This window comes from Porites lutea, chromosome 9 (assembly GCF_958299795.1).
Source record: "Porites lutea chromosome 9, jaPorLute2.1, whole genome shotgun sequence".
NCBI classification, from domain to species: domain Eukaryota; kingdom Metazoa; phylum Cnidaria; class Anthozoa; order Scleractinia; family Poritidae; genus Porites; species Porites lutea.
The window spans coordinates 17,570,846-17,698,367 of record NC_133209.1 but is presented as its reverse complement, the minus strand read 5'-3'; the positions used below and the strand labels follow the sequence as shown (position 1 = coordinate 17,698,367).

Sequence of the window (127,522 nt, the reverse complement as noted above, 5' to 3'; positions counted from 1 at the left end):
TTTAAACATTTGTGCTCCTTCTTCTTCAAATCGGTGAAATAGCTAGCCGGTATCAGTTACACACGTTCGCTTCCTAGTCGAAGTGCATTGCACATTCGCCAGAAGTTTCAATGAACATCCAAACAGCTTAAGTCTGCGTACCTTGATTTGCAATACTTTCATAGAAGGTCATCCAAATTTCCTGCAGAACATCTTTCTTTGTTGTTGGAATGACTTACTCCCTTTTTTATCGCCTTAATTCCTGTACAGTATTTTGGGTCAGCAGCTTTCATTTAAGTGTAAACATCGTGGTATTGTACCAGTTCAAACTTCGCATCAAAAGTTGAAGCGTGAAGTCTCTCGGATGGAAAAAAGGTTCAAGATTGCGATTATGTTTTCGGGTCGTCGACGACGTTCCAGAGAAGAAAGGAATGGATTTGTGAAAGCAGATGTCATCAAGTAAGTGTTCGTTTACATGTATTTGCGGGATTTTTTTGCCCTTAAACCCTCCCACGACTACAGTTTATGCTCGGTCTGCATTTTACCCCAGGCTGCGTTTTACTCTTAGTCTGCAGTCTGCATTTTACACTCAGTCTGCATTTTACCCCTGGTGCGCAGTCTGCAGTCTACAGTCCGCAGTCTGCGTTTTACACTGACCGAATAATTAAGTTCCACTTAGAAAATTAGCTTAGAGTAACGAGTTAATTGTGTGCCTCGATTTCATAGATTAGCAGTCGCCTTGAGGGCCGGCATTAAAGTACCAATTTTGAAAATGCGAAGTTTCACTTTTTTCTTGTATCACTGTAAAGAAAAGCCTGATTTAGGCTCTCTCCTCCGCAGAGGATCCCGCTGGGTATTCCAATAAAAATAGCAATAATTAAGCGCGACGGGGTGGGGGGGGGGGACTCTTCCCATCTTCCCCCGCGCGCTTTCTTTTTTTTTTTTGTTCTCCCCAGGCTCCCTACGACAAAAAGAGGCCTCTGCGAAGGAGAGAGTGATTTAGTGAAAAAAAAACTAGCCTGAGTATCAGGCCTTCCTAAGGGGCTAGGGGAGAGGGGGAAAAGAAAGGAAGGCGTTTCTCTCCTTCAGCTCTCTCCCATTTTCACTTCCATCTTTCCCCTTTTCTCCCAGAAACGTCAGATACTCAGGCTGCAAAAAAAACTACGATCTGTATCCTGTACTTGAAGCCTGTACCCAGGCGCCCTCCCTTTTTGCACGTCATGCAGAGATCCTCCTTCAAGTACCACGGACACGTTCGAGGAAATGGACACCGCAGGGCTATCCCTAATACTGCAATGCGGTTTTCTTCATGGCCATCATTTTTTCGTTTATTAGTTGGATTGTTATTTTTCTGTTGCAGTTTAATTGAAGACCGCAAAACCTGTAAACGGCCGCTTCCAAGGGACATTCCCAAAAGCGGTCAGTTCCAGTCTCCCGAGTGTCCGTTTACGGCACTGTTTCTACCCCACCACTGCGGTGCTCTACTTTAAAACAATCGTCACGGGCAAATGTTTTATTAATAAAAGGACTAATTAGGCTTCTTTTGCACGACGCCGGACGAATTTACGACCAGATGAAAATTCGTGCCTTAAGTTGTACCGTTCACACGCAACCACGTTAACCATATGAAAATTAAGACGCCTTGCCGTTCAAAAGTTTAAACGCCATATCGAGGTCAAATTTTTAGCCGCGCAATTGTTGAAAATTTGACCGGCGTGGCTGCCTCGTTCCTAGGCGTCTGAAGTGCGGAAAACCGAAAACGCGACTGCACGAGCCATCAAGGAGTATAGCGCAATGGACCATGGGAACGTTTAGCGTGAACGCAAAGGACGCCGGGAAAGGTAAACGAGAAAAATGAGAGGCGCGTTTTTCTCCTCGCCTTTTCCGTGATACCTAGAGCGGAACCAAAATCCCAGTCGCTCTCGAATTCGCTAGAACGCGCCTGGGTACGAGGCGGCCGGCATGATGGAAACTCCACAACCGTCTAAACCTTTATACGGCAAATTTGATCGGCGCGGTGTGAAAACTATAACCGGCTAATTTTTATGTAGGGCGAAGGAGGGAGACGCTTTTTTGAATTTGCTAAAGTAAAGCTGTGCGCATGGGCAGATGGTTAACCTCCGACAAAAGTTAAGAGCCATTTTCTGAGAAAATCGAGAATCGCAAGACACTCGTCAAAAAATCGACTTTTTTATTATTTTGCCAAAACATCCCTTTTAGTGACCTAATTTAAGGAAAAATAGTTTTGGGTTCAAACGATTCATTTTAAAAGAGAAATAAAAAAGGTTTGAAAAATCGATTTTATTCCTGTTTTTCGAACAAAACACGGCAGGATGCAATGGCAACTTCGAGAGAAGGGTGAACGCGTAAGAACCATTCCCTGACACTAAAACTTCACCGAATTATTATTTTGTTCTTACTCTTGAAAACCTTAAAAGAAAATTTGAAAAACAATGTCTTATATTTTTATAATCGACAAGTCTAAAGAGGTCATATTTGTGACGTTAGACGTCCTAGAAAACGAAGGCCAACTTTGACTATTAAAAAAGGCCCCTGGTATATGCCGCTTGATCATAAAATCAATATAAAATGGAACCTTGGCTTTTGTACTAACTTACTGGAAAGTTTTAGCTCTGGAAATCAAATACCATCCTGACACCAAAGCAAGCGGTGAGAGCAATTGAATTAGGAAATTTATGCAAATTAGACCGCTTGCGGACGGTTGTCAACCTAAAAGAAAGGTTTTACATGAAAGGATTACTCACCATTGCTTGTAACACGTTTTTACGGCAAGAAAAGTTATTTCCAACTTCTGTTGCGTCGGTTTGAGTCACAAAATCCATAATTTTAAGCCAAAAGGTCCAAAAGACAAACGTACGTTTGCTCGGCGACTGCGCCAGAATCCGGCCGTAAATCGAAATAAAGTCACAACACGTCACTGCGGTCCTTTAGAAGCAAGAGTTGCAAGAGTTTTTACTTCAGTCAGGAGGCCAAAAGATTGAAAATTCATCGCAAACTAATGACTTCGATTTTGAAGACCTTTCATCACTTCAATCGTTCGTCGGCTGATAATAAACATCGCACAAGATCGTATGACCTTTGGCGCGTGACCGGAAATTGGTCACACGCTTAAGTCACGTTAGCATACTGTCACGAATTTTAATACGATTTTTCACGTTTGCTTTCGACAAAAAATAGACTCATCGAAATAAAATCAGGCCTGCTTGATTTTTTTTTTTTTTTAATTTCTTTTATAGCCTGCAGAACTTGTTCCCCATGCATCGCGCGTCTCGCGCCCCCAGACCGCTTCGCAGTGCTAGCGTGAAAAGCGCAAAAAACTGAAATTGACTCCTGTTCTGCAGTTGATTTCTTTTATAGACACCTTCTACGCATTGACAGGCTGTGAAAAAAGTGTATTTTTTTATTATTATTTTTTGAAGTGCTACATCATTTTCCTATAAATTTCAAACGTGACTGCTAAAAGGCTGTTTGCAACCCATGGATGGAGAAAAGCTGTGCCGGAGAGAAGGTCAACCTCCTAGCCGAGCCAACTTTTGCGAGCGTTTATATGAGGAAAAAAATGACCACTTTGTCGCATGCTGTCTTTGTCTAGCCTTGACCGTGTTGTCCCAGCTAGCTGGGCGAGAAAAAGTGGAGAAATATTAGCCGGGCTAGAATGGTGAGGCCACCACTACCGGCTCAGTGGAGGGCTGACTTCCGGAAGCCCTCAACCCCGCCCACTACTGGTAGTAAGGCGTCTATCCGAACCAACCTTTTGTTTCTCATGTAAATGGTTTACCAAGTTTTGTAAGGAAATGGAGGAAAAGCTGGCTCGCCCAGGGTAGCTTGGGAGGTGAGTCAACACCAGATAACCCCAATAATAAGCACAAACTTTGATTGTCAGTTAGATGTCCACTATTTTAAGTAAGCGACCTGGCATGTGATTGTCGCATCCATGCCCCCGTCCAGATCCCCTTTATTATCGGTAAGACTCTGATAGGTCAAAGTAATACAGTCGTACCTCCAGTAAGCGACCACCAAAAATGCAAAGACTTAGTGGTCCCTAATGGGAGGTGGCCGTTTAGAAGAATCGGACCACATGGGGTCTATTCCGAGAAGAGGTCCAGGTACATTCTATTAAATGGCGGTCTGAATGGCGGTGTAACAAATTCCTGGCAAAATATTATCTTTTACCTCTTTTGAAAAGTACAGCTTTTAAATCATGCTAAATTTAAAGAGGGATTCAGGTGAGTGAGATATAGAATAGTCTAGAATCACAACAGAATCTTCACTTTGTTGGCTACATCTACTAAGTTAGGATATGTGTAGTTCCACGATGTCACTAAAGGTCTTCATATTTTCTAAGGAACATAGTGCACACAGCAAAAATAGAGAGCAGAGAATACGTCAACTGGTCGCTTATGGAAAATAATTAACCGTGACGCCCAAAAAGTGGTCGCAGTCACTTACAGAAGGGGGTGTTTTACTGGAGGTTCCAACTGTAAGGCTTTGACTGCGAAAATTTGGTCTTTTGGATTGGCGGTCGCACATGGAGGTTCGACTGTGTTAGGTCTATTAGAGTATAAGCCTCCATCACCTCACTGTGAGTGACGAGAGCCAGGAAAGTATAGTATACACTCCCTTAGGATACACAGAATCGTTGTTTTGAGGTCCCGTTTAGCGAAATGGATCATTCAAGGGAGGTGCTGAAGGTTTATGGGTTTTAAGTGCAAGGCGAAACACAATACTTACGGCCCTGTTGTTCAAACGTTGAACAACAGGAAATCACTATCAAGCGAAAAAGAAGAAGCAATTGCGTTGCTTATTGGATATAGTTTATCCAGGGGAAAGCGTTAGTCAACTTTTCGAACATACAGCCTCTCAGTTACTCTCCTCCGCAGACTTACCCTGGGCGACCAGGATAGGGGAATATAATACTCGACCTTCCTTGCATCATCGCGAGAGCTTATAGCCTTCACTTTCTTTTGGCTCGTCCTACAATCCTACCCAACGTTCGTGGGACAGGAAAGTCTGCGTGCGAGGCTTGGGAATCTAGGGAGACTGTGGTAGCATGGTGCAAATAGCCGGGACGAGCTACTTTGTCCACACGAACCAAGAGGATTGGGTCTGCTAGAAGAAATCAGGTGTAGCTTTCTGTGATAAGTAATATTCCAACAGTATAGGATCATAGTTTGAAGCCATTTCACAATCACTAGTTTCCGCGCACCTCTACCGGCGAGTTGTGGACAAAAGCAGCTGATAGCTGTATGCGAACCTTTTTTCCACAAAATGGTTTCTGGGTTTTCGTATTCGACAGTGTGATTTATTGATTTTTTTAATCTTAATCGAGGTCTTTTTTATTATGTACTGTCTATCTGACTGACTGTTTCTTTGTGTTTTTTTTTTTTTCTGGTAATAACAGGTTTCACAGATTTGGTCGTGGTTGGGGTTATAGGCTCCTGATCGTGAGCAAATAGCGAAAAAATCAACAAGCAAAACCAAAGTAAACTATAGCGTTGAATCCGTTGGCCACGGAGAATTGGTATTATTCTGCAAGTTCTTTACTACAGCAAGAGAGTCTACTCCCTTGACTATGGGACATTGGGCCGGGGGAACTTAGTATTTTGACCCGGCATAGGGGAGGAGGGGAGGGGGAGGGAGTACTCTGGCCAGATTCCAAGTCACGGGGATGATCGAAGTATGTTTTTTTCTTGGTTTGAAAATATTTTGAACAATTTTTTTTTTAGCTGTGGCTTTACTTAAGTATTCAAAATATTCGTTCTTTTTTGGTCTTAATTTTCGCTTCCACGGATCACTCACGACACTTGGAATCCGAGGTACCCCTCCTGTTTAGTGCTTCGAAGGCAAAAAAGCTGTTTCAAAGCCTATTAGGTAAATAAAAGAAAAATAAATATGCATGGCTGTTTCTACTGCGATGAGAGGATTTCTTGTCAAAAAATGTGAAAACTGTATTAAAATTGCTGACAACAGCTACGAAAATTTCGTGACAGAATGCTGACGTGACTAAAGCGTGTGACCAATTTCCGGTCACACGCCAAAGGTCACACGATCTTGTGCGATGTTTATTATCAGCCGACGAACGATTGAAGTGATGAAAGGTTTTCAAAATCGAAGTCATTAGTTTGCGATGATTTTTTATTCCTTTTGCCTCCTGACTGAAGTAAAAACTCTTGTAACTCTTGCTTCGACGTGTTGTGACTTTATTTCGATTCACGGCCGGATTCGGACGCAGTTGCTGAGCAAACGTACGTTTGTCTTTTGGCTAAAAATTATATATTCTTTTTACTCAAAACGACACAAAAGAAGTTGGAAATAACTTTCCTTGCCGTAAAAACGTGCTACAAGCAATGGTGAGTAATCCTTTGAAGTAAAACCTTTCTTTTAGTTTGACAACCGTCCGCAAGCGGTCTAATTTGCATAAATTTCCCAATTCAATTGCTCTCACCGTTTGCTTTGGTGTCAGGATGGTATTTGATTTCCAGAGCTAAAACTTTCCAGTAAGTTAGTACAAAAGCCAAGGTTCCATTTTATATTGATTTTATGATCAAGCGGCATATACCAGAGGCCTTTTTTAATAGTCAAAGTTGGCCTTCGTTTTCTAGCACGTCTAACGTCACAAATATGACCTCTTTACACTTGACGATTAAAAAAATGTAAAGCATTGTTTATCAAATTTTCTTTTAGGATTTTCAAGAGTAAGAACAAAATAATAATTTCGGTGAAGTTTCAATGTCAGGGAATGTTTCTTACGCGTTCACCCTTCTCTCGAAGTTGCCATTGCATCCTGCCGTGTTTTGTGCGAAAAACGAGCATAAAATCGATTTTTCAAACTTTTCCTAATTTCTCCTTTAAAATGAATCGTTTGAACCCAAAACTATTTTTCCTTAAATAGGGTCACTAAAAGGGATGTTTTGGCAAAATAATAAAAAATTCGATTTTTTGACGAGTGTCGTGCGATTCTCGATTTTCTCAGATAATGGCTCTTAAAATTCAACCTGGTTCATCAGTTACGTGTCAAGAGCAAAAATATTGAACGGTTCCGTGTGAACGAAGTGTCCAGTCAAATTTTTCAGCCGGTCTCAGCTGAACAGTGCTAGATCAAGAATTCGAAAATAACGACCTCGTTTGACGGCACATACCACGGTTGACTCCAGGGAGGAGGCTGCTGTGCTAGCAGTTTACGCGTGCTCTATTTTAAGCAAAGCAAATATTGAACAAGAATTGCCTGCGATTTCCGGCGGAAGTTGGAAATTTGTCAAGTAGGTCATTGCCTAACTCCTGGGGGGCACGTTTTGCTCCACATTTTTAGAGTGCTTCAACTCGACGCTGATCATGAAGAGCTAATTTTAGGCAAATCATACTTTAAGCGTGTAAGCAACGTTTAAGAAAGAAATCCTGCAGCAAGAAATATAACATTGTGACGGAACCGACATTCTTGAGGCAGTTTACGGATGATAGACAACCAAATCCAGTCTGATTTTCACACAACCGCCTTTCTGTAATTGACGATGAGATCTAGACGTTTCTAACATAGACACGGCACATGAGGTACGTCAATTTCTCGAATTTTACCAGACTGGAATTTTACAATACATTTTACGAACAAGAGAACCTAATCACGGAAAAAAAGTGATTTCAGAAACGCCTCGAAACACCAACTTGAGGTTATTATGAATCTAGATCAACTTGAAAGCTGCATAATTAACGACTACGTCCATTGTCTAAAATTGTAGATATTGGCGGGGAGATTTTGAAACACGATTTACCAGATTTCATACAGTTACAGGACAAGAGAGTGCAGTTTTCTTTTTAATTCAATGCAAGTCAATGCATCCAGAACTCAAGATTATAGACCATTATAGTTCCTTCAAGTTTTACTTACCATGAGTGTATCTACCACATGGTTTAGTGTATGTGCTTTTTTCAAATACTTCTTTGATTTAGAAGGCTTTCGATATGATATTATCATAACAGTAAACAAGTGATAAAAGAGTAAGCGATTAAGCCTTTCTTACACGAGATCGGCCTACTCGTGTATCGGTGTATCGGTCGCCGATAGTACGTAATTTGACCGTCTGAAAAATCAGACTCTCTCGTCTGTCGAGCGTGAACGTAAAAACAAAGCAAAAAAAGTGCCTTGGGGAAAAATGTCCACATGAAATCTGGTGGCTTGATTTTGAATGTTTCTCCGGTGGAAAAAGATAACGTTATGCTTCTATATAAATTTGCTGAGGCCATTCGGTTATGTAGGCATTTTGCTTCATTTTGCAAATACAATGTAAAAAGAACATCGTGCTAAATGAAAATTCAGGGGCACCCAACGTAAATTTTCGGAAAATATCTGTTCGGAAGACGACATGAGATCTAGAATTTTCGGAACATTTGTTGCCAAATTTCTTGCTTGCCTGCCTCTCCTAGGATTTTCGAACATCTAAAAAAATGGTATGATTGCCTATTTTTAACGGATTTTTACCATAAAAGGGTCACCTAGAATTTTAGGAAGCCTTTTTTCTGGCTGAAATTTTCGAAGAGATAAGTTTTGATCCCTATAATTTTCGGATCACTAGACTTTCAGCAAGGAAATCCGAACAGATGAAGAATTTTTAGGGGATAAAAATATGCCTATATCTGCCGTTTAAATACTAAAATACGTTAAACAATGCTATGTTTAAGTGGTTTTGAACTACATTCTCGTTGGGTGCCCCTGAAAATTGGGTTTAAATAAAAATAGACATGAGTCAAGAAACTGAAAGAGCTGTTTAAACTCTGTCACGTCCACGCAATTTTCAGCTCTTTGCGCTTGTTTTAGAGGTAAATCGTTAACAGAAAATTCAAAATTTCAGAGTGGCAAAATAGAATATCTGGTATATCGCCGGTAATGAAATTTCCAGGGGAAGGTGATTGTTCGATCTATATCCTTGACGTATAGAGAGGCAATATTTGTAGAGAAAGAGAAGCATGTAATAATGGGAAAATGATTCCTATATCATCCTGATCATCGCCTGTGATAGTGTAGCCTTTCGCGTTCTTCGTACCGCTCCCGACTATCCTAACCATCTTAACCCCTGGAACAGGCTTGCCTAGTGATTAAGTGCATCAGGTCTCTTGTCGGTCGACTGTAAGTCGTGTGTCGATCTTGAGTTCCCGGCTCTTGAGTTCGTAGTACTGATCACTTAGCTTGAAAGAATTCTAATTAGACCCTATTTTAAATACCTAGTTTTGTTTAACAAGGAAAACCCAGTGCTCGTGTTGAAGGGGGAAAGTTGGCAATTAACTCGTGAGTTAACCTGTTCCAGGCTTACTGGTAGCGGCGCGAAGTAAAAATGGAGCGGCATAAAATCGAAAAGGAGAGAGGGGAAAAAAGTCCCTCCTCTTGACTTTTGATCGCTTTCTCTACTTCGCTCTGCTCCCCAATATATGAACGCCTGGAACAGGCTTATTAGTCGTCATGGTCTCCAGATTGGGGGTAGTTTTTCTTCTTATTTTTTTCCTAGTTCAGGAAAATGCGTCAACATCAACTAGGGTTACTATGATAAAATAGAATCACCGACACCTAGCATGGCGGTTTTGTCGGGAGCACGACAATCTCCTCGCGGTTTCTCTGCCCTCGCCCCCCTTTATTACTTTGCGCTCCCAACCAAACCGCCATGCTACGCAGACTACCGACACCTAGATATGCTTCATTATCACCTCTAGTATTTTTATTTTTAGTCATCTATTTTTGATCGTATTCAATTCAAAAAAGAATAAATTTTGCTTTGCATTCGCCAAGTTGAATTCCAATCCCCCTCCCCCTCCTCCAATGTCCGCGACCGAAACAGAGGGGAAGTCTCGGTGGATTTTGATTTTTATCTGCTGAGTATGTGCGAACAGACACCTTTTTCACAATATCCCCCGTATATATATCTTTGATCGTTCAAAATTCATAGATACACAGAAGCTTTTAAAAACATGGTTCTTTCAAGAGTGATCATAGGAATTAAGACCGGAATTTTTATTTTAGTTTTCACCGTAATTTCTGGTAGCCTGCGAGAGCATCCGGACTCAAGTTTCTAGTTTCTAAACTTGAGCCGAAAAAACCGGATGCTCTCGAAGGCTAAATTCCTGGTAGTCTGCCAAAAATATTGGCCTGTTGTCTTAAGCTGCTTATCTAATCTTTGATGAGTGGCTCCTCATGTTACAAAGAAGTCACACTGTATGATGACCTTTCCAGCTGAATGTTTGGTTGCCTATTGTTTTTAAGGAATAGCTCAAAACGGGAATAACTGAAGGACGGTCGCGTCACAGGAGCAGCGGATGTGACAGCGGCGTTTCTGAAACCACAGCCCTCGCACACATTTACTGAAAAGCATTTCCTGGTTAACTAGAAAGCAGCGAAGTGGAATAGGAGCGGATTTCATCATGAACGTGCGCCGCAAAAATTTCATGGCTATGCGTTTGACCTTTCTTCTTCTCGCTTCGATATATGTTGTTGGTGGAACAAGCTCGGCTTCTGACAGTAAGTGAGGTTTTGTTAGTTTTAAAATTGTAAAGCAGTAAGCTGTCTTGTTCCGTGTTAGCTGCTACGTTGGGTGGAGGGGGGGGGGGGGGGGTCTGCTCAACAAAGTTTAATACGGGAAATCTGTCTCCAGGTCCGAAACCTTACCCTTTTGGCCTTTTATCTAGCTTTCCATTTTATGTACAGAAAAGGCAACCGTTTTATGTTTCTCCTATTTAATGGTAACCCTTCAATATACCTTCTTAATAAGAATAAATCACGAAAACAGGAAGTCGTCTTGTTCTTGTAATTTTCGTCTGACGTTTATTAATAGATTCAAAAGATATAGCCATGAGGCGAGTCTTCAAAGCATTTTAATTAAAGGACCTTTTAAATACTTCAATGTTTGATTTTACAACCCTTTTAATTACGTCTGAAAAAGGTAACCCTTTGATCGGGCGAGGCCTTTCCCTATAGGGTATTATTAAAGGAAGTGCTCCCCTCCCCCTCCCCCCCCACCCCAACACACACACACCCCGTGGTTGTGTGCTTTCTTTTTCTGTGACCTCATTTAATCGATTATTATTTTTCTCTCACGTCCTGACCTTTTCAAGTCCATTGCTATTACAAGCAATGCATTCCAAAGGGAAATGAATACGGAGTACTTTCACAACAACCGAGTTAGCCTGCGTAGCAAGCGTTTCCAATCCACTCATTGCGCGGAAACGTTTGCTACGCAGGCTACAACCGAGTGGGAAGTGCAAGATACATTTTATTTTTTCCTGTTTGAGTATTAAATCATTGTCCGGAATACTGGTTGTTTTAAATAAAAATACGAAATACTGGTTGTTTAAACCTATCTGGATCTGGATAAGGCAACCCAGAAAGAGGAAATCTTTAGACGACTAAATATTTGTGACAGGGTGCTCAACGTCTTACTAAATTTAAGGGTAGAAAGTGCAAATTTTGGTGGTCCCTTTGAAAAGATTTACCCATAAAAGTATCGCAAAGGGTAATGCGTGAACTAAACATCTATCGGTATTTATTTGCCGTGTTTTGTTTTAAACACAACTCAATCAGTCTACGTTCACTCGACCGGTTGAAAATTCGTTTGTTTCCATGGGTGTTCTGTTCACACTGGAACACCTTACCCGTACTAAAATTTAGACGCGTAGCCGTCCCGTGTGAACTATGTGTCCCGTCCAATTTTACAGTCGGTCAAAAACTCGTTCGGTGCCGTCTGAGAGTTAAAACTTATCATCTTGCACTCCGGTCAGGTTTTCTTTATTTCTTTTTTCTTTTCCTTTCTTTTCTTTCTTTCTTTCCTTCTTTTTTTTTTTGTGTTTTTTTTTTTTTGTTTTTGCTTGATAAACGGTTTATAAAAGACCGGCTGACATTTTGAAATCAGGTCTGGTGCGAAATCATTCACTTGACGGGAATGTGGAAATTCGGTTAACAATGCTTCTTCAAGCTTTGATGTTGTGGAGGAAAACCATCTGTTTTTTCTTAATTTTAGGCATTTTTCCAATGTTTTGAAGGGTTATGATATTCTACTCCAAACCGCCCTGTCGACCCTGTCTGTTAAATCTTAGTACAAAAGCGAATGGCGTCGTGCCAGTGTTAACAGTGATCAAAATGTCAGGGCTGGATAGAGTCGATAATTCGATAAACGGCAAGTTTTTTAAATCGGGTCTGATACAATATCATTCACCTGGCGTAAAATTCGGATAGGTGGTTTAATTATGTCTCTTCCAGCTTTGATGGTGTTGAGGAAAATTTTCTATTTATAATTTTAGCATTGTTCTAATTTTTATGGTGTAATGATATGCTACTCTAAACTCCATGATCGACCCTTTCTATTGAATACAAGCACAAAGGCGAGTGGCGTCGTGCCAGTCTTTGTAGCGATCGATCCTAATCCTTCATGTACTAAAGTTGTTTTTAACTGCGAATTGCAGGAAATTCCAGCAATTAAGTTATTTGACATTCCATGAATATAAACAAAGTGGACCGGTGAGAAAAAACGTAGCAATATCGCCTTGTTTTTCTCGTCAAGGAACTCAAAACTTGCGCGTGTATATTGGAAAATTCACAAGTTTTTCTATTAAGTTTGCCCTTGTAGTTTGTTTCTGAGCCCTCTTGTTAAGGAAAATTTTGCGTGAAGAACAAAATCTGACCGGGTAAATGAGCTGTCAAAGGCACTTGTCAAGGAACATTGGGTGATGGAGAGATGCTTTTGCCGCTTTGCCACTCGGGGCTGGGTTTTGCTCCCTTGTTTTCTATCTTCTGGAGCAGCAAACTAAGGTCGCCTAAAGTTTTTCATTATAAAACGCCACCAAATAAGCAGATGATAGATAGAAATTCTCAGAAATAATTTACAAAAATCAACAGGTATTAAGGATGTCACAACTGTCGACATAGGATAAACAGTAATGTAAACCTCATCATTCCGAACAAGAATTACTTAACCAGCTGAATATATCAGTCACTAGCAAGTAAGGTTTCTAACACTCGGCTTCTCGTAGGTTCGCTTACCTGAGAAGACTAATCCACCGTTCATCCTTGCTCGGTTGTTTTTGTGTATTAATTTTTTTTTTCAATCACTTCACCACGAAGAAAAATCACTTATCTGGGCCAGTTTTCCAAGGGTAAAATAGGTTACACGAGAAAACACCAGTCTTCGTTTGTACACTGTAAAATGAAAAGAGCTAATCATTGCCCCAAAGTGGGGCCGAAACGACTGCGTCCATGGGCCAATTCAGCCTCACTGAAATAGGGCTGTTTTGGTACCAATTTGGAGGATTATATATTTTTACAAGATTCTTTCTTTATATACAGTGTTTCAGAGTCTAGAAACCATCAAGGATAGGTTTTTTTTGTATACTATCTTTCTCTGCATTCTCATTTAGATTTGCGGTAAATGGAAAGAATTCGTATGAAATGTTAATCTCTAAAGAGATAATCCGATTTTCGTTAAGAGCCAGGTTTAGTAAGCTTAAATAAACTAACTTGCATCATCACTACGATACCCCTTAAACTTTTATGAGAACAAAAAAACATGCATCATAGGACGCGTTTTCATAGCTGTATTTGCACTTAAGGGGCCGACCATTTAACTCTTGGGGGGGGGGGGCGGGTGATTTTGAAAAAAAGTTTCTTGCAAGCGCTTGTCGGAAGAAAAAAATTGCATGCAGCACAAATGTAACAGAAAGCTTATGGGAAATCTACGCTAAAATTTTTTTCTGTCTTATCATCTGTGCCTTTATTTCTGTAAAATACTGAAGAACCTATTGAAAATTTTAGGCTTACTTATGAAAACGGGATTTAAAATAAAAATTTCACGTTCTTATACGTGGGTTTTTACTGTACTTCGTGGTCGTTTACAAGTGGATCTGACATACTTAAATCTGTCTTTCCAGTCGAGGCACTTTGAACTAGTTGAAATCTCGCGAAAGCGACGCCTTATACGAGCGACTTGTTAGATTACGTAAGGCTCGACCATGTTTTTTACAACAACTAAACGATTACTCCCACGCTGATTGGTCGATAATATGGTCAATGAGAGTACCGCATAGACCATCGATATTTTTAACAACTTACAGATAATTGATGGGAGGTCGCATTGTGGGAGACTTTGCCATTGCTTCGTGGCTATACACATATGTTATCACAAGTTGAAGACAATTTACATTTGATTGTTAAGATAATGCCAGATACTGTAATGGACTAGACCTTGAATGACCTTGCCGAGACATTGAATGTTAATTGAACCAATCAACGCAGAGGATTTACTATAAAGAAAAGAGATTCCGTCTAAATCGACAGAGTAGCTCTTTACACCGCCGATTTAGCAGTTAACAAGTTAGTCGACTGTAAGTGGTCAAACTTTACGAAAACATATCGTCGTTTTAACTTTATTTACATTTATATAAATAAATAAATAATGAATTAGAGGTAGGACATCCACATGGTGGTTCTTCGTCTACCTGATTCCTGGTCGAATTAGAGTTTGGAAATGTTGGTTTGTGAGGAGAGGGGAAAACCGGAGTACCCGGGAGAAAAACCTCTGGAACCAGGGGAGATAACGAACAACAAACTCAACCCACATATGACTTCGACGCTGAGATTTGAACCCGGGCCACATTGGTGGGAGGCGAGTGCAATCACCAATGCGCCTCCCTCGCTCCCCTACTAACAACCGTCTTTGCGTTCTTATGGTGAGCCATAACTTCAGAGAGTTCTTTTTACTTTAATTTGCAGTCCCACGGAAGCCAACAAACCTTCAAGTCACAAGTGTTCACAACCTCACCATCACACTGACATGGACAAAACCTGCGCTGACCAAAGTGGACACACCAGTCAGCACCAGTCTCCTTTACAAGGTGACCTACACGGTCATCGGAAGTGGTAATCCACAAATGGCCCAGACCGTGAAAACAGAGAGTGCTAACCTAAACTTGCAGGTTGATAAAATCTACAATATTCACGTTAAAGCAATTCGCAGCGATAATCATTTAGTACAAAGCGGTTGGTCGGATACCTTGAGAGTTGATTCTAAGAATTTGGGTGAGTTTTGATATATTATTTTTTGAAGTTGTACCACAGGCAGCCCTAACTCAGTATGAGAGTTTTTATATGGTATCATATTGCGTAATTCTCAAAATGGCAGTGATTACAAAGATTTGCATGGGAATTTAGGTAATAGATTCAAGGAGATAAATAGTCGGTGGGGTTTTCCTATTAAAAAAAACACTCTACCTTAATTACCTGTTTCGTTCTCGCTTTATGCAATTTCCTTTTTTCCCGAGTTACCTGAATTCCCATGCAAATCCTTTCTGTTCGCGGCCGTTTGAGGAGTACGCAAAACGATCCCACACGTATTTATGATTTAACTCTCATTCTGAGCTTGGGCTGCCTGTGGTCGTACCAAACATTTCTTACGAGCAGATATAGACATTGGCCTGTCCAGTGGGGATGAGGACAGACGATACCAAGATGGGTGACTAGTCCCAATACAATATACTATCCTGCCTTGACGAGACTCAGGTTGTTTATCATGCATTTACATTGGCAAACCGGTCGCTTTGCTGTTTGGGCAACTAATAACCAAAATCAGGACTAGTAAATTTCGACAGGAATCGCTTTTACCATTTGTACAAATCAGTTCCTTTCACCGAAAAACAGCCTCGAAGGCCTAAAACTGGTATCAAAGATGCGATTTTACAAATGTAATTCCGGCCGAAGCCACTACCACCTTTTCAGATGTTCCCTTGCTCCTGGAAATTTTCTGCTGGAACGACCCAAAAAGTCGTTTTAACTTCCATTTAGTTTCTAACCAGATTCCCCAGAAACTTTTTGTGAATGGTAAACAACCAAAAGTTCCATGCGAGGTGCTCCTATACTCAGTCCCATAACTTATGAATTCAAAGGTAATCTCAACCCAGGGATTTTCCCTTAAAAATGATTTCCTAAAGAAAAAACCCTGAAGACTATGTTGCATAAATGATAAATTTATTGTTATTATTATTCGAGCTAACTTTCAAAACAACTGCTCCACAGAATGTCACTGATAACACGTAACGTACAAGAGAATCGAAGTATGACTGCACAATAAATGTCACAAAATCTACCTAAGCGGTCCCTTCGGGATTTTTCTGTCTTTACGTCATCCTAACCATTTCGTACTTGCGGGCGCAAACAATAGAAACGTCATCATTACCTACCGATTCCTCGCGGCCCCTGTTCAAGCAAATCTAGATTTTTTCTGATATACTGACTGTATATTGCGTCTGTCAATACTTTCCTTAATATACGCGCGAGTTGCTCAGTAGAGTGCCTCCTCGAGGGCGAAATCCCTGCGGGGGCAATAAAATAGAACCTCTGAATGCTGAAAGAGCATAACAGTTTCAGTTATGTCTAAAAAATTTTAGTCCAATATAGAAGGAATGTTGTCGGGGAAATTACACGTTAAAAACTCGAAATTTTACAAAGAATGTATGGCCTGTCGTTAACTTTTTTGCCAATTTTCTTCACTATTGCTTGCAAAGAGCTGAAATTGCACAAATTGCTCAAGGTGATCAACTCTTTTAACTTTTGAATTTAGTTCGTATAGAAGGTCATGGCTTCTGTGAGTTAAGTAGTATGCAAATGAGTAAACATGTAAACAATGACGTCAGCAAAGATTCGCCTATATGCTTCAACCTAGATGCTCACACTACGGACTAGGGTGAGGTCTGGGCACAAGATTAATATCAATGCTGTTTTTCTATGTTATAGCTCCAGGGAAGATAGCCAATCTTCGTGTAAAACGCCGGTCAGGATTGGTAGTCCATTTGGCTTGGAATGAAACACGAACAACTATAAACGGCAAACCAGATACGTCTGACATATGTTACTTGATTCGATACAGGGAGCTTGCTAACTCAGCGACAAGGCAAATCAAGCGATACACAAATCAAGCTTCGCTGCATCTCCTTGCAAACTCAAGGTATGCCATAGATGTGCGAGCATACAAGAAATTCATCCCACTTGCGGTTGGACCTTGGTCGGACGAATTAACTCTTCAAACTAATGAATCCGGTGAGTATTGGGCTTCCCAGGGGTCCGTTTCTAGAAAGTCCAGGTCAATTTTAGGGTCCGAAATCGAATATTCAAATAAAGATCTTATACCAAGGATTTCAGTTAGTACGCAGTCCCCAAGATTTATGGAGAAACCTTTTCCTGGGTAGAAGGATCACTCGCCTACCTGGGCTACCCCAGGCGAGCCAACTTTTCCTTCATTTTCTTACAAAACTTGGCGAACCGTTGAAATGAAAAACAAACTCGGGAAGAAGGATTGCCCTCCTAGCAGGGTCTGGAAGGGGTTTCGAATGATCCGTGAATTTACCGGTTAATAGAGCGTGAATCGGGAAAACTCATGAAATACAGTCGTGATTCGGGAATCATCACGCAGAATGAGTGAACGTCATTAGCTATTCATGACCGCCAAAGCGGCAAATTCGAATGTAGGAGCGCTTTCACTAAGCTCTGAATAAGAGAAGAAAGGGCCTCTTTTGGCCCACCAGCGTCAACAAAACTCATTCGCACGACTTCGTTAGCTGCATTGAAAATGAATGATATATGAATGAGTTAAGCAAAAGAAATAAGCGTTTTACGAAGTAGAGGAACTATCCCTTTTAAAACTGCTGAAAAACGGACATTTTTTGTATGGAAGCTGACTTTGAGCGCGATTTCCGGAAACCAGCAACAAAATCTTTTAAACCACAGACGGAATGTGTTAGATTGGTCTTTCATTAAGCAGAATACGTTTAAACGTTTAAAATTTATTGGCAAGAACTACTATCCCTGTGAGTTTGAAAAAGTCTGGTAGAAACGTAGTCTACTTAAAGACCAGGAAGCTATTGTTTTAAGTCTAGTAGGAATAACAATGGCTGTCAAAACTAACAATACGCAATTGAAAACCACTCGGTTATGAAGTAAGCCATTAGCTGTTGCCGCGAACTTTAAAATATCTACAAGCCGCTCGACTAAAATTATTAACCTAATAATCCAAATAATCCAAGCATTTGGGCTTCACTTGAGAAATGAATAGAACAAGTAAAAGTTTACTCATTGACTTAGTAAATATTTAACAATTATTCCGCGAGCCTGAATGGGCTCTGAGTCAATAAACCAAGAGGCCGAAGGCCGAATGGGCTATTGACTCAGAGGCCACGAGGGCGAGAGGAATAATTGTTTTAGTAAAATCCAACTACTTGGTCAAAACTATCGAGAATGAAAAAATTTTAGCTTGTTAAAGCTAGACTTTAATCCTTTTTTGCCGCCAAAAAGCCCGCGCTTTTCGCTACTAGTGGGCTATAACATATAGCCTAGTAGTAGCTCAACCAATCAGAACGCCGCATTGATAATAGACCACTAGTTGGATTTTACTAAATAGTATAATTATATTCACTGTGACGCGTGATCCTCCAAAACATCGTAGTCCGTGAATCGAGATTTCTACCGATAAAACAGAAATAAGTGTCGTGATGACGAGGGTTCACAGTTAAACCACGTAGAAGTAAAACTTGTAGAGCTTCGATTTTATAGCAATAAAATTCATTGCCAGTAAAATTTGTAGTCGTTAAACAAAAAGTAGAGCATCGCCAGTTTCATCACCATACTTTTTGATTCAAACCGATCACAGGGTCATTTAAGAATAACTCTTGCCTGAGTAGTCCAGCAACCACTAAGAATCATTGATGGACTTGATTAGTTCGTTACCTAATCACGTGATTCGTGAAATGACTCCAAAAGGGGGAACGTGATTCGTCAATGTACGGAAATTTAACCCGTGATTCGAGATTCAGACACCCCCTTCCAGACCCTGTCCTAGCCGGGTCACTTTTTTTCGATGGTAGTGTCACCCGTCTAGCCGGGCTACCGTTTCTCCGTATAAACGCTTTGGCTCGCCCAGCCGGTTCAACTCGGTCGAGGCAAGGTAATCAGTTCATGCGCGAGCACTGTTGTCAGCTCCTAGCTCGGGCAAAGGGGTCAATGTTTTTCTCATTAGACAGCTTGAGATTCGAGGACGACATTCAATCAGAAGTTTTCTCGTCTATTCTCTAAAAATAGACACCCCGGAAAGCTTCTTTGTACTTTTTTTTTTTTCACCACAAAAGTTAGTACGCTTATTTCCGTTGAAGGAGTTCAAGCCCTCTTCAGATCGTTAAATGATGAAATTCCTACTATTTGATAACTTGTTTTCGCCACTACGATATTCTCGCTAAAACTCGTATTAGAATGACGACGGCTATCACGTTTTCCCGCAAGAATGACGTTGGTTCGCGCGCGTGCGCCACTTAGTAAATGGGAAAATCTCGTTCTATAATAATAATAATAATAACTTTATTTCTATAGCGCTCTTATCCTATGTTCAAGGCGCTTTACAGTCATGTAAACAACATTATTGAAAAATATTTACAAATTTACAACCATATCCTATTATATTTACAATGAGTAAAAAAGGAAAAACTAAAGCAACTATTAAACCATTTCATTCATAATGATAAAAAAGGGAAAAATTAAAACTAACGCAATATATACAAATCTATGAAAACAATGATCCGTTATTACTGAATTTAGTAAACAAGTACGTCTTAACTGATCTTTTGAAACTCGAGATGGTGTTGGACTTCCGAATTTCATAAGGTATTAAGTTCCATTCTCTTGGTGCATGAACAGCGAATGCTCTATCTCCGTAGGTCTTGGTATACGATCTAGGTTGCATTAAAAGTTCATTACTAACAGACCTCAATGATCTAGTATGAGAACGATAATGTAGTTTCTGAGCTAAATAGCTAGGCAATGTCCCATTCAGTGATTTATACACGAGGAGCAGGATCTTGAAAATAATACGATATTGAATCGGTAGCCAGTGAAGCTCACACAAAACAGGTGTGATATGCTGAAACTTACTCACTTGCAACACAACTCTAGCCGCCGTGTTTTGTACATACTGCAATCTTTGTAACTGATACTTAGGTAGGCCGTATAGTAATGCATTACAGTAATCTAGTTTCGATTTGACAAATGCATGAACAGCAACTTCTGCTGATTCTTTAGTGAAATACTTCCTAATTCTAGATAGGTTCCTGAGATGATAAAATGATGATCTGCAGATGCTAGACACATGTGCATGAAAAGACATGTGCTCATCAAAGATAACACCAAGACTCCTAGCCGACTGAGAGGCAGCCACGCTCTCATCACCGACACATAAGGACTGAAAGGATGGAGAGGGACGATACTTTGAGTGGATGAGCATGACCTCCGTCTTGTCATGGTTTAGCTTCAATTCGTTGAGATCCATCCAGTGACATATTGCAGAAATGCAGTTCTCGACCCTCGATTTAGCAGCGTCCACATCCACCGATTTGAATGCAAAGTATAATTGAGTATCGTCGGCGTATAGATGATAATCTAAGCCATAAGATCTTATCACTTTAGCAAGTGGCGCAGTGTACAGAAGGTAGTGTACAGGTCCCAGAACTGAACCTTGGGGAACACCCACGGGAAGATCTCGTACCGTAGAATTCGCCTCATTGATGTTTACAAACTGAGTTCTTTGAGGAAGATAAGAATCGAACCATTGCAGTACAGTTCCTCTGATGCCAAATGATTTCTGCAGTCGTGCCAGCAGCAAGGAATGGTTAACGGTATCAAATGCTGCCGACAGATCCAATAAAACAAGGAAAACATTCTCGCCCTTATCCAATGACAGCATAATGTCATTTGTAACAGTGAGAAGTGCAGTCTCGGTGCTGTGAAAAATCTTGTACGCTGATTGAAGAGGCTCGTGTAGATCATTTTCGCCAAGATAGCTATTCAATTGCACAAACACTGTTTTCTCTATCAATTTAGATAGGAACTTTAAATTTAATACAGGGCGAAAATTACTAAACTGCTCAAAGTCTGCATTTAATTTCGTAAGAATAGGTGATAGCAGCGCTACCTTAAGTTCCCTGGGCAACAATCCAGATGACAATGACAAATTTATCACGCTTCTAAAATATAGGGACAAGACTAGAAAAGCATTTCCGCATGATACTCGCTGGAAGTGGATCCAGTGCGCATGCCTTAATAGTTAAACCCCTAATCAACCCTAAGACGTCTTCATCTGTTACCATTGTGAACTCGCTAAAGCATGACGTACACTCAAAATCCTCCATGGTGCGATCCCCCCATCTGCTCTTTTCTAATCAGCAACTCATCACGAATTCGCACAATCTTGGCACTAAAGAAATCAGCAAAGGCATTTGCGTGTTCTTGGTCACTGTTCGCAGACGGATGTCTTTTGTCTATGCTCCTTTGCAACAATTTATCAACTGTGCGAAAAAGTAATTTACTATCATGGGCATTTTCCTGAATAACTGCTGAATAATGCTGTTCTTTCGCTTTGTAGAGCATATCATTCACAACATTGCACTGTTCCATATAATTTACCCTGTCAATTTCAAGACCAGTCGAACGACGCCATTTACGTTCAAGCCTTCGCCTTTTCCTCTTCTGAGTAGCGATCTCCTCATTATATACCAAGGAGCATTAGATCGAATGACAACAGTGCGAGTTCTTTTAGGTGCCAACTTGTTCAAAGCCTTGCATAACACCTCATCATACTCCTTCGCCAATGACTCAACACTTTGCGAGATACACCCGTCTGACAAACCAGACGATCCAATCATCTCATTGAAAGCATCAAAATCAAATCCCTTTAATTTACGAGAGACAACCGGCCTGCCTCCTTTCATTTAATGGTTTCCGTAAATTCAAATTAAAGCAAACAGCCTTATGATCCGAGATAAACTGTTCCATGACTGTGACATTCTTTAGGCCTAAGGCACCCTCAGTCTCATTCCTTGTAATGACCAAGTCCAATATATGACCTCGTTGTCGTAGTCGTTCTCTTCTTATAAAGTGAAAAACTGTAATGACTGGCCAATGAGGGCCCCCTTCTTTCCCGGAACAACGTTTCTCCATATAAACGCGGCCAAAGGAATAAGAGCGCGATAATAATAATAATAATAATAATAATAATAATAATAATAATAATAATAATAATAATAATAATAAAAATAATAATAATAATAATGATAATAATCTGTGAACTTATTGTGCGCAGCTTAATATGAGAATGATCAGCTGCGCATTACAACTACATTACTTTACAAGAAACAAATAAAAGATAATGCAGTTAAAAAATTTTAAAAAAAATAAATGAAAAGATAAACAATAAAAAAAAACAATAAAAAGAATATATATGCATGCAAGTAAGAACTGAATATAAAATTGTTCACCAATATAAAGTTTTAAAAAGATAAGTCTTAATATGCGCCTTAAAACTGTTCACATTAGTAATCGCACGAAGTTCTTTTGGAAGAGAGTTCCAGAGCGTTGGCGCTGCTACCATAAAAGCTCTATCACCTAACGTCTTCCATCGAACAGCTGGCACAGAAAGTAAAATACTACCTGAAGATCTAAGGTTATATAAGGACGATTGAAATGTTAGTAAATCGAATAGATATTTAGGAGCAAGGCCGTGAATTGCTTTGAACGTAATAAGCAGTATCTTAAATTGTATCCGGGCTTTAACAGGAAGCCAATGCAGACCACGAGGAAAGTCTGCATTTATCATATTATCTGCAATACTATTGAAACCTTGATCCTGGATGTAAGCAACAACAGCTTTCCGGGCCCGTCAATTATTGCGATTTTCGGGAAACGGGCCTGTCCTGGTATTTAAGAAGGAAATTCAAGGCTGCTTTGTAAAATGGGCTTGAAAATAGTAACTAAAAATACTTATCTTCTCCTAATTTTTTGTTATATTTCTTTTGCGCCCGATACCGTTTGCTTTTCAACTTATCTTAGACCGTGAAGGAGATCATTGTTTTTTATTATTATTTTCAGTCCCAAGTAGGCCACCTTCAAATGTCAAAGCTGTTTCCAATACACCCTCGTCGATAACCGTCTCTTGGGACCCAATACCCGCGAATGGACAAAATGGCATCATTCAAGGATATGTGGTATTTTACCGTGATCAAAGTTCGTCCTCATGGACCGAGAGCGATGTCAAGCTGGATTATTCCCTCGAACTGACAAATCTGGTAACTGGAAAGCCTTACAACGTTTGTGTTGCGGGGTATACGAAAGTGGGACGAGGAGTGAAGTCACCTGAGATACGAAACATTGTTGTTGGAGGTAAAATTTATTTCCTTTGCAAGAAAGGTCCTTAGTGTAAAATTGTACCAAACGCATAGTCCCCGTTTTTATGACGCAGATAAAAATGTCATTTACGACTGGATACATTATTACTCCGCCGCTAAGAGACAGAAATTTCCAAATTTGGGCTAAACAGTTTCTAACTTAATTGGTTAATTAGCGCAAACTTAGGCTTTTTAGACTCATGGTTCTTGTTTTCTGAAGAAAAAAATCCCATTCACCATTCACACATTGCCCATAACTAGGCTTCAAGAGATTGTGCTCGCAAAAGTAGCAGAACATCCTACTAGCAGTGCTCGTATATTTCAATCTAAATTATGCTTAGTGTTATTAAATTATGCTCATTTTAGTAAAAAATGCAGAAATTGGGCTTTTACTTTTACTTAATTAAATTTGGTTGAAGCACCTCAATAACTATGCAACAAACAAGTAAATGGCAAACACGCTTACCCTATTAACATCTACAAACTTTAAGAGTGCATAATTCATTGTCTGACAATTATGTAAATATAAACAAAGCGAAGAATTTTACAACCAGCACGCGGACGCCATTTTGGGAAACCGAGCTAGTTATCCGCATGCGTTGAGTCCTATGGAAAGAGTCCTAGGTCACTTCCAAAGGGACCCAGTTCCCATGAATGTGACCATAAGCAGACAAAAAACTCTGGTCAAAAAAGCAATAAACGATAAATTTATGTTGCAAAACTAATCAAAAGTGCAAATTATGCTAGCAGTGCTTTGTTCGGACAATAGATCTGTTGACTTATGCTCGTGAAGAAGAATCTATCAAAGCCTACCCATAACACACCTTGTTTTCCGCCCCCCCTCTCCACTGCCCTGCTCCTCGAAACAAAAAAGCTTTCATGACTCTTACTGCCGTAGTTGCAAATAATACTTATTATCCTTAAAACAGAAAAAAAAACCTTCGTTTGGTTCTCTATTGATTTGGACAGTCTGAAAGGTAATATTGCCGCGAAGTTCCAATATTGTGATTGGATTCATCGTGATCGCGCTCAAATAGCCTTCATAGCAAGAGTTTCTGTGCTCGTCGTCGAAAAAGGTGGGACGAGAGTAACAAATTAATTGCAGTCACCGACGGTTTACTCGAGTTATGTGGGCTTTCAACCTTTTGCCAATTTCACTGCGTAACGGGTCGCGTGCTGGTCGTGTAAGTTGCTTTTTACAGTTTTTTTTGTTTTGTTTAGGCCAACTTAAAACCACGAAAAAGACCGTCATGCCAACAACGCGTAAGTATTGTATTGTTCAAAGTTTTACTTAATTAATCATACATTCCATTCTTTGATTGTCAGGTGCTCTAACTTGCAATTTTATCGTTGTGCGACACGGCTTTGCCAGTGGATATGATGTGATCGTGAAATTACCAGTGAATAGTACGACATTCGAATAAGCAATGAGGAGAGGGGCCTCTGTACGAGTCACTGGTAAAAGTCTGGAAATCTGCACTTCTATAGTCTTAAAATTCACTATTTGGGCAACACGCAAAGCAACACGTCTGGTTTCAAACTTTGCGCAACAACTCCGACCAGCACGCAACAACGTGTAGCAGGGTGTGGACGCAACATGTAACATCCAACAATGTTGGAAGTTTTTGGGCAACAATCTTGCGTCTGTTTGCACAAGCTGAAAAGGTTCCATTCTTAAACACAGAGCCAGATACATGTAGGAGTTAAAGTAACTTTAAGTTGTCATTGGTTCCTTTCTTTTTAAGGTCTTCGCTACTGCTGCTTTCTTTATTTCCTCATGCATAGCCCTGAGCGGTAGCTCGATGGCGTAAATATTCGCGGTCCGTCTTGATGACTGTATTAAAAATTGATACCAACATTTATAATTTACAACTGACGTACCTTAATGAGACGACAAATTCTTCCGCCGTCTCAAATGGGATTCCTCCCGAGACAATCGCTCTAAGTCAATCACTACGTTAATATTTGAAGGCTTTCGAAGCTCAATGAAATTAATTTCTTTGCCTGATTTTTTTCACAGTAATATCAACAAGCACAATGAAGAAAACAACAAAGCTGAGTTCCAAGTCTTCTACATTAACTCCAAAAACAGGTAAGTGCTGCCCATGAATGCAAGTCTATATAAGGTCTAGGCCAATCGTCGAACTTCTCATGACACCGCGAACCAAACTCTGATTTAGGTGGACCTAAATTGAGACCGTCTGTTGGGTCAGACGTCGAACTTAGGACGCCTCAAAACGATCAACTGAATCAGACCAAAAAGTAATTTTAGCCGGCCAGTGATAAATTTTCTCCTGAACGAGGCTAGATATACATTTCAAATTTCAAATTTATTAGTTTTGTTCATCACATGTGAAGATGGACGTTTGTCCGGGAGATGATCTTTAGACGTTCTATCCGTCTGAAGCAGACGGATAGAACGTATTGGACGATCCAAACTCATTCAGACGAACTTAACTGGGCCGGAAGTCGAAATTCTCTTGAACTTAACTCACTAAGTTTGGTTCACGAAAAGTTCGACGTTTGGCCCTGGCCTAACAGTTCACGTGAATAGCTTTAAAGCTTCTCTCAGGTTACCAAAACAACAGTTCTGATCGAAAGATGAAAACGTTGTGTCAAACTGCGGTTAGGTGTTATGCAGCTGGTCCCTGATTCTGATTACCCCCGCCCCCATCTTCGTGACATGTTTAAACTTCTCAGTTTTCTCAATGACCTCTATTCCTTACAGTTTTATCAGACACGCCTAAGACAGATCATTGATTCTCCTCTCAGAAATAAATTGCCATGTATCACTTACATTATTTCCCTGAATGGCCATATACTGAATTAAGGGGGGAAATACCGGTATTTGAAATCCATGCTTAACTGCCAGATCCCAATGTCGGGGTTTGAAAGAAGTAAACTACTGGTTAGTGGGCTGGGGGGGGGGGGGGGGGGAGGGGACTGTTTGGTCTGCCGACCATCCCCTCCCCTTAAAGACTAGTAGTATTGGGCAGAAGAAGTTGGGGATCAATTGAGTTTTCTGGGAAACCGACCATCTACCCCTATCCTAAGTCAACATTAACACTTACTTCTCATTTAGGGCAAAATCGTGACTTAGGGGAGGGTAAGGTGGTCAGTCAACCAGTCATTGATTCCGGCATTTGGCCATGAATGAAAAACGATTGCAATGATGTGGATACATGTTGCTGCTTTGAGGTATCGAGTGAACCAAAATCTCCCGCTGGCAATAAATAAGGTCTGTTTCCGGATACTATATGTGTTTATATTGCTTACACCATGTTTGGCCACCCAAGTCTGATTTGAAGTATTCTAGCGAGGATTGTCTCTGTTACAGGTATGGTCTTTTCTCGAGTCCTTAAAACAACAAAGTCTACTGATTCCAAACCAGTTGAGGAAACAAAAACAGTAGCAGTTACGTATCAATCAACGCCTTCAGCTGCATTGGTCAGCGATCTAAAAGGTATTGTGGTCAATTTTTTTACTAGCTTTTTGTCTCACTGAAAATGTTGGGACGCTGTCATACTTCCCCAATTCGGATGTGAGAAGGATTTCGCAAATTGCTGAAAAAACGAACATAAAGCTCATCTCAATTTCACAGTTGTGAAAATAGCGACTTGTACAAAGACAGATTTTTCAATTCCAACGTCTTGTCAGAGTATTGGTGACTTCTTTCCTCTTCCCAGTTCTCCCATCAAAATGTCTAACATTGTGTACTAGGTGCTTTAGAAAATGATATATTCTTTTCCGTAGCCTGCGTTGCTAAAAGGATAAGCGGGCGAGTTCTGTAGAAGCAAGGCTAGTGCTGTAGTATTGGCGGCAGAGCAGCGAGAAGATAAGGAGGAAATCAAATTGAAATCCCCTGCGCGGACAGTGGCCTGACAAAATACCACAGTGATAACAGTGCCAGCTACGCAGGCAACATTAATTTTATCATCACTTCCTTCTTGTCACCAGTAACAGTCCTAAATAACTTTTATTTTGCTTTCTGTCGTTTATAGCTGAGAACGATTCGAAATCTGGCTTCGGTAACAAGATTCTATTGATTGGAGTATCAGCAGCTGGTGGTCTTTTATTGCTTATAATATTAATACTTGTCATCATCTTGGCAAGGCGGCGCACGCGCAAGAGGAGACAGTATGAAAATGGCGAAACTTCACTGCAGGTTAGTTACACAAGAGAAAGATCAAATGACGTAGTCACGCGGGGTATTTCTAGCATTAGATACGAGCCCCCGCTGTCGGAGCGATTACTACCAAATTCTCCCCACGATGCAGGTCAAGCTGTGGTGGCCACGTTCAAACCTAGAGGTAATTTTGCCAGAGCGAAGGCCGAAAATACCCCTCTTTTACCAACTGAAGATTATCCTGAAGAAAGCAAGTTGCGCGTTGATTTTAATAAAGGCCAAGGGAAAGTCGAAGAGGGCAACGATGGGCGATTGTATGACACTATCGGGTGTCCCCCTGGAAACAGCAAAAACGCAGTAAAAAGTGATGTCGAACAACGGTATGTCACACGTGATCAAATGGTCGCGTCGCCTGGCAAGTGTCCGCTGGCTATACCAGCCCAGGCTTCCCCTCAGGAAAACGGTCGTTTCGAACGGTGCAACGGGGTGGCAGCCAGTGCTTCTCCGCAAGGACACATTTATCAAAATGTCCAAGAGTCTGAACACTTGTACGACACCATTAACACAGTTAGGGAGCAACGGCCATATGAAAATACCAGGGTTTTGTCGAATCCTCGGGGAAATAACAGTGATAAGGACGGTGGATATGAGCCAATGTCATTAAAATAAAAATAGAACGGTTTACGTCCAGAGATCCTTGTTATTGTTGCAAATGACGTTTGCACGTGTGCTGTAGCCGTAACTCAAAGAAGAAACCACTCTCATGGTGGAAGTGAACAAATTCGTTATGCCCGGAATAAACGATATTATTATATTTTCTGTATAACAAGCTTTAATTTTTTTAGTGTGGAGCTTTATTTATTGTCATTTTCATTTAGTATTTCGATTCAACGAGGACAGACGGCAAATTGTTGCTGCTCGAAATATCTAAAAGTCGTAACTGTTCATCAGTAGGATGCCTAGAACCCCCCCCCCCGGGGGGGTGGGGCCTAAAATGTGTGCAATTTCACAATCGTTTTCGGCGCCATTAAACCCTATACCAAATGTAGCCACCCACAATGAGAGCTTTATTATCATCACATCATTAAGTATTTGTTTCACTTTAGACAAATCATTTTAGACATCATTGAGGCAAATCAGTTAGTATTTGTTTACCCGCTTCGTTTTGCCCAATGATAGAGTGGTTGTCTAAATTGGTTTGAAACTAACAGTTTCTCAATTGCCTTATTGGTTTTGTATTTCTACACCATATGAAATAACTCGTTCCACTTATCCGTCGAATCGGGGCAAACAAGGTGCATCGTGGGAAGAGCGCATATGGCGAATTAGTTCATTTAATTCTACGCCTCTGTTGTGATTGCCTCGAGTGAACAGTTTAAAAATACTCAAGTGATGCTTTTAAGTTTAGTGGGTTTGTTATGAAATTTAAACACGACTGCTTTGAAAAGAGACCAGAACGACTCTGTCAAATCGCTTTTCGAGGATGGCTTGTGTCTGCTGCTCTTCCAAAAGGTCTAAGGCTTGGTTCAAACGTCGCATTTCACCAATGATGTGCCCAATCTAATGCAATTGTGTGAAAACAGTAGATTTTACTCATAAGCAACATCAAATTCGGCACATGTGAAATGCGTCGTTTGAATCGCGTACCTTAAATAAAGCTCATTTGCAATACACCCTAATTATGACTTCAAAATAGTCAGGCTCAAACGTGCTCACAAAGGGAAGGTATACCAGTTCTTCGGCAGTTAATGCTGAAAATGTTCTCCTTTATGAGAACTTATTGAACCAGTAAAAAATATGCTGAGACAACAAGATTTAACGCATGGGAATAATTAAGTTCCCCTTACAAAATTAGCTTAGAGTAACGAGTTAATTGTGTGCCTCGATTTCATAGATTAGCATTCGCCTTGAGGGCCGGCATTAAAGTAGCAATTTTGAAAATGCGAAGTTTCACTTTTTTCTTTTATCACTGTAAAGAAAAGCCTCATTTAGGCTCTCTCCTCCGCAGAGGTTCCCGCTGGGTATTCCAATAAAAATAGCAAAAATTAAGCGCGGCAGGGGGGGGAGGGAGGGAGGGCTCTTCCCATCTTCCCCCGCGCGCTTTCTCTTTTTTCCCTCTCCCCAGGCTCCCTACGACACAAAGAGGCCTCTGCGGAAGCGAGAGTAATTTAGTAAAAAAAAATCTAGCCTGAGTATCAGGCCTTCCGGAGGGGCTAGGGGAGAGGAGATTTTAGATGAGGGAGGGGGAGGGGGAGAAAAGAAAGGAAGGAGTTTCTCTCCTTCAGCTCTCTCCCTTTTTCACTTCCATCTTTCCCCTTTTCTCCCAGAAACGCCAGATACTCAGGCTACAAAAAAACCAACGAACTGTATCTTGTACTGGAACCCTGTACCCAGGCGCCCTCCCTTTTTACACGTCATGCAGAGATATTCCCTCAAGAAGAACGTTTACTCTAAAAACTTGCGTATTCTCTCCTTCGAAGAAAATAATTTAAGACCAGGTGCTGTTTATGGACACTAATACGCGGACAACAGCTCTGATTGTGGACGCTTTGACAAAACCAACTTTGGAGTCCCACGAGCGACCACGGACACGTTCGAGGAAACGGACACCGCAGGGCTATCCCTACTACTGCAATGCGGTTTCCTGCGTGGCCATCATTTCTTCGTTTATTAGTTGTATTGTTATTTTTCGTTTGCAGTTTAAGACCTCAAAACCTGTAAATGGCCGTGCATCTCTCGTATTAAAAGTGGCCGCTTCCAAGGGACATTCCCAACAGCGGTCAATTCCAGTCTCCCGAGTGTCCGTTTACGGTACTGTTTCCACCCTACTCCCTCAGTGCTCTACCTTAAAACAGTCGTCACGGACAAATGTTTTGAAAATTCGTGCCTTTAGTTGTACCGTTCACACGCAGTCCCGTTAACCATATGAAAATTAAGACGCTTTGCCGTTCAAAAGTTTAAACGCCTTATCGAGGTCAAATTTTTAGCCGCGCACTGTTGAAAATTTGACCGGCGTGGCTGCCTTGTTCCTAGGCGTCTCAAGTGCGGAAAACCGTCGGAAAACGCGACTGCACGAGCCATCAAGGAGTATCGCGCAATGGACCATGGGAAAGTTTAGCGTGAACGCAATGGACGCTGGGAAGGGTAAACGAGAAAAATTAGAGGCGCGTTTTTCTCTTCGCCTTTCCCATAATACCTAGCGTGGAACCAAAATCGCAGACGCTCTGGAATCCGCTAGAACGCGCCTGGGTACGAGGCAGCCGGCGTGATGTAAACACCACAACCGTTTTAACCTTTGTACGGCAAATTTGGCGCGGTGTGAAAACCATAACCGGCTAATTTTTACGTAGGGCGAAGGAGGAGAAAAGTTAAAATTCAACCTGCAGGTTCACCAATTACGTGTCAAGAGCAAAAATATTGAACGGTTCCTTGTGAACGAAGTGTCCAGTCAAATTTTCAGCCAGTCGAAAATTTATTCGGTGCCATGGAAAAGGTAACCTAAAGTGTTCGATTAATTTGCAGTGCAGACCCATACATTTATTATTCATGCACCAACCTACTGTCGACGGAAAACTCGATTTGAATAGATCGAGTCGAAACATGTACGTTTATATTCGCTAAGAAGTAAAAATCCCTATGTTAAAACATCGGTAAAACAGTCCCACTTACTTTGCTTCGCGTCGTTATTTTCGTTTCCGAGGGTTTTAGTTGTCGGATCAACCATGACTGAATCTACCACATTCTAATCTCATCGAGTCCGGCTAAAGGTCTTGATTCCACACAAAGGTGAAGTATTTTCTGCTGTACATGAGCTGTTGTTTCAAAAGGCGCTAAGTGATGCATCAACAGTATTAAGCGTTTTCCTTATTACAACGCGTAAATTTAAAGATTTCTTCCACTTTGTTCCATGTAGTGATTGCTCGTGACAAACGAATTGCGCTGATTTATTCAAAGACGGCGGTAGCATAAGAATTCTTAGTCTGCAACCACGTGATAAGGTGAACATGCTTTGTGACAAAACAAAAACTTATAAATTTTTGTTGCGGAGTCTGCATGAAAAGAGATTAGTTCCCAGCGGAGGCAAGCCAGTAATACTGTGGCCTCTTTTTGTACCCTGTGAGCAGAGGTTTATTTCTGGTATGGCTTTTAGCACGTGCGGAGTCGTTAATAGCGTCGCTGTCATTCGCCTTGTTGGCTTTTTTTTTCTACAAATTACAACTCCATCCACTCTCAAGGGCCCAGTTGTACGAAGGTCCTTTATATAATGGGCCCCGTTTCTTTGGCTTTTCTTTGAAAGCATTTTATCGGTGAATTTCTCTATTTGTTTTCAAGTAGAGCACCTAATCATCAAATTGCAGGCAAAAAGAATCCAACTGAATTCACTATTTAAGCTTTTATATCTGAATTCAAATTTTGCACTAGCCGGGCTCAGTTAAATGACTTACGTGAAAACCTGCTTCTCCGCGTTCAAAATTCGCTTTTAATTTGAAAACCGCAAACGTGAAATCAAAGCCTGGTGAAGTGGTCTCCCGTCACATGCAGTTAGACGTTTTCACATAATAGCCTCAAGGTTTATCTCTGTTATGAATCAAAAGATCAAATTTCTCGGTAAAGAGTTTTATTTGGGTCTAGTAAAATTTATCGAGCTTGTTTTCATGAAGTGATACAGCGAGCGACATAAACCGGCAGGACACTTGCAATAGACCTCTTGAGTTTATAAAGAAGGTCTCATGGGAATTTGCCCGTCTTTCCTTTAGCTTTCCTTTTATAAATTAAGCGTATATATGCACGGGAATAACAAGAAATTTGAATGAAAAAGAGGCCATTTACGTGGGCAAACCGGTGGCTCTTGGTCTGGGTAAATGGTACGCAAAATTCAGGACTGGTAAATTTCGTCCCGGAATCGGGTTTACCATTTGTAACAATCAGTTCCATTTACCAAAAAACGAACGCGAAGGCCTGAACCCGGTATCAAAGATGGCTTTGAAGAAACGGAACACGAATTTCCGTTTGGAATATTCCGTCCAGAAAAACAGGACTACCTTTTCAGATTTTCCGTCGTTGCTACCGGACATTTTGCGGTGGAATGACCCAAAAAGTTGTGTGCCATCTACTTTCCAACCTGATTTTCAGGAAAATTTTGGTACATGGTAAACAACAAGTTATCTCGATTACTATCACGTGACAGAAAATAAAACATACCAAGGGGCGTAGGGTACAGCATGAAGACTTTTTCCTACTGGTAAGGGCCTCAAAAGATTTTTACTTGGTGCTCGTGCAGCGATATTTATTACATTTCAATTCCACTAGCACAAAGTAATAATAGGCTCCTGTTCAAACCTAAAATCAAATCAACAAATTAAAACAAACTTAGCGCACCTGTCAGATCAACATAACAAGTTTGAGTCCGTAGGGCGGAACTGTAGCTCCAACCTTTCAGTTTCTAAATAATTTGACAGTTTCATGTAAATATCTTTCTAATGTCTTCTGACCAGCTAATTATGGCAAAGAATGTTGTAGACAGTGGCCTTAATAGTTGTATTGTAATGGCCACCTTCGTCAGTTTATCAGAGCAGGAGCCCATCGCTCGTGATCAGAGTCATATGTCGGTATCACTAGACGTTCTTCAAGCTGATCCCCAGTGGTTTAAGGTCATATAACAGTTTTTAATACAAATATAAAGAGAATCAATGCGAAGGACTTAAATTTAGTTATGTACACTGTATATGTGTGTAACGGTCTAAATTTTTCACAAACATTTTATTTTCGACTAGATGTCATCAGGCATATTTTCCTTAAATAAAACTATCTTGCGGTAGAGTCTTTTGTTTATATCATTTTCGCAGGTTTTTATGAATAAAACATCATATTTTTAGGCCGACTGTCATCACACGCATTTTATTTTTAAAAAAAGATTCAAAAATTATCTTATTGGGTCGTGTCATTTTGATCACGTGGTTATTCAGGACTATATATCCCGTTGACGCCCTGCTCGTATCGTTATATCAAGGTGCGGCTAAGTTGGCTGAGCGAAACAGATTAAGTGAAGCAAATCAGAGAAGACATTCCTGCGGGAGAATACGGGTAGGCTAAATTAATCAACTTTAAACGACCTGATTTTGTCCATTTAGATTGTTTAGTCAGTGAATAGTTTTCTTGCCCTTAATAGAATATTGGCCAATATACACCTTCTAGCATTTTTGTCAAATTTCTGGGTGTTTCATCGACTTATTATTAAAATCCTTTTTCCATGAAAACATCAATAAGTTCACGAGGAACAAGAACAAGCCGTTTTAGTCTGATTAATTTCTTGCATGAACTGTTTCTGATAAGTTTTTAACACTTGATATTTTCTTTTTGTATTTTGCTGTCACAGGCTTCTTCGGCTAAGGTTTTTATTTTTTTTTTCAATGAAGTAAAGGCTGGTCTACTCCCAGACTTGTCCTCACACTGGTTCTTTACAGAAAGCTCACAATTTTAGAGGGGGTTGGTCTAATGAAAAATGTTTTCAAGATATCTCATGACCATTAATCGAAGCCTAATCATAACCTAGAATTCTTCACATTTCATTTAAAAAATTGTTTGTAACTGTATCACGTGACCAGACACGCACTGTTTTATCGAGAAATCCTTTGGGTCGAAATGCCTACTATATAGAGAGCAAACCCTTTTCCTTTTATAGGTCCAAACAGTCGCTACTAATAATCTTCTTGTAAAAACCGTCAGAATGAGAGCAGGTCATTTAATGTCTTTCTCCTAACAAAAATTTTATTTAGAGTAGGACTAGCACTAGTTAATGACCACCAATTGGACCTACAAATTGTAACGATTCGAACCATTCCGAGCTGATTTCGTAGACACCTTGTAGCATCAATGTACTCGTTTAGCAAGGGGTGGACATCGTTACACGGTTACAACTTTCGAATTTAAAAATTTTAAAAATTTTAGTTTTTTTCTACTTTACTTCACAATCTATTATTCCTCGTAGACGTCTTTAAAAATGGTTTTTGAAAAATTGTGCAAAAGAATCACTAATGACTTAAAACCAGGCTTTAATCTACTTGAGGCAGCAAAAATCCATGCTGATTGTCTAATCCAATATGAGGTTTACAACTGTGGGAAAGACGGGTTGAAATCTCAGAGAGAATTTTCTTCAGTCTTTTATACAAGAAAATGGTCGGATAAAATTCCAACGGGAGGACGGAGTTTAAACTCGTCCAGCTTTTAAGAAGAAATTTCGATTCCTAGGTGCACGTGAAGACGGGTTTTCCCCTCTAAAATCAGTTGAGCAAATACTTCCTTCTCTTACTCTGCCGGTGTAATACTAAAATGTTCTAGTCATTGCATTTTGTTTTTCAGGCTGGTCTTAAAAGTGATTCTGATTCTAATTTTAGTTACCCGTGCGAACGTAACAAAACTTAGAATGCAGTTTGTTCAAATAAAAATTTATTATATTTATAGCATTGCTAATGACGTATACTTGTAATTAAGCGATCGGGGCCGCAACTTACAAGAAAGAAAAAAACAACTTTGGATCTAAAAAGAACTAATTATCCTAAGCTAGAAACCGAAATGCCCTTAACTCGAAAATGAAGCAACCTGTATGCCAAAACCGAAGCACTCTCATTTCTCCGGTGAATTAACGCCTGCAATGAAATAATATTATGGGTCAGTCATTTTCAAACTTGATTCCTCCTCTCCGATCATTGGCCGGGCACATTTGCCCAGGCTGCTGCATTTTGTAATCAAACGTCTGTCGCGGGGAAAGAGATTTGTCGTTATAACCGTACGCTGGGTGGAAGTTTGTTGTATTTAGCGGTGTTGGGCAATTTTTTATGCGGTATTTAGGTAATTGCAGTATTGAATTAAGGCCGATGCACTCCTTAGTTACTATGAACAAAATTGGTTTCAATAAATAGTTCAATACTCTGAGATCACGTCCCTACCGGTTTCCATTTGCGATTGTACAAAGCTTGTCACTCAGTGTCAACATCGATATTCTCGCCATGATAACAAATTGTGAAGTGGTTTAGTGAACCCTTTCTTTCCTAGAGTCAATTTTTTGGAAGACATGTAACACCAATGAAGTAAGGTGGATCCACGGTAAGATCCTATCACTTGACCATTCAACAGTGAATAAAACCTCTTCGGCGGTACTTTCACATAGACCTATGCGTAATATAACGTTTCAGTCTGCCAAAATGTGGGTCTTTATTAAGGTGTTGTTTGAATTGTTCTAGCTTGCTTTATGGAAGAAATCCTATGGTGTTGCCATTCAAATGAAACCCCTTCAGCGGTACTTTCACATGGTACTATTTATTCAGTATGTTGTTCTAACTTTTGAGTCTGTGTGTGAAATCCTTAATGGTGCTACCATTCAAATAAAACCTCTTCAGCAGTACTTTCACATGATACCGTTTATTTAATATATAGTTCTAACTTTTGAGTTTGTGGATGAAATCCTATAGTGTTGCCATTCAAATGAAACCTCTTCAACAGTACTTTCACATGGTACTATTTATTTAGTATGAGGTTTTAACTTTTGAGTCTGTGGATGAAATCCTATAGAGTGACCACTCAAATGAACCATCTTCAGCAGTACTTTCACATGGTACTATTTATTTAGTATGTACCTCATTGGTACTCAAGGTGGCTCGACTGATTTTTTAGGGGGGATACCTCCCAAGTTTGAGCATTAACTACGTCGGCATGAGTAAAGATATGGGAAAAAGGTTACCACAGCTGTATGTTATAAAGATGAAAATTCCTTATGATCTGGGTTTTATTGCAATCGGAGACGCCATGGCAACGTAATGACGCGATTTCGTTTTTCATCAGTATCTTTTTGTTTCTCTGATCTGTACCAGGAGTTTTTTTTAAGACATCGCTTAAGGAAGTATGTACCTGCCATAGTTGCCTCAATAATGGCAAATTTTGAACAAATTCTATGACAGCGTTTTGGAAATATTTTGAAACGAAGTTTTAAAAATCACAATAAAAGTGAAATAGCATGCTATCCGCGCAATTAGGTAAAGTTTGAAGAAAATGTAAAGCATTGCATTTAATGCATTGTAAATCGCTATTATAAGTAATTAATTGATTTATTTATTCATTTATTCATTCATTTATTTATTTATTTAGTTAGTTAGTTATTAAGTTTGATAGTTAGTTAATTCAATCTAAATTGGACACACGTCAGCTGCTGAGGTTGTTGAAACGTCAGTTCGCGCTCACTGGTTTGAATAGCCACGCGAACTGGCTGCCACCTTCAAGAATGATTCTGAAAGGCAAAACATAATAACAGATTAGCTGTAAGTAATATTGCATGATAATAATAACACAACTCTGCACCTCAGGACCACTGCTTGCCAATGAAGTTGTTATGATTGATTACGCTCAAAAATTAGCATTGTACAGTGGATACCATGGCAAACTGAATAAGAATAACAGTTTAACAGTACTATACAAGTCTAAAGCCTTGTACTGATTTTTTTTCAAGATCAAAGCATTCATCATGGCGCAGAGTGGAAATGAAGCAGCAAGTAAGAGTGATGTCACATCACTTGATACGAAGCAAGATCTGGACTTTGACAATGACACCCTGAAAGGTAAATAACTATTAAAAGCATGACTAAGGGGGCATATTAAAAATATAGACTAAATCGCCGCCGTTTGAAAAAAAGTTGCGGCATTTTCAACCAACATCATTAGTTACAGCAGAATAAAAATATGTGCTGACCCTTAACCTGCAGATCTTCAAGAGGTGCTGCGACACACGCATTTCTCGTTCGATGTGCGCAAGTGGTTAAAAACGTCGATAAACAATATTGAAAGAAAAAAGTCTCTACAAGTGTGTAAGATCTGCGAATATTCAAACATCTCCTTAGGGGGTCGACCATTGGGGCGGGTTGTATGGGTGATTTGGTTTGGGTGAGAATGCTTTTCCCAAACTTTTCCTTGCAAGATTTTTTTTCCCTCGAAGTCAGCTGCAGGATATTTTTTTTCTGAAATCACCCATACCCTCCAACCCCCGCCCTACAAAAGTCAAATGGTCGGTCCGTAGTTTAAGTCCTCCCATATCCCATCATTATATTTCACTGCAAGCCTGCAAAAAAACACTCTGCAGAGGCGACGCACAACGCTTTTCCCAGAACTTGTGTAGCTTTGGTTGACTTTGCACTCATGGGAAATATTTTTTTTTAGCTTTTTGGCATTTTGAACGAGGGACATTATCATAACACTCTTGTAACGCAAAGGCCACCTTAACTTGAAACAACAGGTAGTAAACACGATACCAACCAAGAGAGAATGTGGCTCTCTTGTACCAACTAAATGCATTTTAAAGGTAAACTCAAGACGTTTCTTTCAGCTACTCAACATCCATTTAAGAGATTAAAAGTTAATTCTTATTGAGAGCAGGGATAATGATGATACCAAAGCTGGGGCTTGGTAACTAAGGCAAGCAAAATCTCGCAGCCTGCCAAATCCATTGTAAGAACTATTGTAGACGTCAGGTTTAACGACATTTTTTCTTCATCATTTTATAGCAATAGTAGAAGTTTACAAGAATGAAGGTAACGAAGCCTACTTAAAGGAAGATTACGTAAACGCTGTTTACTTTTATACTGAGGGGATTAAAGTGAACTGTAAAGACCAAGATCTCAAAGGCAAACTGTACAGCAAAAGAGCCTATGCATACCTTCGTTTAGGTAGGTCTATTTGTAAGTTCCAAAGAATGGTGAGGCAGCGTGAAATCCGGACGAGCTGGGTTTAAATCGACCGCGTCTAGCCTGCATAACATGCGTCATTTAGCCAAGCGCGAAGGAGGAGACAATCAAGCACGAAGGGGGAAAGACGATTACGGACCACCCTCGCTAATAGCAAACGGCTTTAACACTATACTAGCTGATTCATCTAAAAAAAATACACGATCAACATTTTCAGTTACAAAATAAATGATTTTTCAAGTTGCTAGAGAGAACGCGAGCTAGGGGGAGGGGGTAGAGGAAACGGAGAGCTCTCGCCCTCGCTCCCCCTCCCTAAAGCTTGCTTGTATGCTACCATCTTGCAGCTTTTAGCTATATAAATAGTGCATCAATTTGGAGGCAAATTGAAAAATGAAACATTCTGATTGATTCACCGCGTTTTTGTTGGGAACTAATGATAAAACGTTGAAAACGTCCTCCAGCGCTGGGCATCTTTTACCTTACTGAAATATTGTTTTCGATTTAAAAACTGCCTCGCTTGCTGCCTTTCTTGTTAGATGTGAGTGACTTTTTAGTTGGTTTCTTTCAACATCATAGGAAATTACATTTACTCACTGACAGATGCAAAAAATGCCATGGATAGACGACCATTGTCAATCAAACCGATAATAGCAGGTAATTTCTAACGAAGGTTTATTAGTTTTTAAGGAACAGAAAGGGATCCAGTTATAACATAGTTAATACAGTGTTAATAGAATGGACATGACAGTGCACAACGATCAATGGCATCTTCCTATCATTATGACCTTATTAACCAATAAAAACGTCGCATTAATTTATTCATTCACAATCTGTGAGAAGCCAAAAAACACAAAGGATTGTGCATCACACTGCTCCCTTCTGATGTACTGGTGCCAGTCAAAGCCTCTATTGAACACTGCTGTTGACTAAAAGGGTTGTGTCAAAATAGCCCCCTCCCTACCCCAGTAGTTTTGAACCCTAGGCCTGATCCACCCACCCACTGTTAGGGCAGTCCCTGGGATATCCAGCTGTACTGACCAAGACAGCAAGCCCCATACTTTTTTGGCCACCGCACTGGTCTGGAGCCGGGCTGTGCCCGGCTTCAGGCGAAAACCTAGTGGCCACGTTTCAACGAAATCAGACAGATATATAAAAGAGACGAAAACGCTAAGGAAAGAACACGAAAAAATATAGAGCATACAAGGGTTGATGTGGCGAGTATTAATACTGAGCAGGACAATAGTAATAACGTGCTCTTTTAAACAATTTTTTAGTTGTCTTTTCACTTATTGTTAAAGGAATATCGTTCCAATAATAACATCCTGTAACTGTTGACAGAATTTTCTTATATTTATCTAAAGATACTGGGATTTAGGTGTTGCAAGGACGCATTTCTGGTGCCATGATTAGCTAACTATATTGCTCAAACACCAAGGCCAGCCATGAAATTAGACTTTGATCAGTTGTGCCAACGGCTCTCGTAAAAATGTTTCAAAGTCTTCTTCTGGAACTTCTATGTACTGTTTCTGTTTCCCTCTCTAAGTTGAAGACATTGTTTATAAAGGATTTTGACATGAAATTTAAATGAAAGAAAAATAAGAAAAGGAGACTTAAACTTATTTTCTCTTTAACACGGAGCTTCAAATTCGCGGTCATCTCGCTCGATGACCGCTGACGCTGGATAAAGTGTAAAATTGTTTTCACCATTTTGCTTTTCAAGCCTTTGAAAACTATGGAAGAAATTGAAGCTTATAATCAGGGGCGATAGCTTAATAAGTCATCATCACATGTTTATGTCCGCGGTTTATTGAGACCTTAGAAACAGAGCGTGCTCAAAGGCAGTGGCGATGAATCTTCATTGTCATTTTGCGAGGTTGAGTGATAATAGTCACCAAGTTCTATTTGCTCGCTCGCTGCTTCGTACAAATTGAAGGATTAGGGGCGGGACACATAAGATGTGGTGCGAATTTGCCTTTTTTCCAATGTATATATTTACTGATGACAAGCTATATATTTTTATGATTTCAGGGGCAAAAGCCTCTGTGAAGCTGAGTCTGTTTGAGCTGGCGATTACATTCTGTTATAAAGGATTAGCAGTATCCTTTTGTTCTTTGCAACTTACGGCATGCATGCTCAAAAGAAGTGTAAATTAATTTACTCAGTCTTAAGGCTGGTCTTAACTAGCGATGGAGTCAGAGTCGTAATCAGAAGCGTAGAGCTTATGATGTAGTGAAAAAAACATTCCGATTCGGCTTATGACTTCGTCGCTTACGTTCCGCTTATGATCTAGTGAAAACCAGATTGTCGGAGTCGGAAGCAAAAGCAGAAGAACCAAACCGATCACAAAGCGTGGGAACGTGCATTGTGATTGGTTTATCCTTCCGCTTCTGCTTTCGACTCCGACAACCTGGTTTTCACTAGATCATAAGCGGAACGTAAGCGACGGACTCGTAAGCCGTGTCGGAAGACCGATGGAAACGTTCTGATTCTTCTGACTCCGATTCCGTCGCGCTTATGACTCCGCTTACGACTCCAATTTTTGATTTTCACTAGGTCATAAGCGCTCATACGACTCCACTTACGACTCCGAATCCGACTCCGTCGCTAGTGAAAACCATCCTTTAAGCTATACACATCACCGTTAAGACTTAGCCACAAGTAAAATTTGATTTTACAAAACAAAAAAATTAATAAAGGAATAAGTAAATGAAGAAGAAATTTATTTTCTTGTTTCACCTAGTATTATGAAAAGGTGAAAACCCACAGTGGTCTACAGTATCCCCACTTATATTCCATAACATGGGATTACTTATTACCCCTAGTTACATGCCCTTAATCCTTGGAATAGGGATCCGGAATTTTCGTAGCGAAAAACCAGCATTTATCTAACGATCTCTCCTTGTTGGACCCATTTTCTCTAACTAGCATAGAAATGGCTAAAAAAGAGATTTTCAACACTATTTTTGCAATGTTTTCTGCTAATTGGATGTAATTATGCTTCATTTTTGATTGAGCGCATGAGCATGAGCCAAAATTTGTTTTTTTTGGTGGTGGGGGGGGGGGGAGGACGAATCTATTTCGATCTTTCTTTCTTGCTCTCTTTCTCTCCTTTTTCTTTCTTTTCCGGCTATATCCAGGTTTTTTTTGGCACTTTATCGATCTACTCTCTTTCTCATGGAATTTCTGCTGCTATAACTTTTCAGAAACAGAGGAAATCTTATCTGCAAAAACGTAGTAGGTGAATAACGAAATTAGCAGTGGATTTATCCCCACAAAGTTAGTAGGTTTTTATGTGTTTAACGCGGCAGAATTGGCTATTTATTGTGCAAAGTTCTATCGTTCTTAAATTCATTAATTACAAACAAGAAGCATAAAGTGACTCAGTTTTAAGCGATTTTAAGATCACGAAAACTAGGTCGGTTCAGAAAAGCAAACTCTGTATTGTTTCATATTTGACACGATCCGTATTCAAAGGGTTTATTTATTTAACATTATTTACGCCTTAACAATCTGAACAGATTGACTTAAAAAACACCGCGATAATTGAACTCCTGGAAATGGCTTTGCCATTCGTAGATGAAGCGACGAGCATTAACAAGGTATTTGTATTATCTCCATATTAAGCCTTTTTCAGTTTAATCTAATACAAGTCAAGATTCCACGAAACAGAAACCACCATTTGCTCCAGGCGTTTCTGGCTGAGGTTTATTTTAGTAAATAATTTTTGCCTAGCCCGACTCGGACAAAAAAGACTGAGACCGAACATATGTTTCCCGCTTCCACGCTTCACGCATGCGCCATACGGTTTGAAAAGATCAGGAAGTCATGGAGGCCAATGACTTTTAATTTGTCTTCAAATTTCGTTTGTTTTAGGGTGTTTTTGATCAGTTGAACCCCTTAAAATACTGTGGTATCAAAGTAAACGGAAGTAAAGAGAAACCAAGTCGATTTTTGCAAGTACAATTGATTAGTGTATGGCTCATTCGCTACAATCACTGTAAACTTATAAAACTGACGTTCTTTGTACCCTTTACTAAGAACGGTATATTTAGACTTACAAAATGTGGACTTTCTCCTAAAAGTTTATGTATTCTACGCAGTGTAACACTGATTATGGTTAAAACGTATAATTGCAGCTGTAAAAGATTGCAGAGTTTTATTTGGAGATATTTTTATCGGCCTTTCTTAGGTTCTGCCTTGGGATTGACAGCAATGTGCAGCCTGGGGTGGGGAAATTTGGTTGCATTTGACTGGAATGATTTGCCCGTGGGCAGGGAATTTGATTGCAAATTTTTGAAAAAAGTCAAATCCCCACCCTATGCCCTGCCTCCCCCCCCGCCAGCATTATGCTTCGCCTTTGATAAAACCTCTTTTTACGCCTCCCCCCCCCCCGGGGGGAGGGGGTGGCAAGAACTAAAGTGTGTTCAGTCGGCTTGTAGTGGGTTTTGATGTCCAGGATGGATTTGCGTTGGTCGTTCTTTCCCAGGAAGATTAAATGAAATACCTGGAGGATTGAACGTGTTCTCGAATGTATTGCAGTAAATGACCATGAATGGATTGAACATGGCTTGAATAAACTTTTCAGTGATTGAATTGAATAAATATTTAAGTGATTGGATTGAATAAATACTCCGGTGACTGGACTGAATAAATCGAAGACTGGATTGAATAAATATTTAGTCATGATTATAAATAGAACTGATAAGCGAAGGATTCTATTAAATGCTTTTTTGGATTCTTTTAACATATTTGGAAGATTAAATTAAATGGAGTTATGTCTGGATTGAATAATTTTTTCGCTTGATTGAATTTTGCTACACACGGCTTGCCATAGGAAAGTTTTTTCGTGGTACTTTCTATAAACGTGCGAAGGGGGCAAGCGAAGAAATATGGTCACTTCGAGGGGTTCTTCATAGTTTCACTGTCACTGACGGATCTCCACCCCGATAAAATACTCCCCTTTGTTAGGTGTCAAGAAAATCAGAAGTGTATCAAAAATAACGGAAATAAAGGTGGCTCGGCTGGATTTTTGAGGAGGGATACCTCCCAAGTTTAAGAATTAACTACGTCGGCATGAGTAAAAATATATAGGAAAAAGGATACCACAACTGTATTATATAAAGATGAAAATGTCTTATGATCTGGGTTTTATTGCAATCGGAGTCGCCAAGGCAACGTAATGAAACCATTACGTTTTTTATTTATCTTTGTGTTTCTCTGTACCAGGAGCTTTTTTAAGACATCGCTTAAAGGAGTATGTACCTGCCATGATCGCCTCAGTTATGGCAAAGTTTAAACAAATTCTATTAGAGCGTTTTGAAAATATTTTGAAACGAAGTTTTAAGAATCATAACAAACAGTGAAATAGCATGCTATCCACACAATTAACTAATATTTTAAGAAAATGATAAGCTTTGGAAACGCTGAGGTATCCCCCCAAAAAAATCCAGTCGGGCAACCTTGAGGTCGAGAATTTACGCTCCACTTAATAAATGGCGCGGAAATTATCGTTTAATGAAATTAACGAGACTTAAGTTAACGCGAAGTTTTGAAATTGGCGTTAATTTCATAAAGCGTCACGAAGCGTTAATTTCCTATTAATAATGAGGTATGACTTCTTTCCTTACCCAGTACCTTACCTATAACCTACCCCTACAACAAAAATCGAGTTTCGTTTTACTAAATGTCCGTGTCAAGGCTTCTCGCACTTTGAGTTTAGGTTGCATTCTTTTGAAGGCTAACTACAACATAGTCACAATTATGAACTATTTCTTCACCTTTAAATATAATCTATGTTGTTGGTAACGATAACCAAATTAAAAGCGTTCATAGTCTTAACCTGAAACTGACAGATCGCAAAAAAAAAAATTCAGGGAGATGCATATGTCGAGCTTGGCGCTGCCTATGGCTCTCTCTGTGATTTCAAGAAATCAATCGAGTATTCTAAACGGGGTCTAAGTACCGCAAAACAGTCTGGAGACAGAGGGTTACAAGAAGCTGCATATATCAACCTTGGCAATGCTTATCAATCTCTCGGTGATTCCAACAAAGTAATCAAGCTTTATGAGCTGGGTCTAAGTATCGTAAAAGAGACTGGAAACAGAAAGACACAAGGAGACGCATATATCAACCTTGGCAATGCCTATGAATCTCTCGGTGATTCCAACAAAGCAATCAAGCTTTATGAGCTGGGTCTAAGTATCGCAAAAGAGACTGAAAACAAAGAGTCACAAGGAGCCGCATATATCAACCTTGGCCATGCCTATGAATCTCTCGGTGATTCCAACAAAGCAATCAAGCTTTCTGAGCTGGGTCTAAGTATCGCAAAAGAGACTGAAAACAAAGAGTCACAAGGAGCCGCATATATCAACCTTGGCAAAACCTATCAATCTCTCGGTGATTCCAGCAAAGCCATCAAGCTTTCTGAGCTGGGTCTAAGTATCGCAAAAGAGACTGGAAACAGAAAGTCACAAGGAGACGCATATATCAACCTTGGCAATGCCTATGAATCTCTCGGTGATTCCAACAAAGCAATCAAGCTTTATGAACTGGGTCTAAGTATCGCAAAAGAGACTGAAAACAAACAGTCACAAGGAGCCGCATATATAAACCTTGGCAATGCCTATGAATCTCTCGGTGATTCCAACAAAGCAATCACGCTTTATGAGCTGGGTCTAAGTATCGCAAAAGAGACTGAAAACAAACAGTCACAAGGAGCCGCATATATCAACCTTGGCAATGCCTATCAATCTCTCGGGGATTCCAACAAAGCAATCAAGCTTTATGAGCTGGGTCTAAGTATCACAAAAGAGACTGGAAACAGAAAGTCAAAAGGATACGCATATATCAACCTTGGCAATGCCTATCAATCTCTCGGTGATTCCAACAAAGCAATCAAGCTTTATGAGCTGGGTCTAAGTATCACAAAAGAGACTGGAAACAGAAAGTCAAAAGGATACGCATATATAAACCTTGGCAATGCCTATGAATCTCTCGGTGATTCCAACAAAGCAATCACGCTTTATGAGCTGTGTCTAAGTATCGCAAAAGAGACTGAAAACAAAGAGTCACAAGGAGCCGCATATATCAGCCTTGGCAATGCCTATCAATCTCTCGGTGATTCCAGCAAAGCCATCAAGCTTTATGAGCTGGGTCTAAGTATCGCAAAAGAGACTGGAAACAGAAAGTCACAAGGATACGCATATATCAACCTTGGCAATACCTATCTATTTCTCGGTGATTCCAACAAAGCAATCACGCTTTATGAGCGCGGTCTCAGTATCGCAAAAGAGACTGGAGACAGAAAGTCACAAGGAAAAGCATATAACAACCTTGGCAATGCCTATCGATCTCTCGGTGATTCCAGCAAAGCCATCAAGCTTTCTGAGCTGAGTCAAAGTATCGCAAAAGAGACTGGAAACAGAAAGTTACAAGGAGACGCATATATCAACCTTGGCATTGCCTATCAATTTCTCGGTGATTCCAACAAAGCAATCACGCTTTATGAGCGCGGTCTAAGTATCGCAAAAGAGACTGGAGACAGAAAGTCTCGAGGAAACGCATATATCAACCTTGGCAATGCCTATAAATCTCTTGGTGATTCCAAGAAAGCAATCAAGCTTTGTGAGCTGGGTCTAAGTATCGTGAAAGAAACTGGAAACATAATTCTTGAAGGAATGGGTTATAGTAACTTAGCTGTACATTGTTGTTGTGTTGGCCAGTTTTCTAAAGCCGAGGAGGTTTGTAAATGCTCTATAAAATTATTCGAGGAAAAGAGGGTTCTTCAAGGGAAAGACGAGTGGAAAATCAGCCTTCGTAATAAACTTGATTCTAGCTATACCTTGCTCTGGAATATTCAATTACAACTTGGCCACACCCTTGAAGCGCTTTTTACAGCCGAGGCAGGACGGGCACAAGCTCTTGTGGATCTCATGGAATCGCAATATGGCGTGAGGAAGTCAATTCAGTGGTCGTTAAAACAGCCAATAGAACTGACGATGTCTAGCATTTCAAACCACATTTCATCACCTACGCTGTTTCTAGCAGAAGATCTAGAATCAGATCTAAAATCTGTGGTGAATTTCTGGTTAATTCAAACGGGTCAGCAATGTCACTTTACGATAAAGGAAATCAGTGAGAACTTGACATCGTTGACTTACAAAGCATACGAAAAGATTGGTGTCAACTTAAAAGTCAGGTGCGCAAATCGCTCCCTGGATGGGCCGGAAAATGAAGAGAAAGCACTAAAATTAAAGCAAGACAAGGATGGTGCTTTAAAAACACTGTATGACGTAGTTATCGCTCCAATTTCACCCTTGATAGAAGGTGAAGAACTCGTTCTTGTCCCTGACCGTTACTCATTCTTGATTCCTTATGCTGCCCTTGTGGACCAACATTCCAGGTATTTGTCTGAAACGCTAAGAATTCGATTGGCTCCATCACTAACATGCTTGAGGCTGCTGTCAGAGTGTCCGGAGGGCTACCATAGCAAATCTGGTGCGCTGCTTGTTGGTAATCCATGTTTGGAAACCGTACGCATCAAACCATGGAGAAACCTTCCGCAACTTCCAGGTGCTGAGAAAGAAGTGAAAATGATTGGACAGATTCTTAACATCGAGCCTCTCGTTGGTAAGGACGCTTCAAAAGAGAAAGTTTTAAGCGGGCTTTCCTCAGTTTCCTTAGTACACATTGCAGCTCACGGTTGTCCAGACACCGGAGGAATTATTTTGTCTCCTAACCTTGCTAGTTCGGACATTCCCGAAGAGAAAGACTTTCTTTTGACGATGGCAGATGTTTTGGAAGCGCAACTGCACGCCAAGCTTGTTGTCTTAAGCTGTTGTTACAGTGGGCAAGGTGCCATCAAGGCCGAAGGCGTGGTTGGAATTGCACGTGCCTTTTTGGGAGCCGGTGCACGTTCGGTTATTGCGTCACTGTGGGCAATTAGCGACGATGCCACTATGGAGTTTATGGGACACTTTTATGAACATTTGGTAGCGGGGAAAAGTGCAAGTAAGTCGCTTCATCAGGCCATGAAAACGCTACGCGAGTCTGGAAAATTCGATGCTGTCAAGTACTGGGCACCATTCGTGTTGATTGGCGACGACGTTACAATGAATTTTGCTCAATGAAAGGTGAGGTCCTCACTGTAACTAGTCTGCTTTACAGCCCTTATATTTCTAGTTCCCTATTGTTAAATTGAAGAGGAGTCATTTTTGCCCAAAGTTACATTTGGAAAACAAACAAAACGACCGAAAAATGGTCATTTAATCAACCGACGCTGTGTTGCGTCGCTTTTGTTGATACAGGAAAAAGTTGATCGTGTGATCCTGTTCTACTGCAGCTACATTGGACATTTTGACTGACTTAATTGCGTTACGCGATGCACTCGACTCACGGCCGGTAATTGATAAGTGAGTTTACGCAACAGGGGAAAAAGAGGCCAAAAAAGGGCTGGTGCGTGACAAACGTGAAGGGGCTATTACATGCGTGTTTTGTCGTGATCTTCATTTAACATTCATGTTTTCTAGTTGTTTACAAGATTGTGAAGAAGATCCCTTGTTTACAGAAAGGTGAAGTTTTACGGAAAGCATTTTCAAACAAAATTATTGTCAAGCTTGTCACAAAAGGTTTGTCGTCGTCCTTCCTCTCTCGTCCTGTTGCGGAAATTCACTATTCAAAATAAGGAGAGATATACCCCCGGGGTATAGTGCGACTAGCCCCTTATTTTCGTAAGGAATGGCAGAGCGAGCAAAATACGCAAGCTCACGTGAAAATTAATACCCGCAAGGAAGGTTACTTCCCCACACGTGTCGCTTTACTCGCGGCTGGCACTTTTCACGCGTGCTCGCGTGGTTTGCCCGTTTATGTTTTACAGCATTTCTGAGAGGAATAGGTGCACTGAAAAACAGCCGCAATTTTGCGCAGGTCAACAAAACGCGAATGACCGCAAAATTAACGTTCTGAAACGATAGGAAGGAAGGAGAGAGGTTGTTAATTGAAACACGCAAGTAGAAAAGGAACATGATGGAAAACTAGCCTGCGAGCAAGCTCTCCATTTGAGTGATATCTTGAAAAGTAGACGCGCGAGAGGAGACGAAAACTCACTGTGTAAGATTTTCTGGGCGTTTACATTTGTATTTGTAAGAAGGACAAGATGAAATAAGATTCATGATATGCCCTTTTAACTAGACTACAGTTTTATTTAGGATAAAAGAAATAAAGAGAAAAATATAAGGGAAAGGAAATGAGGAAACACAAGTTAAACAGCAAATACGAGGGTCAGTATGGCAGTGATCAATACTGAGCAAGATAATACTGATACGTACTTTTAGAAAAAGTACCAAGTTTTCTTAGAAAATCCACTTTTAAGCATAAAACAACTAAATCTGGTCAAATAACATGCCAAGTTGGGTACACAAAATCAGCAATAGACTTTTGGGTTTTTGATTAAATTATTGTCTCGTTGTCCTTTCTCGTATAGATAGAGGAATATCATTCCAATAACATCCTCAGTTGAACAGAATTTTGTTATATTTATTCTTAGGTATTAGGATTTAGATGCTGTAAAGATGCACTTCTACAGTAACAGTTATTTTATACAGATACAAGGGTCACCGTGAAATTCCACGGCTTTTTTTTTTATCAATAACTAAAACTATTTTTAAGTACTGCAAGACTGCTTGAGATACTGCTCTTCAATTTTAAGAGATTAGTACAAATTACAATTGATTCTTTTGTCGCGGTTGGAAAACCAAGTATTTTGTCCCACGATCTTAAATTCAGTGTTAATCTATTTGAGCACAGCTACATGTATTTATAAATAGGTGGAAATTTTTAACTAAGTTGTCTTAGCATCTAGATTTATTACAGATTCACTCCACTACATTACAAGCAAATAATGAAATGAAATAAGCTAACACTACTATAAGAAAAAAAAAGTTGTGGAGAAGGAGACAACCAAAAGCACCAATGCGCCATACTAGGGATGCCCCTACTAATTAAAATATAAGAAAAATATATACAAATAGAAATATAAATGGTCTAGTTATCCTTAATAAAGCTTAAAACATTTCTTTTAAAAGTTGCAATACTGTTTGATGATTGGATAAACCATTCCATTCATTGTAATTTACTTTAGTTTTACAAATAGGGAAATACAACGCATTTTATCTCAGATTGGGTCTGTTCTCATTCCTCTAAGGCATTTACCTTCTCATTTAGCAGAAACTGCTTTCCAAGAAATGTAGTAGGGAAAATGGGAAACCCTGAGCACGAATAGCCAATCGAAACACCAGTTTTGGTTAATTTGGTTGAAGTTCCCAATAGAAGGCTCAAGATCAAGTTCTGAGCTGGTTAACAAAAGTTGATCAACCCAACCAATCAAAATTCTTTCTTTTCCCAATGAATCGGAACCTGAAAAATCCCAACCAACCCGAAATGGTTGATCCCAGCAGAACACGACCTCAATTTTACCATCTAAACCCCTTAGCTTTTTAGACTTTCAAATGCATGGAACGCGCTAATTGATTTTAAAACTAGGAAATAAATTACTACCGCTAATTCTCTTCCAAAAATTCCCTGCAGTGTGTCCAAAATGGATGACTTAAACAATCTACTATCTTCCTACAAACCACTTTTTTCTGGGGGTGGGGCACAAGGTAGTGCAGTTCAGTGACCCTGTTATCAGTTAGGTACTGAGACAAGTTGTTGTACCAGAAACCAACATCGCCAGTACCGTGTGCATCATCAGACAGGGTGAGTTTTGCACCAGACTCCACCAAGTACTAGGGAAAAACCAGGTACCAATTTTAGAAGCTTACATACACATGGCAAAATTTTATTTAGAGCCTGATGGTTACAGTCAAACCTACATTGCAATGCAAACTCAAAATTTTTGCGCTGTTAGCACTGCACCAATCACAACTAGGTTGCTAGGCACACCCTCAAATCTTCGGCACCATTTGAACAAATGAGCTCTAGTCCAATCAAAACTGCGTTACTGGGCAAACTTTTTCTTTTTCATGCCATCATCTTTCCGCCGAGTAGCAAGAAGACTTAAGGTGGATCTCCACATAAATTTTACGCACGTAAATGAAACCGAAGCAAATTATGACGTGTCGCAGGTAAATGTCAAAGTTGAGCGAGGTTCAACTTTTACATTTACTCGCGAACTTTCATACATTGCCTCTAATATATTTACGCCTCTAATAAATGAAATAAAAGTAATGTATAGAAGGTCAAGCGCACACGTAAAGTTGAACCTCGCTCAACCTTTACGTGTGTGCGTAGCCTTTCAAACATTGCTTCTATTTTATTTACGCAAGTAAAATTATGTGTGAGTGAAAATCAACCCTTAGACTTCAAAACAGCCCCATTCAAGTACGCGCGAAAAGTCAAACAAAAGGTCTGGAGCAAGGCTGAAACCGGAGAGCGAGACTAGGAGAGACTCTTACATGTGAGACTCTACTGACTGTTTTGCAGTCAAGTCCACTTTTAAATATTCTAAATGTTTCCAAAGCACATGCAAAGTCAGTGACGCCATTTTCAGCATTTCGCCTTTAGACAATTTTAAGTGATTTGAGAAATCTAAGTGTATTTTAGATATCGGCGGTGGTAGCTCAATTTGAGCCATTTTAGGTAACATTTAGTTCAATTTAGGTTATTCTTTCTTTTAGTAACTATGTCTCCGTAAGACACAGCACAAGGAAAACTGTTCACGTCATAGTGATGTAATGACGGCAAAGAAATGTACCAATAAGTGTGCCGTACGTGCAGAGTTCTTGTTTTGCTTATTAGGGGTCTATTAGCCAACATGGCCCACTTATAATGGGCTGGCTAGGCTTATGCCTTGTTTTGTGTTTATATGAGGAGGCGGGCTGGCCATAATGCTGAGATCTCGGCTCGAGCAACCGGGATCTCGGTAAGTCAGGATAGCCGCCTTCTCATATAAACACAACAAAAATTTAACATGAAAACAAGGCATAAGCCCAGCCAGCCTGGTAAAGCAGGCCAGGTTCACTCAACTCATATAAACAGGCTCTAAGCCTATTGCTGTCGCCTTCATCGCTGCTAAAAACTCCCTACTATCCCTCAGCGGACATAACTATATTTCACTTACCTCTAGAACTCTTTTATGTGGGTGTGGGTTTTTCAGTTTCTTTGATGGGGAAGCACCACTTGTGTTTATCTCAAACAATGCTCCATAAGATATGCCAAAGTCAACATTTCTGACAATCTTTTTCCAAATCATATCTGTAAATTCAAAATCAGGTCTGTACAACCTAATGAGGTCAAAATGGCCAATGACCTCAGGCTTAATTTCTTGCAATAGCTGATATTGTTGATCATAATATCGACACATAAGCAGCTCTGTTCCTCCAGCTAATTTTTCTGCTTTTTCATAAAGTTCTAGGCTGATGTCTGTTGGAATTCCATCAACATGATGAATGGATCCTACGATGTAATCTAGTTCCAGATCTTTTTTCAGTGTCTTTATCCTCTCAAAACAGTCTTTTCTAATAACATCAGTTTCGAAGCCAACGATGAGAGAAATTTTGTCCTTATACTTGTCCTGAAGACGCCTGGCTTCCTTGACAAAATCCTCAAAAATGCAACAGAGTTCAAAAGGTTCCATATTTTCCTAAAAAAGTAACATGAATCATAGTGTGATTTCATTTTCAGTTGTTATAGGGCACTTTTGAAAAGTCAGAACTGGCCCGCCAGACTGGTCACAAAAGAAAGACACTCACACTTCATTAATAAGGACACTAAGGGGGTCATAGAAAGTGTCCGTATTAACTGGGTGTCCATATTAAGTGGGTTGAAGATAGAAAAATTTGTAAGGGCTTTCTTTTCCCAGGGACAAAGCAAACTGTCCATAAAAAGTACATATCTGTATTAAAGCAGGGGTCCGTAAAGTGGGGTTCGACTGTACAATGATGTATTTCGGAATATTAGTCTTCTCACAAATTTTTATTAAACCCATCACTGTCTTGCACACATCATTTAGAAATAAACTGATCTGGCTGGATAGTCCTGATTAACCCTTTAAGTCCCAATATCCACATATAAATTCTCCATACTGATCTCCATACATTTCCTTAAAGAATTAGTTGAGAGAGTTTGTTAACAGATCAAGGCATTTTCTCTTTAGTGATCATTTTATTAACTCTCATAACAATTTCTCTTGGCAACATTATGGATATTGTCAGGAGAAAATCGATGTTGATCACTATTGGGACTTAAAAGGTTAATAGCGGAATTCTCCTGATGACCTAACTGGTTTTTGCCAATTCTGTTCTGACAAATGGAAAGCGCCCTTTAGGATTAAATATATTACTCCATGAATTTTACTGATTGACAGCAGTCTTGCATTGGTTGCAAATAAGATGGTACTGTGCAGTTTAAAAAATTTTGGGTGGGTCTTGATTTTTACATATTGCTGTAAGTCTTAGCCTGTTTCAGGCTCCAAGATAGTAATGTGCAGAGATCGTCAAAACTGATGCGAAAAACAGGTGGGGAATTTGGAGAGTGGAGGCCCACTTCTGCCAATCGGGTGCATCTTCTTTTCACTTGCCTTGTTTTTGTGACATCCCTAATATCATTCTGTGAGCTAGAGCCTGGTACAAGCTATATGAAACTGCAAAAACCAATTAAAACACGGCAAAATTTATTGCCCTTAGTTCAAAGAAGAATTCCTAAAATTTTTAATTGGGGTGAGATACATAGATATACAGTGTATATTGGGCATGAACAACAACTATAGAGTGACATTGATTTTTAATAGAAAGCAACAGGCCAAGTTTTTTAGATAAAATGTTTTTGTCACAAACAAAACTACACAGTACAGTAGGTCGCAGGCCATCTACCATCTAACCCCCCCCCCCTCCCACACTTCCCACCCATCTCTGATCTGTATGCCTAGAATGGTTTCAGCTTCTAACTAATTTACAGACTTCTTACTGCTTATTGCATTTAAAACTCTACATTTTTGTAACAAAATATAATACCAGACATAGCCATAGTAATAAGAATAATGTAGAGGGATAGTAATGAACAATGTATTGTTAAGCGTGTCATGATCAGGGTGGGGCATGCAGTGCTAGGATTGTTGTTTAATTTTGTTAATACTCCACATCAGTCCTTTACTGGCACAGGAATGTATTAACTTCAAAGATGCAATGAACTTTACTGAAATGTCTCAAGTACAGGGCTGACGTCATTGCTATCCCGTGTATATGTTACAGGGTGGCTTTCCGTAAGGTATGGTGGATACTATAAATAAATTATCAGTGTGATGTGTGATCGGGTTTAAATTAGCCGTGATTGGAAATAGCCGGGTGGTGCATAATTTACTATTTTTATAACCTGTGATGCATGATTTTCCTTTTGGATTTCTGTGATTGGTGAATATCATGTGAAACTAGAAGCACAGACATTAAAAACAGATAGTCATGACATCATTTTTACTGGTCCTTTTTTCTTGTTTCTAAACAATACTGGTCAATATGGTTAACATTTGAACAACACCAGATTTCAGAGAATCCTTTTGTACAATTAAGATCAATTCAATTAACTACTCAAAAATGATTAAAAAATTTTTTTATTAATCATTAGAGCTGATTTAATCAATGGGTTGAGATCGATGTTGCCATATTAACCTTCTGCAATTGCACCTCATCTACCTGTACATTAGGCTTGATGGCTAATTTTTTCCCTGTGATGAATGAACGCCTTAAAAAAGTCTGGTGATGTGTGAAGAGTATCCCTCTTAACTTGCCACCCTGATGTAAGTTTAGTAGGCAGGGAATTGAACATATAGGAACTTCTTTAGTTCTTAGTTTTGTCTTTTTTTTTCCTGTGAAAATAGTCATGCTCGTACTAGCCAGAAATTAATCCCCAGCCCCATCCATTAGTAACAGCCCTCAACCTGGTAACTATCTCCATCTTAATTTCAAGCATGGTCACAACTGACAAGTACCCCCTGTCCAGGAAATAAACTTGTGGCTCAGTCAACAACGTTATTTCAGTATTCCCACATGAGTACATGGAGTTACCTACATTATTTATGTTATAAATCTTACGGTAAATCAAAATAAAGGCTATAATAAAGAACAAGTTTTTGTCTATATTCCATACATGAATGTGTGCAAGCAGCTGTAAGTCTGTAGATATGAGGATTGACATTGTTAAACATGAAGAGGGTTTTTTCTTTGTTGTCAAAATTATGAAAATGGTGGTATCTTTTTCATGATGTTTCTGTAAAAGTTAGATCGAAGACTCTCATAAAGATTACAATTGAATGGAAAGTGTAAACCATGTTCAACTTCATTTAAGTGGCAGAAGGGGCAAATTCGAAGATTTTCCGGAGTTTTCAGTACTGTATGTCTGCCCGTTTCAATTTTTTAATTCCAAACAAGCCAATTTGCCCCCCAACCAGGCATTTGTCAGGTATTTGCCCTTTTTCCTTGGAAAGTTGGGCATAACCTAACCATGGGCAGGATTTCATGAGCTTAGTTGGACAGGCACTCGACTGCAGAGTGGGATGTTGTGGGTTTGATTTTTAGAGGCCAGACCAATACTCAGGGTATTAAACCAACTGAGTAACAAAGGTACTGCATTTGCCCTGCAAGTGGCTGGACCTTCACGTGGCTTGAATGACAAGGTAAAATGGCAGCCTCATTTCCAGTAAGAGACATTAAGATAGCATCCTTAATTACTATTTCCTTGCTTAACACACTGACATTTAAACGTACAGAATGTGTTATTCTTTTACCCCCAGCAAGAGGCTAGCAGATTCAAATAAGAACCTCATTGTAGGGTCATGGCCACGGCCCTTAAAACAAAGAAAAACTTACTTTTTCTTGAAAGAGCCTAAAGATTGCAAATTAGCATTATAATTGAGATAGTCAATTAGTGAATGCAACAGCATGCCCACAAGGCAAAATGTCAAGATAGTTTTTGATTAGTAGAACAAAACCTTCATTGGACTTTTATGGTTAACTTTAGATGCAGGGTTTTCATTTAGAATTCTAGAAGCAGGAGAAAGGTGTAACATTACAGCATAATGTTTGAAAGAGGCTCCACCTCTGAATAAAAAACAGTCATAGGTACCGAATGTTAGTCGGAGAATTCTGCATCGTAAACTGAGAACTCTCCGATGCCTAATGAACACCCTGAGATGGTTTTTCTGCATTTTCCTTTACTGCTTGTAGGGTACTATCAAGCTTTGCAAACAAGTACAATTTCACTTCAACTTCTTCTCCACAGTGGCTTGCTATTCCCTCTTAAATCTCTAGTAGTGGCCATTCTTACACTTTCTGCAGGCAAGTATTCAGGGAGGGTGAAATACAGAAATATATGTAGCTATCTAAATAGGCATATTCTAGAGGGAAATATTGAAAAAGGAGCGATGTTAACCGCTTCAAGAAGAATTGAAAAATGTAAAATCCCCGGGTAGAGGTTTTCGAACAAACCCCGCCACCCGGACTGATAAGACAACAGATGCCTGACAAATGGATGGGGACGGAGGGGGGATGGGCACACTTGGAATTGATTGAGCTATTATTTGGGTTTACCTCAGTGTATCAACCTGTGAACTTTTTCTTTGTTGTGCACCTTTTGTTTTCCTAGGTTCTCTTGTGTTGACTTCTTTCTTTCCTTTGTTTTACGTCACTCGAGAGTTTCACGGATAATACGCCGAGGATGAGCTCATTATTTTAGAGACTGGGGTATCTAAAAGATGGTAATGCTGTGGCACATTCCATTCTGTTGATACTGGCATTGGTTAGGCAGTGAGACTTACAAGAATTCGAGAGCTGGCAAAGTGTTTTAAATTTTTCTCAGACAGATATTGCATGCAAGTTGCAACATCCAGCACGTTTCCTTCAGCAAACGATGTAATAGATTTCAGCTGGATTTTATATAACAAGACACGCATCATTGCAACTTTCTTCTTTCAACAGATGACCACCGCATTTGAACTTTTTTTTATAGAATGTACCTACACTTCAGATATCTTGTTTTAGAAAAACAAAAGCTAAAATTACGTGCATCGCAGACAGACTTATTTGACAGCTAGTCATTTACAATTGCGTCATTTTTGCATAGATAATTAGTAGGCAGGATGGCGAAAACAATGGTTTCCTTGCAGGCGTTTCCTTCCCTCCCTCCTCACATGCCCCTCGTGTTTCTCTCTTGCCTTAAACTCCCTTTCCCTTCCCTTTCAAATGCCTGCCACGCAGGCTAATCCTAAAGTTAACCATCATACTCATCTGAAAGAGTCCTTTGTGTCTTAAATTTGGTAAGACCTCTAACCCTGCTGTAGAAAATTTGACACAAAGAAACTCTGAGTCTGGGCAGTGAACAATGAATGCTCTCAGCCACCAAATTTCCTCGTGTTTTTATTTGAGTTGTTCGTGACGCAATGCATTCTGGTAAAAAGTACCGCAATGCACTCTGTAGCCCACGAAAACATCTGTTTCTCCTTGCTCTTTGTAGCTGGGGACGTTTCGCGCGGAGGAATGTCTGCGACTCAGTGACAGAAATTCCATACTGATGACATAAAATCTGTCCGGAATCCGGTCAGAAGCGCTGATTGGTCGACGGGGTAGTTACATTGTTTTAGCTATTGTTTACGAATGACAGTCTTGACAGATAAAAGACAACAGGCCACAACGGTCAAATGTACATGTCACGGAATCTCTAACAAAACAGTCAATTTTTGTGGAATTTGTGAAATATATAGTCTTTTCTAGAAGAAGTATTTGAGTTTTGCTTGAGCTTGTTGGTAGATGAACACAACGGTATACCAAAATCGACCAGAAGACACATAAAATTGGACAAATTTATATTTGGAACTCATGATCTGACTACCGGCTTCATTATGTAAACATTGATTTGCGTCATCAGTATGGAATTTCTACCGCTGAGTCGCAGACGTTCCTCCGCGTGAAACGTCCCCAGCAGCGAAGAGCAAGGATGGTTAAATGCAATGCATTCTGGTAAAAAGTGATGAATTTACCAGAATTTCCCTTAAATCCCGATTATAATGCTGCTCGCTCCCTACGGTCGCTCCGCAGCAATACTCTTAACCTAAATCTTATTGTTGAAAACGATGAGGGCCGTACGCTTATCGGATGTTATAATGAATCTTCACTCAGTTAAGAAAGCGAAATAATAAATCTCACCTCCATTTCTTCTTCGTACAAATCTTCCGGCTCATACCGAGGCATGTGTTCCGAGAGTCCATAGTGGGTAAAACCAACTTCGATAGCCCTGAGAACTATTTCTTCTAGTTCACAAAAAGCATGTTTACAGAATTGTCCACTGTGACTGTGGGATGAAATAGGCATTATTTAAATGGAGACAGAAACTCATAAGGAGTTGAACAACCCCTTATAAGTTTCTGATGGAGAGCAATTAATTTAATAACGTCGTTTCCTTTCTTCGCCAGCACCGAAAAGCATTACTGAGTCTGCAAATTGTCAGCGGACTCCACCACAAACCGGAAATAAAAGTGGTATTTCACGCAATATTGTTCTTTGCGAGCTGTAAACACGGGCCGGAATGCGTCCAATAAGAATTACCGGTTGGTATAGCATCTGTCATTTTCAACCGCGACCAGCCAACAAAAGCGCTTTTTTCACGCAAGCATAAGCGCGTATCAAGTACATGTAGCGCTGAAAAATTGATCGGGGCTAAACAATAGGGTTTTGCATAATATACTTAAGCCAGCGATTCCGTGGAAACATGTGCGTTCTCCTGTACCGGGTGGGGCGTAGCGGGCTGATTCGCTCCACGTTTTTGCGTTTCTCGCCATTTTGGACATAAAAAGGACCACATTTTAGGATTTTAGGAAGGTTGAGGGAGCAGAATCAATAAATTTTAAAATTTCACTAAACAATTTTTTTCGCGTTTTTGCCGATTTTAGGCCATTTTCGGACCTCGAACGACGTTTAAGGCCCATTCTGAGGCAAAGATCGAAAATCGGAAGATTGCTCGATTTGTTTTGGATTCTGCTAAATTTCCACTAAGAGAGAAACTTCGAAGCCTTTTCGGACATAAATCTGCACTGCGACTGCGCAGTGGGTCACTGAGCATGCGCAGTTAGTCCCAGTGTTAAATTTTGGAACGGAGAAGCGGGCAAGTTTAAGATGGAAGAGGCTCCACTCCATGGCGTTTGAAGAAGGGTCCACACAGAAGGCCCTAGGTTTTGGCTTCCTCTTCATGGGAAATGGAAAAAGCTAGCCCATTTCCTTCGGAGACAGGCGACGCGTTTCGGAAAGGCTCAGAAAATGTCCCAACTTTGCGTTTTACGCTCTCACTACCTGCCAGCGACGACAAAACCTGCCCCGAGTATTCGTTTCTGGACCTCGTAAAATCCGCTACTCGCAAGGTAGGCGAATCTTTCAACCATTTTTCAGTACAGTCCTTTTCTCTAAAGCGGAGACAATTTCGTGTGCGAAGAACACCAGTGTGTATTTTTTTAACCGCTGTTAGAATGGCCGTGATTTTGATTCCCGAAGAGTGAACTCAATTTTTTCTCTCTCACTCCAGTCCGGCGAAACTCCAGAGAAAACTCTATGGGACGATGAAGATGGAGATGATGAAAAGCTCAGAGCCTTGGCAAAGAAATTTGAGCAGAAATACGTAAGTTGTACACACCGATGCAAAGTCAATACGTGTTTTTGTTCGAGGCTTAAGATTCCTTAGGAACCCTTTGCCGAGCAAAAATTTACCGAGTATGAATACTTGACATCAAAATTCGTTTTTCTCTTTCACAGGCTCCAAAACCTACATCCAAGAAGCGAAGGAGAGATCGCATGGAGGTAAACCAAAATACTACTTGCGTGAAGTTTATTCCCCGGTTTTAAATTTAGTTTGCAAACATCAATAAGCTTAAATTGGCTTCTCTGCGTCGATCAAGAACACGTTCTTACAAATACTGATCTTACGAAATTGTGTTTTGACATGGATTATAACCATACTAATTGCTTTTAGAGTAGAAGTTATTTAGCTTTTTTGAAAGAATAGCGGTGCTGTACGGGGGTGTATTGAAGCCGTGTGTGTAGAATTATGCGAGCACTTGTTTAGTGTAGTGCCTTCCTCATGTTACTAATTCATTGTCCTTTATGACATGACCCTGTTGTTAATACTCGCTGCCTTTTCAGGGATTCGTAAGTCGTTTTTGACTTTGTGCTATTGTTTTCTAAGTATTTAAAACTCCAAATCCATGGTTTTGTGTATTGTCTTTTCTAGTTTCGGTGCCACAATATTCAATGACACTTTGCTATATTTACATCTCACGAAAGTGTCGATTTCTTGCGTTATTTACAACTATAAACGTGGACCCAGGAAAAGAACAGATCTTGTTTATAACTCAAAATTACGATAAGCGTGATTCATAATTTCTTTTCTCTTCCATTCTGTAAGGTCTTGGCTCCCTCCGTTATATTTCTCTCAGTTCACCCTGATTTCTTTAATACAGGAAATACGAAGAAGAGTCCGTATTTCTAGTTTCCGGTAACACACTTAAAAACAGATTGAATAAATTGCAGTTTAAAATTGAAAAGGGCTAAATATCTACATATCTGCGTATTATTTGTCGTCTTATATGAAACTTTCAAAATTTCTTCTGCAATTCTTTTGGCATTTCGGTGGCAGAACGTTGTAAAAAAAATAAGCTAGGGTAGTTTTAACTTTCACTGAAACTGGAGAGGGGAAATAGAAATTTCGGTTTTTAAAATGAGCCCAGTTTCACAAAATAACGCATTATTGATAACACTGCAAAGTTTCAGCAATCCGTTTCCAAGATTTCCCGGTAATTTGAAAGGACAAGCTGTTGCTTGCCGTGGAAAAATTTCTTCCTGCATATAAAAAACGATTTCTTATTTTGAGGGAAAATTTCTAAACCCTTTAGTGGATCAGTCAAAGACGATAAATTTTCTAGCCCTTGCTACAAACCTATATAGGAGATCTTGAGGTACCAAACCCTGCATCAACTTGGTTTAAACTTAAGACCTTTGTAGCTGGAGTTGACTCTGCATCTTATGGTAATCAATATTTCCAACATCCAGTTTGTTCTGGTCTTTTACATTTGTAAGCTTCTTCCAATGCATTTCCTTTAAATACTTTAGGCAAAAATGTTGTTACGATATTTACGAGAGAGGTTGTCCATAATATACTCCTAATTGGTTAACTACTTCAAAAGCAAGTATAAACCCAATGGAATTCAGAGGTCACTCCGTGAGGCATATTATTAATCTTGTTAGCATTCCACTTATTGATGTATTGGTATTTTCCAGTTATTAGTAATAATTTTTATAATAATGTCTTTGGTCTTATAATTATTGTGTTTTTTTCACCTATCTAATTTAATCCACTTTTTTCTGGTATGTTTGTTTTAGTTTTATTTGCTTTTATGTCTAGATATAAGGTCTATATACTCATGACATTTTTCATCATGTAAATAGTAAATTAAACAGACATTTTACTTCTGATATCATTTTTTTCAATCTTTATTGTTGAAGTTGGTATTGAATTCTTCTTAATAACTTGATTCTCAGAGAATTATTATTGTTCTTAGAGCATGTTGGATTTTTGTAATACTTTGGTGCACAATGGATTCAGCCAATTCTGTCTTTGTCAGATTACATTTTCCCTGTTCATAAAACCCTACCCTTTGATTGTTAAGGGTGTGTTTGACTCTAGGAATCACTTATTTTGGCATTCATCGGCATTGCAATATCCAGAAATATGCTTGAAATAAAATATCCTGATGTATGTAGCTCTTAAGTGGTCCAAAAGTCACATTACAAGAGATTTGCAACAAACCTTTTGTATATTCTTATTCAAGAATATTTTATGAACAATCAAACACACCCTATGTGATAGTTATACAGCTGGAAATTTTTTCCCAACAGTGCAGGCTCTCATTGGTTACTTTAAGGTCACATGACATCTAACAATGAAAATGTTTTCCACCAGAATCTCAAATCAATCAAATCCTTGCAGGAAACCAGTAGTATCTCAAATCAATCAAATCCTTGCAATGAAACCAGTAGTTTAGCAAATTAGAAACAATGGCCAGATTTGTTGTTTTTTGTGCTTGGAATGACATCAGGTAGTTGCTCTAGTACAACTTTTTACCGTTGCCTTTCTAGGATTTGATTGATGTAACGTATGGCTATGATGAAACAGATCCATTTGTTGATGACAGTGAAGCTGTGAGTTCCTCTTTACATGTATTTTAGAGATAATATTTTTGGGCTGGTAGATTTTGGTCTTTTAAATTGATATTATTTTTATTTCAATCAATTGCATACAACCAATGAAGATGATGTTTTAGGCAGTATTGCAAGTCATACTTTTTATTCGCAATAGATATAAGATAATATTAATCCTTCTAGATTTGTCAATTGACATTCATGTACTGTAGTTTCAACTCTAAGAGTCTTTGAGCAGAGTCCTATTGCATGGCCATTCAAGTCAATGCATTTGTACATGTATTATTGTTTTTCAAAATGAAACTGAAAATTTCTGTAATAGATTTTGGCTTGTGAGGTGCTTTCGAGGAATTTAAACCCCTGGCATCAGAAATCGGCTCCAATCCTGGAATGAATGATTAAGAAACTTTTTCAATTTATTGTTCTAGTATGATGAGCTGTTACCTGCAGACTGGACTACAGAACATGGTGGATTTTACATAAACCAAGGTGCACTTAACTTTCGACCAGTATCTCCAGGTGGTGAGAGGTAAAATGTTATGCTTGCATAATAAATAGTATGTGTATTTTGATGAAGTTCTTGGGTTCAAGGGCTTCATTCTAGCAGTACATGTACCTGGTGACCCCCGGCTCCTTATGTGTTGCTGTGGGGTGACTAGGAAATGTTAAGGTTTTAAACCTATGCAGGGCACCGTGAATTTCACAGGCTCGGAGCACTGGCCTCTCTTTATTTTTGTTAGGGCACAACCTTGGGTTCTGTTTGAATTTGTTTTGGCTTGTCATTTATGTAGCTGTGGTTCTGTGTTTGTTTGCACCATATAATTAGCAATTAATGAGTGAGGCTGAGTATCATCTGAAGAATTATAGAGATTGAGGAGGGTGCTGCTTGGCGGATAACACCCTTCAAGATCTCCATAATTCTTCAGATGATACGAAAGCTGAATTCAATAATATTATTGCATATATTATTCATTCAAAATAATTTTGTAGTTTAAAAACAAGCTAAACATGCTTACCCCATCAATGTTAAATTCATCTTCAATAGTTTAGGAGATAAAGAGTTGTTCAGTTTGCAAATATTCCCCAAATAGCAGGGTTGTCTTCTTGTTGTTCTTGCTATATTTTTAGTGAATAGTTTGCCTACTTCTTCCCCATGAAACAACTGAAACGTTCCGCTATTTTGTACTCACCACCAAAAACAACTCAACCTTGTCCCAAGGCCTTCTTGGTTAACCATTCAATAATCTAATCATCCGGCAATTTTGCTGCATGACTGATGCCATCAGTTCACATATCACAAAATTCTTCTACAGTAGCTGGTTATGATGAATTGTGCGTGGGATTTTGGCCAATCAGAAACAGAGAAATATTGTAAGACCCCCCCCCCCCCCCACCCCCTTGACTTGACCTGACTTGCATTGAAATGAATTTGATTTATTAATTATACCGTTTTGATTAGCACTGTTAGCTTTTTTTGAACTTCGTTTTCTATTCTGGTTATAAGCCTTCTCAGATATATGCATGCCCGTTTAATATTCCTCCTTGTACAATGTAGTCAGCTACACAGCCGTTTTTAGTGTCGTCACGCAACGCGCCTCCCCACTAATGGCTGCTGAAAACCGAACTACATTCCTTTCCCGTGATTAGCCATTTATAATTCAGCTCCCATTTTCTGGAAAGTGTTCGCGCCACGTTTGCAGTACTGTGACTCCTCCAATCACAGCTTTGCTTTTATCGGTGCCCCATGTGTGAATGACAGAATAATCAAAACGTCGCGTGAAAACAAGCAATTTAATAACTAGAGTAGTGTTGTCGTAGTCGAGTCCTATTTAAAATTTAGGAGATAAGCACCAGCAGCAAGCAAGTCGAGCAAATTGCGATGCACAACATGGATGTGCTCATAAAGTTGCCAGGTATAGTTCGGGAAATCGCTCATCGATAATTTAAAAGGTTGCTTTTTGAATCAGTACCCTTGAGAGTTTAGTATTCACAGGAACACAATAAGCACATCCGGCACATTTAAATTCTTCATCACATATCAGTACATATGCACGTTAAATGAAGAACCAACCGATCCTGGTAAAAGTCTTCTAGGCCAATCAAACCTTTCTTTCACTTGGAACTTTCTTGACCGCTTAAAACAAACTTTTTTGCAAATTAACCTTTTCGTTGCTTGAAAACACAGAGGCCGTCTAAATTCAGCGACGATTGATTGATTTGTCGAAAACTGAGAATCGTGCTCGCTTCCTAGCGCCCCGCGGCTCACGTATTGTCAAACTTCTTGTGCATGATTGGCTTGTTCGTTAGACCACAAACACAAAGGGAAAGGAATGTAGTTCGGTTTTCAGCAGCCGTTAGTGGGGAGGAGCATTGCGTGACGACACTAAAAACGGCTGTGTAGCAGACTATGTACAATGTAGCTTATTGTCACCTTCAAATCTTTTGTATATTAGCGAAGAGGACGAGGGAGACTTTCAGAAACCAAAGAAATTGAAACTCAAGTCCCCAAAGGTACATTTAGAAAGGAAATAAGACTAGGCGTAGAGCGGTTTTCATTTGAGTGTCGAAAAGTAATTGGTTTTGCACTTTCTACACGATGCGATTGGCTTAAAAGATTCGCGCCACCTTTTCATCCAATCAGAAGTAAAACCAAAGCCAATTGTGACGCGCTCGCATGCATTTTCCCGCGCTTTGCGTCAGCCACATGTAATTACTTCGAGTTTTGATTGGTTCAATGTATTGTCTGTGTCCTATGTGATTGGCCAGAGTAATTACTTTGGTTTTGGTTTTACGACATTCAAACGAAAACCACTCTATATGGTTAATACATGTACTGTAGATGTTATAGGAAATCTTATCATTATTCATCATGCTGGAGTAAAATATTAATTACGTTTATTAAAGTTTTGGCATTTGGCTCAGCTACTGTTTGTACATGTACAATGTAGTTGCTTGTGATGCAGACTGTGACCTTTTGATAGCATACTGCTAGTCTTCATCAGGCAATAAGGTTAGTTAGTTACATGCCACTTTATAGAACACAAAATTATGTGGTGTGAATGGTTGGTCTTTTTGCAACTGGGATAGTGGAATAAAGATCCCACAGCATGGGTGCTGATAAGAGCTGAACAAGACTGGACTGCCAAGAGAACAGCTGGCTGAAGTAGCAAGGATGAAAGCATGCTAATCACAGCTGTGGAAAACCAAAAGTTCACAGCAGAAAATCATATTGTGCTTTTTAAATTGACATTTAACCCGTCAACCTCATTGCCTGATGTACATGTAGACTTTCTTAGTTTGTAGTTGAAACATCTTGATTTCTTCTAACCCCTGAAAATGTAAAAACCTACATGTACATGTATGTATGGAACTTTAATAGCCATGTGTATAAGAATTTCATGAGTTCCTTTTTGTGAACCTTAATTACAGTTCAAATTATCCAGAAACTATTATTTGGTCTGTACAGTCAGAACCTCAGAAAATCTGAGTGTTGTTTATGATTTTTTTCCACTCCAAATTCAAGACTACAGGGTATAAATTTGAGATAAAAGTAGTTCTGACTGGTAAGACATTTTTATTTCGAACTGACAAAATCATAAAGTCTATGTATTATTTCAAAGAAGAAAACTATATTGTAACTTCACACATACCTTTAAAATATGTATGTTTTAAGGCAAGTTAAAGGATGAGGAAACTTCTCTTTACCCTTAATTTTCTGCTTTAGGGCTCTTCCTCACTTGCATGTGCCTCTTCCTTCTTCTCTAAAGCAAGATAAATTTATGCTTTTCAAAACAATTCTTTTGCTTAGAAAATGCCAAAGGTGCCCAAAGTAAAGAAAGTTAAGGTACCCGGTGAAAAGAAAGAGAGAAAAAAATCAGGAGACAAGGAGAAAAAGCCAAGAAAAAGCTCCAGGTAAGTAGTTGCCGGTTTTAACAATAAGCCATCAATTTGCACATGTATAACTAATTTTCCCTTAGGAGATTTGTGGGGCATTAGAAGAATTTGAATTTCAACTTGTCCTAACAGGGCCATATAGCAAGCCTTTAGAAACTAGGGGCACAAAGCCCAGGGGGGTACTCCTAGGAATTCTTGGTGGGGTTGAGCCACCCAGTTCTCCAAATCCTGACCCTATTTCAGACCAAAAAATGTCATTTTTCACACCCATTTCAGACCTGGCCTCTAAAATCTAGACCCGTTTTCAGACCTGGCATATATGCAGAAATTATTTCATCATTACTTAGATTAGAACACCAACAAAAATATTTCTTAAAATCTATTTCGAATTTGCATAATTATTACTCATTCTTTCATATTCATTTGGAATTGAAATGACAAATATGTTCATGCACTCCTGTATACCCTCAAAAACCATACCCGAATTCAGACCAAATAGGCAAAGTCCATACCTGTTTTCAGACCAAAATGTCACAAAAACCATACCCTTTGGGGCAGCATATGCCTATAAGGGATTTTACATTTAGGTAGGTTATTGTATTTGAAAAGCAGAGGGTTTTGGATCTGAAGGACCCATTGGACAGGTCTCTGTATCTTAAAGCCAGAAAATGTTTAACCTAGCGCAGAGACATCATTGTCTCAATGCTCTGGGAGATGAATATTCATTTTCAACTTTTATGCGTGCATGTTTTGACTTTTTGGGGCAAAAAACTCAGGGAGGCACAGGGCACCCCCGTCTCCCCCACAAGCCACAGCCCTGCCTAAGTACAAGCAAGCTCAGCTGCTTCCTCAGCTGGGCTATTGTGTCATTGTCTAAGTGTACAGATGATTAAGTTCCAGAAGATGTCTTACCTGGGACTTTGTCTGTTGAGCATATGAGGAAGTTACTTTCCTCGTATGAAAAACTACTCGTCCCAGATGGCTGAACAGGTCTCTTTTTGAGCCCTGTCTTGGCATGTCCTCGGAAGTACATGTAGATTCTTAACTTAAATTCTTAAGGTTTTCACAATGGAGGTACTTCCTAATGATTCAGTTTGTTACCAAAGTAACATGAAACCACCGAAAAAGGACAGATGTGAATTACTCGCAATAACACGCAGTAAACTTTTGCTTTTACATTTTAGTGGTGAAAAGGAAAAGGAAAAGAAGGAGAAAAAGCACAAGAAGAGGCTAAGTTTAGGAAATGCAAACATCGTAAACATGCTGTCTTCACCATCTTCCTCAGCAAAAAACACTTCTACGACAGTCTCTTCAAACACAACGTTAACTACTGGAGGATCACAAGGGACGAACAATGTTACAGTGAACAGTTCTTCACCACAAAAAGTACAGAGTTCATCGCAGCAAAGTAATCAAGGCATTGTTAAAACAGAGCCTGGCATGGTAAATGGCAGTAGCAGTGCTGTTACAACTGAAGAAAATGCATCTGTGACAAAGAGTGACTCTTTGCTTACTTCAACACTTCAAAATGGAATCTCAACGGGAGAGGCAAGCTCGTCAGAGATAGCTGAACCTAGCCTTCCCCAGTGTTTACCCACTGATGTAGAAGCTTGCATCATGAGGTTGAAGCAAGCGGGTACTGATGGCATTACTGAGGGAAAGTGCAAGTTCTTTAACTCTGATGTAAATCATATGTTACTGGAGTGAGTTCCTTTTTTTAGATTAATTAATTGGTGTTTGTAATAATTAGAAGGTGTTACATGTACTCATGTGTTGTATCAGAGTTACTTTAGTTTTAGAATGGCGTACATTCCAGGATGAATTTGTACTGACATAATAATTCCGTCATCTGCACCATCTTTGTCTTCCATCTTGAAAATGTCATGCATGCGTCACTCACATTAGACCACATGGTTTTCAATGTTCAGTTTAGAAACATGACACTAGAATGACATGTCATACTAAAATGAGAATTTTGTTCAGACTGAAAACCAAAATGATGTCATTAGTGGCTTGTACCGGAACAAATTTCCATCTTGGTACATGTATCATGCAAATAGATCAGAGAGATTTATGGAGATAGAATGAACTTGTTCCTGAATGAAATTCATCTCATTATCATTTGAATAGCCCCTAATCCTCATTTTGCATTTTTTTTCCTACTGTGAAAGCAGTTATTACTACATATTAAGCAACTACAGCATTACTGACAATGAGCCATGTTTAATTATTTTTTTACTGGGTTTTGGCCATCTTTGCCTGTTCTGCTGGTGAAGCAAGGACAGCACCGCGTTATTATGCTTTCATCTTGACATTACCATTATTTTTTACTTCACCCTACACAACTGTACATGTACTGCTGAACTTTAACTGATTTAGAGGAATCCTTGAAAAAGTGTATGCTTTTAACAATCTTTTTTAATAATGTAGTTTTGGTTATCATGATCATATCCTTTATTGAAACAGGATAGGATTTAAAGCTCAATGCTTGTGGGGTTGTGTAAAAATAATCACCAGTTTTAGTTGAATAAAAATGGAGACTTGAACGTTACTTGAACTTTGACTCTCTTTTAGGCTTGAAACCAAGTCAAGAGCTCTCAGCAGCAAAGTACGATCGGTAAGTTTTATAATTATTTTTATTAATATTATAATACATTGTACTCAGTATCTGTCTTCTCATTGGCTAAGAGGCGAGCCTACAGCTAATTTGGAAATCAACAACAACCTACAGATTAGTTGGTTATCTGCTAACAGGCAACTAAATAAGCTGTTGGTTGTGAATGTAATACCTGATTTCCTATGACCATATCAATTCAGGTTCCTTGCGACGGTGTGTTTGTCATTATTTTCTTCAAAACAATGTATAATAAGACAATTATTAGATTTGGTTTTAGTGATATCATAAATAATCGAGGTCTCGGTAAGTATCATCATCCTTGGCCTTCGGCTCGGCTGATAACACTGACCTCGACCTTGATTATTCCAGATTATCACAAAAACCTCATCCAATAATAATTTTTATCATCATGTTGATTATTCCCATTTTAGTTGTAATTGTTTCATGCAATTTCCAAATTATATGTAATGTAATGTACATTTTTTATTTCCTTACTTTTTCAGGGAATCTATGAATTTTTGGCATTTTACCTGCCTTGCACAAAGGAGACTTTGTTAAAAAGAGCAAAGAATCTTCTCTTAAATGATCAAGTGAGTTGAAGAGCTGGAATTATTGCATCCGGCCTTTCTCCAATCAGCTGCTTTAGTTGAAAGTTATTTAAATTCTCTTAATTTGTAACATGCCAGTCAAGAAATCGAACCACTTGAAAATCCTGCTAGCGAGCTGGTTCTATTTACACGGTAGTATTAACTTTCTGTCATACCTAATAACAATAATGTTTTGTAGGCTGGCAGATTAAGAGAGCCAATGGCCAAACTCAAAGCAGGTAAGTCACCTCTCTATTAAAGCTGACTTTTCCAAAGCCAAGAATATTAACTAGTTTATGATTAATCTTGTCTCGTGAGAATTCCATATACTACAATCATGACATTTTAACCACATGCTGCTGATTTTCATCAGGCCTTAATGGTTTTGATTTATTGAGTACTACTAACTATTAGTAGACTGTTCACACTCCCCTATTTTTTGTTTCGTAAGATCATCAGGATCAAGCACTTACCTGTTCTTACCTGTTTAGGCAGCCATCTTGCTTTAGACTTGGAACATTGCAACCAAGATGGTCACCCGTAGAACAAAGCCCTCCATATATCTCAATAATCTTACGGAAAAACGGGACTGCAAACTGGTGCTTTACGAACTTCACTCATTGTTCAACTACTTGCAGGCTCTTTCTTAAAAAAAAGTGATGTCAGACTCAACTGGCTGGGATTCCTGTGGTATTATTTGGATGAAACTGTTGATGTTGTGAGATCTCTGCTGTATGAGGTGGCAAGGGGTTTAATAATAATGTTTTGTTCTTGTGTCATGTTTAGCTGTGGATCGAGTTATTCCTGAGCAAATTAAGAGATTTGAGGAAGAGGTCAGGCAGCATGTGGAAGAAGAAAGCAAAAAGCAAGGGTAATAAAATTTTAATCATTTATTTTTTTGTTGAAATGTTACTTCTGAGTTTAGATGCTTAACTTACTTTTTGGTGGTATGCATGTACAATGTACTATTTCCATGTGCAAGATTAAAGTAAGAAAAATAATAATGAATGTTACAAAGTACATTATGTGTGCCTTATTAGATGAAAATTTGGCAACACTTAAATTTAATAGCGATTTTGAAAATTCCTTTTTTAGCAGGACTTTAATTTAAACAAACAAAACTGCAGCTGTATTGTCATATGTCCTCACTCATCAATGCTGTCCCACAATCAATGCTTCCGTTACGAGTACCACGTCATCATCTACCGTCAAATAGCATATGTGTGTGAACTGACCAGATGGCGGAATTTCATTTTGTACTTACTTTAATTTAACAACATTTTAAATTTAGCAACACCTAATTTTGGTGCATTTTAAGAAAAAATCGCCAAATTCGCTAAATTAAAGTGTCACCAAAATTTCATGTAACAAGGTATTGTGAATGAACATTAAGAATTTTCTTATGATCGCCTTATATTTTCAGTGGCCCAAAACAAGATGGAGAAAATCCAGATGACCATAAGGTAATTGTAAAATATTAATTTAATGTCATGTATAACTAAGCAACCATCCTTTCTGAATGTAATTTTTTATACCAAGTGTGATTTGCTTGTTGTCAAGTCAGTGGTTGTTCCTTATGACAATGGAATACTTGAAAATATCTGTTATTGAAAAAAGTGGAATTTAAAGAAAAATTATGGGAGTGAGCTTGTTAAGAAATTGGGTTGTAAAATTATTACCTATATATTTTAGTGTGACAGTGGGTAAGAATTTTTTTTTTGCTTCTGAGTTCTTAAGATGCACAAGTTAGAGTTTCCTTGTGTACTCTGTAATGACTTCCTAATGGTTCATTAGATAGAGCTTCGTTAAATATACAGTAGAACCCCTGTAACTTGAACTCTGAAGGGAAGCAAAAAACAGTTCCAGTTAGCAGGTAATTTGAGTTCAGTGAAATTTTGATCAAGGGAAAGGAATTTAGTTTAAGTCAGCGGAGAATTAGAGTTATCCAAGTTTGAGTTATCGAGGTTCTACTGTATGTTGGTATATGTAATTTCTTTTAGTAAAATCCAGCTAGTGGTATATTATCAATGCTGCACTTTTTTTATTCTCGATATTTTTGACCAACTAGTTGGATTTTACTAAAACAGTTTATTATTCCTCTCGCCCTCATGGCCTCTGAGTCAATAGCCCATTCGGCCTTTGGCCTCATATTCGGGCTCGAGGAATGATTGTTAAATATTTTCCCCTTGTAGAAGGAACTGTTCAAGTCAGCCATGGAAGTAGTCGAAGACAGTGAGAAAAGCGATGAGATTACCACACCAACGGATCCTAATGTGAGCCTGTCTACCTATTTTGCTAGTTGTCTTACAAAACTTGTCTACAGCTACACTAGAGGGCTTAACCAGGTTATTTCCAATTCACTGAAGTAAACCAAAACTTTTAATTTATTGTAGATGCGTCTGTTTATCAGTATTTTCGGTGTTAAACACTAAACAGTCTTTCTTCAAACCTCTTGGTTAGTTACAGGCAGTTTAATCTGATCAATCCATTTATCAGAGGGATCATCTCTACCCACATTTTAATATTATTAAGGCTCCATATGCATGCAGCTATTACATAATACAAAAGTCATACTTTGTACAGTACGTAAGTTTAAGAAAATAATTTTTAACCAGGTAAATAAAACATAACCTGATTAACTCAGTTAGTGTGGCTGCAGCCAATCTCATTTTAAGTTGTTAATAAAATAATCTATTTTTGAAATAAATTTTATTTCAGGCCCCTTCTCACCCAGAAGATAAAGCCAAGAAAAATACTCCCAAGAGAAAATTTATTTGGACAGAGGAATTAAGGTATGTGTATTGTTAATTATTTATATCATAGGAGTGTTCTCTGCAATTAAACCTTCAGTCTGCAGCGTGCAAAGAAAGTCGTGTCCGATAGCCCGGGGCTAGTGGGTTGTGTTATCGGGCTTGTGAAATCTGTTCTTAACTTGCCGGATGGGCAAGTGCTTTTGGGGCAATTCAAATTACAGAAGGATTGTAATTAATCCTGCTAATCAAAAGGGTTTGGGGGCTAGTTGAAATGACTTCTGGGCTAGTACATGCTAGCTACAGTTTGTGTGAATGGCAGGCTGTAAAACTGACTTCCTTTGCACCCTGAGTCTGTCTAACATATCCAACACATTAGTTTCAATTGTCTACATTGACATCTGAGAAAATGTTCAAGACTTCAATGTCAGAATCATCAATGCCACATTGTAGTTCCATTTTGGTTCTGAATATTCTGATGACAATTTTGATGATAAAAAGTCGAGCAGAAAATGGTGGTCAAAGAGTCATTATTCCATTTTCCTTTTTTTCATCAAGGCTTCGATTCTGTCTAATGAGTCTACATGAATTTCTACACTTACAGTAAAAAAAAATCAGTGCTCTGCATTACTTTTGTTACACTATGCAATCATGTCTTTAAACAGGTTATTATAATATTTTCTAAGTTATTATGGTTATCAACCTAGCCTTCTTTAAAATGAATACAGTCAACTCTCTCTTAACAGGCACCTCTATAAGATGGACACCTCTGTAAAACAGACACCTAGAGTTGGCCCCTGCCTTTCTTTACTCCCTTTCTTTGACTCTCTATAAGATGGACATCTCTCTTAGACGGACACTTAGTACCTGCCTTAAAGGTGTCCGACTTAGAAAGAGTTGACTGTATGGATATGATAATGACTGCTTTCACATAACGTCATGTCTGCCATATTGGTGTCCCAAAACCCAAGTCAAATGGCGGCAATGTCGGCATGCCTATAAACGAGTCATTTGGGAGTTGAACATTTTGCTTATGTAAAATACTGTTCGAATTAATTGGCAAATGGATATTTGGTTGAATTCTTTGTAGAGGGCTGTTGTGTGATGTTGTCCAAATGAAGATGAAGATCTTTCAAATGTCTAAAACAAGAGCCCAGTCTGCTGAAGAGTACTTAAAGGTGATTGACCTGCAGCTTCAAGCTCTACACGTAGCATCTGTAATGTAGCTTTGTACGAATAATTTTTTAAAAAAAAATTGCTGATCTGCATTATTTAACAAGCATTGGTCAATGCCGTTAAATTTATATCAAGTTCTTTTGTTGTGTGTTGATGGACCAGGAAAAAGTCATTGTCCAAAAGTAAACATATGATTAAACAAATAAAATATAAACATTAAAAACTCATGAAAGACACTGCCAATATCACCAAACAAGGTATGGCAAACAACAGTAAGATAATTATAAATCAATAGCAAAATGAGGGGAAAAAAGGAAAGACAGAAAAAGTTGACAAAATGAAGTGTGAACAACAATACATGTACTTAATAGGCTTAATTTAGCTCTGCTGGCCCCAGTTCCTGAGGGGCCGATAAGGGCTAATCCATGATTAAATATCTCGAAGTAAAGACACATGTAACTGTATTTTGTAAGCTAGAGTGACATTGATAGAAGCCCTTTTGCATTTTTATAATCTTGCCCAGTAATTAACAGTATTTTCATTTTAGTTCAGGTATGCTTTCATCTGATTTCTTTAATTTTTCATTTTCTTTTTAGGCCTTCTTTGAAAATGAGGTAAGACCTTTATGGCCAAAAGGCTGGATGACAAGCAGGTGAGAATTGTTTTTCTTTTTAATCATAACCAATTTAACAATACAAACTACTTATAGGTGTACAAGGCATCTATCGTATCATCCAGGATCCAGTTGTTCGAAAGCTGATTAGTGCTAGCCTGGGTGGAAGAGTGGTGAGAACACTTGCCTCCAACCCAAGTGGCCTGAGTTCAAATCCTGGGGTTGATGCACTGAGTACGATGTTGGTTGTTGGTTTTCTTTCCTTGTACGTTTCTCTCCAGGTCTCCACTTTTCCCCTTTCCTCAAAAACCAACATTTTTAAATTCCACTTTATAGTGGATATTATACTACCTCTAAATCATCATTTTGTTTATTTATGATGATAATGATGATAAACTTTATTTCAGTGTCAGGTCTTCTAGCTGGCCATGCAAGGCCTACTAACAGGGGGCACTAAATTAAAATACTATCAGCTCTAACTAATTAATATAAATAAATATTTATAAAGAATAAAATTTTACAAAAATATACATCCTAAAAAAAAATATCGATAAAACGTATTCGGATTTTTCATATAAAATAATACTTATTGATTAAGAGGTGTCCTTTTTGTCTAGAAAATGTCATTTATGTACAACGTAGAAAGCAGTTTTTACAGCCCTCTGTGATTACTTGTTCAAAGATCTACCTTACGAATTTTCTTTTGAAAGCTGTAAATTTATTTATTTATTCCAATCCAGGTTTCTTTTCTTTTGTTCAGAAGTAAGAGCATGTAATCATCAAAATGTGATAGACCTTTGTCTTGCAGCAGGTGCATAAACAAAGTTTTTTAAATCTCCTGAGACAAAATGGCCGCCCTGTGACAAAGGTCTATTGTAGACAAAAAAATGAAACTGGATTTTCTTTTTAAGCTTTCAAATCTGAATTCAAATTTTGCACTTACCCTTGGCTTTCGTAACCCAGCTTTGAACATCCATGACCATGGAAAAAAGCCCAGCAGTTTTGATTATTAATGCCTCATGTCAGAGCGAAGGGTGAAATTTAAATTATTTTTGCTTGAATTCCTCTTTAGAATTCTTCTAAGAGAAAGTAAGACTGTCCATGGAAAGTACACAAGTGTTCCGTAAGTTGTTTGATTATATACAAGTACATTTTTTTATGTTTTAAGAAACCCGTAGTGTTTCACTGTCATTACCTGTTGGTCATGTTTTTCTGGAGATATCACTCTGAAATTTTGTATTTGTTTTTTCTCTCTCTCTCAGAGCTCGGGTTCCTAAGAAAGGTAAGTTTGCTTTTTTGGCAGGCTCAGATACACTTTGATAAACTTATAAACAATTTTAATTGCTACAGCATATTCAGCACTGTAAAAACACTTATAAACAAAACACACATGTATGCATAATGATGATGATGATGATAACAATAATAATAATAATAATAATAATAATAATTAAATAACTATGCATAATAGACCTTTTCTTACAAACACCAGTTGGAATTAATAGACCAGGTTAATCATGTTGGTTATCTTTTCTAGCCTTAATTCACTGAAAAAATAAACCCTTCTCTTCAAATTAGTGACCCTCAAATGAGTACCCTTTGCCACTAAGATTATGGAAATTTTCCAGGAATTATCTTCAAGAGGCAATTTAAGGGAGTTTTGTTGTTGTTGTTTTTGTTTTAGCTCCTGGTCCCAAGAAACAAGGTGAATCTCCTGAAAATCATGATAGTGTAAGTAAAATCTATCATTCCTTTGCATGTAAAGCTGGACAGTTCACAACATACTTAAATGAACAAAGCCATAGAACACGTAAATCTCATGCTTCTACGAAGGTCTTTTGTCTGTTAGCTTGTATGCGTGTTATAGACCATTACTGAGTTGCTCTATATTGCCTCTTTTGCGAAACAGTGGTAGAGTGTGCGTGCAAAGTCTTTGATGGGAAAATAATTTTACACCTTCATTCATGTAAAATTCAACACCTGATCCTGTATGCTGTTCTGAGAGCTTCCGGGCAACCCTAAGCAGCCTTCTAGTGCTTCCAAAGTTTCAATATGAATCACTTTGTTGCATAGAGGCTAGTTATGAGCCATTTCATTCCTAATGGCGACCAAAGTAAGAAGATCACAAAACAAACTTCAAATTTCTTTTTGTAGAATAATTTCTAAAAAAAATCTACTACCATGCAAAAGAGGGGAATTAATTTGAATCGTAACAGCATAATGATAGATAATCTTACCTTATCTTACAGTTAGTCTAGGATGGTTAATATTAGTTTACCTACTTGTAATTGACTAAGGCAGCAACCCATAACACGAAGCGAGCAACTCCCATACTAGGCCTATGTCACGGCGTTTTTACAGACCAGTTTATTTTTCGGCACATTTTAGGGCACGTTTTCCTGTGAAAATAGAATCTCCACCATATCTATGAGCGTATTTTAAATGTAAGATATCAAAAAGAAAAACTTAACGTTATTAAAAGGCAAAAAATATCATTTTTAGCTCTGTAGGTTTTGCTGACTGGTTTGTGGAATTTAAAAGATATTCAAAAATTGCACCAGAACTGTTCTAAAAATAAACTGGTTCATGAAAATGCTGTGACATGAGCGCATGGAAGTTGCTCTCACCGGGTTATGGGCTCCTGACGAAGGTTATGTCAGTTACAAACATTTGAAATAATGCATTTATATTTGTCTTTATTATGGAAAATGTAGAATGCTGGCGGCAATCCAGTGGCAAAGGTACTACCCAGTAGCAACTCACTAGTCGTTACCATTGGAAGCAGTTCTGTGACCACAGCAACACCAGCATTGTCTGCTGCCACAGCAACACCAGCAATATCAGCTCTTAAGAATCTTGTGCAGTCTGGCCAATCTGCTAATATCAAAACTGCAGCTCCTGTGATTCATTCCACGGTTGCTATGTCAGTTCCAAAACCGGTTGTTAGTACAGCCACTGCAACCAAAATGGAAAGCACTACTGTAAACAGGCCTGAACTTACACTTCAGATTGTTCCAATAATAACAGACTTAAAACTGAACAAAAAAGACACCGCATCAAAATCGTCTTCTGCAAATCGATCTCTTGGTTCTGATTGTGTTGCTAAAAAAGACAATGCATCAAAACCTCCCAATCCATCCCTGCTGTTAGAGAGTCCTAAGTCTAAGACACCAGTAACAATTCTAGATTTTGCAGACATGATATCACCGGAGGGGCAAGCAGATACATCCAAACTGCTGCATTCTCAGCAGTCTATACCTGCCAAACAGCAGCTAGCTTCATTTCTCAACAAGACACCTTCACCAACTAAGGAAAAGCCCAAGGATCAACCACTTACTCACCTTCCCAGTTCAGTTGTTACAACAGCAGTTTCACATCCTGCTCAGTCATCAACTGTTTCACCTGCACGAACTCAAACAGCCTTGACGTCCCCACCCAAGGTTGTTCGCTCATCTCCCGTCACAATCCCAAATGTGAACCAATCAGTTTTGCTGGCGGCAACTGTGGGGAACCTCACTGCAGCTGGATTGCCTAATAATTTCATTGATCTGGTATCATTGAGGCAGCAACCCAGACCGGCTGTTGATCTGGCTTCTTCTTTGATGCAACAGCAAAAAGCTGCTGCTGATTTAGCTTCATCTCTAATGCAGCAGCAGCAGCAGCAGCAACAACAACAACAACTGAAGGCTGCTGTTGATCTGGCGTCAACATTGAGGCAACAACAACAACAGCAAAAGGCTGCTGTTACTGCAGGTGGAACTCCTCCTTCTCAAACAATTTTGGAGAGCATCACTTCACCACGAAGGTAAGTTTTTCAACAGCGTGAAGTTTTGGGATTAGGTAGCATGGTCAGAAGGAACATAATGAAAGCTCCCAAATTTCTTAAACAAGTTGGTGCTTTGCAATGAAGAACAGCAGAATGTGTGTACGTGTATGTAGGTGTTATGACTGGAAACCCCTAAAGGTGATCATTGGTCAAAATCTCAAAATCTGGTGGGATGTGGGACGGGGAGCATTGTACAGCTATATAAAAAGGTGTTCAAGAAAGTGGCTGGACTTTGGTCCATCAGTGTATGGTACTAAGTGCTCCTTGCAGCAGGTTTTCATTAGCACACAATGTAAAATATTCCATCTGGATGGCTATGATTTCTAGCAATGTCTATGTTGAAGTGTAATAGTATCTCTGCGTTGTCATGTTTTTTTTAATCAGATCATCAGTGGACCTCAAGAACTGTCAAGCAGTGCTCCCGGGCTTCACTCCTCATCAAGGAATGTCTCCTCAGTCAATTGCAATGTCGTTAAACTCTTCGATGCCTTCCCAGGCAATGCATCAAGCCCAACCTCCTAATCTGACTTTGTTTGGTTCCGCTGGCAATCTACAAGCAGGCAAGGTCACCACTCCTTTAACACATCTTGGCATTGCCCCACATACTCTTCAATCTGCTATGCTACATCTGTCACGACAGACACAGGAACAATCTGGCATTGTCCTGCCTCAAAATCACTTTAATAATCAAGGTAAGAGTATTGCTGCTTTATTCTCTTTTAAAAAAGTGCTGGTAGTCGGTAATAATAAGCTTTTCCTGCCAGGCTAGTACCTTTCCATTTTTATTTGTCCAATGGGCAAGGGCAAGGAACATGTCATGAACTTATACTAGCATTTGATGACCACCTTGGGAAAGCAAAATGTTGGCATACTGGAAGTCATGGCAAGTTGTTTTCAAGCCCTTAAGAAGTGGGAAGTATCTCTTGCACACATCCCTAATCAAGTTAAGCTGTGTCTTTATCAGATGTAAAGACACTCATTAAGCATCAATTTCTTTTGCTTTTTTTTTCTTTATGGATTGTAAATGAGTTTTTGAACATAAATTACGATTTCTTAACAAGATGACGGCTATGAGTCACGGAGTCATGGTCAGCAGCGTGCATGTGTTTTTGCACCTGTGTTTTATCTGTCTTCCCTGTGCCCCTATGTGTCATTGGAGGGTGGAGGGTGGAGAAGACTATCTTCCCAAATTCAAAATATTCATGTTAGTGGCCACCTCTAGTTGCAGACACATTATTTTTCTGATTCCCGAGAGTGACTTTTGGTTCAAAGTTATTGTGTCAAGAAAATAGACCTTATTATGTCTGCTACATTGCGGTCTGCTTTAAATTTATTAAAGTGCTTGCTTATTTTCATTCTTACTTTTGTTTGTGTGTGGTGATTCCTAGTTGGTACAAACATGTAATTTCATTAAAAACTTCACGTGTTGCGCAAACAATTAACATGAATGTTGTTTCAGTTAAAATAGTTGGACAGATTGTTTGTTAATCTTACAGAATATGGTTTAGGAATATTAATTTTAGCCAAATAATGTCTACATGCAGTCAATAAAAAATAATGTTTAAAGTGATAAGTTAAAAAAACTATTACTTTTACTTCATATTAATAATGTTAATAATAAGTTAACCATAATAATGAAACTTTGCATGCCACTGAATGTTGTTGAATTTGCAGCATTAAAAGAGGTTGTACTGTAAAGAGGGAGAGCTGTTTGTTTGGAGAAATTTAAAGCTGGAATTGAGGACACCGGTATCAACAACTTGCTTGGTGTTCTTTTATTCAGTGAAATCGTCTCTTTGGTTTGCACAAAATATGTCTAGTTAATATCAAGAAGAAATATTTTCACGAATTAATGTTATAAATAAATTTTAAAATAAATTGTTATTCAAATTTCAACAGTTCTCTTGGGAATGAACCCTACTTCTACTCAAAGCTTGCCCTCCTTACAGCTTCCGCATGCTGCATTGCTCTCAAATCAGCCCGTTTATCAAGGTATTTAACCTCAAAATATTATTTCGTTGTGTATTCAAGTTAATTGACAGTCATTAAAAATTAACTTTACATTTAAAACCTCGATTACAGTGTAATTTATGGAGAAAAAGGCAATGATGGAAGTCATTTGAATGAGTGTCTCTTAATAATGATTAAACAGTTGGATTTTACGTCCAGTTTTTTGGGGTGAAAATATAAAAGCAGGTAACACCTTCACATCAATTGTGAAAAAGAGATGTTGTGAATTTACATGTAAGGCAGTGATATTTTATCTGACAAAGATTTTATTAATGATAACAATAAAATTTAAACAATAACATTTTTCTCTTGTAAGCCATTGCGGGACTGGTGTAATTTTAAGGTCTGATCTTTGGTTTATTTGAACCTTTTTTGGAGTGATGGTGAGATTGGATCCCTTGCACAGTAGATATCTTAAAGGGATTTTGTTACTAAAAAATCTGTACTTTATTTTAACAAAAGAAAGCCAAACTTTGTTTTCAGAACAATAATAATTATGCTTACAAACATTTTCTTTTAAAATTAATTGTTTTACCACACATTTCAGCTCTTAACGTTAATAGAGTTAAAAAGTGGTGAAAACTTGATGAAGAGAAACGAAAAAAATAATGTCATGTTGTACTAGCAAACCAAAAAATATTGACAAGATTCTACTACAACGTAGTAACGCAATGACCTACTTCATTGCAGTGCCCGTGCCAGCAATAAAATTATTGCATATTCGTACATGACTTGCACTGATAAATATTTGTTTGTTGTTTTCTTTTTTAGACCCCAATCAGACTTCCTCAACTGGAACACACCCACCGTTTTTACCTCGGTTTAGCTAGTTTTGGAGTTAAATAATTCAGATTCACTTACGCCTTGTACAGACTTGCAAAATTTCTACTTACATTTTATACTAAAAAATGATATTATATAGGCCTTTCCCATTTTCTACTTGCATGTTAGTGAGTTCATACCGTGAAAAACATGTAAGGTCCGGCTTGGGTGAACAATTTCATTCAACTTGTTGTTTTTCAGCAGTTTGTCATCCTAAGCCTCGAGTTAGCGTTTTTGTTCACGTTCAAGAATGAAGGAAAAGTCTATAGTTTCATCAAATAGTTAAAAAATAACTTTTCAAAACATATTATTATTATTATTATTAATATTGCTATAGTAGTAATAATAATTATTATTAATGATCACTTGAGCAGGAAAGCTTAATCATTTTCCCAATATTGTTGTGACAATAGAAAAATAATTTATTGGTAAAAGAAATTGCACATTATTTGCCAGTACTTCTCAGCATAATAGCTCTTTGGTGGCATTGTTTAGTGTTTTTTTAGCCTCAAGCCTCCAACAATCAAGATCTATTTTTCTACTGTGATGTTTTTGGAGATCAATGGTACAGGTGCTTGGGAACAATAATAATTTATTGACCTGTACTACACAGGGTTGTCATTATAATAAGCAAACAACAACAAAAATAGACTGGGGTTTCTATAAATGCGTGTAGAAGGTGGTATTTTTTATTAAGACCAACAGTGATCCTGAAGCTAACTGGATATTGGATTTATGAAACACCGTACAAGAAACTCTAAACGCTAAACTAAACACTAAGCAGATGTTTAAAAATAAGCTAGTTGGAATGCAATACTGCGGTTTTCATCTGGTATCCAGACACATCTCAGTGCGTGATATCCTGTCTTAACCATGTGAATTTGTAATGCGTTTATGAATCGCAGAGAGGATAATGACAATTCTGTGTAGAATTTCTCGCTACTGGAAATGATAATCCAATATACACAAAATTGTCATGCTTTTACATTGTTTTTAAGTCAATTGTCCTGATATCTGACATGCCTTAGGGAGGTATGTTAACTTTTCTAAGTTGAACCTGGAATATGATGTTTTTTTTTATGTATGTACTTCCTAGGCTGTGCCACAGACGAAACAAAACACTGGTTAGGTTCGCGAAACAACACCGAAATCCGTGTTCTAGGCCTCCATTTGTGTACCTGGATTTGAGTACACGCAATGATTGGCCTGTTAAAAAAGCCAATAATTTGTTGTCGATTTACCAATCAGGTTGAAAGGAAATTCAAAACGCACTTCCGGTTATTCGTTGAGTCCGTTGGGTGCCCAGAACAAGGATTACCGGGCGCTGCTTCGCAGACGTTACTAACCAAGGTTAAATTAAGGTTGTGACTAGAATCGGGTTGGACACCTTATGTTTATTACACAACGCTATACTCTACACCCCCCTACACTATAATTATTAATTAGGCGAATTTATTGGGCACGAGAACTTTTAGAAAAGTGGGGAAATCAGAGCAAGAGACAGTTGTGCAAGGAATAGTGTTGAATACAGGGTTTAGCACCGAAGTACAGTGATTAGGGTTAAGCACTGTGTCAACAACGGTTAGCTTTCAATAATGTAATGATCAACGCCATGTATTAACCAGTCTTGGCAGTTAGCCCTTGATGGTGTAGTGGATATGGATATGGATTATACCTCAAATGACGCTGGTTCAAGTCCAACATACCACCTACTGTTTTCTTCTGTTTTCTTTCTTCTCTTGTTAGACTCCTATCATATTTTGAGTGAAGATGACAATCTGACTTTGGGGTATCCATTCTAGTTACAACCGTTAAATTACGTCTACAACGCAGGCTACCACTTCCTGACAGAAAGTTCCTAATATTCTATTATTCTTGACTGTTTATATTCCACTGACAGTTTTGAACTGTGGCAACTTTGTAATACTTTGCATATAATATTATTATAAATATTAACTTATTTTTCCTCAAATCTTTGGAACAAATTGTGGTTCATATCGATATTATTGTATAGCTGGCTAGATTTATTTGCTTAGGATTTGAATGAAAACTGCCATCAGCAGGGATTTGAAACAATAAACGCAATAAAACATTTGCACCTTTAATTACTTGTCTCATGAATTTGCTGTTGACTAGCGTTACAGTGTATAAATGATCACCAAAGGGAAAAAAGGTGGATCTTATATCAAATTCTCTTAATTAATTCTTTATGGAAATTTATGGAGATCAGTTGGGAGAATTTGTATGTGGATATTGGGGCGTTAGGGTTAACCAGAAAGTTAGTTAGCCAGAAAATCCATTGTCCATAAAGTGGACAAGGATTGTTAAAGTGACATTGAGAAATATAGACGGTTATTCCTTATTTTCTTGGGTCACAGACCAGAATGGTCACAGAGGGATTTTCTAACCTGCAATGCCGATTGAGCAGCTAACTATAAGCGTCTCGAGGCTTGAAGAAATCCGTTAGTTCACAGTAGTGACCTTTAGATACACTGGGCAGTTTTAGTAACAACAACAACGGCGACGGCAACGAGAACGTCAAAACAGCAATAGGTTTATTAAGCAAAACGAGTTTGCACGTGCATCACGCTTTTTTGTACATTTCTTGGCCGTTACTGCACGACTACGACCCGAAAATGGCTAATTTCACGTTTTGTGGAGGACGTAAACAAGCGACGACGAAATTTCCTTTCTCTTTCTAGACTTGAGTGCGGTCCCGAAAAAATCAACTCCAGGGGTTGGTGCGAGATTTAAATTCAGATATGAAAGCTTAAAAATCATTTCAGTTTTAATTCTTCTTGTCTACAAGTTGATTATAATAACAGAGAAAACTATCCCAGAAAATTCTTTCAAACACAAGAAAAAGAAACCCGGGTTAAATTTAACCTCGGGTTAAGCGCTAATCGGCCTTCGAACAACTGGGCCCTGCAGGGAAATTTGCCCGTATTAGACATTTTCAGTGAATTGGAATAAACGCGATTAAGTTTGAAAACTAAGACGCTAATTCGTTTTAAAAGTGACGTTTTCGCTGCCGTCGCTGTCGTCGATGCTAAAACTCCCTCATGTTTCTACCTACGGGTATGGGTAGGCGACCATGTTTACCACGTGGTTAAATACAAGGCGACCATCATTTCCCAGATGAGATAATGGTGTTACCGTTCTACCCAGTATCCTAACCGTTTCTCCGGGGTAAGAGGCAGTCTACCTGTACTTATGGCTATACCGCCTACACGTAATTTACCCGTACCCGAACACAAAAAAACAGTGTATCTTGAAGTCTCTAGTCAGGGGCACCCAACGAAAATATAGTTCAAAACCACTTAAACATATATATAGCATTGTTAAACGTATTTTAGTATTTAAACGGTGGATATGGGCATATTTTTATCCCCTATAAATTTTTCATCTGTTCGGATTTCCTAGCTGAAAGTCTAGTGATCCGAAAATTATAGGGATCAAAACTTACCTGTTCGAAAATTTCAGCCAGAAAAAAGGCTCCCGAAAATTCTAGGTGACCTTTTTGGGGTAAAAATCCGTTGAAAATGGCAATTTTACCATTTCTTAGATGTTCGAAAATCATAGAAGCAGGCAAGCAAGAAATTTTAAAAGAAATGTTCCGAAAATTCTAGATCTCAAATCGTCTTCCGAACAGATATTTTTCCGAAAATTGTCGTTGGGTGCCCCTGTCTAGTATCTTAACATTAAGTTTTCCTTTCTTCATTTTCACTGTTTGAGGATTCTTTTAGAACTGTCCCTCCAACAATTCCAGCAAAAAGAAGCAGCCCTAGCCATTTGCTGGACTTGAATTTTGAGAGGCAGTCAGCTGAATTAGACAGGTCCACAGTTTTAATCTGCAAAATGAAAATGACTGTTGTGACAGATGACAAACATCAACATAGGCACGTTAAACGTGCATGAGCTATTTTGATTGCTTCGTTGTAACTATAATACTTCGGTGTAAACTTACCAAGAGTGATGAATCTACCTTTTTCATCCTAAATGTAGATTTGGTTTTTGTGCGAAATTGGGTATTGCGCTACATAAATGAAAATGCGAAACGCTCAGCTGAGTCGATCCTCAACCTATATATTCACTTTCCTCTGTCTTTCCCTGTTACATCTGGTGCAAGTTAAACAAATTGCTAAAGTAAAATAAATTTCTACTCACCAAACGTTGATTAGAAGGAAAACTCTAAGGTTTCCTCGGAGTGTCTTAAGCCAAAATGTGACTCATCGAATACTGAATAATTACGGAATACCAGGATTTTTATCATTGTGGTAGATGGTTGCATCATCATAATTCACGAGGTTTTCACGTGCGATTCTACTCAGTGAAACAGTCTTTCACTCCGACAACTTATTTCTTCATGTTTTAAAAGCTATTGCTTCTTAAAAGACAAGAGCCTTTTTTAAGGCATTGATTACAAAACGAAACAGGTCTTCATACGTCCAAGTTACTATTTATCATTGTGAAAAGCCAATCTGCATGAGATGTACAGTCACACAGCTGCCACGTGAATGTGTTGGACTTTGCCCCCTTTCGGGGTTCGTACGTGAGGGAATTCGAGTTATCACACAATAAACTAGTAAACAGAATTATAAAATAACTCTTGCACACAATTTGCACGTGAAGATGTTGGTATTTGGCCCTTTTACAATTCGTACAAAAAAAAAGGCAAATTGTTTACAATAAAATTTTCTCAAACGATTTTAAGAAATCACCTCGGCTTCATTACACCATCTGCAATTAAATTGTTTCATGCAACGTCAAGGTTGATTACCTAACATTTATTAATTGTGACACAGTCTTTAACTCCGACAACTTATTTCTTCATGTTTTAAAAGCTATTGCTTCTTAAAAGACAAGAGCCTTTTTTAGGGCATTGGTTACTAAACGAAGCAGGTCTTCATACGTCCAAGTTACTATTATTATTGTGAAAGCCAATCTGCATAAGATGTACAGTCACACAGCTGGCACGTGAAAGTGTTGGACTTTGCCCCCTTTCGTGGTTCGTACGTGAGGGAATTCGAGTTATCACTCAGTATTAAACAGAATTATAAAAATAACTCATGCACACAATTTGCATGTGAAGATGTTGGTCTTTGGCACCTTTTACAATTCGTACGTAAAAAAACGGCAAATTGTTTTACTACAAAATTTTCTCAAGCGATTTTAAGAAATCACCTCGGCTTTATTACAACATCTGCAATTATGTTATGTTTCATGCAATATCAAGGTTGATAGCCTAACATTTATTAACTTTCATGAAAATTATCAAACTGCCGAAATATATTTCTGCTTGTATCATGTTACTCCACTCAATACAACAGTATCTAATTATTGTGTCAACTAGCTTCTTTCAATTTTATTCCCTAACGCTACTGTTTCTACTTAAGTTACACATCTTTACTAAATAAAATACGTTTCAGAAACTATAATACTTAGTATGCAGGAAGGATGTATCATGTTGTTCACTTATTATTCTTTTTTTTGTTTTGTTTTGCCAGAACGGAAAAGGTCTGTTGAACTTTGTAAGCGAGAGAATAATATTTTTAAAGCTTGTTTACAGGGTTAACAATACTCGGTACAGCTTTCACAAAAATAAGCTGCCTTTTTAAACTTCTAAAACCACATTTTATAGGGCGCATACTTTCGAATTAAAGTCTATATCTAAATATCAATTATTGCTTCATTGGAAGAGCTTTGAAAATATATGATCTTTTATACTCTACCCAGTTGTAGCGGGTGAAACAGAACTCATACTGACGTGCGTTGTACCGATAGCCGAATTAGGTCAGAAATGCCTTAACGCAGCATCCAGCTGCATCCATACTAAAATATGAACCCTTAAACAGCTGCATCACTGTACACAGCGTTTGAATAATGAAGATATTTAATATAATGTTTACAAACACCTGTAGCCGTAATAAAAGACGAAAAAATTGTGAAACATCAAGATGGCGGTCTCAAAGTGCCCTTGTTCGACCTTTACCAATATCATGTTTAAGTAGATGCTAAGATCTCATTGGTTCCTAAGCATCAACTAATAGTACCTTCAACCTTATTGGCTCTTGCAACAAAGATCCAAACATACAAAGTTACAAAGCCACAAAGATACATACGCTCACATCACTGACATATGAGCTATTTTTTCAAAATAGCTCAAAAATGGTTTGTACATGTACCTTTGGGTTCTCTCTGATAGAATAACATGGCAGGTTTCAGAACTCGTAGCCTGAGAAAACAGCCGACATTTCGCGACGCCACCACTGTTTTTCCGCGAAATGACGTCTGACAAACGAGAGCAAAATTCCATACTGATGACGCGACACTACCCGAATCTGGGTAGTGCTTCTGATTGGTTGAAGCAAATTTTTCACGTGGCGTGACCAATCAGTGCTAGCCTGCGTAGCAAGCGTTTCCGTTTGGTTTCGGAGCAAAGAAAGACCGAGAAACGGGATTCTCGGTTTTGGCCGCACGAGAAATGATACAAGAGCCAAAAAATGAAAGTGGGGGGAGGGGGAGGGGAAGGAAGGAAACGCTTGCAGACAAACCCCTCGATTTTGAAAACCTGCGTTTGCCAGCGAACGCAGCGACTGATTGGCTCGGTTAGTCGAACAATGTTGACATGTGTCGATCAAAGGTTTGCTTCATACTGAGAAGACGGTATGGTACGTGACACATATATTAATATTCAGTGGTTGTTGTTTATTCTGGTCGGCAAGATTTGCCCTCCAATGCAAGGACATTTCCCTTGACCTCTTTTGAAACGTAAGGCTCTTCTTGCGGCTAAATAAGGGTTTCAGGTCGCTTAATTCAATTTAATCTGAGTAACTAAAAAAGATTTTCTTTTGTTCTCGAATGCAATGGTTTCCTGCAATGTGTCATGCTGGGCCCAGTTCGTTAGTTTTTTTTTTTTAGGGATGTTGAATTCTCTCAGATGGTGATTTACAGACTGTTCTGTTAGGCGGATTAAAAAGACAAATGTCGTTCCGATTCATTGATATTTCAACATAAACGCCGTCCACGTGTTATTGGGTTCACATACGCGTCCTCTAGCCTCCCTATCCCCTACCCCCTACCCCTTTCGACGCCTGCTATGCAGGCTACGCGTCCTCTGAATTTCGTTTCCGCTCCACTGATAGCCTCCCCGCAGACTACTCCACTGAAAGCCAAACATTTTATCGGTCAATTATGACAGCTGATGACACCATCAAATGTCGGTGCGCGAACTTAGGCATGACAGGCCAACTGCAGACGTCGTCTGGGCCAAGTGGGTGGTTTTCAAAATCCCGGGGTTTGTTACCCTGGGTACCAGAGGTTTTTCTCGCGTGCAGCGGGAATCGCGCTAGTAAAGTCTCTGGCACCCAGGGTAGGGGTTTGTCTGCAAGCGGTTCCTTCCTTTCTTTCCCACCCCCTCCCCGCTCTTTTACTTGCGCCATTTTTCGCGCGGCCTTTGACTCTCGTTCCTCGTTCTTTGCTCCTAAACCGCACGGAAACGCTTGCTACGCAGGCTAAATCAGTGCAGGCCAGAGCTATGCGAACAATGGAGACGCAAAACTAACGCGATGGACGCGTCGGCGCTGGTGAGCGTCTGCGTCAGCTCGGACGCGTCAGGAAGGAAAATATTTTTCTTTTGTTATTCACTGTGACAGCTTTCTCTGATCTTTTCATTATTACATAAATACAATGTGCTTTATAATACTATTATTCACTTGTTTCACCAAGTTTGTGTAACAAAGGTTACAACATTCCAGAAGAAAAAGAACTTGCACTTGTAAGGTCCTGGAACGCTCAAGTCTAATGCAATAGCCATGGACTATTCGCTTCAGCCCCAAGCTTAAACAAAGGCAATTGATTCCATGAATGTTCATTCTTTACCTTGGCAATGTACTAGATTTTTTACTTCTTGCGTTTCACGGCAAAGTTCTCGCGGGTAAACCGCAAAAATACGGCACGTGGCTTGCGTGTTCTTGCAGCGTATCAACTTCTTGCGCTACTTCTTGCACGTGCATATCACGTGCATTATTTTTGGCTGTACTGTAGTCACGTGACAAAAAATGATTAAAAATCGCGGGAAGTTTATAACCATCATCTCTGTTTAGGGTTGAACGCTGGCGTCTAACATGGATGCCATCTTTGATTTTTCTTTTAACGTCCACCGTCTCCTGGTCAAGATAGCGTCCAGCCCTAAACGGAGATGGGGGTTATGAACTTCCCGCGATTTTTAATCAAAAAATGCCAGATCAAAGCTCAATAATGACATAAGGTCAATTCCTCAAATGCACCCTGGAAATAGAGCAAAACAATGGCTCTGTGTACAGGAAATTGTAAAAACGTTGAGGATCTGAATATGAGTTTGTTTTTTTTATCTGTTGTCCCGTAGCCTGTAAACACAGACCTGTTTCCAGTAATAGCGGCTTCACTCCTCCTCAAAAATAACTTTTTGGGAGGAGAGAAGCCATAACTGGAAATTATGTCTGCATTTGTAGGCTAAATGGCCCAATGAGGTTATTTATAGTGAAAAATAAGTCAAACTTGAATGCAGGTTTAAGCATCCTGCATTCAACTAATAATATATAACAAATAATTTAAAATTAAAAAGTATTTTACCTGCCAAGAAAGATGAGCTGCAACACAGCCTAACCCAACATAATACGGCCATGTTTGCCCACTGTTAATTCCAACCACAGCAAGATTGCTTAACATCAGTGCACTAAATCCTGTCAGCCAAGGTTTTGTTTGATCTCCAAATAACAGTGCTGTTGACTTGACACCAATAAACACATCATCTGTCTTGTCCTTTAACAGGCATAAAATAATAGTTTTTAAGGTTGACTTAAGAATGACTGGCTAAATAACACACATAATATATTGTGTCAAGTTACTGGATTCACTCATTCGGAAAAGTTATCTTTACTCACAAAAATAACAAATAACCAAACAATAAAAAAACATAAAACATGGAGAACAGGTGGGTGAAGAGTTAGTACACTACAACTATAAAGCCTGGTTTTTAGATCACCTGAAAAGCTGAAGCTGTATTAAGTCAAAGCAGAAACTCATAAGCGGTTGAAACATGTAACTCGCATTCAATGCTCGTGAATATTCACTTTTACCATATTTGGAAACCTTCGTGACAGACACCATTTTCAACATCGCTTTTTGAAGTGACAACTTCAAGAAGTTGCGAGGCCGTCAGTGGGTTTCATAATGTTACGTTTGGCCCAGGTGGTAAAGCAATAATATCCCGCTCAGTATTTCAGTAAGATTCCTGGTTTCAACCTTTGAAAACTTTCTCGGCTTTCGAGAGTTTTTCCCCCGTTTGTTGGCCATTTTTTTTAACCAGGCATGGGAACCTGAAGTAAAATTACGTCACGTGGTTTACGAAGTTTGATTGGTCAGTTATCTCTTCTTCTCATTCCAAATATGGTACTTTTGAAAATGAATAATCTCAAGCATCGGACAAAGCAAACAAATGAGAGTTACACATTTCACGGACCCATTATGAGTTTCTGGTCAAAGTCATATCCCATAGCAAAACACTCTGGATGTCAGCACTATCAAGATGCCTACTCTGATGACCAAAACTAAATGAGGAAGATCACAAAGATCACTCTCTACTTCTGTGAAAGATACACTAACAGTGGACTGTTCTTGCATGAAGCGCAGTCAATCAATGTGCTTTTCCATTTAAATAGTTAATTTATCAAAATGCAAAACAAAGCTATGGCAAGATTACTTCCATGCCTACATTAGGGGTGAGTATTGGGGAAATTTTAACTACTGCAACTGTATTGCAATAGGCCACAGGGATATTGCGATAGTATTGCGATGGTGGAGGTACTATTGCAATAGTATTGCGATAGCTTTCAGGAATATCTGTTTTTAATTAATGCCTTATACTTTAAGAAATAACTAAGAAGTGGTGGTCATACAATACAGTTACTATGCGGTTCAAGAATCAAGACGCTTAAACATTCTAGGTGCAGTAGGATGGGAGATTGTTTGCAGTTTCTTTTTTACCATTATTGTGACCTTAAGAATCGAAGATGGGTAAAACAGGTGCCTTCATTTTCCAAAGAGGTCAAAATGTTAGAAGTATAGAAACTATCAAAACTATCAATAGTTTGCTACACTATCGCGATTGTTATCGATGTTTCATTTTTGCTATTGATTCATTGCTATTGCAGTGTTAATATTGCGATTAATCAATACTTTGATGTATTGTAACAGCCTTAGCCCAAATGTAAAGACAATATTTATTCCCAATTATAGCAACCAACAGGTCCAAGATTAAAATGCAAAAACTGGTGTAAAGAGAATCTTTCTGCAACCAACCTGATGAGCATAGATAGTATCATAAATAAGCGTCCAGTTGATTCCTGCTAAATACAGTGGCAAGCAAACTGACCAATCACAGCTTCCTTGGACAGCAGAATAGCCAAGAAGGGCGCCCCAGTTAAATGTCAGGCCTATTACAAGAAAAATAATGCACTTGTTGGGTGTGGTTGAAAAAAAAAGTCATGGCAAAAATTAAAGGGGCAAGTAATTCAATAAGCCCATTCAAGTACATGGGCAGCTGTAATTATATAAACTGCAGATGTAGAAAACAGAGGGGACAGCTACATTGTAGCTAAGAAAAAAGTGCAAAGAATGGAACTCGTTTAATTAAACAGCTGTCACTGCGGAAGTGGAAAACTTACGGAATGGCTAAAAACTAAGTAGGTAAGAAAAAAACACAAAGAGTGGCTATTAGTATAAGCAGATATATATAATAAATGGCATTCTTGTGATTGGTGTAAGTTCAAAGTTCTGTTAATACAGCCGAACCTCCAGTAACAGCCATCTCTCTACAACATCCAGTTTTTTTGGCAGACAGTTCATACATTGACTCTTGTTTACACCTCTCTACAATGGCCACTTTCTTCTGCCCCAAGATGGCTGTTGTGGAGAGGTTCAACTATGATATTAATTATTATTGGCTGCAAGGATGTGACCTGGTTGCTTACCAAGGAAGGCTTGAGGCCAGTAAGTGATCCGTTTCATATATGGATAAGTTATGACAAGACCAAGTGATGATGCACCAAGCACAATACTGTTTGAGGAAACACACAAAAACATAAAACCAAGTTAAATTTTTTGCCCAAGAAATTCTCAAGCTTAAACTAGGTAAAGAAAAGCAGAAACAAAGATGGGAATGGTCAGCTTGATCAAAAATGATCATCATTAAGTTCCTAAACAGAGTAAATTAGGGGCATTCATTCCTTTTTAATAATAAATAGATTTAATAATAATTTCATTTACCCTCAGCAGTATTTATAGCACTAATGCTAGCAGGGCTGAGCAAATGCCTGTAACAGATAATTCAAATTGAACTTAACCAGGTTAAGAATCCCAACTGACCAGTGGCAAACCAGTTGGCTATTTAGTTGATAAGGTAGATTGGCCACAATAGGGGGGATTGAGAAGCTGGCATTAAATTCAAGCCCTAGCCTTTTTCTAAAGTGACTCTGTTCATTCTGAAGGTCATTAATGATTAGCTCTGATAAACAAATAGTGCTCAAATTATCAGCTTCTCAATCAGCCCCTACAGTGCCCAATCTACCTTATCAAATCAAATTTGTTAATAATACCAGAGTGGTTGTCATGGTTTGATTGATGAAAGTCATAATATATTCAGATACCTGTAAGTGTTAAGAGAGAGTAATATTCCTAACCCAATTGACAACTGCGCTCCAAGGAATACCAAAGATTGGAAAAAAGTCATAGAGCCGGCTGCTAAGGGTCTAGAAATGGTACGAGTAACCTGGGAAAAAAGAAACAAACATACAAATAGTAAAAAGGCAAATTAACCATCTTTAGCCATATACCAGCTTCTGTTAGGTTTACAATGAAGCTGTTCAAAGCTTAGCCTGAGAAAACAGCCAACATTCTGCGACGCCACCAATAATTCCCCCACCCCCCCCCCCCCCCCCCCCAAAATGACATCTAAGAAACGAGTGCAGAAATTCTTTACTGATGACACATTACTCCAGATCACATATCAACAGTACGGAATTTCTGCACTCGTTTCTCAAACATCATTTTCTGGGGGAAACCAGTGGTGGCATCACGAAATGTCAGCTGTTTTCTCATGCTATCAAAAGCCCTCAATTACTCTGCAGCTGTGTTAATGCATACTGCCCAAGGAGGATTAGGAACAGCTGAAATCAACAGATGTCTCAGTAGTTCTCCAAGTAGAATCCCTCTCCTAGTCACGTCACTATCCCCATACAGTAATGGTATTTACCTTCTTGTCAAAGTCCACATCCCACATGTCATTAATAGTGCACCCCGCCCCTCTCATCACCAGGGCCCCTAGTCCAAACAGAGCTAACAACTGGAGATCTGGTAAGGAGCCTGGAGAAGCCGCAAGTCCTATGCTCCATGTGCATGGTAAATACAACAACCATGTTCCTATCGGTTTATCAAAACGAATCAAGCGCAAATATGGCTGCACCGCCGGAGGGCAAGCTTCCACCATTGATGCCGTGTTAAAATGCCGTCGAGAATAGAGATATTCCCGTTTTGGTTTGTTGACATCTCCCCGGTGAAATCCAGAATACAGTCTTAAACTCGTTGAGTTATTATCTTTTCTCCTGATGCCTGTATTTGCAGGAAATGTACATCGCGATCTTCGAAAATTTGAGAAAGAGTTGAGCGCATAATGCTTGTCATTTGCTTGTTTTCGTTCGAACAGAGAAGTATCATTTACAATCGCTGATTGACAGACATGACGAAGAAGTAACACTGTACGTGTCGAAGTCCACTTTTTGCAGCCAAAGGTAGCTAAAAGATTACCACTCAGAAATGGAATGCCACGAGAAAAGGGGACATAAACATGACTCGCCGCAAGTTCTGCCATAACTTCTACAAATAGTACCAAACCTACCCCTTCAGGAGTAAAAACAGCCTGGCTACTCATGGGATTTTGATTGGTGAAAGCCCATATAAACAAGCCAATCAGATCGGCACATTGAGTAGCCTCGCCTTTCTGGCTCGTTCAGCGCGGAAATTTGGTTCGTTGTTTGATCGATTTCATTTTGTTCGAATGTAGCAAAGTTGTTTTCTTGAAATAATGGATTCTTTTGACGGCGATCCGGTCAGGGAAAAGTTTCTCATGATGGGAAGAAAGTTTGGCTGGTTTGATGTGTCTCTGGAAAAGAAAATTGAGGCGGTATGTAACAAACGTCAACGCTAAAATATAAAGCTTCTTGAAAATTTGAAATTTGGGAAATTCTTGCTTGTGGCAAAGCCTGCATTATTTTAATATCATTGTTTTGTCTTTTCTTAGCTTCGTAGGGAAATCAAACAGATTAAAGGATTTCCTTATAAAAATATTGAAACAGAAATGGACTTAGCTGACCACAAAGAAGAAAAAGACGTCGATGAAGAAAGCAGGCACTCTTCTAGCAGTGATGTTGTGGTTATTCCTGATGACGATGATGGCACTGATGTTGATGACAGTAATGAAGGTAGTCAACTTAATATTGATGCCAGCAGTGATAGTGTTGATAGCCGTAGCAGTGGTGGTAGTGGTAGTTTTGCCAATAATGGAGGCAATGATGTTGTTAACATCGATGAAGTCACTGACAATGTCAACAATACTGATGAAAGTGGTGATACTGAAAATGATGGTGATGATAATGATGACGATGATTGTGTCAATACTGATAACAGTGCTGGAAGTGGTAGTGATGATGGTGGATTTATCGTTGGCAGCAATGAAAGTGGAGATAATTTTGCCAATGATGATGTTGATGAGTCTGACTCTATGGCAAAGTCATGTGAATTAAATCAAGGATACCTTTCTTTTGGTGAGTGTGGCATCCAACATGTTGCTGATAACATAGGAGAAACAGATGATTGTAATCCAACAGTGGAGTTTGAGGCAGTGCACAATACAGATGGACGTAGCTTCACGGTGCACTATTATGAAGCAGGCAATGCAGAACATCTTAATAAAGAAACCACAAATGAAACAGTTTTCCATAATGAATCCCCATTTAAAGAACTGGCAGTCCACAATTACAGTGAAGATCACAGTAGTGATAATACAGCTTGTGATTATGGAGGTGATAATAACAGTAACTATGAAGGAATACAGGTAGGTATTAAGCAAAGGGATGAGAAAGATGAAAAAGACATTGAGACCTCCTCATTGGTCAAGTCCATTAACATAGATGATTGCAGTGACTCATCAACAGCAGAACTATTTTCAAGGCCAGTATCTAGGTAAGAGAATAAAATTCTTTTAGCAATATCATTCTTTCCAGCAACTATAGTTAGGGTGGTCTTATAAAAATGCCATTATTTTAACATTTAGTCTGATTCAGCAACCTGAGTTATTTTAAGCTCCTGTTGTTCTTCCTTTTTTTAAAAAAAAAAATAATAATAATAATTCAGGGCACAAAAAATTGTTTTGAATCTTATTTTGTCAATTTTTTCAACACATTTTTTCCACAGCATGACTGATGGCAGCAATAATGATGATAACAGTGTTTCTGATAGCCCTAATTTACCACTCAGGTTAGTAATAATGAAACCTTCAACCAGGTTAAACAAAAACTCTCCTCTACCATTTCCTTTATCCTGTAAATTGATAAAAACTGAGAACCCATAACTGTCAAATTACTGGAAATTGTAGCCTGTATAGGCATTTTCTATTTTGAAGATATGTGCATGGAGGCTAAGGCTTTGTTGCTTAGCCTTGTATTTTTTATTTATTATTATTATTATTTTTTGTGATTCTATACAAAAATGTGTGTCAGGGCTGCAGATAACAGTCGGTCATCAGTCATTATCGTAAATCATTTTACAGTAAGGAGAAATAAAATCTACCTCGAGTATATCTTACTTCGTGTTAAGGCGATCTCAAAGTAATGAAACAACATTGACTTTGATAATGAAGTTTTCTTTTGCCTTCGCATAGTATCTCCTCTGTTCTACCCGATATAAAGTTCAACCGTTTTTTTTTTTTTTTTTGGTGATCTCCGTCCAAAATTTGGTTTTGTCTGACCAAGATGGTATCTTAGTAGGACATCAAGTGTCAAATGAATTTAGTTAACACAAAAGTACTAATAGAGGATACTACAGTGTAGTTTACATCACCCACTAGAAACAGGACCATCATTTTAAGGCAATGCCTTTATTTCTCAGTTATTTTTTAAGACCCTGAGTATTGAGTATTGTACTGCAAGCCCCCACTCTGCAGTCGAGCACTCTGCCAACTGAGCTAATCCTGCTGCAGTCAAATAATATAATCAAAGCTACAACTACACTTTAAGATAAATTATTTTAATAGCAAGTACCTGTATTGTATCTATGAGAGTACTTAATAATTTATTATTATTTATTCCTTCTCTTTTTGAAAATTCTTATTTGTAGTTTAAGTGAAAGACTGTTCAAGAAGTACAACCCAGAGAAAAGTGAAAGTGATGATTTTGAGATGTGTAAGTGAATTTCACTTGTGTAATTTTTTTCCAACTGCATATAGTCAGTTCCCGGTTTCACCCCTCGCCCTCAGGTTTAATGTGGCTCTCATGGTACACCTTTGTTGCTGGGTATGTATGTCTTGACTTAGGGTAGTAAAAACCCGTAACTAAGAACCTGTTTTTGAGGCTAAACTTTGCCAGTTAGACCCCACTTAGACAAGACCCTAGCGGCTCGTGAAATTACGTATAACAATTTCGAAATATCGCTCGTGGTATTCATGCCAAATATCACTACAAATCATGCTATTACCTATACAAATTTGAAACAAGTTCTTATTTTCTGTTTCTAAAAAAACGCTGACTGTACAATATTGGCAAGTAAGATACGTCAACATTCAGGATCCTTTTGGACTTTAGAGACATCTCTCCAACTGCATTGTTATGGTATGCAGTTTTTACATAAGAAATGAGCTAAAAACCACTAAATATTTTTAGCTACAATTTATTAATTGTTTTCTTCAGAAAAAAAGATCCTATTTAATAACCTAAATAAAGCCTAAATTTGTGCTAATTCCCATTTGTGTAAGAACCTGATTGTTTAGGCTAACTTGGGAAAATGGAGGTTCTTTTTAATAGTCACAGGTTTTTACAGCACTGAGTCAGAAATCAATTTGTCAACAGTAACTCTTTCAAATCTAGCCTCAAAGTCTTTATGATTTCTCCATAAAGGGAACCTTAAGATAAAGAGTTCTTCCTCAAAATTTCTAATCACTTGTATTTAGTTTTGCAGAAAATGAAAACACCTAAAAGACCCAGTTTTTCTGAAGAGGAGAAAAGAGCAGATTCAAAAAGGTATTTTTTACCTTTAATTTACAAAAAAAAGGGCTAAAGGGGTGATTGATGGACAAGATAGCTGATCTTCTTAAACAAGACAAAAGATGACACAAATTCCAGTTCAGCTGATTTATCTTAATCAGAAAAGTCTTTATTTTTCTTAGACTGTTTTTTCCAATCATTGATTCCTTTCCTAGTACCATTACCACAGCTGAAATCTAAAAAATATATATAATTAATTATATTGTACTTTTTTCTGAAAGCAATTTTTATCATAAACTCGGAATGACTGATAAATTTTTCGCATGATATTCGTGTCTTTGTGAAGGGTAGACGTCTCGCCCTTTGCTTGTAACCTCCTCAACAACGTCTCTGTTTTACCCTCTTTTCCGTAAAAACTGTACTTTACCGATAACATTTTTTATTTACTGAAAATGTCCTACGGAAAACTCAGGAAATGGCTCTTCTGATACCCTAAATTTTAAAATTTTCTGGGGAAGAATGTCTCCAGAACCCCCCTAGTTTGGAGTACCTTCGGAGCTCTAACTTTTCTTTCCATGCGTACACCTTCAAAATCTCACGCCACGCCCTTGATTACCTCAATTGGCACCCAACACTTATTTCAAAACACAATTCTCCCCTTCTTACTTCTCCTGAATTTCCATCTTTTTTCCTCTCTTTCCCTCTGCCTAGGAAAAACTTGATGGGGGATACTCCCTTATATAAAACCAGAAACCAGGTCGGAATTGGCGATTTTTGTCTTTTGCAAGAACTAATTTTTGCGATTAGGCCACATTGGTTTTTCTTGCTGGGAAATAATTTTTGCGATTTTCAGAAAGTACTCAGCACCCAACATTCATAAAATTGTCGTTTTTATTGAGTACGTGCAATCAGGGTCCGAAATTGCGCCTTCCTGATCGCCAATGCGACCAAAAATTCAGTCCTGGCGACCAGAATTTCATAGCTGGTCGCCAGCTGGCGACTTGTAAAGCTGGTTGTTATTGTAGACTTTCATGTTCGGAGAAAATGATTAAGAATTGAAACCTCGAAGCTATTTGCCAACAGGTGTCTTACTTTTTGTCCTGCTGATATTTTTTTAATTTAAAAGGGAAACGAATCTTCCTGTAAATATACCTCCACAACAGCTACGATCAATACGAGTTGAACGTTTCCAAGCCGCCAAGAGGAATTTTTGAAGAAAAAAATTTGCCCTCTGGCGACCAAAAATTTATACTTGCTCACCAGTTGGCGCCCATATTAAAAAGTTAATTTCGGACCCTGGCAATAGAAATACATATTTTCAAACAATAAACCAGTATTTCGTTGTATACCGTTTTGTTTCTGAATGAAAGAGACAAGTTGTGATTGAACAGACACGTTTTCTTAGGCTGTATTTTTGTGTAGCGAATTTTAGTTAGAGAATATTTACTGTGGAGTAAATTTTTGCCGGAAAAATGTTTGCGGTAATTTTTATTTGCGGGAACGTATTTTTGCGGATCGCTGGAAAAATCGCAAAAATTAGAACCCGCAAAAATTTCGTGCCACATGGTAGGGTCAGGATTTGGAGAACCGGGGACCGACGGCACGCCCCCACCAAGGGTTCCCAGGAGTACCCCGGGGGTGGGGACTAGCTAACCTTGATTGTGATCTTTTTTTATTACACTTTTCTCGTGTAGTTTAGAGGAATTCATCGTCGATGACGATGATGAAGATCTAGAGGAAGAGGTCTTTGAGGATCCCGGTTACCAAGAGGAATTTGATTTCGGTTCAGATAAAGAAAATGATGATTGCATCGAAATTGCAACGCCAGGTAGGCTACCCTTCTTGAAAAGAATAAAACCACTAGGAACGAAAGCGAATTTAGTTCTTGACTTGTTAACAAAGTTCCTGTATAGTTCTACTTTTTGTGGTTAAATGGTGAACATGAAAAAAAAAAAAGGTCTAACTACTAGTTTTAAAGGTTATTTTTTTATGGGGATAACACTCCAACAAGCAAGTTCAGTCTTTCATCTTAGCGAATTTCAGGAGAGTCTCTATAGATTTAAATTTCTAGATTTGCGAAAGTTATTTTTCACTAAAATTTTGCGGTTTTTTTTACTTGCAACTTTCACTAAAATTTCAAGTTGTAAATTTCTAGAGCCATAGTGTCGGCCTAGCTTCTTAATAGGAAATTCTTGATTATAGAGCTTTTTTTGTAGGTTAAGTTATTCGATCTTTATCAGCATGTGAGGCAAACTGTGTTTTTGGTGTTCTTGTTTTGCAGTCACAAGTTACACTCCGTTCAAGACACCCTCCACTAATTTCTCTTGGAAAACGCCAAAATCCACTAAACCCAAAAAGGCCAATAATGGTAGAAACAGCTCACTTTTTTTGTTGTCGTTTGCTTCAAATTCTGTTCTTTAGTTTGATTTCTTGTCTTTAATACTTTTGTAAATCACAGGATTTTCGTCAAGCAGTTGTTCTCGTCCTAAAAGCGTTTTGGAAGATCTACTGACACCCTACTCCGGCGAGAAGAATTTTAAGACGAACAGAGAGCGACTTGCTAAAGATCTGTTTGAGCTGTACAACACGACGGTGTTTGAAAATCAGGTATTATTTACTAATTTAACTACGGACGGGAAGCAATGTAATCAAGGATATAACCAACTGTACATGTAGACATTTACTTTCCCTCCCTAGCTCATTGCTTGTTATTGGAAACTGGTTACTTTATTTCAAGTTTTGCACAAGAATCACGTTTCCGACAAAAAAAGCTTTGGCGATTTCTCGAATGGAATCTATTAAAGGTAGTTTTAAGTGCAAGATCTTTGAAAGTTGCTATCCGTGACGATAGAGATGTTTTTTCGTATAATCTCTGAAAATTAGTACCAATTCCCCCCCTCCCTCACCCCCACTCCCAATTCAGATGATGTTCCCTTTGGCTAAATACTCCCCGTCCGAGCACAAACACTTAAAATACTTTTGAACAGTACGCCGGGGGTGGTGGAGGGGGCAAGGAAAAGGAGGGAAAAAAGGGGTAAAAAGAAGTAGCCTTTCCAACATTTTTGACGATTGTTGTCAAAGTTCTTTTTTTCACTTTTCTACAGCTGCCATCAGATTTTCAGATCACTTGGAATAAGAAAATGCGTAGCACTGCTGGGTTCTGCTACTACAGCAGGTAAAGTTTTAGGTCCTATAGAGCGTTTTCACATGACGTCACAGCGGCCATACTGGTGTTCCACCAAGACAATCCTCTGGGAGTTGAACTCTTTTCTCATGTAAATGCTTTCTTCTGTTCCAATAAATTAGCATAGATACTGGTCACGTGAGTGAAAACGCTCAATATGAACCATTCTTAACAACGCTACGGAACGCTAAGAGCTGTTGTTTTCTTAGTTAAACGGCAAGTGCAAACCATGGTTTTTGTTTAAGCCATCCGCAGGATTTTTAACTAGTGGGTTTTTTTATAAATTTAAGAACGTGACCGTGAACTCCTAAAAACAATACTATTTTGAGTACTAAATTATCAACGTGCAAGAAAAAGAGTTTCCAGTTCTTATTTTCTCGAAGCGTACCGTGCCGACGTATCAGACAGACACCACTTTTCTATTCTATCTATTGTGTCCCTTTTTTTTGTTTATTTAGAGCTTCTGGTCAGCCACAAATGTCCAAATATTTTCTTACGTCTGTTTTATTTCTTCAGGAAGAATGGTCTTCGTATGTCCAGGATTGAGTTGGCAGACAAAGTTATTGACTCCGCAGGTACGTTGGTTTCAGCCATCTACGGTACATTATTAACCCCTAATAGAAATGCCATTACCGTGCCCTGTCCATTCAACATTTCAGTCTTGTAAGAAACTAACACCTGAAGCATTTGTATTTTCAGGTCTTAATCAGTATTAAGATATTGTTTAGGGGGGAGGGTGGGTGGTTGTGTTACGATTCAAGATGAAAGGAATTGTTAGTCGTTAATCCCGAGGGACCCAACGAAACTACAACGGCGGCGGTAACCGGAACGTCTAAAACGCTATTGGTTTTATGAGCAAAACAACAACTCTGCAAGTGCATCACGCCTCTTTGTACATTTCTTTGCAGTCCCTGCACAACTAATAATAATAATAACGTCTTTATTAAAAAGCATCCGATAAAATTACATATCTGATGTTACAGTAAAAATATATATTGATAGAAAAAAAAAAAATTACAATGATTAAGACGAATAAAAAAGATTAAATTGATTAAAAATACATATGGGGTATTTACACAGCTAGATTATATTTAAAAATTAATCTATTAAAAAAGCTATCTTTGAAACGTTCAGTGTTAATGCTGGGCCTGACAATGGATTTCCTTCGAAGGTTTGCAATACAGTCTTTGTACCTTGGGAGCAAGCTTTTTAATGGATGGTCATCGCGTTTGAGGTTATAAAAAAGGCGTATGTCGCTTTTCTCCAAAAGTTCATATATGTTGTAATTGACCGACGTATAACGCCTCTTATAGCATCTTTTTAAAAACCTTTGTATAACAGTAAGTTCGGAAACACTTGCAGCATAAACTGAAAGACCGTATAATAACTTAGGGATCAAAATGACCAAAAATTTTGAGTCAGACTGTTCACAGTCCCCATTTTTTCGTGAGATCGTTTAGATTTACCGCGTCTTACCGTCACGGCTATCTTGATTTTCAAATGTAACGTTTGGGCGGGCGTCGGGGATTATAGCTCGTGGGGGGGGGGGGGGGGAAATAGAGGGTCCCTCTATTTTTCTAGCTTCCGCCCAAACCGCCCCCGCCCCCTATGTAGTTTTGACACTCATGCAAGATGGCAGCCCGTAACGCAAAGCTCTCGATCTCGATGATCTTACGGAAAAATAGAGGACTGTGAACAGTCTAATTTTGAGTTGACGTAAAAACTGGAACGGCAAGGCGATAAATTTTACCATCTCCCCCTGAACTCGGACAAAGTCCCCTCTCTCCAGTTGCAACCACACTTCCCTACTTTCAAGTAATTGGGTGACTTGGTATAAGAGCAAAAACGTTTCAAAGGACGCGCAGTCTATTTTTCAGCGACGTTTCATTGTGCGTCGCCGTTGTCTGGTCGTAAGGTCTTTAATATCCAGGTAAATATTTAAAGGAGCTGTGTAACGAAATTCAACCAAATTAGGACATTACAAAATGCCCGTGAAATTAAGAGAAACATAAAAATAACCGCTTAAAACTTTAATGGAAGGTTAAAATGACATAACAGAAACAACAGATGCCACGGATGGGCAAATCTGAAGAAGAGTGAAACGGATTGAAATAAGGGTTTTTGAAAACTGTTCAGCCTAACAGTTTTTCAAAGTTGATCCCTGCTGCTTGCGACTTTAAAGATAATGCTCAGGAGACATATTTGTTTTTCTCGGATCTCTGATTTTGTCATTTACATGTAATTTCTTTGCTTACTTTAAGTTCCATAACGATTGAGGGCGAGTAATTGGCAAAATTAAACAAAATGAACTGGACTGCCATGACACAGCCCCTTTAACCGATGGTTTCTCATTTTCTGTTGGACAAAGCGATGTGACAATGTTCAAAGGCCGCGAATGAAATTATTTGTGCCCTCCGCCCCCTTGCCTACTTTCCAAGCCCACTGTAATAATTTTTTTTAACCGTGTTACTCTATAGCCTCCCCCGCAGACCTTTTTAGGGGAGATCGTATTTCTTCTTTGGGGAGGGAAGAAATACGATCTCCCCTAAAAACGCCTGCGGGGGAAGGCTAGTCACTCTACCGCAGCCCATAAAAATCGACAAATGTCCGGGGAGTGGGAGATGATCAGGCTTGGAATTGATTGATCTATGAGACTTCTTTTTTTGTTTTCATTTCTTTCAGATCGTTTGCGTGACACGCTGATACATGAGATGTGTCACGCTGCTTCTTGGATTATCAGTGGCGTGAAAGCTGGTCACGGTCCTGTCTGGAAAAAATGGTGAGTTTCTAATGTCGGTTTATTAACTTTTTGTGTAAGTGTGTGTGAAAAAGCACTGTTGACCGGCTAAAGGAAGTTTTGCTCTGTCAAGGTCTCCTTTTCTGACTGGACGAAAAATTGGAAAAAGTCCTCAATTAATCCTTGCGTAACTTTCTATTAGTGAACGTGGTTGTACTTTTACAAAGAGAGAAAATCTAAGATTAACAGGTGAGGACCTGGCTGTTTGTTCAAGAATAAGAGTCTGCGTGACAGGTCAACGTGACCGGCAAGTGGAGCCTTTGGCCATTCAAGACGCCATTCTGGTCCGGACATAATCCGTTGACCCGCTGGATACAGACGGATGACCTTTGACCTCAGCTCTCCCTCTCCTTTATCTTAGATGTAATTAATAATGCCTTAAATAAAGCCTTGCAATTTCCTTTCGTTACATTTGTAGGACAGCAAGAGCTAATTTTGTTCATCAAGACCTGCCGCCTATATCTCGTTGTCATAGTTACACAATTAATACCAAGTACACTTATAGATGTACCAAATGCTCAAATACGTAAGTATTCAACTCTACTACCGGCCGGCTTGTCCAATTCTTCCCATAATTGGTCATTTGAAGGTTAAATCCCTGAAAGAGGTCTCCTCTTTAGAGCGTTGGCGTTATGTAAAAGGTTTTCAAGGTTTCACGCCAGTGAAGATGTGTAGCCTGTCACTCCTTGCAGTTCCCTTTTCCCAGCAGGCGGGGACAAGCGAAGAGATTAGCACGGAAATATTGCCCCGGGGGCAGGAGCATTCACTCACTTTCTCTAGCCTATTTGTTAAAGTCCCCGCCTTTGCCTGGGTTGGGGATGAGGGGGGGGGGGGTTACACTGACTGGTGCATTACGTGTGGGACTGTGTGTGTCCAGGACGCTGTGATTGCTTATTTTATTGCCCATTAGTAGGTTGTGCTGGGGACTGGATCAAAATTCGTCCCCTCACAACAGTTTCATAATGCAGTTCGGTGCAACGCCGACCCAATCTCGTAGGAACCATGAAAAAGGGTCGATACTGCCCTTGTAACAGCACTTACAGAGAAGATTGTCTTGCGAATTAGTTCCCTGTTAACAGTTTTATGTTGCATTGTTAAGCTCATTTATTTTGTTTTGCGTTGTTTTCTTGGTCATGTCCTGTCAATAACTGCTCACATTGTGGGTAACTATTGAGGAATTGCCTGCAGTTTAGGCGTTCATGGACAGTTACTGCGTTTAGATATTTGCAGGGTCAAACAATTGATCATTTGTGTCATGGTGTATTAATAAACCTGCTCGTTTTAGACTTATTTTGCCGCTTGGTTTTAGGGCACTACATAAGTTCCATAGGCTAAGGAGCAATTTTTGGTACAAACCAGTGCGAGTACATTTTATTTTTGCGCGAAAAAGCACTTACAAGATGCTTTTTGTGAACGCCGTGAAATGGGCAGAGTAACTAAAGAGGTGCACACTCCAAGTTACAGGCTTCCATTGTCTATATGAGAGGGAGAATAAACAATGTGTCTAGTTTTTTGTTCAGCTGATTGCTGCCTGTCGTTTTCTTTTACTTTTGTCCGGTTTAAAGACACTCGCTCCTCGACGCAGCAAATCAAATGTGGTGTTCCGCAAGGTTCTATCTTAGGCTCCTCTTTTCTTTGTTCTTTATATTAACGATATTCCAAATGCTTCTACGCAAACGGAAACGCCCCTTTTTGCAGATATTCTCGCCGAGATCCCTTGCTGAAAGGTATTTTATAGCACCAAGATGTAGCAAGAATTAAACCATCATCTCTTGTTTTTGTTGATCAGGTTTGGTCGACACTCCAAGTCCGTGAACTTAGAGAAAAGCAGATGCGCGTATTGTCACGGGTACGTCCATACTTATTTTAGTCACTTCCATTAAAAAAAGGGAAGAATCTACTTTTCAGGATAAATTTACACAACGAGAACTACCGATTCATATTGTTACAACGAGTGTAGACGAAAAAATTGAATTGAACTTTACCTAAATGGAAGACCCAGTGGAACCAGGGTCTTCGTAACCAAATGACGCTTTTGTCGTTAAAAAATGACTTTGATACATACAGCCCTTCCATTACTATTGAATGAGGAAGCCTTTCGAAGCATGAAAATCGGGAAAAGATATTCGTGAAACAAGTATATGATGGCCCTTCTCGTATTCGTATGCACTTTCTGTGACGTCTTGAAAGTCATTTCTTTTGCCTTTTTGCGTTATTGCGCTTACTGTTTTCGTTCGTTTTCTCTTTTTTCCAGCCGCTTAGAACTCGTTCCTCAGTTAAAGAAGGACGGCACGCCTCAGACTCGCACACCGAGCCGCTTCGCTCTGTTCGTAAAGGAGAACTTCGCGCGCATCAAGAAAGGCAGCGAAGCTTTCTCCCACCAGGACGTCATGAGGGCATTGAGTTCCGAATTCACCAAACTAAATACATAGTGATGAAATAAGACAAAAATAATAAAGCGGCCGGTAAAAACGAAGGCGAAGGGCCTATTGCAGAGGATTCCCACATGAACCCAAGTGTTTTGCGTTCGATTTTTTTTTTAGATAGCTTTTCGCATTCAAAATGAGATGAAACATGTAAGAACAAATTCATCTTGATATGTTTGATGAATCATGATAATTTGTGAAGTTTACCGCTTCATTGGCGGGACTCTCGTAGATTGATAGTTTTTGTTCTTTAAGTCCTTTTTCGCTTATCTTCGTCCTATCCCTGACTCAGGAGAGCCTGGTCGCAGATTATCGCCGGGCGGTACTCCCATATAAAAGTGAAGGGAATGCTCGTCGTCTCGCTTTGGGATGTAAATTGCAGATTGTGGTCTCACTTAGGATGTTTGGGATGGAAATTCACTATATTTGCCCATTCAGGTATCGCTTAGTGCTGTACTTAAAGAAATTTACAAAAAATGCCCTGACACTGATCACACACAAATCTCCCTTAGGGTTCAGTTTAAGCTTGAACCACACCCACATTGGTCTCCCTCAGGGGTTTAATTTGAATTTTCCGACGATCATCCCAGTCACTTTTATATGGGAGTTTCCCCACCCGAGAGATTATCGGCATGAGGTAATCAGGTATAATAACATGGAAATTGATCCCACACAAGATTTCCACCATTTTTGATTCTCAATCTCTGAAGTAAAGCACTTAATTTGGACTGAATTTTGTTTCCAGACAAGTTTCTTCACAAAAGACTAAAAGTAAGGAAAACTAACAAGATGAAGAACAAGTTAGCATTATGTTATATGTGAGATTGTTTTATTATAATTTGTTTAGAAATATATCTATTTTCACAAAATTATTTGTATTCCCTTGCGTAATTTGTTCCATTGAAATTAAAAAAAAAATTGTTCGTGATTCAAGTTCTAGTGTTTCGTTGTCGTATAGAACTAGCATGAGCCGAGGTTCGCTGAACTCTATATGTGAAATATAATGACAAAACAACCATTGTGATGATCTTTCTATTCAATTTCCCTACGTTTAGTATCATGCAACTTATTTTCTTTTTTAAAGTCACCCTTAAAGCAGTAAACCTTAAAAGCATGCAGACTTGTCTCCACCCCGGTAAGAGAACTGGCCACGAGGTTAGATGATCATTGAGCAGTCTTTAGATCACAATTCGCTCGCTCCAGGCCCTGGCGGCATATTGTGCGCGAAAGTGACTAATTGCCTCGTCTTCTAAGGCCCCAAAACTTTGTGCTCCCAGTATAATCTGCGATTGACAAGATGGACTGCTAGCTGAAAACCTCTGCCAAACCTGCAATTATAATTTCACAGATATTATGTTGAGCCCAAAATGGACATGAGAGAACGTTGGTATGTGTACTTACGCGGCTTAACAAATTCCACACTAAAACCAAGTTTTGAAGACTGAACTTAAGGGATACATACCATGATGGGCAATATCTTTCTTTATACTTAATAATGTAATTTTTATTTCTTGTTAAGGTGCATGCTTTTGCAATGCTTTATACGTTTATGATTATACAAATAAATATCCTCGTTGTTGACAAAAAGATTCCTTTAGATTATCTAAAGTGCGGAGCCGGGTCAGCTCTGAGCGCGAGCGACCATTGCATCTACATCGTTTCGCCGAGTGGGTCGCAAAAGAAATCCTCCTTTTTCACGGCCTATTTTTTTCTCACATGTCTCATTTTTCGTCAAGGTTTGTGAAGTGACACGCCTAACAGGCGATCGGCAAAGACGCGAGAGGCGAGAACGTCAGCCCCAGATAGAACGTTCTCAATAAAAATGGAGGATTTCTCCAAAAGTCAAAGTGAGTGAATTATGCGTTGCCTTAACAAAACACTTTACTCTCCGCGCACGCCTGTCACTTAGACGAGTGGTCACGAGGAGAGCAACGACTGCATATTACTCATACCTGGAATCCACGTTCGCCGATGGCCTCTAGTTCACCTCGCAGTTGACTAAGAAGTTCTGAACGAATCTCCTCGTACTTGGAACACGAGAGCAGGAAATGTTCTACCGTAATATTTTCGTCCGTATCACAGTAGTAGCATTTGGGACTTCCTTCTCTTTCTTGACGACGAATCGTTCTCTTGTAGTCTTTAGTGTTCTGTGGTGCGCTGAGGGCGGGCAAAGGGAGGTGTTAGAAATATAGAGTTTTAGTAAAATCCAGCTAGTGGTCTATTATCAATGCTGCATTCTGATTGGTTGAGCTACTACTAGGCTATATGTTATAGCCCACTAGTAGCGAAAAGCGCCGGCTTTTTGGCGGCAAAAAAGGATTAAAGTCTAGCTTTAACTAGCTAAAGTTGTTTTGTCTCAATATTTTTGACCAACTAGTTGGTCAAAAATATCGGCCTCATGGGCTATTGACTCAGAGCCCATTCGGGCTCGAGGAATAATTGTTAAATATCTATAGCCCCTTTGATAATCATTTTAACTCGGGGAGAGTTCGCTTTAAAATTCCTACAATTATCGACAAAATTCTCATATCCTCCTTAGGTGGAAGGTGGCATATCTTGCATAAATTTGTGTTAGCAATCGTTAAAAAAATGTGAGGAAACCCTAAGGTTATGGCAATACCACAGAACTACGCCCGTCTTTTTAAACCATTCACTTGTTACAAATCATTTATGATGATGATGATGATTATATTTGTTCGGGGTAATTATAAAGTTAAGGGAACTATTTCTTAATGGCCATTTTAGTCCTCATCTGTGCTACTGTTGTCGCCGAGGGTTTCTTTTTTTTGGGGGGGAGGGGGAAATTTTTACCGACTATTTTTTTTTTTTGGCAACAAAGTTCAATCCTGAAATGTCTCGCCTCCTCATTTTGGTGTTTGTTAACGAGGGATATGTTTATTAACAGAGGTTGGATGATATTTCATAGAACTCGAGAGGGAGCTAAATGATACGAAAGATAGAATAGGTCACTGTACACAACTTTCCACATAAAGATGAATGTTATTTACCGATTTGCGCATTTGCGGTGTCTTCTTTTTGATATGCGTGCGTATGCGGCTTATTCCCTGATCAAATCAGCTCCCGAGCGCCAGTCGCCTGAGTCGCGCACGCGTTAGCAGAGGAAAATTGTGTAAGAAGTCGAACCCTTTGCCCGAGCCAATAGTGCTCGCGCATGCACTGATTGTCTAAACACAATTCTCGCGCATGCCCTGATTGTCTCACCCTGACCCAGTTGACCTGGGTGGGCGAGCCAGGGAGAAAAGTTAGCCCGGCTAGGAGGGTGGCCTAGTGGCAACTTTTCTTCATATATAAAAACGGGGCGTTGGGCGGAGCCTTCTAATCAACTACCGTGACAACACTATTGATTGTACCAGATCCGAAATATACCTCGAAAACAATAAGGAATTTCGTGTTTAAGGTTTGTCTTAATAAACACCATGCTTTTTAGCCAATTCAAATTTTTATTTATACATGCTATAGGGAAGACATGAGAATGTATGGAGTGCCGGATCTAATATAATATTTAGTCATCGTTCACATTTTCACTTCAACGGACATTTCACGCCTTGCGCGGTTCAATGATCATTGAAGTTGTCAAAACTCGTCAGTTGTTGAAAGGGCTCAAAAGGTATTTGTTAAGAAATCTAGAAGGCGTATGACCTCGTATGACAATAGTCACCAAAAATTTTTACAAAGTTACGAACCTGAGATGCTTTCTTTGTTTCTCGCGTGTTCACGAAATTGTTTGACCCGAAATACCGTGACGTGATTTTTCTAGAACCTCCTTTAGATTTAGTCAGCTTTTTTAGTAAAGAAATGACCACTTATTCTAAATCTAGCAGATTCTTGAAAACGTTCCGCCAAAGACACCTCTTCTGTCAAGCCAAAGTAACCAATATAAAGACTGAGAGTACAACCATTGAAATCTGTCTCTTCAGTCTCCTTTCTTCCTCCTCGCCCTTTGTTTTTCTCCTTTCCTTTTCGTTCGCATCTCAAACGCAAAAATTCCTCCCTTTTTTTCGCCAGGTTCTTTTTAAACGAATCGGCTAGATATATTCCCATGTATTGGAACAGAAAAATGGTCGTAAAAAAAAATTCAATAGCTGCATGAAGCACCTTCCGTCTTCGCTTTTGTCTTCTGAAGGACAATAGAAAAAGTTTTTCTAGTTGGGCTCTGTGCCACCATGGAAAAACATGTCTAAATCAATTACTGTTAGCAAAACACAGCTTGAAGAGTAATACTGATATCATAATACTGCGAAATCCAGTTGATTGTTTTAGGAAACTTGCGATCTGCTCCACTAGGTTTTCTTTTGAGAGCGAAAAGTCAAAGAAGCAATTCCAATTATGACATTTACCTTTGATCTTCATATTTGACACCGGCGATTTCTTAGTGATTCAATTAACAGAGTCACTAAAATCACAATTAAGATATCCATTGTTTAAGTTTCAAAACTGCAAATTCTGTTCTATTGTCTCCCAAATTAAAATTCAAGGTTTTTAAATCGGTGTCTGTAGCTGACCTGTGACAGCATATGGTCCTCTAATTAACAGCCGGGGGGTAATACTTCGAATTTATAGGCAAGTCTGGGAACCAGCAAAAATAAGCCAGCATGCCTTAACAACGTTTTATGACTGGATACCCGTGTCAATTTTTTCGAAATTGTAAAAGAAAATGTTCGCATAATTTCATAGTGCTGTTAAGGGCGTTTGCAAGACAGCTGATACTTAATGATCGAAAACGTTAATATGTAGACTAAAATAAACTATTTCGTTGAACAATCAAAGCCCGTGTCTTCTCTTTGGTTCGCGAGGTCAAAAGAAGGTTTAAACATCGATCTACTGTTCCGCCAAAGATTAGATAGGACCTTTAAAGAGCCTTGAAAGATTTTATAAGAATATGAATAAGTTCTCAAGTAGTGGAAACATCTTAAAAACGTTCGTGAAATTGTTTAAAACGTCCTACAAAATACAGGACTTTAAACCAGCCTGCAAGTGTTAATTGATTACCTTAAATTTTGTGCGTCAGTTTTAGAACCTTGTGAAGTTTCCATCGATGGTTTTACTGGGCTTCGCAACTTCATACTGGTGGATTTGGTTTTTATGAAGAGTACAATTTCAGCGTTTGCTTTAGTTTATTCGTTTCAGTGGCTTTATTCTGTTTTAAGTGTAATTACAGTGTCACTGGGTTATCATGCGTTTGACGCTCAATGAACCGATGCTGATTTTCTGGTGAAGGCATTCAAAAGATGCGAGCCTTTAGGAACGCTTTATGATTTTTAAAGTACTCAGAGGTAACAAAAAGCCAGAACAAGACTTTTACATCCTTGGGCCTTAATGTCAGAAATCCTCCAATTTTCCACGCATCAGAGCCTTTTCAAAGAACTTTGCATGCATGCATAAGTTTCCTTAGACACACAGGTGGTTTTAGGGAAAATAAACTGGTGAAATGAAATTTCAAAGATGACAATAGTATCCGATTTGCATTGTCTTCAATGCATGGCAATATTAGTTTCGAAACATCTTGTTCCGAGGATCGTATTTGATTTCGTTACTGAGAGCTCATTGTATGAGCCGATTCCGGGATCAGTTCATTGAACGTGAAAAAGTCAGTCTAAGGAACACTTAAGCTTAAGAAGCCGAAAAAAAATCATATCATACAAACATATGACGGGTGCAATGATAATTTGTTTTCTTGCAAATCAAATGCTCGCCATAACAACACACTTGCGCTCATTCAGACCTTCAGGTTGAGCGCTTTAAGTATTTCAATGTTACTGTTGATAGATTTTGGAAGACGGTTCATTGAAAATATAAAACTTGCCTCTCCACTAATTAAAATGAGAGGATTTACGCGTGTGTGATATTTTGAATTTCTGTGATCGCGAATAATTAGAAAACGCGTCTCGAACAGTTGTCAAAAGTCCAAATCGGAAACGTTTTAGAAGAAGCATTTACAAGGATTGAAGATAGAAACTAGACATGTTTTCCACTGAAATTATAACTGTTCCATTCAAGAAACCTTAGCTATAGAAAATAAATGAAAGTCTTTATAATCCGTATTCAAGTTTCGTAAACAAACTGAATATGTCCCTAAGATCTCACTGCGATAATGAAGAACAACAATACTACACCATAATTTTAAAATTCAATACTATTTACTTGGTGACCAATAATTCGTATCCCTTCTCTAGAAAGCCCTTATAATTCATAATCCTAACACGCAAGAAGGGCCTCTTATATTCAAGGGATCTATCACACGCGAAGAATTCAGAACAAAACAATTGATGGTTGTGTCGTACATGCAATTCGTTCCCCTGAATTCACATCCGTCACGTGACCGTGAAATACCGAGACCGCACTTCTCAAAGTACACAATGACATACTCATGACTGAATATGGATTCTCAACGCTTGACTTTGTTTGTGCTATTGGACCTAAGTGCAGCATTTGACTCGTCGACCATGACGTCTTACTCAACCGTCTCAGTACGAGCTTTGGCGTTAGGGGCTCTGCTTTACGTTGTTTTGCGTCTTATCTCCCTAATAGATCTCAACGCGTTTCTTTCGACCAGAAACTTTCAGAGAACTTCCAGATAGATTGTGGTGTCCTTCAAGGATCATGCTTGTGTCCTTTACTGTTCATGATCTATGCGAGTAGTGATTTGAGGTCGTTAAAGAGTACCTCCCCCAAGCCCACGCATATGCGAGTGACACCCAATTGTATCTTTTCAAGGCTGACTCGACATCCTCACAGATCGATGCAGTTAATTCCATAGAGCATTGTGAGGATGCAATTGGATGCTGGATGATCAAGGACTCGAAAAACTCTGTTTGAACGATAATGACACGGAGTTCATCATAATAGGCACTAGGCAGCAGATGACGAAAGTGAACATTGCTTGTCTTTGTCTAGGTGACGCTAATATAGCCCTGGTGAAACTAATAAAAAATATCGGGTCCTGGTTCAATGAAAACATGACCATAGTGACTCATATAAATAAGCTGTGTAAAGCCGCCTCTTTCCATCTGTACGACATAAGGCGTGATATCTTACAAGCGAGGCATCTCACTCCAGCTTGTTCATGCCATTGTTATGGGTCACATAGACTACTGCTGCAATAGTTTGCTTTTCAATACTCCTGCAACACATATTGCAAAGATTCAGCGCATACAAAATTGACCACTCCAGAAAATACCGTAACATACCATAATGCTCTTCGTTTGTCACCCCAAAATTTTGCATAAGCGTTGTCTTCAGTTTCTCTTTGGGCCATTTTAACTCCCAAGAGAAACTGAAAACAATGCTTATGCAAAATTTTGGGGTGACAAACAAAGAACATTATGGTATGTTATAGTGGTATTTTCTGAGTGGTCAATTGTTCAGCCCGATTAGTCTGCTTGTCGAACACCTAAATTTGACCACATAACACCTACCTTAATTCGTCTGCACTAGCTTCTAGTTTGTTTTAAAATTGAGTATAAAATATTGATTCTAAGTTTTAAGGCAATTTATGGTGTTGTACCTTTCCATATTTGAAACTTTATCAAGGTTCAAGAACGGACACGATATAACCTGCGTTCGAGAAAGGAACGGTTGTTAGAGCCACCATTGGGAAGGCTCTTGGAGATAAATCATTCCAAGTAGCAGCCCCTAGATTAAGGAATCCATTACCCACTGAAATAAGAGCAATTAGAGGTTATGATCTTTTCAAAGGAGCAATAAGGACGCACTTGTTCAAGAAAGCATTTGCTTCTAATACGTGGAGTCTCTCCCGTATTTTAGCGTTGGATTTAGTTTTTACTTTTAAAATATGATTTTTTTTTAAATGTAACTTTTGTATGTTTTTATCAGTTTTTTAGGCTTTTAATTTTAATTATGTTATATAACTTTGCCTGTATATTTATCAGTTTTGTACACAGATAGGTTAGATTTAAATGTAAGGCGGATTTGATCATATTAATATGTTAATTTGCGTCTACTAAGCAATAAATTTTTATTATTAATATCATTATTGTTGTTGTTGTTGTTAACGTTTTTTTTGCTCATTCCGGTTATGGGCTTCGTGTTTGTAAGACAAAGAAATTTCATATGGACAAACAGTCAAACGAACGTGTGCTGAAAAGAGAAGAAAACAGCGCAAGAGGTCCCCGATTGACTTTCAACCCCTTCCAAAGTCTAAAACTATACGACATATTATACTAACTTAACTGATCAGACAAGAACAACGAATTTCAAACAGGAAGAAAAAGTGCGCGCAATAAGAGTGCGCTACCGGTATATCATTGGCGCGAGTTGACCGATGGGAACTTAGCTTGGCCTTAAAGTGAGTATTTAATAAATTGAAAACCGTTGAACACTGGTAACATGCTTAATAATGGTAATAGAACGGGGTGGAGTTCAATTCGGACTGTAATTATACGAGTGATTTTAACAAGGCTCCGTTTTTTCAAAATTCAATATTTGAATCATGAGTATGATTAAGTCAATAATAGAATGAAGCAGACTATCACAATACTATTCCATGCCCTATTGCTAACATACTGTCCTGGAGAAGTGCGAAAAAATACAACACGGAAGTACAAAAAAATCACCGGTATCAATTATCCCTGCTTCGTTAGTCGCCTTTGGAATCCAGGTCGGCTGATGGAGAAAGAAGAGCGCCCGCGGGTCACGGCACCATTCTGTACCCTTCCTAGCTTAGTATTTACCTTCAGAACACTCTCCACGACTTGTCGAATTAGCAGTTTATAACAGGTCAGTCACTAGAGCAAGGTAATTAAACATTGCCGTACACAGACCGCCGGGAAGCAACTATCGCGTATTAAACTCGCCTTAAAGGTCTGTATATGGCCAGGTCACAAGTTAATCGTCTTTTCGGGTTTCTGGGCAAATCTTCTTATGTTTGGTAAGTATACCTAACAAATGCGTCAAAAGAAAAACAAAAGGCTTGTTTTCTTTGCCTCTTTAGAAGAGGAATGCCACTCCGCACATGATTAGACAAATCAGAAATACTTCTTTGCTACACGGCACTAACTTGATACTACACGAGATAGGCTTGCATTCCAAAAGCTGCACTGCCCAATTTCATCTGAAATCACAAGTGACACTTTGTCGAGGCTCTGTGAAAACGATAATAATCACTGAAACAGTAACGAATCAGTATCGCACAAGACAACAGCCGGGGTCTTTTTCGCCCAGTAAAACCCCGGCATCTAATATTGAGAAGTGCGGCGCGGAATTGTAGGGTCGTATAGAACCCTAAATGCAGTTGACCAAATTAGACTTGCAAATACCATCAAAGGAGTCGACTTTCAAGTTTTCACTTTTTAGTTTGATTTAATTTGTTTGAAATTGGCCTTTTTCCAAATAAAAAAAGTCAAATTTGCCAAATTCCGCACGAAACAGGTTTGTAACGTAAAAAAAGAATCAATTGCAATGTTTAGTGTTAAAATTTGCTAGTCTTATTTTTTACTTCCTCTTACAGTTTGCTCTTGTTTCTATGTGCAGCATGTGTATATGTCTAATATTACTTTGTTCTGGCTCAATTTAAGTTTTTTTTCCTATTTCTAAAGATCGCTCCAGCTATGGCAGCTAGCTGAATATATGTAGATATGATGTTTCTTTTCGCTATGGGATTGTACTAATTATTATAAACTACAGAAAAGAAAATGAATACGCGAATGATATCGCTAATCTGTTAAGAAGCTTCATTTGAATGATCCTAATTCACTTCAAGGTTTTAGTCTTTCAAAGACAGATATTAGTCTCTACAGAAATAATGAAAAAAGATCGACATGAAGGTACCGCTCTAGACCTGCGCTTTTGAAGCCGAACGGCTTCATGTCGGCTTAAAATGTTGACTAGACCTGATTTGGTGAACCGAAACTCTCATCGGATTGTTTCAGTTGTTTCTGAAAAGCTAAAAAGTTAAGACTCTCTTTCTTTTCAAAATACGATATCTCGGTAGTGTTTTTATTACCGCTGAAACACAAAGTCCATATCGGCAAAAGGCACGTTCGCGATATCAGAGGAAATCTCCTGTTTCAGGAATTATTTATGTTATTGGCGCCTCTTGGCTTAGGGGACAATATTTCTGACCAGTCAAAAGGAGTTGATCTTTCTTGGAATTGAGCGTTTCTTTTGCTGGTAAGAGCATTTGTACAATTAGGATGCCGTTTAATTTTGTTTTTTGAATAATTCCATTTACTTATAATTAGTGAACCCTGATCGTCCGATCAGGTGACTCGAGTAAGCTCTCAAGGTTAACTCTGACCTGAACGTTGATTGGATTGGGCCGGGCACGTAATTTTTGGTCAAGTGTACACATGTAGCAATTAGGGGGCTTCAACAGCTCTTGAAAAACACGTTTCAAATATCAGTAAATTCTAGGTGTCTTCAGACAGACTTAAACTAAGCTATGAAAAATTATGAAATTTTGACGGCCGTTAGCTAATATGGAAACCTTATCAGCGTGTCCAAATCAAATGCTTGAGGTTCCTAAGCAACTGACGAAACGACGACAGCTAAAGAAGGACAGTTCGACACATGTAGCTCTGCAATATTTGGGCTCAATAAACAAACCGCATACAACTGTCACTGAAACTCAGTACACGAAATCATAATTACCTTCTGATTTTTTCAGCTCATGATGAGAACCCTTCCAAATATGTTATATCGTCAAGCTAGTATTTAATTTTATCAGTGGATAAATACATACTTATTCAGTGAGCTTTGAAAAGCCATGAGATTCATAATTTCACATTTAAAAAAAAAAATGTAAGAAGATTTAGACAAAATGGAAAAAATATTCCCTTTTTTTAATTGATCTGGCTCCTTACTCCTTTTCAATATAAGTTCATCAAATTTCGGGGAAAGCAATTGAAAAATTGACACCGCAATTTCATTCCAATTCTTGCCTCGAATGCCTATTAGATTAAAGGAGCTATATGTCACGAGTTTTTCGTACTACCTTAAAATCCTAAAAAACACGTTGGAAGACATCCCTGAAATTGATGAAATGATCGGTCGGGATCATCTCTATTTATAACTTCTCTCCTACTAAACCTCAACGATAAATGTATGCCAGCTTTGGCTTTCGATAGCCAGGAGGGTGTAAAAAAGATTGCAACTTGAGAAATATCGCTAACTTTTTCAAGTTGAACTTCTGTGTTGTCGAAACTGCTCATACTTTGTTTTCCCTATGATAGGAACATTTGATATCTTTCGTTCAGAATAACAAGTATGATTTCAATCCGGCTTAAATTTGTTAACTTTTGTTTTTGTTTGCGCAGCCTGCAGGTCCAAGCAAATTTGTCTAATATATGTATATATAATATATAGATATTTTTTCTTTTCCGAACAGGCCTGGCCTTACGCTATATTGACGATTATTTCTATCACAGAAAAAAAAATCACATTAGCTAACTTTCACTGAAGTTCGCCTTGAACCAAAATAATATTGTTAAAAAAGGCATTCCTTAAAGCAAAGAGTCGAAAAGAGGAGGGTTCCTTCTCCAACAAGCAGAGTCTGCTGACTTTCTCGTTTATTCTTACTAATGTAGCCACTCAACGGAACATGAGCGTACACTCTGCTAGCGGGGAGAAATTGTATTAAAGATCTACAACGCTAGAGCGTCCAGTGGCTTGAACATAAACAAAGACCTTTGTGTTTATTTTCTACAGTGTTCATGAATATTATTTTCGCACAAAAAATTCGCGATTCAAAAAGACGACAGATCTATCAGAAACTTCAGCTGTTGTAATTATAAGTTATGAATGGTCTGTCTGACAATTCATCGCTTCTTCTCCAGCACTGCTGTAATCTTTTTCATGATGGATGATTAGGAACCCACTAAAAGAAAAGATGTTGTTAACCATCCGCATTCACATCTGCTGCCCTTGGCAAAATTCTCATCGTAACCAAAAAGAAATTTACTTTGTTTAATTTTATAATGACCAATCAAAAGTTTTACAACAGCACACAAAACTAAAACAGTAATGTCAGTAATGATATATTGCTCAGTGTATTTTTCTTTTACGGATCAACATTCGAAAGTATATTTGGCGGGTGCAAAGCAAAACGCCCTTTGGAGCTAAGATGTCTTTCTCTCCCTTTTTTCCCGCACGCTTTTTATGCTATTGTTGTTGTTAAATTAAAACCGCAGCAAAGTCAAATATATGTTGTTTTGGGTCCCCTACTGCGCAGGTCTGTGGCAGTAAGTCGTACGTGCCTGAAATAATTAATATGTTCATCGAATTTATAAAAGCTTTTTCAGTCTATCCCTCGGTTCTTTCACAGCCCGTATCATTGATGGTGTCGCAATGTGAGGAACGTTCGAAATGTACCAGGTCATTTTTCAGGTTTAATTGAATTGAGGCGTGATTTGCTATGGTACATAAGTCATAACTTTGTATATGTTGCGAGGACGGATGAAAGAGATATTAGTTCATTTCTTTCCTTTGTAATTTGCATATTCATCCACGTGGTCCAATCTGGTTGATATTTGATTATCCTTCAATAAGTCTTTAATTATCTGCCTGCCCTAAAAATGGTCCCCTCGCCCTTTTCCCTCTGATCCTGACCGCAATATTATTAATTGCCATCAGCCAAGCGTGACTACAGATGACTGGAAACCGAAACTGCTTCAAAGGCGTTTTCAATATCGAGGGTATTTTTGTTTTTGCCTTTGTGTACTTCCGAAAGTTTTGCATTGTTTTGTTTTGAAGGTTTGAGAATGAAAAGCTGTTTTGTAGGGGACAAAACGAGGACCTTAATCCACGTTTATGAAGTTGGATTTTCAACGCTGAAAACTGAAGTTTACAAAAAAAGAAAACAAAACAAAATCATGAACCGTTTCATGATCTGAGTGCTTGCACTCAATCACAGCGGATAAGGATGAATTATTCAACAAATGTGATATTTCCTTTCGGGTTCAAAGTTTCACACGAAGTTGACGATCATGTCAAAATTCGGATTTTCTACAGTGCTTTCTTTCATTTTATGATAGATCTATCTGAAGTTTGAGCAGAAGGTTGATTTGCTAAGCATTTTAAAGGTTAAATACAGCGATAATAGAACAATAAAACAATATGGCGTTCGCTGTAAGACCTTTCGATTATCTAAATCCTCATCTGTGTACGTCACGCATCAATTTCAATGGCTTTCAATAAGCTTGCTTGATCACGTTTCTTTTCACAATAAATAAACTCTTCTTCACTGAAGCACCATAAGCGAAGTTAAACGACAAAATTACAACCCTACTGTGTCATTGCCGCGAAACCAACGCATTCTCTAAAAATTGCCGACTTTTTTTGCGCGTTCTTGCGCGAAAACTGACTAGAAACAAAAGGCTATTCACATTTCAACTCGTTCACCTGGCAACGTAAGGCAAGCCTTTGTAACAATTTTACTCGTGATTGGCCGCTGACGTGACGTCACTGAGTGGGTTTTTTACCAGCAGACGCAAGCTAATTATTTCCGCAAGTTTTTTGGCGAGAAAAGCTTTGAAGGAGAAAAGCTATAGAGAATCACTTTTCCTATATTTTTAAGGGAAAAGTCTCCCCTTAGAGGTGACTGGTAGTCTATCTGAGTGAAGCACTAGATAAAAGAGAACTTTACTGACAGAGAAGCTTTGAACTCGTTCCAGTTTCGAACAATAACAAGGACATCAACGATAAACAATCACGTTCGGAAGATAGAACCCGACAAAAAAAATGAAAGCTGAAGTTGATATGGCGTGTAGATTCGTCACTAAGATGTTGAGAGGGAACGGCAAGATATCAGAGAAGCAACTGGATGCTTTTCATAAGAAAATGAAGGAGATTTTGTGTGCAAGATACAAGCACCATTGGCACCCTCAAAATCCTTTGTTGGGAAGCGGTTTTCGTTGCATCAGAATCAACCATTCTCTCGATCCAGTTATTGCTGAAGCAGCCAAAGCGTGTGGCTTGCCTAACAGAGATCTAACTCTTCCACAGGAGTTAACGCTTTGGATCGATCCTAAATCCGTAGCTTTTAGAATTGGGGAGAACGGATCGATCTGCGACTTAGACGACTCGATGATTTCCCAAGAAAATACAACGAGCTTGCAGTCAAAAGAGGCGCTGAATTCGAGGAATCAAGAATCAAGGAAAAGAAGTAGCTTTAATATCCTGAATTGCACAAAAGATGTGGTTAGTTTCCCAGTTTCATCCTATATTCCATGCTAGCATTTTCAGATAGAGAAGCTTTTAGAGCAAAACGATTGTGTGCATAGATGAATTTTCAGATATACAAAGATATGTAAATTTCACCTTCTATCGATTATTCACACCATCTGAAGTTTCGTTGTTAGTGTAAAAAGAAAAGCTCGGCTTTATTAATTTTCGTTGGCTGGGAAACTTTTGTAACATAAGAGCTATGAACCTGTATTTTTATCTGTATAGAATTTTGTAAAGTCTGTACAGGTTTGCTGTTCACGGCGATAATAAATTGGAGTCTATTAACATTGAAAACATTCAAATCGCCTCTATCATTGTTTTTTTTTAGCTTGTTATATTTGCGAATTCCTCATAAAATGATAGCAATATAGCATATTATGGCCAAATTATTTAAATTCCCTTCTGATGCAGCAACGGAAATCTCTGTTATGTGTAGTAGCCTATATTTTCCTTGAAGCCATATTTGTTATTGGAAATGTCTTTGTTGAATTATTCAGCGTAAGGTTATATGCATGCATATCACCTGATTTGCGCCATGTGTTCCAACAAACGATGTAAAAAACACAAGCATAATTGTGTTGCTTAAAAAATGACTTCATATATTTTACCCACTTAAAATCATAATATTTCCAGTGCTTTAAATTTTTCGACGACCCTGCGGCTTCCTATTTCCTTTTTTTTTACTGTTTTTTTTTCGTTGAAAAGCGGAAACGAAACCTGTACAATGCACCCATGGTTTGTTTACCATCCGTTGGCGCCAGCGCGCGTTAAGAAATGTTTGAAATCGCTTTCGAGTTGGCCGTGTTTCTTCGATCTTTCTTCATTTTCAATACGAACATTTCGATTTCTGACATTTTCTTCATGTCTCCGTGGAAAGCCCCTCATAAGCTGTATCAAATTACTATTATTCGATGTTGCTATTTTCGGAAAATCCGCTTTATGTGTTAACAGTCAGGTGACACCCTGTGAGGCTTAAGTCACGTTCCAAAATATTGCTTCACCCTTCACCGTGGCATACAAAAGTTCAAAATGCAATGATTGCTCCATTTTTACACTGCAATGAGCAGCTCAAAATAGCCCAAGCTACCGAGATCGAGGCGATAATCGAACTGCTCAGTTGCATTTGAATTTCAATGTCCAATGTTAAAAATCCTTAGTTTTCATATTTGGAGTATATATGTTGATAAATATTCTCCAAAAGAAACTTACTAAAAAAACATATTAATATAAATAGACATCTATAAAAGACCCCCAAAATCCAACATCTCATCAAACCCCGTTATATTGGTTCAGTTTTTGTTTAGAAGGCGTAAAATAATAACCTCAAATTGGTCGGGGAAATGCACAAACTTACTAAACAATTCCAAGGCATTTACTTTTGGTCTTCGGGAAAAAATATCAGTTAACCTCTCTGGTCTTTAAAATTGCTTTTAACCATCCTCTGAAAATAGGCTTTATTATGAAGGCTTTGGTTGTAATTGAAACATATTTGAAATTTCGGTAGGTATATATTTGTGTTTTTTTTTTTTGAACGGAGACCTTTTAAACCCTTTTAATGTTTCTAGTGCGTACAATCGCGAAAATAATCATGGCCTAGCAGTGAAAAGTCTGAAAAAAAAATCCTATGAAATTTTAGTTTCTAAGCCTTTGTTTGCAAGGGTAATTTTCCTTAAATTTTCTTCTTTGCCAATGAACAAAAATGATTTCGAACTAAATTTTGCACTGGGGTTTGCAGCCACTCAATATACAAACACAATTTTTCTCCGCGATCGCGAAATTAAAGACTCGCGAAAACGGTGGCGAGAAAATTTTGGCGAAATTTAAGTCCCGCGAAAATAAAGGAGAATAAGGTAGGTAGCCTGTTGCAGGCTCCGAGATAGTCAGGTCAGGCGCCCGGCGGGGCGGGGGGAGGGGGTACTCAACAAATGTTTATACAGGGAGGTTTCGACCCGAAGTCCAACCCCTTACCTTTTATATACCTTTTTTTTTACGAAAAAGTTACGCCTTTCGTATACCTTCTATTGACAAATGGTACCTGGCCTTTCACATACCTTGCTTAGCACTTTGCATCCCTTTTAACTGCTGGAAATCACGGTCTTTTAAATAGGAATCAATCACAAAAATAGAACGTTTTCTCGCTCTAAAAAGCCATTAAATTTATCTGTTAGCCCTTTTGGGTCCTTTTCACAGACCCAAATGACAGATTTCCCTACCCTTTTATATGCTTGAGCTAGTGGAATCCCACCCCATTCATATAACTGACGCCTGAAAAAGATACCCCTTTCTGGCGGAGCCTCCCCGAAAGGCCATCATAGGGAGTACCCTCCCCTGGGTCAGGCCCCTTTTTCCAGGTAACGAGCTTATATTTTCGCGTGCCTTACACTTAAGCATCATAACAATCTGAGCCTGGAAAAGTCTAAAATATTTGCAAATAGGGCACTGCTCCAATTGCATAGGCTAGGAGTCCGCATAGGCTACGCTGTGGGTTGCTGCTGAACCGGTAGGCTTTCCAAAAGGGTCCACCTCACGGACGAAGGACTTTTTTTCAAGTCTCCTGAACCGAGTATGCAGTGGTTTTCACCGTTTTTAGTCCTGAACAGGGTATACTATTTTACTGTTTAGAGCGGAACGTTGCGGCGATGAGCGGCAATTTTTTCCAATGCAAAACGAAATGAATCAGGGTCACTTGAAATGAGGTCTTTCGTCTTTAACAAGCTAGTGTGTTTGAAAGCAACTTCCCGTGAATGAGTTTCTCTTCTCCTCCCCCTCCTCCTCCTCCTGCTCTCCCCCACTTCCCTTCCGTCCCCCCGGTGGGGAACACAAAGAAAATATTGACAAAAAACGGCTCCGTAGAGTACAAAAGCTCTCGCTGGTACTGGTATTCCAAAAATATAATTGATATATAATCCACACAGTGGCGTAAAATTTAAACAGGCCTCTGAGAAGACCAGATCAGAGATATGGAGCCTTCTGAAGATAAAACAACTGCCTGAAGGCCTTTTGTTAGCCTGCGAACCACAGACGCATTTCCGGTCGTCGCTTCTCTCGCTCCGAAAGAAAGCGACCGAGAGAAGAGTCGACAGGAAATACCGTATTTATTCGAATAAGCGCCCAACCTCGAATTAGCGCCCACCTCGAATAAGCACCCATCCTAAAGGCAGAAAAAGTTAATAAGCGCCCAACCTCGAATAAGCGCCCACCCCACCCCACCTCCCTCCCACTCCCACTCAAACTCAAATAAGCGACCACCCCCACCCCAACCCCCCAAAATTGAATAAATACTAATAAGAGACTTCCCCGAAGACGGAGTTTTCTTCAAAGTATTTTACAGTAACCTTGCTTGTTACCTCTTCGAGTTTTGTTATTACCATTTATTGTTTTGTCGCAAAATAAACATACTACACTTGCTGAAAATGCTGAAAATTTAATAAGCGCCTAGCCTCGAATAAGCGCCCACTCTCAAGGTCCAAAAATTTAATAAGCGCCCAGGGCGGTTAATCGAATAAATACGGTACATCTGCTGTTCGGCTAGCCTAATGTAGACTGCGAGCAGTCTCTTGTTTTTCTTTGCAAAGTTACTGCAAGAGAAACCCAAGCACGCGAGCCGGTTCCCTTATTGTAACATAACTTCGTGGTTTGCAATCACGCTAGCTGAGAACTAGACGGATTTTAAGAGAAAGGGCGGATTGCAAGCAGTGTAAGCCCCCCCCGGGGGGGTACTGCCATATATGGGCTATATAGGTATGTGCCGCTGTGAAGGGTATGGTTTTCAAGCAGTTTACTCGAGGATAGGGTATATAAATCAGAGCGTTTGGCTCTAGAATAGGGTATCATTTTTCAGGAAACTGATTAGTTGGTTGAAGATTTTATGTAGACTAGGTACACAGCTACTCTAGGATAGGGGGGATTTGGGGAGTTTACTCTAGTACAGGGTAGCAAAATTCAGCTGCACTAGCTCTGGTAAAGGTTAAGGGTTCCAGGCTCCCAGCGGCACATCCCCACCCAAAAATCCCTAAAGTACCCCCCCCCCCCCCGGGGTCTAAGCCTAATGTGGGAGTATTTTTGTTCTATTTCCTTCATCCTGCCACACCTATCATAATTTAGACACCAACCACTTGGGTGATGTCGAAAGAAAAATGGCTGTTAGACCATCAGGGAACAATATTCTGAGAAGGGTCAAGTTGCCTACATGTATTCTTAACTTTTGTTAATGGTTAGACTTTGCTAATGATGTGCTAAAAATTATATGCCATACTGTAGCCCGCGTAAAACGGTTTGTTTGGAATGTTCTTCTTGCGTGCATGCCCCGGGGGGGAGGGGACTCCCTTATATGGCCTATACGGGGGTGTGCAGCTGGACAGGGTATATAATTTTGCAAGAGTCTGTCCTAAACAGGGTCAATTTCGCGCAAGTCTGTCCTAAACAGTTTGCATGATTTGTGCGAGTGCGTTTGTACCTTCAAGAAGCAATGACTGTAACATGATGTTCTCAATTGCAATTGCCAATAAATGACTTTAAAACAACATGGCGTGCATTTTGTCCTTTGTCTTCAACAGGGTAATAAAATTGAGGGAGTTGTAGGAGACGTCTGCACGCTGGCAAGGGTTTTTGGCCTATTTTCTTCCCATTTTTCTTTGACCACCTTCTTTTATTTTAATACTGCCCTCAGAGACACAGAAACTGGCTAAAACCAAACAAAGTAAGATAAATTTTCCTCGAAGTATACGATTTTTATTCACAAGAACAAAGAGTCAACGTCCTTCTGGGAAAACCATGAAAAATACATGCATGCCTGCGTAAGAATTCACGTGGGAAAAAAAAGGCAAACCAGAATGAAAAAGAACAGCTTTATTTAAAACACTTACAAACAGAGATGTACAAACTAAAAAGGCTTTTCAAGGATAGTTTACAAACAAGGCCAACAAAATCAGTGAAAATAACCTCTTGCTACCAATCAACAACACAATTTTATTGCTAGCTTACAACAAGATCCCCTTCTTAAACTACCTTTGAGGGATACTGTGGTTTCTCTCGCCCCTGTAACTGAGATATTCATAGTTTCCTCAGCTCTAGGAGCTCAAAGGAAAACTAAAGGCACCTTAATTTACCACAAGAAACTATGCAGAAATCAACTTCTACTAGTTACGGTTCGGTTGTGTGTAATTTATATAGATCATAATATACTACACTTGATCTTAATCTTAAGGCCAATAAGCCAAAGACTAAAAGTCTTTGACTTCCTCAAAGTGTTGATTAAAATCAATTATCTCCTTGTTTTATTAATACCTAAAAAAGGTTAGGAGAATTAGGAACATGATCACCTGCAATGAATTCAATACATATATCAACAAATTCAACTTCTCCCTGCCAAGTACTATTGTACAAGATCTATGGGGACAGAATTGATTTTGTTTTCTGATATCGAAGATTCAAGGGTTAAGCTGTACAAACAACTCCAGAAGCTGAATAAAACTTACATTTCAGAGTATTTATAAGCCGATTATTGACAACTTACTAACAGGAAGGGTTATGAATGGGAATACAAAGAAAAGAACTTCACAATTTTGCTCGTGTACTGTTGATCAAAGATGTAATTTGCTTCTTATGTTCCGAAAGTTAATTTTGTTGGATTGTTGTAAACACAGTAATATGGTTTAATTAACTTAAGCTGACCTAACTAAATCATAATAAAATTAATACACAGCTACTTGGACAATTGTACAAATTCAATAATGACATATTTTTTCACACTAAAAGCAAACTGGGGTGGATGGGAGATGATGGTGGCGATGGAGGAAACCTTTAAAGCCGCAAACAACTTTCACAGAATGACAATGCATATGATATTGTCTTGTAAGTCTAAATTGATTCAAAAATGCTAGCAAAGACAACTAAAGCCCTTGTTACAGTCTTTCTGCAGAGAACTAGTGCTAAGACGTATCCTGCATGTTTAAAACTTGCTGCGTGAAAAACTCTTGCAAAGTGCTTTTGCAGCAAGATTGTACAAAGTTGTAGGATCTAATTTTAACTCTTGCAAATATTACGGCAAAGCTGCAACAAATAGGCATATTGCACTAAACAGCATCTTCTGCCTTTTTTCTCACAACAATGCAACAAAACTGTGGGACAAGTTGCAAAAAAAATAATATTGCTCAGTGTAACAGGTCCTTACATGTAAAACTTAAATTTTTAGTAGTCATCAATTCAGATGAAAGATGAGGTCTTTGAATTCAAAAAACCTGAATAAAGTATGGAATAGAATGAACTATTTAGTAGCATGGGAAGAATGAAGTGAAGACAAAATTAAACAAAAGAAAAAAATTAAGAATTATCTACATAACAGGAATATTTTAGAAGAAAATAACAATATTATAGCACAATAATTTGTGGCAAGCAGGATGTTTGTTCGTTCAGGTCTCATTTTCTCTTGAGCAAAAGGTAATTAATTAGCAGCATGTTGCTACAAAATTGTTGGCATGTATGACAGTTTCAGTTCTGTACTATTTCAATGTAATCAAGGCCTTTAAAAACTCTAAGGGCTCTAAAAAATTTCAATAACTGCTGCTTTCTGTTATCCATAAGAACAAAATTAAGTCAAGTCCAAAATAACTCAAACTATGTCTGAGAAGGAAAAAAATGAATTACATGTATTGCTGTTGAAACAAACAAGCAACACCAGTCAAAAAACTGGACTTAGAAGAGAAAACTGGTTAACCTTTTTTCAAAAAGAAAAAAAAAGTGCCATGCTAACCACTGATGGTGCTTATTTGATGTAATCAAATTTGGCCAGTAAACAACTATGTTGCATAATCTTACTTGAAACTTGTTGGGAAATATACTCTTTGAGTTTAGCAGCCTGTTTAAGGCTTTCAGATGGTGGGAAGTAAAAGATTGGAAATGTGTTGTAACTGCCGATGTAGGCGACGCAGGATTCCTTTCTGTTGCTTGCCACCATCTGAATACCAGAGAAAGGCTAGAAGTTCAGGAAAAAAAAAAGAAAACACTTAAAAAACCTCACGAATGAAAGTAAACAATTATGGCTCTCTTTGAGACAAATGCAAGGGTATCCCTTCTTTTACTCATCATCATCATCATCATCATCATCCTCATCGTCCTCATCATCATCATCATCTCCTCCTGAAAAATCAAAAGACGAGTTTATGAGTGTTCCCTGCACCTCATGGCAACATTGCACTTATTTGACTAGCATTCCAGACGTGATTTACCCCAGTAAACACGGGCAGGTACAAAACTCAGGCCTGACTGGACTCATTTACCCAAAGGGAATAGAATGGGTATTACTATCAGCCCTAATAATGACATCAATAACATGATCAAGTCTGATATTTTTAGTTGCGTAGTATATACTCTCTGGTCAGTAGCCCACAAATCCTTTTTTTAGATTCCCAGACCAGGATTTTAGTACAGTGTAGCTGGCCGTGACTAGTCTTTTTCAGGTGTCAATTAACAAAACCTTTGATCCCAACAACTCCACTTAGTCACTAAAGGCTGCCGGGGATACGTTATAGGGTTACAGGGTTACAGGGTTAATCTGATCCAGGTTTTGTAAACACTGTGTCTTTTTTTTTTTAAGGTAATAAGGTCAACTCGCTGTTAATGAACACCATGCTAAGATGAACACGTAGAGTTGGTCCCTCCCTTTCTTCACTCCTTTTAGTTCGGACTCTCTATAAAACAGACATCTCTATCTCAAGACAGACATTCCAAGTGATTTTAAGACTTTGTTTTGTATTTTGTCACGTTTTCACTTCAATCAAGACCATGCCATTTCAAGATAATTTATTTCACTCTAGCTTTTGAATCCATGAATGAAATCCAATGGTTTTATCCTCCAAATGATGGAAACCCTTACAGGACATTTTTCTCTTGTGTGACAAGCACCTATGCAAATTGATTGGCACAAAATGCCGTTTTAACATATCAAAAAAGGTTCACCTCCAACAGGACTAGTTTGGAACACCAACATGGCTGCTGATTCATTGTTTTAGGACACCAATATGGAGGAATATGGTGGACATGACAGTATGTAAAAATGCACTACAGTACTGGAAATACAAGAATTGGAGGACCTCGCGAAGCACTTAGTGGGAATGGCATGAAGTAAGAAGAAAAGGAAATAAGGCAATAGAGAAGAAAATTTATTCAGTAAAAAAAAAACACTATATAAAGAAACAAAACCACATTAACTAAAAAAAACTAAATGAAAAGGGAAAAAAACAGAAAAAAAGGGAAAAAGAATAATAAGTTCCGCCCAGATTCGAACTCGGGATCTCCTGTACAATGGGCCATTTCGTTACCACTGCACCATGGGGACATACTGCAAACTGTGCGATATTATTTTATTTAAGCCTTCAAGCTAGAACTTCCATCAGCACACCCTGTATAAAGCTGATCGAGCCCATATTAAACCAGAATTCACAGATATTTTTCAGGAGAATTACTGGAACAGATTTCCAACTAAGCGAAGTGGTACCCAAAACATGTGTTTTGTTATGATTTTCATTCATATCTTAAAGGCTTATGATCCAAATTGCTTCCACTTTCTCTTAAAAGTACTTCTGCCCTCGAAATTCAACACAAAAACCACTTATTGGTTTGTGATCCTCGTGGGAGTCATGCGTGTCACAAATTCAGACAAAATTATGAACTTGCTTTCATGAGGAATTATTTGTTTCCTAGAAAGTTTTTTTTCCCTGACTGCTATTAAGAGTGAAGGACAGTGGCAAAGAACAAGCAATAGAGTCTTACTTTGCAGAGATGAGGGTTTACTTAAAATCACCAACTTACCATCATCATCAACATCATCAGCATCTTCTTCCTCTTCTTCCTCGTCTTCATCATCATCATCATCGTCCTCTTCCTCAGATTCAGATGGTTTGGGTACCTCCTTTTTCGGTGGGGCTTTTTTACTCTGTGTTTTAGGTTTTGAAGGCTGGGCCACTTCTTTGCCTGCATTCTGTGAGAGAAACATAAGAGTATGCCAAGGTTTTGTTTGTTTCCTTGTTTTTGC

At 38.9% G+C, this 127,522-nt stretch overlaps 8 protein-coding genes and 1 pseudogene across 9 annotated transcripts in view; 5 read left to right on the top strand and 4 right to left on the bottom strand.

Moving 5' to 3' along the window:
• The first annotated feature begins 7,294 nt into the window (after positions 1-7,294).
• On the top strand, positions 7,295-28,194 carry LOC140948980 (uncharacterized). Its single transcript, XM_073398237.1, has 10 exons — positions 7,295-7,548; positions 10,244-10,498; positions 14,738-15,043; positions 16,754-17,056; positions 22,922-23,212; positions 24,439-24,480; positions 25,238-25,309; positions 25,946-25,975; positions 26,555-26,680; positions 27,219-28,194. Exons 2-10 carry the CDS (start codon positions 10,402-10,404, stop codon positions 28,010-28,012), a joined length of 2,061 nt encoding a protein of 686 aa, XP_073254338.1. The 5' UTR covers positions 7,295-7,548; positions 10,244-10,401; the 3' UTR covers positions 28,013-28,194.
• Positions 28,195-33,363: 5,169 nt separating this feature from the next.
• Positions 33,364-41,693, top strand: LOC140948979 (tetratricopeptide repeat protein 4-like). Its single transcript, XM_073398236.1, has 6 exons — positions 33,364-33,427; positions 36,843-36,951; positions 37,891-38,052; positions 38,647-38,724; positions 40,099-40,166; positions 41,589-41,693. Exons 2-6 carry the CDS (start codon positions 36,858-36,860, stop codon positions 41,691-41,693), a joined length of 507 nt encoding a protein of 168 aa, XP_073254337.1. The 5' UTR covers positions 33,364-33,427; positions 36,843-36,857.
• Positions 41,694-48,578: 6,885 nt separating this feature from the next.
• On the bottom strand, positions 48,579-57,496 carry LOC140948281 (uncharacterized; annotated as a pseudogene).
• A 678-nt stretch (positions 57,497-58,174) lies between these two features.
• LOC140947217 (ubinuclein-1-like) lies at positions 58,175-81,695 on the top strand. 2 transcript variants are annotated; one of them, XM_073396277.1, is made up of 24 exons: positions 58,175-58,465; positions 58,627-58,719; positions 58,854-58,898; positions 61,233-61,295; positions 61,724-61,824; positions 63,749-63,806; positions 65,104-65,207; positions 66,374-66,892; positions 67,764-67,806; positions 68,310-68,396; positions 68,593-68,632; positions 69,180-69,264; positions 69,817-69,856; positions 70,586-70,666; positions 71,112-71,185; positions 72,234-72,321; positions 72,916-72,971; positions 74,005-74,055; positions 74,195-74,214; positions 74,617-74,663; positions 75,647-76,737; positions 77,143-77,450; positions 78,658-78,750; positions 79,540-81,695. In XM_073396277.1, exons 1-24 carry the CDS (start codon positions 58,304-58,306, stop codon positions 79,596-79,598), a joined length of 3,408 nt encoding a protein of 1,135 aa, XP_073252378.1. In that variant the 5' UTR covers positions 58,175-58,303; the 3' UTR covers positions 79,599-81,695. The 2 variants fall into 2 exon arrangements, with proteins under 2 accessions (XP_073252378.1, XP_073252379.1); XM_073396278.1 differs by lacking the exon at positions 78,658-78,750.
• Positions 81,696-83,282: 1,587 nt separating this feature from the next.
• On the bottom strand, positions 83,283-92,511 carry LOC140948177 (4-hydroxybenzoate polyprenyltransferase, mitochondrial-like). Its single transcript, XM_073397398.1, has 6 exons — positions 91,883-92,511; positions 91,278-91,399; positions 90,603-90,688; positions 89,932-90,065; positions 88,204-88,392; positions 83,283-83,441 (listed from the first exon to the last, which is right to left on the bottom strand). The coding sequence occupies exons 1-6, from the start codon at positions 92,495-92,497 to the stop codon at positions 83,292-83,294; spliced, it is 1,296 nt and encodes a 431-aa protein (XP_073253499.1). The 5' UTR covers positions 92,498-92,511; the 3' UTR covers positions 83,283-83,291.
• A 199-nt stretch (positions 92,512-92,710) lies between these two features.
• Positions 92,711-104,367, top strand: LOC140948978 (uncharacterized). Its single transcript, XM_073398234.1, has 14 exons — positions 92,711-92,809; positions 92,927-93,867; positions 94,099-94,161; positions 95,020-95,084; positions 95,849-95,918; positions 97,577-97,710; positions 98,164-98,250; positions 98,341-98,489; positions 98,987-99,057; positions 99,583-99,641; positions 101,749-101,845; positions 102,282-102,389; positions 103,653-103,712; positions 104,118-104,367. Exons 1-14 carry the CDS (start codon positions 92,711-92,713, stop codon positions 104,293-104,295), a joined length of 2,181 nt encoding a protein of 726 aa, XP_073254335.1. The 3' UTR covers positions 104,296-104,367.
• A 990-nt stretch (positions 104,368-105,357) lies between these two features.
• On the bottom strand, positions 105,358-110,054 carry LOC140948387 (uncharacterized). The gene is made up of 3 exons (XM_073397621.1): positions 109,300-110,054; positions 106,242-106,446; positions 105,358-105,617 (listed from the first exon to the last, which is right to left on the bottom strand). The coding sequence occupies exons 1-3, from the start codon at positions 109,371-109,373 to the stop codon at positions 105,468-105,470; spliced, it is 429 nt and encodes a 142-aa protein (XP_073253722.1). The 5' UTR covers positions 109,374-110,054; the 3' UTR covers positions 105,358-105,467.
• A 7,701-nt stretch (positions 110,055-117,755) lies between these two features.
• Positions 117,756-118,793, top strand: LOC140947702 (protein BTG1-like). Its single transcript, XM_073396878.1, has one exon. The coding sequence runs from the start codon at positions 118,006-118,008 to the stop codon at positions 118,498-118,500; it is 495 nt and encodes a 164-aa protein (XP_073252979.1). The 5' UTR covers positions 117,756-118,005; the 3' UTR covers positions 118,501-118,793.
• Positions 118,794-123,324: 4,531 nt separating this feature from the next.
• Positions 123,325-127,522, bottom strand: part of LOC140947334 (high mobility group protein B3-like) — a 7,416-nt gene continuing 3,218 nt past the window's right edge. Inside the window, exons 4-5 of the mRNA XM_073396403.1 lie at positions 127,300-127,468; positions 123,325-125,628 (exon numbers count right to left, since the gene is read on the bottom strand). Of these exons, the coding sequence (XP_073252504.1) occupies positions 125,567-125,628; positions 127,300-127,468 (231 nt within the window). The 3' untranslated portion in view covers positions 123,325-125,566. The remainder of the gene's footprint in view (positions 125,629-127,299; positions 127,469-127,522) is intronic.

Excerpts from the sequence above, each read along its gene's own strand:
- LOC140948387 (XM_073397621.1), bottom strand. The coding sequence starts at position 109,373 with ATGAAGTTGCGAAGCCCAGTAAAACCATCGATGGAAACTTCACAAGGT. Across the intron at positions 106,447-109,299 it reads ACTGACGCACAAAATTTAAG|CGCACCACAGAACACTAAAG; the intron begins GTAATCAATTAA and ends GCCCGCCCTCAG. Across the intron at positions 105,618-106,241 it reads TCGGCGAACGTGGATTCCAG|GTTTGGCAGAGGTTTTCAGC; the intron begins GTATGAGTAATA and ends TTATAATTGCAG.
- LOC140947702 (XM_073396878.1), top strand. The coding sequence starts at position 118,006 with ATGAAAGCTGAAGTTGATATGGCGTGTAGATTCGTCACTAAGATGTTG.
- LOC140947217 (XM_073396277.1), top strand. The coding sequence starts at position 58,304 with ATGGAAAAAGCTAGCCCATTTCCTTCGGAGACAGGCGACGCGTTTCGG. Across the intron at positions 63,807-65,103 it reads TGAAACTCAAGTCCCCAAAG|AAAATGCCAAAGGTGCCCAA; the intron begins GTACATTTAGAA and ends TCTTTTGCTTAG. Across the intron at positions 77,451-78,657 it reads AAATCACTTTAATAATCAAG|TTCTCTTGGGAATGAACCCT; the intron begins GTAAGAGTATTG and ends AAATTTCAACAG.
- LOC140948978 (XM_073398234.1), top strand. The coding sequence starts at position 92,711 with ATGGATTCTTTTGACGGCGATCCGGTCAGGGAAAAGTTTCTCATGATG. Across the intron at positions 92,810-92,926 it reads TGGAAAAGAAAATTGAGGCG|CTTCGTAGGGAAATCAAACA; the intron begins GTATGTAACAAA and ends GTCTTTTCTTAG. Across the intron at positions 93,868-94,098 it reads TTTTCAAGGCCAGTATCTAG|CATGACTGATGGCAGCAATA; the intron begins GTAAGAGAATAA and ends TTTTTTCCACAG.
- LOC140948979 (XM_073398236.1), top strand. The coding sequence starts at position 36,858 with ATGGCGCAGAGTGGAAATGAAGCAGCAAGTAAGAGTGATGTCACATCA. Across the intron at positions 36,952-37,890 it reads TGACAATGACACCCTGAAAG|CAATAGTAGAAGTTTACAAG; the intron begins GTAAATAACTAT and ends ATCATTTTATAG. Across the intron at positions 38,725-40,098 it reads AATCAAACCGATAATAGCAG|GGGCAAAAGCCTCTGTGAAG; the intron begins GTAATTTCTAAC and ends TTATGATTTCAG.
- LOC140948980 (XM_073398237.1), top strand. The coding sequence starts at position 10,402 with ATGAACGTGCGCCGCAAAAATTTCATGGCTATGCGTTTGACCTTTCTT. Across the intron at positions 17,057-22,921 it reads TCTTCAAACTAATGAATCCG|TCCCAAGTAGGCCACCTTCA; the intron begins GTGAGTATTGGG and ends TATTATTTTCAG. Across the intron at positions 25,310-25,945 it reads TACATTAACTCCAAAAACAG|TTTTATCAGACACGCCTAAG; the intron begins GTAAGTGCTGCC and ends TATTCCTTACAG.
- LOC140948177 (XM_073397398.1), bottom strand. The coding sequence starts at position 92,497 with ATGGCAGAACTTGCGGCGAGTCATGTTTATGTCCCCTTTTCTCGTGGC. Across the intron at positions 90,066-90,602 it reads CTGGCCTCAAGCCTTCCTTG|GCCTGACATTTAACTGGGGC; the intron begins GTAAGCAACCAG and ends TTCTTGTAATAG. Across the intron at positions 88,393-89,931 it reads ATACTATCTATGCTCATCAG|GACAAGACAGATGATGTGTT; the intron begins GTTGGTTGCAGA and ends TGCCTGTTAAAG.